General features: G+C 41.4%; 1 protein-coding gene across 1 annotated transcript; it reads right to left on the bottom strand.

Annotated features, from left to right (window-relative positions):
- Window positions 1–80,296: 80,296 nt before the first annotated feature.
- On the bottom strand, window positions 80,297–116,831 carry CDH20 (cadherin 20; the record flags this gene model as incomplete). Its single annotated transcript, XM_080340152.1, has 11 exons — window positions 80,297–80,796; window positions 82,214–82,465; window positions 88,834–88,951; window positions 90,869–90,990; window positions 93,556–93,692; window positions 97,004–97,257; window positions 101,744–101,931; window positions 103,978–104,145; window positions 107,234–107,353; window positions 108,973–109,267; window positions 116,589–116,831. The coding sequence occupies 11 exons, from the start codon at window positions 116,829–116,831 to the stop codon at window positions 80,297–80,299; spliced, it is 2,397 nt and encodes a 798-aa protein (XP_080196278.1).
- Between the last annotated feature and the right edge of the window lie 27,348 nt (window positions 116,832–144,179).

Raw genomic sequence — 144,179 nt, 5'->3', positions numbered from 1 at the left:
GGGTTGCTGCAGGCAGACACTCAGTCCCAAGGCTGCATTGCAGGGTGGCGGCAGCCCAGCAGGAATGAGACCTCTCCTGTCCCAGGGCTGCTGTCATGGCTCCTTTTGCTGGAGCAGCAGCTGCTGGCACAGCTGCTTCAGCTTTACCCCTCTCTGTAGGTGAAACCACACCTGCCCCTTGGTCAGTCCCCATCAGCCTTGTCCTGTCTCACAGCTCCCCTACCAGCCCAGGCTGCTCTCACTGATGTGCTCTTCCCCAGAGGCTGTCTCAGCATTGGGTTCAAGGATAACCTCTCTTCCTTCTGCATTAACCTCCTGCCACACCACACAAGGGAGGCCCTTGTTTATCTTTTCTCCCAGAACTGGGAAGTCCTATGACACATTTGGAGGTCAGGAGGTGACTACATTAGTGTATGAGGCACCTGGACACAGCAGAGAAACTAATAGCAGCACTGCTTTTTGACCTCAGCAATAAACACGTGGCCTTTTTCAGTGCCTGTAGGCAGAATATTGAACATAGCAGGTTGCTGCTGGCACCGAGCATCCTCTGAGATACCTGATGACCATGCCCTGCTCACATGCTTTGGGCCATGGTAATCAACAAAGCTGAGGGCAGCAAGAAAATTTTCCTCCTGGGCCAGGTGGGTGTTTCATCTTTCTGTGGGCAGAGAAGTTCAGCTGCTGGGATCACCGGCACACATTGTCTGAACAGGTTAAGACACTGGAGAGCCATCAGGCAGAGATGATACCTTTTTTCTGCTTTCTACAGGTGCCCCATAATTTGGCTTATGGAGGAGTGATGCATACCTGTAGCAGCAGGATGAAACTGGGAGATGAGATGGAATTAGGCTAGATACCCTAAAAATCTCTGCTAATTTATGTTCTGTAATGCTGTATTGTTTGAGATGTATCACAGGGTTATGCTGCAAGAAAAAACAAAACAAAAACACTCCCCACCAAAAAAACCCAATAAAACAAACCCCAAACAAAAAAACCAAACAACAAACTACCAATCCTCCAGATTATTCATCCTGTAGACCTTGTGCAGCAACTATCTTAAAATACCTTCTTAAATATAAGTTGAAGTCTTGTTTTTAAATGAAGGCTCTGACCTTGATCATCTGAGAATACATGGCTGAATTCAAAATAAACTACTTAAAACTTGTTTAAAATATGGCCATGCATTATTTAATGCAGACAGACACTTCAGAATGTGATTTATATGAGAACCATGACAAAACTGAATTGCATATTAATGTATCAAATCAAAACTGTATATTAATGTAATTAAAACAACTCTTTTGTTGCTTTGAAAATTATTTAATGGTTGATAAGTTCAAAGGCAAACTAAAATAAAAGTTTCAGATGAACATGGTTTTGTCCTTTGCTTTGGTAACATAGTTTTCAGTGTTAGTGAACTGTTCCTCTTGTATGCCTGTATGGCTTTAGTCAGACACCAAGTATGATGTTGGTATTATGTCAGAATTGGATAAGGTTGATAACAACAATTGTTCCTTGAAAATATTCGTATGAAATAATAAAAAAAGCAGTCAGGTGTTCTTTCACGCTTATCTAAAATCTATGTGTAAATTCAGAAACAGCACAAGCTGAACTATTTTATAAATGTACATGTGTATAGATACATGGGTATGCATGTGTATGTGCATGTACATATATGTGTTTAATGATATACATGCTGGAAAATTTCACATGGCATTCCCTCAGAAGCCTCGGGAACACAGAATATGTTTTTGTAATGTTATAAAAAAACTCATAGGGAAAAGCTTGCAAAATCCTTTCATATAAAATAAGGTGCAAGATTTGACTCTTCAATGCACCTCACCTCAACATGGAGCTTTCCAGTTTTGCAAGGAGTGTTCTCTCTGCTCTTTCACTCTTTTATGTATGTGCAGATATGGTTAAATCTTATGTGACTCCAAATTACTTAATACCAGTGCTCTAACACTAAAAGAACATGTCCTTATCTTTCAGCTTGTGAATAATTTAATGCAAACATCCTATGCAAATCGATATTTATTATACACTGATGTAATATGTGCATTTGAAAAGTTGAAGGAATGCTTTATAATAAAGCTGGATGGACATCATTGCATACCACGTATTATCTGTGAGCTCCTCGGTTTATTCTCAATTGTACTTTTTCGCTCAGCAGTCCTCAGGGAAATTACTTAGAGGCACATGAAAGAAGTATGGTGAACTGTGGCTCAGCATGGCTCAATGGAGATCACATAGACCTGATTTCTTTTTGCTAATTTTTTTTTTTTAAACTCAAAATAAAAAATACATTTGTTGCCCCTGCACTATTGAGATAGTTGCTTTTGCTGCTATTCTTTTAACTAAGTATTGGAGAGGAACGAACACAAGTGAACATTCCTGAACTCATTACCCAGTTAACAGAGCAAATGAGGAAGTTTCTAGCATGTTTTCACTGCCAGCTGGATGCAAATGAGGCTCTTTCCCATTTCTTGTTGTTCTCTTGATTAATGTGACCTTCCTTTTTTGCTGCAACACTTCATGGACTTCTTTTCTCTCCAGCTTCTCCAAAGTACAGCTGCTGCTAGAGCACGTTTTCACACTTACAGTCTGTACTCTCTCAAGAGCACAAGAGACACTGCAGAAGAAAAATTTGTACACTTAGGTAAGTTGTGTAACTTGGAGCTGGATCCTGAAAATGTGCAAAACATCCAGTGGGAGGCCATATGCTGGGGTCTTATGGGGTAAAAGAAATTGGGTTTGTGGCGGTTGGAGGCAGGGAGATTGCTGGGAAAATGGCAGTGGAATAAATGCCCCTTTCATTAAGCACAGGTACCTGTAACCTAAGCTGAATAGCTGAGATTTCTTATAGTACAGCAAGTTACATATCATACCTTTCATTATCCTCTCTGCAGGTCTTTCATATTTTTCCCCTCACTTGCTGTGCGATGATTCATTTTTCTGTGCTTATGGTTGCCACCTCATGCAGGAGAAGAAAATATCATCATTTCCAGGGTAATCTTGCCCATGGAGTTTTGGCCACCATGCAAAATGGTCCAGCTTCAGACTGAAAAGCACCTGTAAGCTATATGATGGACTTCCTTCCACTGACATTTCCCAGAACAGAGGCTGTCAACTGGAAAAGTGCTGTGCAGCTGTGTTTGTTCCTTGGAAGTTTTTGGGCAGAGTCCTGAAAGTGTTTGCAGCTGTGGAGTGGGAGTGAATGAACATGGGGGCTTCCCCAAAGCTCTGCTGTACCACGGGGCTTGTCTGGGCTGTGCTGGCAGCTGATCTGGTTTTGCCCCTGCCAGAGCTGCATGGCTTGTTTTCAGCCACAGGCACCTGCTCCATTTGTAGTTTGCACAGAGGACCTGTGCTCACAGTCCATCCAGAAAGCTCGAGGATCAGATGGCACCTCTCTCATTCCTTACTTGTAAAAAGAGAGTGTTTACTTCCAGATTTAAGAACTGTTCTTATTGTGGTGTCTGCAGATAGCACTGATTGCAAAAATAAGCTGGATGTAGAAAAACAAAGGCACCCCTCTGGCCTTTCAAAGCAGCAGAGAAGCTGCCACCCAGAAACCATCAGGGATGTGTACCTTTATATCCTGTTTGGAGCCAAAGGGTAGTTACTCTCCTATTAGCTTTTCCGTGAGCTGACTTTCTGTGTATCGATTTTTGTGACCTTCCAACCAGTGTCTGTCAGTCTTCTGCACTGACAGCTTTACAAGGATCAGCTGCACAGTCAGAGCTCAGAAAATGTTTTTATCTTTGATTCTTTCAGAGTCGAATGGGTTCACAGAGTCCTCCGGGCCGGATGATGATATCATTTCTCACCTCCAGCAGCATCATACTTCACAGGTCAAATCAATGCAGCTGCTCAGAGAATCTGAACAATTCAGGCCACAGAATTAGCCTTTAGGGTTCATTTCTGCTTTTGGGGAAGTTCAGGGGAAATTCCTCCAGGATCAGAGTGGCTACTTTTGTGTACACATTTGTTCATGCACTCATCTAAGGAAATCTGGCTGTACGCCACTTACGTTGAATTCCACATTTAAAAATAGCTTTCTTTGCGGAAATAAGATATTTGCTTTGTTCATGTTTGTTCCTTTATCTCTGACTGATTGTTTCTGTTTGTCAGCAGCAAGAAAGCCTCATTGTTTTGGTGCTCTGACTGGGAAGTGTTAAATGGATTCTATTTTCAGAAACCGCAAAGCCTCCAAGCCCTTAAGATACCTGCCTACCAGGCTGCTTCACCTTGGCTTAGCCCAAGATGGTGGCAGTGGCACTCTCTTCCCATAGTAATATTGGCCTTGGATGCAGGTTTCTACAGCTTAATAATTCAAGGCCATGTAGTTTGTAATTGCTGAGGAGAAGAGATAGTAGATTGCTCTTCAGCTATTCATTTTGGCATTTTGTAGAAAATGATACCACTTCTTTGCCAAGTGATCTCTCACTTTTGTTCCTTCTTATGCTGCTGACCATCCATCCTCCATTCACTGGGCTCACAAACAACCTCATTTTTCATACCTATTTTTCCATTTGTTGACACTTCAGGCTCCTACCCGTTGCTCTCCCTCAGCAACAAGCTCATTCGCATTCCGTATTCAAAACCCACAACGTGATTCATTGAACAGAAAAGTGCTTTTGCTGTGCACTGTTCGTCTCAGCCTGACCTGGAAGATGACATTATAAATGAGCTCTTGTATCTCAATTGCTTTGTCCTCATTAGCAAAGTCAGTAGAAAATGGCAAGGAACTTTTGGCCTTGAGGGAGGTCAGCTGCTTCTCCAAAGTGTCTCTTCTCAGTGATCTTATGTCTTTGCTTCCTTCTGTTGCATGGGGTGTACCAGTTTCAGTTCCTAGGCTTATGAGGGAGATTTTGGAAAGGACAGTTTTCACGCTCCCTCCCACCCCTAAACTGCAGAACAGAGGTGGTTTTCTGGTATGAAAAGAGGAGGATGGGCTGGATACTGGAGGTGTTGTAAACCATGAGAATTGTGCTGATACAAGAGGTTCTGGACTGGGAGTTATACAGATAATTAAAAGTAAAGGGAAAATGCAGTCTTCAGTGGTAGAATTCAACTTATCAACTTCACATGATCATCTGATTTTTTTGCTGCTAATTCAGACCAGTATTCCAAATCCAGACATGCAAGTGCTTTTGATGCATGTCACCAAAAGGGAATAACCAAAGATCAGTATGACTTTTGTCTTCCAAATATCAGTGTGAAGGTATCATCCCAGTGTGCTGTTTTGTTGGTTTTGGTTTTCATTGTGTGTTGGTTTTTTTGTTTTGTTTTGTTTTGTTTTTGTTTATTCAGCTTTCTTTTAATTTTGGTCATATTGTGGATCCATGCAATCAAGGTCTCAGTCAAGCACGTTGACTACTGCTTTTGTTAACGTCAAGATTTATAGAGCTGTAAAATACTATGATGAGGGCTAAGGCTTTATTTTGAGACGTAATGAGTCTCGATAGATGCTATAATCAAGATTATTGAGTGCTTTATTACATCCAGTAGTTATTGTTGTAATTCAGAACATCCTAGCTAATGAAATAAAAATGGCTTTCTTTTTTCAATATAATATTCAGGAAAAGAAGTTTAAATTTGAAATCTAGAATAAAACTGTCCTCAGGAGTGCAATCATGAAAGCTTAGGAGATTTCTCAGCACCCAATACAGTTCATTGATATGAATATAAGTCCAGAGTAATACCATTAGCTGATAAAGTGCAAAATTTCTTCTGTTATAGAGAAATTGAAAGATGGGAGTGGAAGAGGTTAAGAAACACAGACATGAAACAGGTGTCAAACTTGTGTGTCTTAACGCTTTTGAAAATTAGGACTTTTTGGGGTTTATTAAGGTATAATTAGAGGTATAAACAGGCTTTGGTGGAATGAAGTACTAGCCTCAATAAAACACCAGAGTTCAGAAATTAGAACCTCTTTGAAAGCAGGTAAGGAAGGAGAGAGAAAGAGTATATCAAGGAAGCAGGAGTTGTTTTCACTTTAGGAATGGTGAAATATAAACAGTACTTGTGACTAATTTACTAATTAGGTAATCGTTTGTAACATATGCCATGTCTGGCCACAGTGAGAGTGTTATAGAATCTTCTGGAGTTTGCCTTTTTCAAAAGGTTTTTGGAAAGCTAAAAAGGAAACATAAAAGGCAGCAAGAATGAATGTTTTTGGAGGGCTTGGGAATCTGGTGTTGAAATAATACTCAAGTATCTCGGTTTATTTTGTCAGCAATGAGAATCAAGAGGTGACAGGTTTACAGTGCAGAAGTTCCTTCAAGGAGAGAGAGTAATGAGGTCTAGACAAGCGTGTGACATGATCTTGTAGCTGGAAGCTAAAATTACACTGGTGGAGACAGCAAATAAAGCACAGATTTTGAACTAGGAGCTCTGTGTAACAACATAACAAAACCCCCACAGCTTTTCCCCCGTCCTGATGTTCATGTTGCTTCTTTGGAAAGTGTACTTTAGCAAGTGCAAGATACTGTTTCTAGTACAAGACTAGATAGGTGAGCATTAATCACTTTTAAAATGGGTTAATTATTGCTCTCTGTGGCTTTCAGCTCTGTGAATGTATTATGCTCGATCCTTTCAATCACAAAGTATTCGGAGATCAGGATCATTCTGTAATATTTGTTCAGATGTAGTATCTTCCCTCTATGTCACGAATGCAGGATATAAAAGTGATAGATACTGTCTTCGTTCCTTTAGCATTCAGGTCCCTCTCCCATCAGCTCAGAGTTTAAGACTGAGATTGTGGGTGCCACTTTGTTATTCAGTCTATAACTTTCATCACTGCCTTATCATTTAAATGGGGGATTTCAGTTTCAGATGTGGATGTTATCAGAGGATTTGGATATAATGCCATCATTCCTGCCCTGCAGACACAGGCAGCATGTTAAACGCGTCTTAACTGAGTGTGGTCTTTTCTGCGGCTCATGCATTTGCTGTCACCTAAGTTTTAAGCTCCTAGACCTTGGATACTAACCTTGAGGCGTCATTGTCCTGTAGTTAATGAATATGAAGTGGTCATTTCCAGCACGAAATGACCAGTCACATTCTATACAATAAAACCTCATTTCTATATCACAGTTTTTCTTGGGGGGGGGGGGGGTGGAGGGTGGGAAAACTCAGAACTGTATAGCTCTTTTGCTGTTATTTGTTTATGAGGATTGATACAGTAAGGACTGGGAAAAACCATTTGGAATTCTAGATATATGGTAAGAAGATGCAAAGAGTGTCTAAAAGTATAAGAGAGGGGTGTCAAACTCATATTCACCTGGGGCCACATCAGCCTCATGGTTGCTTTCAAAGGGCTGAATGTAATTTTAGGACTGTATGAATGTAACTACTCCTACATTCGCCTTTTTAAAGGCAACTGTGAGGCTGATGTGACCCCCAGAGAATACAGGTTTGACACCCCTGGTATAAAGGGAACACAAAATAGGTATTACACTTACTTAGCTGTTTTTGGATTTTCAAATTTAGAGTGAAGTCTGGGAAGCTTTCCTCCTAGATGGGTGTGGGTGGAGCTGCTCTTTCACTGGTACACAGGAAGTTAATCCTGGGGACTAAGGTGTCCTGGTATCATACTTGGCTATTTATTGTGTGAAATACCCAATAATGAAATCCAGTAATTTTCTCCTCTCAGAGGAAGACATGGAATTAGTGTATCAGGACTTTTGTGATCATGATGCTATAGTGGATGTCTTGGCCAGAGAGAGGTAGAGCAAACTAAGGCATTTTGGCTGTAGGACATAAGTGGAAAGACAATAAAAACATGAAGAGACAGATATGAAGAAGGAAATCAGAACAGTGGACAGCTAATTTGGGGTGTCAGGACATTTCATATAACTGCTTTTTTCTTGCCTGCTGGGCTGGTGAAAGAGCTGCCAAGTCAGTTCAAGCGGTGCCTATATAAAGAAGGAGCCTTGTGAAGGTAGCCCGACTGTGCAGCCTTTGCTCTTGCAGTAGTTGTGTGCACCAGGAGGTCCAAGCCTTGAGCTGGAAGAGCAGGGAGGAGTGGGCAGAGACCTTTGAGCTGATGGAGCCAGCCCTGCTCAGGGTACAGATCAGCCGTGGGACCATCGTGGCACTGAGCCGGTGAAGCCCACTGTGAGGATGCACAAGCATTCCCAGTTCTGCCATGGGTTGTTTTGAGTGCCTGGTTTTGCAGCCTGATAGCAGCTCTTTTAAACCAGTTTATCTGTAAAGGATATGCACATTTTCTCCAGTTCTGTGTGCGCTTTTCCCAGAGAGACTTTACAGTGCTGTACTGCTTGAGTCATACCATTTCCATCTCCTATCTTTAAACCAGGAAGCTACAGCAACTGATGTAACAGGGTTCACATTTTTTAACCTGAGCAATTTCTGATGTACTGGGGAGGAGGAGAGAATCTGTGTGTGTGTCTTGATATGGAGCCAATTTAAGCCCAAAGGAAAGATTTCCATTGATTATAACACAGTTTAAATCTGTTTTGTAATACCTACTAAACAACAAATCATGTAGTAATCCTTTTAAGTCATCGCTGTTATATAAAATCAGGGAAATTATTCTTATTTATTATCCCTTATGATTAAACCTTTTGGAGATAGCCGTGCGTTCGGTTTTAATGATAAAGAAAATACTGTAATCAATGGCTTTGGAAAACCACTAGAAAAAAGACTTTGTGTACAGGATTAACTCATTTTATATCCTGCTAAACAGCTGTTGTGAAACAGGAGTAATTTACTGAAAAGTTGTGGAGAAAAAGTTTTAAAAAGAGTACAACCATGTCAGAGGCTTTTTCACAGCTTGTAGGGTTTTCCCAACTAGAACTCAGTTTCAATGTGAATGCAATTACCTGGAGTAGGCCACTTGGAGAAGCCAAGGGGGGAATCCTTTAGTGCTTTCAAAATTGGTGATGGAAAGAAAGTAGCTGCACTTTAGCTAAGACTGAAGCTTGTTCGCCTTTCAAGACCAGATTTTACCTTCTCCAGTAAGACTATGACATACTTGAGGCTGGTACTCTTAAGTCTCATTCCTCATTGTCATCTTTACTGCCTAAAACTGCTTGTAACATTTGAATGAAGAAATGCAGGAATCAACCACATAGCAGAGTTCCTCCTGTCTTTCTCAATGTGTTCTAATTTTAAGATATGATATTATCTGAAATACTATTAATCATAGAAGCATTTTTTTGTGTTACAGTTAGTGCTCAGTACAGTTACAGAAATAAACCTGTGTATTTTGGAACAATAAAGTCATTCTACAATATGAAGGCCTTGGCCATGCGTCCTCAGCCTTGCAGGACAGCTTGGGAGTACGTGACTGTTTGCTGAGTTTCTTTTTCAAACAGAATTGTTTAAAACACATAGGCATCAGAAATAATGAGATTTCTGCCACTGACCTCCCTGTATGGGCCTCATGACACAGTAACTGAGCACCTCGTATTTTTTTTTTGCCTGAAGAGGCCTTTTTTCTCTTCACCGCAGACTTGGAAGTTGCCTGCTCACAGAGGTTGGCATATGGTGTGGAAGTCAGCCCAGAAAGTCCTGGGTAAGTTGACTGCCCTTTATCTCCTTGTTGGCTAAATGTGGATTTGTATCTTGATTTTCTGCTCAGTCTCCTTCAATATAGAGTTTAAAGCATGCTGTGGGTAGGTGTCTGTCTTTTGGGGGCAGCAGTAATATATTTTTCTGCGGAACGGTCCTTCTCACAGAACTGTTTTCCAAATTGAGTGTGTAGAATACGCCTCCTGGTTCAGTAGCAGTCTGCATCAGCTCTGTTCCAGCTCTATCAGTCCCTGCAAGCTGATGCAGGCAGTGGAGCAAGAAATGCCTTCCATGATGTAAAACCTCTCTCTGAGGTCAGAAAGACAGGGATTTTTCTAGGAAGCTAGCACTCATAGCTAGTTTTTGGTAGGTTCGTTAAAGACAGTTTTCACTCTTATACACATCCAGACATAGTCTGTAAATTGTAAGTCTTCTTTTTGCACAGGCTTATATGATTAGGAAGGGATCAGTTGAAACAGCACCTTTGCTTTTCTTTGAGTGTCTGCTTCCTAAGCTCTCTGCAGATAAATGCAGAAGCATTTGTGCTCACAGATTTGGTAGATACCTCTTTTGCCCACTCAATGGATTGCCAACAGGGGACATCACAGCTACTTTTGGAGGGTTTAGGCCCATGCTGCCTTGGGGTGTTGATAGTTCACCCTGGTGTGCAAATCATCTCCCCTCAGGCAAGTCCATTCTCCTCAGTAGAAACTATTTTATGGTTTTGAGTGATGACATTTCAAGGGTCCATGAAGGCAGCTCATTATTAGTCCACGCTATAATTCAGGTGTGAACACTCCTTATGAATTACCTTCCAAAACAAAGTTTGAAAAGGGTACTTAGGCAAAGCGGAGTCTTAAACTGACTGAGGAGCGTGCCCTTCTCAGACTCCAGTTACTGTGCAGATGCATCTCTGAAATGGCTTTGCTTGTTCCTTGATCAGGAACCTTATGATACTCATACTTCAGAAGCGTACTGGTGCACTGAATGCCAGGCTCTTACTGACTGAGGAGTAGGGCAATATTTCTCCCCTTACAATCCAGTCTTGAAAGCTTCAAGGCAAAGCTTTTCCTTGACAAAGGCAATTTTTTTTTTTTTTTGCCTGACTAAGGGACCAGGGCCTTAAAATATGCAATTTTTTATGCTGGCTCAGGTTTTAATGCTCACAGGACTGAAATGCCTTATGAATTACAGACTGACATCTCTTTTATCAAATGAAATGATTATGTTAGCCTCATTCATGGAATGTTTCTCAGCACGAAACTCATTCTGCTTTATATTTCCACCAAGAGCTGATCCATGGTATTCTGGTTTATACTCACTGGTAGCCATTGAATTATTTTTATTATAAAAACTTTGAGTGATGCCATGTGTGGTTCAGTAGAAACTTTCTGTCCTGTGCTACAGTGATAGTTTTAAGGTAAATAATGGCATTTTCAAAATTGTTTGCATTTTTTTTGTAGCTTCATCTACCACTTTAATACTAAGGCACATTGCTTTGAGATACATGAAATCATCTGCAGGTTCTTGAAGGGATGCATTTGGGGGTTTCCAGTTAATCTAGGGTCACTGAACTCTGAGTTCTTTCTAGTCACAAAATAAATATGAGCTTGCAACATTGCTGAGATGATTCTTTCTTAGATGCACACAGATCAAACCTAGATAATCTCCGCACTCATTTGAAGAAGTAATTTCCTTTCATATTGCATTTTGACAGTGACTAGAAATGCAACAATCTTGGCAGAGATGGTGAAAATTTGTCATTGTGATTTTTCTTTAAGGTCAAATTCTGTAACTCCTGTGGCTTGCCAGGAAAGTCTCCCAAGGTTTCTGAAACAGTCAAGAGCATAAGGGATTTACTGCACAGGTACTGGTGAGGAGTAGCCCTGCTCATTCTAAGCTGTCCTCCAGTCTCCCCTCAGCAGCTCATGTATTTTTTTCCAGAACAATTACTTCAGGTCTACAATTTTCCACATTTTGGCTCAGACGATTTACTATTTTGAGAAAGGTTAGCTTCAGTGTTGTTTGAATTCCAGGAACTCATACCCAAACCACAGAACTGCTTTCAGTACCTTTCCATAACTACACCTCAGATGTTGTTGTTGTTGTTGTTGCAGACAAAGATATAATACAAGATTGTAGGAGCATTTTTTTTTTTTTTTCACGGTTGGTGTGTTTTGTGATAATAAGAGCCAGAAACAGAAGGAGCTCATGGACTGAGTGTGGTCTCCTGCTATTCCAGCACCTGCAGCCAATAGTTGCAATCAGAAAATTTTCCATTTCCATAGTATTCCATTAGGAGATAAGTCCTGAAGTAAATTGGTTCAGCAGGTAGGCATTGAAAATGGAAAATAGTCTTAATCTAGCAGTTCCAGTTCAATTACAGTGTGAATTGCTGAGATACTTTCATATGGTTATGAAAAGTCTCTCAAACAACAAAACAAAGCACAGGATTATTCATAAATGCCACATGGCTGTATTTTGCCTTATGAATGCTGGACTACAACATTGTAATCAGAAGTATTTTTAAAGCAATTAAAAATGTTGCTTCTGCAAACACACGTGCTTAAATATTAATCAAAGCTGTACCGCAATCCTGCTGAAATACTAAATGACTTTCTGGCTGTCACTCACTATAATTCTGATGGCAGTAATGAAAAGCTGGTGTCAGCCCTGCTCGTCAGTGCCTTGGAAAACTGCAGCAGGTGTTGTTCCTTTTTTAAAGACAATGATGTACCAGCAACCAATTTTATTTCCATCTGGAAGTGTGGCAAGTCCCTTGTAAATGGAAAGAGCAAGGTACAAAGACCTGCCGTGACCCATCCTTTGGAGGCACACTGTGTAGGCCCCTCTGTTCGAGGCAGCTGCTAGAAATACCGGTGTGTGGTCTGAAGCCTCTTTCCAAGCCCACTGCCACAGGAAGGGTCTGGTCTGAGAATATCTAATGTCTGAACTCTGGGGTTTCCCTTTTAAGGCAAAGTGGGGGGTCACAGGTTATCGGTTAAGTATGGGGTCTGGATAGGAAGTGTGTAGTTTCTGTAATAAAATGACATTTGAATGCTACTTTTGCAGCTCATCTACACTTACTGGAAAGGGAATGAAATGTATTTCAGCCCTGAAACTTGATCTAGAGACCATTTTATGTACTTTTCAGACATGAGAAACAAGCATAAAATGATATTTACCTCTGATTTTATTTGTATTATTAGGTCTTGAACACAGAGAGAGGAAGAGAGAATGCCATTTAGATGTACCACCCTAGCCAAAGGAATATGTGCGTGTGTAAACAATAAAAGCCTTGAACTTTTCACTGGGTGGGTACCAACTTCCTGATGTGTGGTGTGGTGGGTTTTTTTGTGTGTATTTGTGGTGGTGGTTTTTTTTCTTTTTAAATGAAAAAATATCTTTTTACAATGCTGTACTCCCTTTAATATTTTTAGCACATTTTAGACTGTGTTAATGTAAAAAAAAAAAAAGTGTGTATAATTCAATTTTTTATGGATTAAAAACTAAATTAAAACCCACCTATTAAAGGATAGGTGGCTCCTTCTTTATTCAAGTCTTACTGATAAATCTTCCGGAAAAAGCACTGCACTTTTTGGACCAAGAAATCCAGTATACTAAGATATAAAAAGAGACAACATCTGTCTTAGAGGGTCCTAAATACTCGTATGCATTTAATTTATAAGCATTTCTTTACCTCCATTTGAAATCCCATTCCATTTACTATTGTGAACTGGAAGGTATATTCTAAAAGTAATGTTGAAAAATATTGGCTGGAAGATCGGATGTGCCAGCTGTGGGGGCTTGTTCTCCCAGCAGAAGGAGCTTATTTATTAGGTGGCTTAAGTATGGCTGACATGAAGCACTCATGTTTGTCAGTTGTTTCAAGGCCAACACAGCATTCAGAAACCATCAGTGAAATGGAACCACTGGCTACAATGACACTAATCAGTGAATTTTACTTTCTGTCCCACTGACCCTGACTGCTGGCTGGCCAGGCATGTTGCAAATCCTCTGGGGCTTTCTTCCAGGAGAAATGCAGACATGAGGAAGCTCCTTTGTGCCCAGCTCTTGCTTGGATGTGAAAGCAAGATGCCTCTGGAACAAGGTCCCATGTGCCCCAGCTGTGTAATGTGCAAGGCAGATGCAGCCCATTATCTCTGAATTACAGACAAGGGCAGTATCACAGAATCGCAGCATTGCAGAGGTGACAAAGGACCTCTGGAGGTCACCTTGGCCAATATCCCCTGGTCAAGCAGGGCCGCCTACAGCCACTTGCCCAGGGTGGTGTCCAGATGGCTTTTGAATATCTCAAAGGATAGAGGCTCCAAAATCTCTCTGGGGAACCCATGCCAGTACTTGGTCACCCTCTGTTGTGGTTTAACCTGGCAAGCAGCTAAACACGATACACACCTGTTCACTTACTTCCTGCCCCCAGTGGGATGGGGGAGACAATTTGGATAAAAAGGTAAAACTCATAGATTGAGATGAAGATAGTTTAATAAAACAGAAAAGGAAGGGAAAATAAGAATAATGGTAAAATAATATACAAACCAGGTGACGCACAATTCAATTGCTTGCCAACCACTGACCGATACCCAGCCTGTCCCTGAGCAGCAGCCACCTGTCCAGCGTTCCCCTTAGTTTATATACTGAGCATGGCATTGTATGGTCTGGAATATTTCTTTGGTCAGTTGGGGTCAGCTGTCCCAGCTGTGTCCTCTCCTAACTTCTTGTGCACCCCCAGCCTACTCACTGGTGGGGTGGTGTGAGAAGCAGAAAAAGACTTGACTGTGTAACCACTGCTCAGCAGTAACTAAAACATCTCTGTATTATCAACATTTTTCTTATTCGAAATCCGAAACACAGCATTATACCATCTACTAGGAAGAAAATTAACTCTATCCCAGCTGACACTAGGCCACCCTCACAGTGAAAAAGTGTTTCCTGATGTTCAGAGGGAATCTCTTGTGTTTCAGTTTGTACCCATTGCCCCTGGGCCTGTCACTGGGCACCACTGAGAACAGCCTGGCTCCATCCTCTTTGCACCCCTCCTTTAGGTATTTATAAACACTGATAAGATTGCCCCTAAGTCTGCTCTTCTCCAGGCTGAACAGATACAGATCTCTGATTTTCTTTGCAGGAAAGGTGCTCCAGTCCCTTCGCTAAGGTTACCTTGGTGTCCCTTCACTGGACTCTCCCTGGTATGTCCATATTTTTCTCAGACTAGGGAGCCCAGAAAGTGGTCCCTTAGTGCTATCCCTATTACAGCATTTTAGGCCAAAGCTGCTAGCAGTGACTCAGATGACCAGCCCTTTGGAGCTTCTCAACCTCAGTGCTGTTGAGTCACCAGGGAGGAGCCCTAGGGTAGATTCTCTCCCATGGCGATGGGGAGATGGGGTTGAAGAGCAGTTTGTGGCACAGCTGACTGCTGTGTGGGGCACTGCTCATGTCCTGCCCTGGAGGAGATGACAGCTGGCTCTCTGAGCAGTGCGTGTTTGGGCAATCCATGACTCCTTACCATCAGGTGACCTAGTGGGGTGCTGGGCTTGCTGCTGCCATTCTTTCGTGGCATCACAGGGAAGCAGCTGTGTTTACTCTTTCCCTTTTCCATCCCTTCTTCCAACCTCTGAAAGTATTAACAGCAGTTTGACCCTCCATGCACACTAATTTTTCCATTCTTCCTCCCCTTGTCCAACCTCCTGAGATGTCTTTGCTCCTCCATTTTCCCAGAAAAGCAATTGCTACTCTCCCTTACCCCAGTCTTCTCCTTCCCTCTCTCCCTGGGACCCTAGGTGTGTTTTTGTTTGTTTGGTTGGTTTTTGTTTTTTTTTTTCAGTATGAGACAGATATTATCTATAATTAAAATAGGACATGGATTGTACGTTTGTATATATTCATGAAATAAGAAAAAATATTTGAATCAACAAATAAAGTTAATGTGTATGAAGTTTTTACTTTGGGTTGCAGATGAAGCTGATCTGCATACTAAGGTAAGTTTGTGCATTTTTTCTCTCTCTTAATATAGCTCTAAAGTAGGCAGGAAAACAAAATGATGAAATGAGAATGAATATTATATTGTTATTCTGTAAACAAGAGTCTACATAATCTTAAGGATCAGAAATGGTATATAGCCATACGGGAAGGATAAAAGAAATACACATTTCTAGGGAAAAATACTTTCAAAAAGAAATAAACTAGAATATTTTATCTTAATGCACTATCACAGTATTATGTTGAGGAACAGGAACAACATTGGATATATGCTTAAGTTTAACAATTAACAGCTGCCTTTGAAAATATAATTTGCTGATATTAAAAAGTCTTTAATACAATAAGTTTATTTGAAAAACGTATCTACTTCTTTTAAAGTGTACATAAAGTATATAGACCTTACTAGTTGTGGAAAATATTCTTTCCTCAGTCGGAGAGAAAAATGTTTCAAATAAAAAAATTTTTGTTTTCAGTTGAAATTCAATTATGATATTTTTTTTCCATGCTAGATTTCAGAAAACAAAGGAAAGATATTTTCCTGAGTAACCTGATTCCCCTTGCCCCACCCCACTCGTCAGATCTCCTTCAGGTGAGAGCTTCTGCTGATGAGACTTCCTCCATGGGTTGCACTAAGAAGATGATGCTTAAGGGGAGTGAACAAGGGGCAAAAGTAGATGAAGAGGTGGAGAGCCTTAGAAGATGGGGAGCAGAGCACATCTTGGCTTTCTGAAGTTGACTGGTAGGGATCATTACTCTGTTCCTTGAGAGATGTGGTGAATATGGATTTCCATGAGGAAAAAATGGGGGCAACTGTGGTGTGTTTGCCAAGTCTGGGAACAGGAGACTCAGAGTCAGTGCTCAGCAGTTCCTGATCAAAACACAGCTTTGTCTCTGGGCCTCCTGGTTTCTTATGAATTCTGTCAACTGTTTTTTCAGAACTGTGGGGGTGTTAAAACTTTCAGCTTTGTTCACCCTCTGCAGGTATCCACTGTTCACCATCCGCAAACATGGTCAGGGGTTCCTCTGAGCTTGATGAAAAGTACAGCCATGGCTCCTCAGCCTTGAGATCTCAGAAACGGAAGAAACGCTCAGGGCTTTCTGACTGAGTGTGAAGTGGAGGTATGAAAATTCAGGCCTTGAAACAGCATGTACATGCTGTTTCAATGAGGAGGGAGTCTCAGAATCCAGATTTTCATTCTTGGAATTGGAGGCATCCTGGCCTTGCAGCATAGCTCGCAGGAAGAGGTAGTAAGGCCTAGCATGGCTTCATGCTCACATGTCCTTCTCCAAGCAGGGAGGAGTGATGTGGAAAGTCTTGGGACATTTCTTAGCAGTATTATAAACCCCTGAGAGCCTGGTGCTGAGGTGGAGCCTGGGCAGAAACCTCCTGTGCTGCGGAGCGGGTTGTGTCACACAAGGCAAAACCAGGAGTCATGGATGACCAATGGGAAGAGATGTAAAGAGGCAAGAAAAAAAGACAAGGGTAGATCTTAAGGTAGCTGGCTGCCTGGGATGGGGCAATTTCTACTCTGACCCACTTGCTGGGTTGTTTCTTCTGCAGAGGCTTCCCACTTCACCTGGGGCATGAGCAGCAGGGCAGCAGCAGGGAGGGGAAGGGACGAGATGGGACAACTTGCTGTTGTATGTGAGATCATGTAAAGCAAACAACTACAAAACCAACTTAAAATTATCACTCATGAGGAGATGCTTTGTGTCCCACTGCATGCTCTGTTCTTCCAAGAACTGCTCTGCTGCCTTTCAGAAGAGAGGCAGAGTTCATGCTTGTAAAGAGGAGGAACACGAGACTGAGGCTGATAGATTCATTTCTCAGACAGTATCGTATTTCTGGATGATGACAGGTTCTAACGTGAATTATTGTCATCCAAGTTCACTGCTTGGTTGAATTGTTTTGCCTGCCCCAAATGTCCCTCAAATGTACTTGTTCCACAAGGCTTGTCACCTAAGCACCACTGCAATAACAGAAATCTCTTGTCATATCCACTTCGTTTGTAGTCAAGACTTGGCACTGCTGTTACTCATCAATTTGGTGGCTTCAGAACACCTTCTAAGTACACTTGGGAAGGACTTTTCTCAAGGTGCACCTGAGCCAAGAAAAATAACAATGAGAAAAGTTGTTACATCTATTTCAGTCACTCACCTTTAGTGGGGATGCAGTTGCAACGCTCTTGGGTTGTATTAGTCAATATTTATCTACAGAAAGAATCAAAATGAAACAGAAAAGACTCACTTTTTGCCCAATCATGTTATTACATCAGTTGTTCTGCCTTTGGCCGTTTCTATTTAGGTGTGGATTGACTGTGCGTTATCGTAGATCTATTTAGAATTCTGCTAAGACATCTGTCTTATATTTTAAAAATAGTATTTCCTTTTAGTGAGAGCTACATCCTGTAGTGCCGACAGGCCTGCCATCTTAAGTCTAAAGTGTTCTTCTTTATGACAGTATGAGTCAAATAAGACCAGATCTTCCTGACTTGCCGTTTTTCCCAGATGAGTTTTGGTTTTTTTTTTCCTGTGTTTGTTTAGTATGTAATATTAAAGTGGTCTTTAGCTTGTAATCTCACATTAAATCAAATGAGATGGGAGTACTGATTTTGTTTAAGTCTGTGGTTGTGAGAGCTGCTTGCAGGAAGATATTTCTTTGCAAAAAGGACATGACTAAATAATTAATTAAACAGTGATTAATTATTTTTTTCAGACAGCAGGAGAAGGAGCTCAATAGGATAAACACTCAGGGTATATCTCATTAATTTAGCAGTCACTTTTATAAGAACAATAAAGAAATCACTTGTCAGAAGATAATCCAAAGTTAGCTAAGCCTTGATTCTGTAGTGACAGATTTGCTGTCTCCGATCGTTTATATTATGGCTTTAGATTAGCAGCATTGTTCTTTGAAGTTTGGTCTTGGAGTTTGATGGCAAAAGAATTAAACTTTCATTTAAAAACAAAACAGAGCTTTCTGGAGTCTAGAGGAGGACTTGAAAATCCCACCTGAGCCAACTGTGATTAGGATTAAGTTACTTTGCTTATAGGTGGGTGATGGGGCCTAAGGTGTATTTACGATGTGTATAACCCATTTGGCACTGCTGTTGGTGATCCATGTATGCACACAGATGTGCAGCAGAACCAGCAGCTGAACACGTGCCATCTGTGTCCAAGTCCTGGCCTTTGCTGTCTGACACTTCCACTGTCCCCGTGTCCCAGCTGTGGCTTCTCTTGGTGCTGTTGGATGGTGCAAAACCACACACTCATAAATCATGAGTGGGCTCATGTTTGAGCATGGGTCATAGCATATTAAATCAGACATTTATTTAGCCTAGTGGGAAGACATTGCAACCTTTTTCAGTATGAATGAGCAGAAATTATAGCATCCCCTCTGTCTGTTACTGTGGTTTTTTTTGATGTTGCAATGCAAGAAGACTGTGGATACTATGAGTACAAACTTTGATACTAGTTTTGTTGTCCAAAAGGTGGATTTTTCCCAATGGATAGCTAGCATAGGATACTTATAGGGCTCTAAAGCCCTAGGTGAAAGAAAACATCTGTATTTCTCACCATGTGGTAGCAAGATGAACTCAGCATTTTAGCCCACACCTGTGGGTAAACTTCTAACTTGCCTAGAAGTGAAAGCTATAGGAGCTTTATCTTCATCAAAATGTTATTCCAGATAGCAAATGCCAGCTTTATAAGTGTATCTTCTTTAGCAGTGCAGAGAATATTGATCTCTAAGTACTGCCTGAATACTCTGAATATCTTTTTTCACTGTGGTGACCATATCCTTCCCTGAGCAGTTCTGTGGCAAGTCATCACTCCTATGCCAATACCACCAATGCTTATCCTAAGATTATACTACAGTGTAGGAGAGTGAGGAACTCATACCTCTAAGGAAACCAGGAGAGTTAATGTCTGTATAGGAAATCTTTTAAGACATTGCATCATGGCTAATGTGCAAAAGTAAGGAAGAGAAATAAGCAATGTGAAGGAATTCACAGCAGAAGAGGTGAATTGCAATATTTGCTTAATGAGTTTAAAAAAATTATTATGAGAAAGCATTGCCTGACAGGGAATATCTTCCCTTCTCTGTGAAGAAGTTTTAAAAATAAACAAAGCCAAGGTGTGTCCATGAACTGTTACGTTATCATTACTTCAGTGGAGATGCAGCAGCTTTTGGGAGAAGGGATGGAAAGTGGGGATTTGCAAGCATCTGGGGACCCCTTCACACTAGGAGGTGTCTACCCTAATGTCTTGTTGCTCCCTGCTAATTATATATGCTTGAATTTACACCTCAAAAGTACCTTGACTTTGATATGAAAAGAAGTTTCAGTCACTCTCTGTCTTTCCAAGCAGAGATTTTATTCAACACACAAATAAAACCTCACATTCTCTCCCACAAAGAGGTAGAGTTGTGCTCATCTGCTTCTCAAGATTTTCATTACAAGTCTGTAAACAAAACAATGAACAATTAAAAATATTTAGGCAGAGATAAAACAGGCTAAAAAGACAAACCAACAGATATTTTCAAAATTTATATTTATGGTTATATTAAACTCTGGTCTAAGCAGATTGCACACCATAGTATTCAGTGCAATTATACTATCTCGTACCAGCAGTGAATATGACCCAAGAGCAAAAAGAAAAGAAACAAAAACACTTCTGGAGTGTTTGATTCAGGTTTATTTCAGTGATGACTTCTTACTCAGCTGTGCACATCAAAACAAAGTGATTGTTATGCTCTCAGTGAGAATTATATTTACATGCCATGACACTACCAGTACTGAATCACGGTGTTCTTCCAACTCTCCTCAGAACAATGGTGTGCCTAAAAGTATTTAAGAAAATACAGCTATTACTGTTTTCTCACATGTTTTCATGTGCTGAATATGGGAAGTCCAAAAACACAGCCAGAGTCTTGCTGAAACTTTTGTTTTCATACAAGTGTAATTTACTGTAATCTGTTTGGAAAGGAGGGTTGCTCTCCTGTCAGGGAAAATCAAAAGCATCTCAGGAATATCAGTAAAAAAAAAAAAAAAGATTTCCATTCTTTGGTCAGTTGGTGGGTTGAGGGCACTTTGGGCTTGCTTAGAAAGATATTCAAGGCCATGATCTACTATCTGCTTCTCACAGTGAAACAGTTAGCAGCATGCTGTGTTCCCTGCAGGGCTTTTGCTGAGTACTGCCTCTACTACAGGCGTCTCTGGATGCTTTCACCACTGCTTTCGTGTGACCTTGTAGCTTTCCTGACTCATCAGAACTTGTTTTATGTCAAGAGACCACTTTCTTTGGCATCTTGCCTGCATCCAAGTAACTCCTCTCAAGGCCTTGTCAGAGTACTTTAGGGATATGACATTTTTGTTTGTGACCTTTCTTTGGATATGTATGTATCTCTGTGTTTAACCAACTAGAGGCTGTTCATACTCTTTAAATCTAGACAAGTGCCTATTTCTTACAATGTATACCTTCAAAGACTTCTCTTTCTGCTGAGCAGCTATTTCTGCCTAACATTTCCAGGCCCAGGGAACTAATCTCCCATTGCAGTGACTTCCACTGCAGTGGGATATATAATTTTGCAATGAAAGAGAGGAAAGCCTGTTTCTTCCCTTCTCATTGTAACTATGTACTAGGAAGCTACCCAGCAGACTCTCAAGGGTGATATTTGATGAGCAGATGCTTGCTTCTGTTTACAACACTCTGCAAATGGTCATAATGCCAATGTAGGAGTGGCTTGACTGAACTTCTTATGCTGACGTGAAACCAAGAAGGGGCAGAGGGAAGTCTGCCCCAATCCCCATACTTTCTGGGACATACTGTCCTGGTTTTTGCTGGGATAGAGTTAATTTTCTTTCTAGTAGTTGGTGTAGTGCTGTGTTTTGGATTTACTCTGAGAATAATGTTGATAACACACTGACATTTTGGTCATTACCAGGTAGTCAAGGACTTTTCAACTTCCTATCCTTTGCCGGGTGCACAAGAAGCTAGGAGGGAGCAAAGCCAGGGCAGCTGACTCAGGCTGGCCAGAGGCACTCATCTCAACTTCTCCAGTGAGTTACATTCCAGCCTCCTTCACAGGCCAGAGCAGTGCTGTCAGAGGAGTTAGCCTAAAGACATGGAGAGTGTCTGCCTTGCTTCTCTCCCAGTTCAGATGTTGTGAATCCATACAACTACAGACCTGCTAAGCATCATAGCCCCAGTGGAGGGTGCAGTTATCTATTATTGCCCTTTAATCTTCAGGCAAGGCCCAGGTGCAGTGCCCATCATCATTGCTGCATTCATTCATTTAGGGAGTAAGTATAAGCAGGCCTTCATTATAACCAGTTTTGTTGTTCCAACAAATACTGATTCTTGGATCTTCTTCACAATCCAGTCCAGGACCTCACCCTGACTGTGATATGACCCCATCTTCTTGAAGAATCTCTGGATCTGACATCTATCATGATGGTGCAACTACTACACAGAAGAGCTTGATTTTTTTCACTGTAAAATTTTCTCATTTTCTCCTGTTTCCTGTGAGTTTTAATGGCTGATAGTACAATTTGGAGCACTGATGTTTGCTGTGCTGACTGGCAGCCTGCACTGATGTTCACCCATTCTCAGGAGAGCAGAGTTGTAATAGGTAGCTGCCCACTAACATCTTGGATAAAATTCCTGTGCATCTCTGCCACTGATCATGGCCATATGCAGACAGAGCTTTGTAACTGGTTAATGGGCCAGAGCACATTGTTTTGGAGGAAACCAGAGCAGATGTGCAGGGGTGAGTGAGGATGAAATAACACTGTGAATTATGATCCAGTGGCTTAGTGTATAAATTGCTGGTCAAGGACTGTGAGGCAGGTCTGCTTTGTGGGAAGTTGCTCCTGACACCCCAGGTACTCTGGTTGCTCATACCAAGACAAGGGTGCCATGGCAACCTCTGAGTGGAATACCTGTAGGGACAATATCGGCTCCAGCTAATGAGACACTAATCCTTGTTAATGTATGATCTATATCCTAAAGAGCCAGAGAAAGTGGCAACAACTTCGGCGGCTAATTTTGTGAAGCCAGATAACATAGACAGCTGTTTTTCTGGGTTTGAGATGCAGTATAGAACAGATAAGGGTCACAAATGTATAACCCACAGGTTTCACCTTTAAACAGTAATAGTGACTGGGGAAGTGTGACAGATCACCCTCTAAGTGTGAAATCCAGAAGTCATCTTTCCCATTTGTTTGGCCTCCATTGGTGGAAAGAGATTGACTTTGCCCCAGCTAACTCAGCAGTTTAATCTTGCTTTGCTCTTCGTAAAACTACGTTGTTTCGTTGAATGTTACAAATAGACACACGCTTTTCCATCTCTTGTGGAATCTCTCTGGCCCTCACTTGTACACAGTGGCAAGAAACTTATTTTGGGGGCATTTAAAAAGCAACAGCACAGATCTAGGCTTTTGTATTACTATGTGAAGAGGAGAGCAACTTTTTCTAAGCTTGCTGTTCCCAGCCCTGCTGAGTTGCAGAGAATGAGACCATGTTGTTGTACATCTTTCCTGTAGATGTTGATGTATTGTTGACATTTATCTGTACATCCCACTGCTTTCTCTGATAAGTTTTAATTGAAAAGAGAAACTGCTGAGGTGTATATCTGAGTTCCTGCATCCATTCACAATGGCATGAGAAGGAATGATTTAGCAGGAAAACATAGAACCTGTCAGCAAGGTGTTTTGCTCAACTGTTTCTGTCAAGAAATAGAAATTACAATAAAAAGTCCTCTGGCATAAGGATCAGCCCAGTCCCATGAGCCCATCTCTAGAGCCTGACCTTCCCAGCAACATTTTCCCACCTCCTGGATACTCCATTAGTTCTTCTGAACAGGGTACAAATGGAAGGGAGAGCTGGATTTAAGCCCTTGTTCATGGCCAAGCACATGCTGGATCACAAGCCATCATTGCTGTGTCAGACAGAGTTTTTGTTTTACAGCTCTGTGCCACAACACAGCACTCAAATTCCATACCAGTCCCTGTGGTTTAAACTGCACAGGGTCATAGGAGACTCCCTCCTGTCTCAGACCATCAAGTCCAACTTTTGGAGTGCAAACACATCACTCAGTCTCTTCTACCAACTAATCAACCTCCATTTAAAAATAGTTAGATCTTCCTGCTTGCTTTTCTCTGTCTCCCATTAGAAGGCTGGTCATGAATCAAATTGCATTACTTGACCTAATTTACAGGCTAAGTTTATTCATTACTTGTCTTTATCCTCTGACTCTTTGGCCTGAATAGTCCTTTTCCCCATCTCATGCTCACAGTGTTTCATGTGTTCATAAAAGCAGCTCTGACACCTGCTAACTTTTTTTTCCCTTTCTTCTTTTTTTAGGTTAAACAAGGCAATCTTCTTGTCCTCTTGTGATGTAGGGCTTTCACTTTATCTGATAATTTTTGGTAGCTGATATGTGCCTTTCTCGTACATCACTGATGTTTGGCTTCTTAACATGTGCCATACTTCCCTCAGAATTCCCTGGCCTCAGATCCTGTTACTGATCACATTAATCCAGTGGCATTCAGAAACTGCTTAAGAACACTGTAAGGCTACAGAGAAAGCTGTTTGTGCATTGAATACCACAGGTTAATTCTTGTGAACTCAAAAAGTCATTTTGTCTTTTCATGGTAAGGTCAATGAATGTCATTTAGAAATCATAACCCCTGAAGAATAGCATCACTATTGGTACTGATGGCTAACCATGAAAAGAGGTAATACAACAGACCAACACAAATAGCTTAATTTCTTTCAACCAAAAAGCTATTAAAAAGCTGTTAAAGAATTTTAAAATGGGTCAAGCACAAAGACACTGTTCATAAAGAACTTCTACTATTTGTATGGGTTATCAGGGGCAGTTTGTAGGCAGATATCTGAAAATGTGTATGTGGAAATGCTAATTTGAAAACATTAGGCCTTGTACGATAGTAAAATAATCTCTGGGCTCTCCACGTATGTATAACAACAGTCTGTACACATAGTGATGCTGCCCATGTGAAACTGAGACCACTGGCAGTGTCTCTTCAAGATTAGATTAAAATCTCGAGGGCAGGGACTTTTCTTTTTATTTGTATGTAAAGCTTTGTGTGCCTTTTTGACACCTTGTAAGTCATATAACAGGGCTCTGCTCATTTTCTTCCTCATACATGAGAAGTTTCTGTCACACCAATAGACGAGGATAAGTAATAATATATGAAGATTAAGACTGGATGCTGGGGTTGATTGATGCAGACCTTTTGTTCTGCTTAAGTTCTAGCTGAGAGTTTCAGGTATGGCAGCTATTTAGACTTTGAAAATGCTTACTTGTTTGTATCTGCTCTTCCCACCCACTAGAAATCATTTAAAATGAACTGGGAGATGGAATTCACAAGAAAAAATACGACTATAACCATAGAATGAACACAGCTACTTGAGAAAATACAGATGACTCTCATTTGAGATGAAGAAAAACATACTGAATGATAATTGAGTTGTTGCCTTTTAAGATCACTTGTTTTCTCATTGCTGGTCCAGCTGTCCAAGTGGTTTTCCTATAGTGCTTCTTGGCTGGGGACATAAATCTATCTGTGTAGCTCATGCTGGTTTTAATTTTTTCCTCATTGATAAGAAAGGAGCAGCCTACCAAACTTTATTGTTCTTGTCAGTCCAGGAATACCGACTGTGGCATTACAGATATCCTCAAGAAACAGAATTTCAGGCCCCCCGTGACACGTATTCTGCTCTAGTGGTTTTAACCCTTAGGGCAGTTATGATGCATGATGCTGATGGATTGGGCATTCTGTTACCTCAGCAAGCTATTAGCTACACCCTGTGTGGAATTTAAGACCATCTTTCATCTGTCAGATCAAGTATTCTAACACTTTGGCATTTAGTTTTGTTTTTTGGTTTTTTTTTTTTTGGTTTTTTTTTTTTTAATCAACCTTGAGCCAAAGGTGGAAGAAACTGATTGCAGAGGTACAAGGGTGCTTCTCTGCCTCTTTGTACTGGTGTTCCTCAACCAGTGCTGTCAGGTATGTTGCTGTATTCAAACATGCTATAGAGCATCTAACTATGGGGGAAGACTTGACATGTGACTGGTTTTCTTTTGTGTCATTTACATTGGCTTTTCACCTGTTTTACTCTTCCTGGTGTAATGTAGCAGCAGCAAAGCCAGGATGAAAAATAAATACTAAAAATATCCAGTCTGTTAGGCAGGGTATAGTGTTGTCACAGTAGCTGCCCCTGTTTCATGGAATCATAGAATCATTTCAGTTGGAAGAGACCCTGAGGATCATCAAGTCCAACTGTAGCCTAACTCTAGCACTAAACCGTGTCCCTAAGAACATTGTCTAAACGCCTTTTAAACCCCTCCAGTGATGATGACTCCACCACTTCCCTGGGCAGCGTGTTTCAATGCCTGACAACTCTTTCTGCGAATAATTTTTTTCCTAATATCCAATCTAAACCTCCCCTGGCACAACTTGAGGCCATTTCCTCTTGTCTTATGAAACTTTTTGCCACCTAGGTGAAATGCAAAACTTCTCTCCCTGGAAGGACCATAACTCCTCAGTGCTGTGGGGAGGGCAGGGAGGACAGCCACTGTTTTGTTAGAATGTCAGGAGTGGCTGTGCTGGATCAGAAGAAAAGTCCATGTGGGTCGCTGTCCCCATCTCTGGCAGTGGCCAAGTGTCAGAGTCTCAAGAAAACATGTTAAAGAGCAGGACAAGCCGAGAGGGATACCTTCTTGGGAAATCTTTCCTGCTGCCAGCTGTAGGAACTTCTCATATCAGAGATTATGTTGTCCTCTTTTATGTCTCATAAGCGATTGAGATAGCCCAATTTTTAACATAGCAAGAGCTGTCATGGATTCCTTTACCACTCATACAGAAGATTTAAACTGGAGCCTCCTGCTTTTCCTGTGTCCTGTCTCTTACTTCTGCTCTGCAGCAGTTACATGCAAGTTACATACAAGCCTGAAGGGCTTCCCCAAGTCTCAAGATATGACTTCTCCTGTCTAGCAGGCAAAAGTACTGAGTTTGCCTGACATGCAAGCTATGCTGGCACGTTTACAACACTAGCCACGTGTCAGAAGCTTTTCTTAAGAGGCTGTGGAAAGTGGAATTCACTGGGCATAATGAAAGCCCACAGCAAAGATTATTGAAAACCTTTTTCTCCATCTTCGAAGTTCCCTTAGGTGTCCCTGTTCTTTATGGCTTATGTTGCTATGGCCCTTGTAGCACTGGGTGCTGATGGTACTGGTGCAAGGGATATGAAAGACGGACAAAGCAACCAGAGATTGCTTGGCCATATGTCAGCCATTTACCTCCACTGGTGTGAGGATTTCTCCCTTCAGTAAAAGGAGATGCTTCAAAAGGGTCATCTGGTCTGGGTGTATCCTCTGTGACTAAAGCAGCCCAGCTATTGACTACTGAGGTCCTGCTGCTGTTCCATAAGCCCCAGCTGCCAATTTGTAAATAGTGTCAGCATTAAGCTGCACTCTTCACATGATGGATGTAAATCAGAATAGCACCTGCACTGTGGCATTCAATCAGCAGCAGCCATTTCGCACAGCAACTAAATTGTCATTACATGAGTGAGTCAGGTCATCATAGACTAGCACCTAATAGCTGATGGGTTGCTAGACAGCTATATGCTCTGGCTGGGATTTTTATGTCCAGCTGTTGCTAAAATGAAATAAAAGAGAGTGATGCTGGCTAATGCTGTGCTGCATTTCTTTTTCTTTGCTGTATTCAATATACCCCTTCCCACCCACTGCCTTTTCCCATCAGGGTCTGTCACATGATAAATCTGCCGTACATCTTGCATTAATCATGCCCTTGTGAATTATCCAGCAACATATTCCCACTCTCACTCAGCCTCCAATTTGAAATGATAAAGCCTCCTTGGTTGTGACTACTGCATTACCACTGGTTGCCTTCTTCCTGGATTCAGTTGCAGAATAGACTGATTTAGACTCATTCATTTGTAAATCCACAGCACATATATCCACCTCTCTCCAACTTCTGAAAGTCTGAAGTCCAGATGAAGCATAAGCAATGTTTTTCAAGAGCTAATTTAGAAAAGCCTGCTTTTGGCTGTAGCTTTGTAGCAGTTTCCTGCCCTCAGAATCACTTAGGATCCAAATGAAGTTCACCCTTACAGTGACATGAGAATACTGTAATATTTTCATTAAAGGATCGCAGATATTTTTTTTTAAGAAACTGCCATGAATTAACTGAATTTAATCGAGAAATAATATACCAACTGTGTTGCATGTCCAGAGATTTCAGTTGTTAGATCAATTAGTCTGTCTCCATAAAGAACAAGTGGAACGAGTAGCCTTTACATAGAGAAATAATATCCTAAGGTAAAGAAAAAAGAGTTAATTAATATATAATTTTCATGAAAACAGTCTTTTGTATGTGGATTAAGGAGATAATTTAGGCTCTCGGATACCCTGATGCATGGTGCCAGATCAAAAAATACACTTCTGTCTGCATGACTGTGCCTATTAATGTTACAGATTATCCAAGAGATTGCAATTCTTTTATTACATTTCTTTTTTGTATTTCAAAGCACTTTTGCATAGAATAATTTCACTTGTTCCCTGATGTACTATCAAATGATTCCCTTGTTGCTTATGTGGATATTTCCCACAACAATAAAGGAGGAAAAATAATTTTAAAGGCAAGTGTAATTACAAAAAAAAATAAGTGTTGCCAGGGGAATCTGGGATGGGAGCAGTGCTACTGTTGTCTCTTTGACAGACTGAAGACAGCAACTCTCTTTGTTGTGCCTTTATAAATCACTCTTCTTTCCTCTCCCACTCTTTTACGTATATTTTCCTGTATATGAGACCGATCTGTGGAAGTGAAAGTTCCCCTGTTTCCCTCAAAGGAAAATGCACTGCAGGTGCTAGTCACAAGCCTGCTTCTGAGCACTGTTAGCTTGAGGGAGTGGAGGAACACCTAGATCCTCATTGGGGCATTATACTGAAATACTGGCTATTTAAAATCTTTTCAAAAGCAATGTCCTTGGACACAGAAAAGCCTTTTAGATGCCTAGTGGTTTATATTTAGAAGGGGCAAAACTCAAAACCTCCTAAGAGCCAGCCAGCAATGCAGCTGGAAGAAAAAAAATAATCAGTTTTGTTTGTCTGCATAGGACTCAATCAGTTAGTGGTAGATTACAAATTTCTAATAGCTTTCGCTTCTGTTGAGACCATCTGGAGAGGAGTACCGTGCGGATGTACACAGTGCCTGGTGGCACTGACCTCCACTATGAAAACACAGATGTAAGAAAAGAGCAGTGATGCTGGATGAAGTCTTGCTTTCTGCTAGTCCTGCCTATTTCTCACAGCTGGAAATGGAAAGTGTAGTAATACTAACACAGGACTGTTCTTGTTTTCCTGTTGGTGATAGAGCTAGAAGAGAACATTTATTCCTTCACTACCACCATCTTAATGGCAGGCTAGTTTTCTCTTAACTAGTTTGTTCCCTACAAAGTTCCAACACAGCAGATCAGGCTGTTTTTCTGACATTCTATTTCCTTGTGTGCATGCCAAAGTTTGAAACTAGTAAATATGCCTTTTCTTTCTAAATGGTCAGCTTCTGGTACTACTGTTAGTCTTCTGTTGCTCTGCAATTGCTTTGTGGAGAGCATTTCACTGGATAGCAGTAGACCTCTTGTCCATGCTGGACATGCATCACTACCTCTTCCAATATGTTTATGACCTGTTGGAGTTCACATTGTTTTCCCAAGTTCTGATCCTTTTCTTAGGTTGTGTTTTTTGTTAACTCTGAGAGCAGTAGCTTCATGTGTTGCAGGGCTTCTCATTTTCTTCAGCTTTGCATGTTTTCCCTGGTGCCAGTGCCCTGAGGCAGGGCACTATTAGACTTTGCTGAGTCTGACCCTGGTTCCCATCATGAGGCCTGACCCCCCACCCTCAGGCCCACAGCTTGTCCCAATCTTTACCCATCCCCATCCTCATGGAGGTGCCCAGTGCCCAGAGCTGGGCCTGTCCTTGTGCCCCCAGCTCCTGTGTGGTGTGGTGTGGTGTGATGTGGTATGGTATGGTGTGATGGGCTCTGGCTGCCAGGACTTGCTGCCACTGACCCAGGGGACCCCCGACACTCCCAGTGCTCAGCCCCAGGGACTCACCAGCCCCCTCAGTGCCCTGACATTAAGCTCTGCGTGGCCTTTGTTTTCCAGTTTTATTTTGAGTAGTATCTTGTTATTTCTATCATACTCACAGTGTGAAGCCATTTTTTGTGTTTCCTAAACTCAACTTTGCTCCGAGTTGAGTTCCTGTATTTTCACAACTTCTCCAGAAGTTTGTTTGCTTGTGCTTGGTCCCAAGGCACAAGCATGACCTGAAAAGTGCTCCTGTTCTTTGCACTAAAATGTGTGCAAAGCTTTCCGTTTCCCTGCTTCTTGTTTGAAAGCACCTCTGCTGGCTTTTTATCTGGTATACAGGCCTTTTCCAGCTTCTATAATTGCATTTCATAACCTCTTGCACCTGAAATAACTAAAAGCTCTTTAAAATGTCAAATGATCAGAGTCAAAGCCTGTCAGGAATGGAGCTTGTCAGAGACAAAGCTATCTTCTGATTGCCCTCCGCTTTGCTGGCACCCATTTCTTGCTGATACATAACGAAGCTCTGTTTAAATCCTTGGCAGTAGCCTCCTATCTTTCTTTTCATTTCCCGTGAGTTTCGGCTCTGGCCGGGGTTTGAAGTGCTCCATTCTCTTAAGGTGTTTTTTGAGTTTGCTTTACCCACAGGACCATGTGTTACTCAGGAATTGCTCATAGCCAAGGAGACCAACAAGAGTCTGTCCTATCCAGGGTGTGAACCCATCACCCCAGCCTCTCACGTGGCCCAACACCTCCTTCCTCTGGCTGCCTCTTCCCAGAGCACATACAGTTCCTCACAATTGTGTTGCTTCTGCTTAATGAGGACCAGTGATTGTCAGGAAAGCCAGAGGATCTGCGAAGAACAGGCTGACCTTTAAGTCTGTCTTATTTACCCTTGTATGGAGATTACTGCTGTACCGTTCCTGCAGCTCATTTCTCTTTCTGTTGCTTGAAAGCAAACAGTCTTTTCACAGTTCTTAGTCCCTCAGTTCTCTAAGCAACATCAGTTTTATGTTTGGGCAGTTTCTTCGTCAGTTTTACATATGAGTTAGGCAGATAAGAGCAGGATCTGAACCAAGAGCTCCTTCCAAGGAGTTTCTCTGTGCCTTCTGGGGGAGTAATAGCTGAGTCACTCCAAGCACAAAGCCCTTTCCTTGTGCCTCTGATACAAGGAACAGGCAGACTGAGCTCTGCAATATCAAATGACTGATAACAACTACTATCAATCACTTTCTTTTTCCTAGAAATAGCAATTCATCTAACCTGTCTAGGGCTTTCTAAAGGCAGAAAGGTTGTGAGAAACAGACTCGGCTTCTGCCCAAATCTCAAGAGAAAATATGAACATTGATAAATGTTTAAAAACTTGGTGTCTCCCTCAGAACTGCTCTACTAGTTGTTCCTGTGTAGTATGGTACTTTTTATACATCTTCGCAATATTCTGACTGGGAGTTTTCACTTTAAGAAATTTACTGCCCTTTGCAAGACGAGACTTTCAGAAGGCCCACGTCCCGCTAGTTTAAGCCAGCACTGCCCTCTTCTGGACATGACAGCAGGCCTTTCCAGTAGGAATGATACCCTTTCTCAAGCATCAACTTCATCCAGGACCTGGCAGTGAGTCAGCAAAACATTTACTCAACTTATATCTGTGATGTAAAGCATGTGAGTAGTCCTGCTTAGCTGCTGAGGGACACATCAAACTGAAATGGTTAATACTCTGATGTAATAGCTTTAGTGGAAACACTTGTGTGTAAAATCACGTGTATTTATACCACTCTGAACTGTGTCTCTGAATCTTAAATTTTGGGGGCAGCTCCTTATTTGACCCAGAGGGTCAAACATTTCATGAGACTATGATAATCTGCCCACGCTGAGCATCTGCTCTTCAGCTGCCTGGCAACCACACTGCCTCTAATCTAACGTCTGTAAATGTTTCGTTAGCATTCTTTTTCTTTCTGACGAGGTCCCTTTGCTGGAGAAGGCAGCTATAAATCTCAGTGGCCTTGTCAGGAGGAAGCCCAAGTGGCCACAGCACCTCCGCCTGTTTCGGGTGGGCTGTGTGCACGCTGCAAGGTGTTGCCGTGTCCTGGTCCCTCGGCTGTGCCCGTGCAGGGCTGGGTGTGCCTGGGCTGTGCACATGGACCTGGCAGCTGGCAGAAAGAGCCGCGGGATGCACAGCTGAAGTCACAGCCAAATACTTGGTGCAGGTGGTGCTTGTGGAGGACTTGAGTTTTAAGTTATCTATCAAATTGCACAGCCTTTTTGAGAGTGGTTTATCTTGTGGATTGTGGCGTGCTCAAGTGGTTGTGAAGGCTGAGAAGCAGAGCTAGATTAACTTTATGGCTGTCACCAAGTCTGGATTTCACTTCAAATGTTTTGTGTGGTACATTTACAGCCCAGATGAATTTGTGGCTTCCTGACAGTATTCAGTTTCCTGAAAAGTATGGTGTGGGGGATGAAAAACACCAAACCAAAACTCATTCATATACCATGAAAAATGCAGTTCTGTATCGCTCACTAGTGATTTCAGCCAAGTATTAGTGCTTTTCAAGAGTCAGTGCCAAACAATTTACAATTTCTTTGCAACATCTAATGTGTGTTATAATGACAGAGCCATGCTAAGTGTCTTACACCAAGTCATTCAATACCTCATCTATAATTGAGGATACCTGATGTCTAATTACTTCAAACAATGTGGTTGTTTTGATACGGTTGTCCACCAGGATTGCTAAGCAAGGAAGAACTAAACTTTGTTGATGTTCAATAGAGTTTAAAATAGACGTTTGGCATCCTTTCTTTCTGAGAACTTCCTAAACTTAGACACTCCAAGAAAAAAAAAAAAAAGAAAAAATTAGGCTAATTCATCTTTTAAACATTATTATGTCACTGGCATAGGAAAAGATTGCATGTAAAACTCAGTAAGTTTTAGTTCCTGATTGGTAACTGATTCCTGATTCCTGAGGAATTATGCAAAAGGTTGAAAGTGGATGTTTACCCAAAGCAGGGCTCCAAGTCCTGACTATTTCAGTCACTTTAGCTAATTATCACTAACTCTTTGTCCAGCAAGACCTTGATATTGATGTACTCTGATCTTTTCCTTTCAAGTTGGCCACATTTTTAAGAGAGTCTTTCACAATATGCTTTGGAAATGTTCAACACATGGCAATTGCCTTTCTGATTTTCCCACAGGCAACAAATGTTTATTTGTCTTTTCATTGCCTGTTGTGTGAAAAGACACGTACAAGGCTTCTCACATTCACCAACAGGATTCTCTACTGCCAGTATAAATTAGGAGTAACTCAGTCATAAGCTATGAGGCTCAACCGGTGTGAAACTGCTCTGAAGAACTGATTCAAGGGCAATTGGAGTTAATGAGTATGTTCCCATTGACTTCCATGTTCTTTGAAGTATGTCATGTGTAATGCAAAATAAGTAATGGACTTGTGGGCTGACAGTGCAGGTGAGGAGAAATGTTCAGGGATTAATTTTAGCATAGGGAGAGCAGTTCTCCTTAGTCTTCCTGTAAAGTCAAAAGGGAAAAGGTGGTTTCTCTTCTGGGCTGTTCTTCTTCATCACAGCTCTTTGAGTCAGTAATTTGCACTCACTTCTGCTCCAGTCCTGCCTGTCTGATGTCTTCAAAACTCCACTGAATCAGTAATTCCCCACCCTTTCAGTAGAGTCGATTAGTTTGAGCTGGCAGGATTAGTTATTCTGGATATAATCAGCTACCTTTTTCTTATAGTAGGGTCAACAATATTTTCAGTAGAATTTTTGGTATATTTAGGGATCTGAAAAAGCTATGAACATGCACAACGAGTCAAGGGCAATCCTCCTGAGCATGTAGAGTCTTGTTGCTGAGGTACCTGCAAAGAGCAATAGATTTTGAAAGTAAATAATGTATTTCAGGATCGGAGGTCTCTTTTCTAAGCTTTCCTTAAAAAAAAGGGTGGTCTGGAAAAAGTCTACAAGCTTCAGTAACAAAATGGCTGCTCAACTCTGAGCTAACAGAGATTTCTTGAAAGGTGATTCTTCATGGAGCTTGTGCTCTACCCTCTGCTGCTCTGCTCTGCCTTGGCAGCTTTTTTGCGTGGTGGTTTGTCGTGATGTAACTGCATTTTTCTTTTCATCTGACAGAATGGCATTAATTTATCCTGCAGTACCATGCTGGAGGATGAAAAGTTTTTTGGCTCCTGTTTGGTAAATTACGAACAAAAAACTGTACAGGTTTTAAAAATTATGTTTGACCTTCATTATGTCAAGATTTCGTAGTGTTTCATAGAGATTTTATAATATTTCTGTGGTTATAACAAGCAGGTAATTACTATGGAAATTATAGACTGTGCTTGAATGTTTGGAATGAGAAATTATCTATAATTTCTGGTATGTTGGTCCAGTTTCTATGGTAATTTGAATAAGTGTGAATTAATTGCCTGTTGTTGCCATGGTTTTTTATGGTAATTCCAGACACTTAATGTTTGAAATATACAAGGTTACATTTTATGCATGTCTTTAGTACTTGTTAACATACCTCTTAGGACATTCCAAAGATTATTGTCATCTCATTTCCCCTGGTTTTGACTATTTGAGGATGTTAACACGAAGCATTGGAAGATAATCTTCTTTAAGAAAATCCTTCTAGCCACATTGGCTTCTACTTTGCACTCCAAGAAGGAGTCTATTAAAGCAAATTTCCCATTACTACTTCAGGCTCTGGTTGGGGCCCATAATCTTTCTTGTGCGGCAGTGATTGGCAGGCCATTATTTTTGACTTGCTTTTCTCTCTTGCCATTGTTAACAGATGGAACTGCTGCCAGCTTCAGAAATATCTTGGGCAAAGTAATGCCCAAGTTAGCACAACAACAACATTCAGATCCTTCTAAACAGAGATTTGAATTAAAAAAAGAGAAAAAAAAAATGAAAGAAAAGAAAACACTGAAAAATAAAAGTGTTCATACCAAAAGAAAATTATTCTCTTGCTAGTGTTAACCTCACGTCTGGTGGATACACACGGTAGATGATGACAGAGAATTTCTGGGCCCTGAATGAAGTGGTAAAGCAGTGAAAAATTACAATGGTCTTTTTCTTAGGAGGCAATCACTGTGTTCAAGACATGAATTAATGAGTAGTGTAAGCTGTCATCAAGGGGTGAAATCTATACTCCATTTTGTGTTTGGCAGTGTGGTGGTTAAGTATGTGCTGGTGTGTAAATTACAAGAACATGCAGACTGTTATTGAACGTTTTATTAGCTCCAAGCCCTGTGAGCTTCAAAACAGGCTCTGCTTTATTTGTTATTCAGTTGAAATTGTGTTAAAAACTTGGCTATCTAAGCATCTGTCTGTCGCACCATTATAGGTAGATGATTATGGGTCTGTCATATTAGTCATCATTAGTTACATACAACCCCTAAATTAATTAATGCTATTCAGATTGTAAAGTCAAGTGTTCAGGAAATGCCAGTTGAGTTTATAAATGATAGAATTAAGGTATTTGCCTGTGCAGGCTTAACTCAATCCCCTTATGCATGGGCTTTGTGATCCAGCCTTTGATTACTGGATCACATACTGTTTTTCCCACATTCAGTGCCAGGATGACCAGTGCTGTCTTTACAAGACAGCTAATTGATATTTTGCACTCATACTTTCTTAGTGCGTCGTGCCAGGATTATTTATGATATTCCAGTCAGACACTGTGGATGTGTTGAATTCCTTCTTATCCACAAAGAGAGTAAGATAATTTTCAGAAAAATGACATCTAAGGGAGAAAGAGGAAATTTGGAAAAGTTGTCAAATTCACAATAGTATCCTTCCACATCCCCATCTTTTGAAAAATGCAGAGCAAGGGGAAATTTAAAAATGTTAAAAAAGCCCCACAAAAATAATTTCAGTGTTCTGGAATTGCTGAAAGTGATTGGTTTAATATCGCAACACAAGCCTGTGAATATTTTTTTTTTGTTCGAGAGCAGTGTATCTTAATACACTGTATTAAAAACAAGCAAGAAACCCTAGGAAAACACTGAAATTGTTAAATAACACAAAAAACTGCATCAGGCAGTTGTCTTAAATTGAACAAAATAGTTTAGGTTTACTTTAAGTAAAATGTGTTGATGGTTGTGATTGTCTGGAAAATGTCTGTTTTGACTGGATCTGTACCAGTTTTTTGTTCAGTTCTGTGTTTTAGTTGATGTGTTAAAAAAAATCAATTATTTTTTTGCAGTAAAGTGTGAGAGTGACTGATAGCAGTAGTAGCTCCTCCATTAATCAGAATGAAGTTTCAAAGTGATCTAATCGCTAGACGTAGGTACTTATTGATGGGAAATAGCTCATCTCAGGGTAGCAGAGCATTACAACTTTGCTAACAAAGGCGTAAAAAGATCTAAAGATGAAATTAGACAAGTTTTGTCTTGAAGTAAAAGGCAATTACTTAGCAGCGAGACTTAGGAACTATAAAAGCTGCCATGGGAAGTGGTGGATTCACTAAAAACATGAATTAAGGTAACTTCTGAGGAAAAAAAAATGCAATTATCAAGCTGGTTCACTTACTTGGTAAGAGTGCTGGACAGGCTGGATGCAGGGGTCCCGGCTGGTTTAACAGTTTGCAGATCTCCCATACCTATCCTTTTCTTCTTGGGTCTTGAGAACAACATCTTGCCTATATCGTCCTAAACATAATCCTAATATTTGCATCTCTCCCACAGCTGTCTCTCTTTGAGACTAATTCAAGTGATAGTTTATGTTTCAGGATAGGAGTTGTGCTTGCATTGGTCAAGAAAAACTTCTGTTTCCTCAGTTTACAGACAGACACCTCTATCCCACTTTTTTCCTTTCCTCCTGAAACAGTTAGAAGATTGGATGGGTTAACACAGAATGTGCTTTCCCTAAGCTGGCTGGCTGGTGTGTCTTGCTTACCGACTTGGGGTCATATTGATCACTGTGTTTTGGGCAAGACATAAATTCTCTATGATGTCAGATGGACTGAGAACTTGAGAGTTTTAATTTTTCCCCCACTTGCTTAGTCTGACAGAGTCATCTTGTAGAAATCTCAAACACACATTGCACTTTGACTTCACCTGTACTTTCACAGTAACACTGTGGACTGAAAAACATACTTCTAGCTGAAATATTTATCTTTGGTACAGGTACTACTTTAGTACAGGAGAGAACATAGTGTTCCTCTCTTGCCTTGAGCTCTGTGAAACCCTGCTTTGAATAGCAGTAGGGGAAGATGGGGAAAATAGCCTTTGCTGGAGTGTTTCAGAGAGGTTTGTGAATAATAGGGCTCAATGAACTTACTCTCTGATGGATGCATGAATGCTTCAATGATCACAAACTCTTTCAGAGAATCAGAGAATGGCTGGGGTTGGAAGGGACCTCTGGAGAACATCTAGTCCAACCCAGTTGCTAAGGCAGGTTCACTCAGAGCAGATCACACAGGAATGTGTCCAGGCGGGTCTGAATGTCTCCAGAGAAGGAGACTCCACAACCACTCTGAGCAGCCTGTTCCAGTGCTCTGGCACCCTCAGAGTAAAGATGTTTTTCTCCTCATATTCAGATGGAACCTCCTGTGCTTCAGTCTGTGTCCATTGCCCCTCATCCTACCATTGGGCACCACTGAAAGGAGTCTGGTCTCATCCTCTTGACACCCACCCCTGAGATATTTATGAGCATAAGTGTTCTTTCATCCATTCTCTTTCTGTCTTTTTGCTCCTTCTTCTCAAATCTGCCTCAAAGAGGGGCCGATGAATGTTTGATACAATATGGTGAATCAAGCAACTGAGCCCAGGGAGTGATCTGTGAATTGAAGTTGAGAGACAGTGTCCAGGCTTCCTGTGAGAAAGCTTTTGGGTCTGGATCCTCAGATCATAAAGATATGGAGGCCACTGCATCCTGGTTTGTTTCCTTGTGTGATCAGTTTTACAAGATCTCTCTTTTGTTACTGTACTTCCTTGTCTCTTTCTGATGCTTTGTTCAAAAAGATAACAAGAATTTTAAATTATTGTCATTTGAGGAATTTTCCCAAACAGTAAAGAGGTGTGGTTGCAGCCACTTCAACTTCTGTTGTGTTTCTACATACTTTCTTAGCTTTGGGTGCTTTTATATAGAGAGATGCATTAAACATTCCATGCTAAAATAATGTTCTCATTTCTTTTTTGTTTCTTGACTCCTAGATGGCTGCTCTAAACTTTCTTCTGTTGATCATCTTGAAAGTTTACACAAATGAATAGATACTTTGAGATTATGATGTCCTATCACATGACACATCAATTTGTTAGGACAGCTTGCAACATGTCATGTCATTACGTATCATTTCTACCAATGTAATAGAATAAAGTGTAATGAAGACAAACAAACAGGAATTTGTGTATCTGTATAGACAAGTAACACAGTATTTTGGAGTTCTTTAAGAGAAGAAAGAAAAGGAGGGCTACAAAAGGTACTGGTGTGGCTGAGAGGAAAACGCAGAAGTAGATGGCTCACCCAGTTTCACCTGGTGCTTTTGTGCCCAAAGACCAGCTGGTGGAAGATGAATGCAATCAACAGTTTCTAAACCATCACTGAAGCTCTTCTATGTGGTGGAAGTTTGATTGCTACCCTGTAGATACACAGATGCTTGCGAGGCTTCTTCTCTGCTGGGTGAATTCAGAAGGGCTGTAGAACTGTTAAAGAAAGATCATAAAGGGAGATGTGTAAAAGGCCACAGCCACCTCTGGGATTTCTTCCTACTGTGTGCTCCTAACCTCCATGTGTCAACTGAGAGTGTCTATGAGGCCATCAAGTACCAACCACCTCTGCCAGATGGGGTGAGACTCTGCAGAAAGTCATTAACTCCTCCTCTCCTCTGCAAAAGAATTGTCCTGGCCCTGGCTGCTCCTTTTGATGATCTCTGAAGACAACTAATACGCATATTCCTAACAGCCATCCAGTCCTCCTAACCTTGTGAGAAAAATAAAATGGTTATTTACCATCACAATTAAAAGAAAACCAACAACAAATCTTTTCCATAATTTCTTGTTCAATTTTGTCTTCAGCTACTGCTCAGTACCTTTCTCTTCCCTTTTGAGGGTTTGCCAATATTTTCTGTTTAGGGTGCCTGTGCCTCACCACAATTACTTCTTGATTTGTTGTTAAAGGCATTGTACTCTTTGCCTTTGTCCCTATAGACCTCTCAGATTTTTTTTAATAGATTTTATTTCTCACGCCTGTTTTTCAACATCCTTCAGGAAAACTGGTGAAAAGAACCACATACGTTTGTCTGGGATGAGTATAAAGTGCATGAAATGGACAGGCAATGTCACCTCCTTTTCCTCTTAATGACTCTGTTCTTTATGGATCAAGGCATCTCATCAACTGCTTTTATTACAGCACAGAAGTCTGTATGAATTGTTTGTTTGCTGTGGCCATGATTTTTTTTCCCCTCCGTCTTTCAGTTGTATAAGGCATAGGTTGTTTTGACAGGAGGGCACAACACTGTGCTTTATTTTATTGTGCCACTTACCAATTTTTATATGCAGTGACTATTTTATATTTATTTTTGAATTAACTGATAAAAGTATTTGTAAGTGGAGATTGTTGCTAAGAGGACACTCAGATCACAAATGCTGTTAAAGTGATCTTCTCTGCAGGGTGCAAAAGGCCTGCTCTCCCTTCAGTCTGCAACTCCAAAGGTGTGCATGCTTGGGAGTCCTTTAGTCTGGTGGTGATGTAAAGTACCCATAAAACATTGGGGTTTTGCCGTGGGTTGTTTTTCTTTTCTTTTCTTTTTTTTTTTTTTTTTTTTAAATTTGCACTGTAAACAATGACCATGTCACGATATACCATTGCTCTGTTCTTTAAAAAAGAGAAAATACACCTAGGTTTGGTTTATATTTTATATTGCATATGTAATATTTACAGGAAACCAAGTAGAAAGAATATAGATTGACTTGAAAATGTTCTTAAGGTCAAAGCCATGAGACCCGCAAGCTGTTTGATACCTACTCTCCAGGTCCATTGCTTTGTCTTCCTTGTCTCTATTTTCTACTTCGGGCACGACTCAGCCAGGAATTTCTGCACATCCTTTCATCATCTGTCATCAAAGAGAGGATTTTCTGTGATCTGCTGCCTGTGAATTTTGTCATGGTCCGGCTGAGCCTCCCTAGTCAAAGGTGACCAGCTTGCATTAGTTGGACCTAGTGTTTAAATTCTGTACTAGAGCTGCCTCTTTCAAGCTGAGTTCACTCCTCTTTTCGTGATATGGAGCTCCTTAAATGCTCTTTCAGGGGCACACGTTTTTTCCCTGTGTCTCTGTCGAGGGTTTAGATTGCAGGGTGACAATAAAACCCTGGCAGGAGGTTAACAATACCTCCTCCCCCCGCTTTTCCCTTTTACCCCTCCCTCTCCCCACTTCCCACTCAGGACAGGCGATCGGGAGGAAAAGAAGGACAGAGAGAAGAGAGTTGGAAAATTAAAAAATGTTTTACTAATGCTACTAATAAGAACAGAGAAAATAATACAAAATATACAAAACCAATCTTGAAAGTCTCAGCAACTGCAGAGCCGGCACCCGAAGTCCTGGACTGGACTCTGCAGCCGACTGGAGCTGGATTCAGTCTCTCTCTAGGCCTCAGTTCGCAGGGATGACTAGCAAGGTCCTCTCCTAATGTCGGCCATAAGCAAAAGGAAAGGAAGAAGAGCAAAGAGGGCCGAGATCCTCGTGGTCTCCCACTTTTATATGAAGTATTCATGTGAATGGGATGTTATACACCGTTGGTCAGTTTCTTAGTCACCAGCTTCTCGTCGCCCCTCTCGTGAGATGTGAATCTGTCCTTATCAATAAGTTTGCATTCCATTGCTATGTTTACCAAAACATGTATCTGGTTCTCCAGGAAAATGCAGCTAATAAGAAGGCTTTACTTGACAGGCAAATTCACCAAAAGAGAAACTTGTTTTTTAACAAAACCAGGACAGTCTCAAAGACAGTGTTGAAATATCCTGCTGTAAAATTTAACCCCATTGGGATCTTCACTGCGGTTGAAATAAGAAACACGAGATTTGCAAAGGAACTTCAAAAGCACAAATACGTGACTTTCAACAGTGCAGGAGAACTGCAGGTCCATGTAAATAAATACCTGTCTGGATGCAGCACTCTCTTCATCCTCCTGAAACAATTTCTTCTGACATCCAGTGGATTAAGTCAGCATCCTTCAGTTCTTTATCTCGAGAATTCACTTTCTTTAATGTTTTCCTAACATTAGTGCAACCTTTCCTCTTACTTAGAATTTTCTGGTTATTTTTTATGGCTTAAATGACCGTGGGATTACTATGGCAAAAAGTCATTAAAAGTCAGTGATTTTTGTTATAACTGCTGGCTGTCTGCGAGGATAATACTGTTCCAGTTAGATGACACCAAGAGGACCCCATTCAGCTTTCTGGACAGTGTTTATTCTTGTTTTTAAGCTGAAGGTCTAAGTGACACTGAAGGTTGAAATGAGAAAATTACTGTATTTACTTGAATAAGAACTATATTCCAAGAATGTACATACTTATGGACTATTAGGAAGTGTTATACTTATCACAGTTATAAACAGCTAATACTAAGGAAAATCCTGAAAGAAAACATACTGGCTATTATTTATGTACTTTATTCAGTACATTAAAGTAATAACCATCCTCTGATGTATATTCTGTAATCTGTCACAGATCTTTTTCCTAGATAAACGCTATAGCTCAATCAGATGTTATGTACTCATCTGAGAAATTAAATCTGCCTTCTTTTCCATAGTCTGGCAGTCGCAATGGCTCAGTGGAGTCTTCTGACTCTTGTCATAGAATCACAGGATGGTTTGGGTTGGAAAGGACCTTCAAAGCTCATCTAGACCAACCCCCTGCAATGGGCAGGGACATCTTCAATTAGATTGGGTTGCTCAGAGCCTCATTCCACCTCACCTTTTTGTGGTCTACAGTTTGGTTATGTGTGTCTGATGTATCTTGGCTCAGACTTATGAGAGAGTTATATTTTTTTACTATCAAGCAACAGTAAAAAATATCAGAAAAGCAGTCAATTCTTATTAAAAGATAAAGGAGTTAAATAAACCTGCACTCCTAGCAAAATAAACAAAATTGCAGTGTAAAACCACCAGAACCTCCCCAGGCTGGTAGAGAGCTTGTGAGCCATGGACTGCAGTCACTTTGCAGCAGAACTTGCACTGATGCTAATGGGAACCAGATGTCTGTCAGGAGGGCAGACATGGTCCTGAAAAACAGCTTATGATAGAGACACCATTCTGGCAGAATCTTTGTGTTGCTGTGCACTGTTGTGTCATGGTTTGGGGGGATGCAAAAGGGCATCAAAGAGGCTGTATAGAGGTGGAAGATGAGAAACAAGGAAAAAGGTCATGATGAAGGTAAAAATGAGAGAATGTTTTAATAACTTTTGTCAGGAGAAATAAGAAATGCTCTGTAGTATTTGACTCAACACCTATGTAGCTCTGAAAAATATTGATGGTGTTTTGGAGTCAGAAATGTGGGTGCCTGCAGGCAAAAACTCCACACCTCTCTTCTGAGGGTGAGCAAAACCTGATAAATGTTTTGGATTAAGTGAATAGACTCTTAAAGTGCATGAAGGCAGGACCTGGTTGAAGACCTGAATGACCTTCTGCAGTACCAGCCCTGATGGGTACTATCACTGCACCTGGGTGTAGCCCTGCATTGTCCATTCTCAGGATTCCCTCTCTAACTTTGGATATTCATGGTTTATGGCTTGAAAGTGAGAGGGGCTGGGACCATAAGGATGCATAAGAGAGATCATTAGTGTCCACCATCCTCTGAAGGGGTCTGCTCAGAAGCTAACCCAGCTAATTCAGGGGTTTATAGAAAAGTAAATGTTCTCAACAAGGGGCTGGTGTACTGAGTCCTGGTGACAAGAGAGATGCAGGGGTCATGTTGCAGGTGGTAGTGTGGAAATATGAGTGTAGCAGATCACTGAGGGAGAGGGTAGGGTAAGCAGAAAATTATATATATATATATTTTTTTTTTCCTTCTGGAAAATGTGAAGGAAATAATGACCAGCTTCACTTTCACGGTGGCCTCCTTCCACGTGCTTTACGTGGGAGGTGTTACAGAACATAAAGGCTAAACAATTCAGCATTGTTTTATCCTGTCTTCCAATATTTTATGTGGTGATGTATACACTATGTAAAGCTCTGTATGCAATAAATAATGTATTGAATGTGATTGTAGGTATTGTGGCATGGCAGATACATGAGGAATGTCATGTCTAGTAAACACTGATAGAGTGAGACGTAAAATGGGAGAATTCATTATAGCAAGGTTAGGTATTGGTCCCCAGGAAGGCATGAAAGCACAATCACTAACTGCTGTTCCTCCCATAAAAATTGATTTTCTTGTCTTTCTGTTTTGGATGTTCTTATGTGGTATTATAGATCTTAAAATACCGTCCAAGGAGTAAAAGAAGAAATGGGGTGTGAGCACTTCACATTTAATCCAGAATTCTTGATATAGAGGCAGTGGATCACCTTTGATTTTCTGAGGTTTGTGCTTTCTTTGGACTGCCATATTTTTTCTTCAGTGACATTGTCTCAAAAACATATATTAGAAGTATCTGATGTTGAGGTAAGGATGGTGGGTGGTTACAGTGGCAGTAGCATGAAGACTAAAGACAAACTGGGAACCCTGCTGATGCTGAAAAATGCTATATGAAAGACAGGATGGGAAACAATAAAGGGACCATAATTTTATTTGAGTAAGTTATTTTTCCTAAAATCATTTTTTGCATGATCCTGTGGATCAGATCTGTTGCTGGTTTTCTGTTGGTGTGAGAAGATGAGTAACAGGTCACTAGCATTCCTGCTGCTCTGTGTGGAAGCTGGCTGAGCTCTAGAGATCTCAGGCCAGTGGAGAGTCACTGGCCCCAGTCAGCTGGCTGAAGGAAGCAGTACAAGGTGGACCACTCTGAAAAGAAGCTGGGTCTGTGGGGACTGTGTGTGCTCCCAGTGCCTGTGCTGTTACTAGTAATTTCATTTCAGGCTTTTTAACATTCTGTGATTGCCATGTCATTAGGGCTTTTCCCCTTCTCAATGCTCTTTCAAGCTGATCAATGAAATAAAAATGTTTCTTTTAGGGTACTAAGGTCCAGCAAACACACGCCTGAGAGACCAGCAATAATTTCTTCCATCCTCTTTTACCTCCTAGGCTGCTGGGAAGAGGCAGCTACATATATTTATCTGCCTGTTCCCAGGCTCTCAGAGGTGATTTGCCACTTTCCATCAAGAAAGGGAGTGAGTTCGTCCAGACATCTTTATTTCTCTATAAGAACAAGGCAACTGAATTGAAGAGAAAACTCTCTTGTAACACAGTACTATTGCAGAACTAATGAGCACAGCCATTCCAGGAATATAAAGCGGCTTTGAAGCAAATAATAACTTTTTTTTTTTTTTTTTTTTTTTTTAATAACTTTATTGTCCTCCAACAGAATTTTAAACCCTGTTAAACTTCTTCAGTGTTTTGGCTGTTTGCTCCAGCCACTCTTTAATCTCAAAGAACCCTGCCTGAGGATTCCTTGAAGAAGGAAAAAAAAAAAAAAAGAATTGTTTCATTGTTACATATTTTTATTTTGCCAGTGTCCTATATTCTGCATTGAAGTTATGGGAGACTTATTTTCTGTGAGCACAAGGACATCTCCATGAAAAAAGCATCTGTAATTTCTGATAGATGAGAGGATAGCTAAATGTCATGCAAGTATTTTAAAAAGATAGTATTAAAGATCATAGAATCGTAGTATCATAGAATAGTTTGGGTTGGAATGGACCTTCAAAGCTCATCTAGTCCAACCCCCCTGATATCAGGAGGGACATCTTCAACCAGATCAGGTTGCTCAGAGCCCTGTCCAGCCTGGCCTGGAATGTCTCCAGGGATGGGACATCTACTGCTTCTCTGGGAAACCTGTGCCAGTGTCTCACCACCCTCATTGCAAAAATTTTCTTCCTTGTGTCTAGCCTGAATCTCCCCTCTTCTAGTTTAAAACAAATACCCCTTGTGCTGTCACAACACACCCTTCTAAGAAGTCTGTTCCCATCCTTCTTGAAGTTTTGAAAGGCTGAAATCAGGTCTTCTTGGAACCTTTTCTTCTCTGACTGAACAATGCCAACTCTCTCAGCCTGTCCTCACAGCAGAGCTGTTCCAGCCCTCTGATCATCTTTGTGGCCTCCTCTGTCCGCTCTCCAACAGGTCCATGTCTTTCCTGTACTGAGGGATCCAGAGATGGACACAGGACTCCAGGTGGGGTCTCACCAGAGAAGTGCAGAGGAGCAGAATCACCTCAGCCTGTTGGCCACATTCCTTTTGATGCAGCCCAGGATACGACTGGTGCACATTGCTAGCTCATGTCCAGTTTTTCATCCACCAGTACCCACAAGGCCTTCTCCACTGGGCTGCTCTCAATCTCTTCATCCCACAGACTGTACTGATACAGGGGGTTGCTCTGGCCCAGGTGCAGGACCTTGCACTTCGACTTATTGAACCTCACGAGGCTGGCATGGACCCATTTCTTGAGCATGTCCAGGTCTCACTGGATGCCAACCCATTCCTCAGGCATGTCAGCTGCACTACTCAGCTTGATGTCACCCACAAACTTGCTGAGGGTGCATTCAATCCTGATCTGTGTGTCATCGATGAAGATGTTAAACAGTATTGGTCCCAGTACAGACTGCTGAGAGATACCACTTGTCATTGGTGTCCATCCAGACATTGTGCTGTTGACCACTACTCTCTGAGTGTGACCATCCAGCCAGTTGCTCATCTACCGAACAGTGCACCCATCAAATCCATATCTCTCCAATTTAGAGAGAAGGATGTTGTGAGAGACTGTGTCAAAGGCCTTACAGAAGTCCAGACTGATGATATCCATAGCCCTTCCTTCAATGCAAAGATGCCTGAAAAAGAAAAAAAAAAAAAGATGCAAAGCCAAGTACCCAGAAGCAAAAAAATGCTGGAATTCATGCTCAGCTGAAGTCTTAATTTGGTTCCTTTCCATGCAGTATGCATTTTGTTTGCTATTTGGTCATGGTTTCTCCAAAGGCCTACTGTCTCACCCAGCACAAGGGACACTTGGTTCTCATTCACTGAGTATCTTTCAAAAACTTTTCTTCCACTCTTCCTTGATATGGGCTTGTATACTTTCCCATAAATATGGAGTACTTCATTTTGTCTCAGGCTTTTCTAAGATGCTTGTGCTGGAATAACCTTCTAGCTTTCAAACATTAAAGAGTTCACAGCATCTTTCAAGTGGAAGGGATGGTATCATCCACTTTTTACTGACCGCAGACTGAGACCAGAAGGTTAAAGCCAATAACATCAAAGGGAAATCCAGCAGCAGAGATAAAGATGGGATACTGTTCTTCAGGTTAAACTTTCAGCTTCTTTGGCTGTGAAATCTTTCTATGCCTCCTCCAGTTTCCTGCCTCCTTACTGTTAAGTCTTCCCATGTCAGTAAGAGATGACCTTGGGTCTTACAGACAAATGTTCTTTCCACCGTAAAAACCCAGTTCTTCCCTGGAGCAGGTTTATTCTGTAAAATTAACAGAAAAAAAGTGAACTGAGAAGGTTACATCCAAGGAAGATTCCAAATAGTGATTACTGCATGTGGAAACCTTGTAGGAGGTAGGAGACTGCAGACATTTCAGGAAACAGCAGTTAGCACGTTTGAGAGGAGTGTTATGTGCTGCCCTCACATGAGCTGGTGGCTGTAGAATGAAGAAAGTCAATGAAGACAAGATACAATCTGCAGAAATTAGATGATTAATGGTAAGAGCTTTGAAACTGCAGAAAATACAGGAGAAAGAACTGAAAACTAAATGGCTAGTACAGGACTGTGGTGAGACATTCAAGGACTGCTAAGAGGCCTTAGCTGTGCATCAGGAACAGATCCAGAAAAGACACCTACAATAAATACAAATAAATAAATACAAATAAATAAATACAAATACAAATAAATAAAAGCAATGAAAAGGAAAGGAAATCTGAATGATGTATCACTGAAAACTGATGTGGAACAGAGAAGCTGTGAAATGAGTACAGACAGAAAGCAGATGCTCTGCTTCCTTCTGAAGCTGAAAACAGAATTAGGCAGTTGCACAGGAAGATAAGGAATGCCTCTGCAAGACTTCTGTAGCCCCTATGTGTAGGCCTGCTTTATTCAAGACCTTTCTGATGTGCTGGCCCACCTGTAGGAGACTGGGGGTAGCATAGCGTGCAGAAGCACACTGTGAGTTCCCAAAACATTGAAATCTGCCTATAACAGGACAATCAAGATAGAGTCTGCAAGTCTCTGTAGTCATTTTAGGGATGCAGACTTATCCATAAAAATGGTAGGACTACAGATACTGAAGGTGGAAAAAGTTTTCCTTATTAAGGGATGGAGAATGGCAGTGCACTTTCATAACGAGGCCCCAACTCCTTGTTACAATGATGCTGATGTAGAATAAAAAGTTACAGCTGCCTGATTCTCAGGTGATTTGCACAAGTGAAATAAATTGCAGCATTTTCATAGAAATTTTCATGATTTTTTCTCCTTGTGTTTGGTTACCATGCAACAGGGTGAGCTCTTACAGCCTTTCTGATGTGAAATTTAGCTCATCAGAGCTCCTTTCCTAGGCCTTGTTGAAGAAAACTTTTTAAAAATACAGTTTTAAATCTGAAATCCATTCTTTACTGTCACATACACACATCTATCCTACAAGCATATATATAACTTTGGATGTGGCTTTGGCTTGCAAATCTTGAAGAATATTCAGAACACATTAGTAGCTTTTGTGGTTGGTTGCTATATTTTTGTGGGTCACCTTGTAAGAAAATGACGTAGAACCATTTTATTTATTTCCCTGACAATGGATTGCAGGATCACAATTCAGCTGATTCTTTACCATTCATTTTGAGGACAACATGTAAGACTAGCCAAAACCGTACATAGATATATGTAATGCTCTGAAACACTGCCATCTTTTGGTCACTGGAAAATGTACTGTATGATTTGTTTCAGATTCCTCACAGGTGTCTGGAAGGAGAGACAGGTATTTATACGCCCCAATGGTTTTGTCCTAGGCAGCAATGCATTACATTGAGGTCCCTGGAGAATCACATATCCATATTTTTGTGGGAACTCCACTGCTGGGGAAGAGCTGCATTTTTTTCCTTCTTGCCCCTGCCCAGGAAATGCACACACAGCTCTCTTCTTAGGCAAAAGGAAGAATGAACTACACATAGCAGAGTTGTTTGATACCCTGCTGAAAAATGCTTACATAGTCCATTAATAGTGGCTTTATGAGACCCTGTATTGAGATCCTTTAGGGTAAGAAGGATATGAGGTTAATAAGTGTGATCTGAACATCATACTTGACATTGTACATTTTTGGGAAATATGCATCTAATTCTCTCTTTCAGGTTACCCATATTCTCCCGTTCAGCAGATTTCCATCCAATTTCTACTTATTGTGCAATTACAAAGAGTTTTGATGCGTGCCTAGTTTTCTGCCCAAAATGTCAGTAGTGCTAGGGACCTTTGGCTTTAGACTGGGCAATTTAGGAATGAAGCCTGGAAAAAAGAGACTGGAGGAAAAACCTGCAAATGTTGCTGTGCTGAGACCAAACACAGCATTCACAGTGCTGAAGGTGGATGCGATCAAAGAAACTGTGACAGTGACCGGAATCCTTCACAAGGGCTCTCTTGTGACTTTACCCAACTGCCTTACCTGATGACTGTAGTGTTTTGGGAGATGATTATCCAGTAGAACTGTAATCAAGAAAAAAAGGAGAAGGTATTGAGGTTATATTGACTAGGCTTGACTTTCTTTTCCCCTATCTGTTGGTTTTGTTTTTTTTTTTTTATGTGGAGTTAACTTTATTACTGAAGATTTACATCAGTGCAAGGAAAAGCAGAATTAGGCTCTCTGATGCAGATGCCACATGTTTTGATAACACCTTTCTAGCAGCAGACTGAAATATGTCAAAGAAGAATTATATGCCCAAACTTACTAAGAGATGCTTACTCGATACACAATTGTACAAGAATACAAGTTGGTACAATTTTTCTTGGCAGAGAGCTAGAAGAAATTGTCACATTAAATTAGGAGGATCTATTTTAATTTTCTCCTTCTTACATCCTCCTATTGATTTGGTCCAAGTGCCTTTATTCAATAATTCTACTAAATGAATACCAAGCATTCTAGTTGCTTAAATAGCATTTATTTATCAATACAATTTTTAATACACATAATTTTAGTCTGTCAGGATCTAGATTATTTATGAAAGTGTGTAATTAAAAAACAACAACAACACCACCAAAAGCAAAATGCGAAACCAGCCAACCAAAGAAGAAAAAACAAACCAAAAAAGCCCCCAAACACAGAAGTGTATTTTAGCACATAACCTGTCTGGGATTAAGCTGTAGCGTGGAAATACTCTGTTCTCAGGAGCAGCCAGATTGCAGCTTTTCAATGGCAGTACTGTCAGATACAAATTGTCTTTCAGACAGGACCTAGCTCCTTGATTATTTGATATAGTAAAGTAAATAAGTGTTATATGGGAGGAGGGGACTATTACCCTATGACTTCATTGTAGTCTGATGAGATTATCACTTAACCACAGAAATAACTGGAAATGAAGAGGTAATTTGTGGAGTGGTTTGGAGGCACCGTGTCAAAAAACGGAGTGATGTGAATATTTTCTGTGTGGGGTGACATCACATCTAAATCTCTTGCGTTGAAGAAAAGGTTTACATGCTATATCCTCATGATGGTTGATTACAGTACCAGCAAAACATTAGTACGTCTGTTTTATTGCACTATATGCATTTGGAAAATGTAGGTTATGACTGTAGTATCTGCTTTGGAGGAGGAGAAAAACTGAAGTCTTGGTAATTTGTGCTGCTGAATTTGTGGGTAAAGTAACAATGGGAAGTTTGTTCTCCTCCCAGGCCGGTCAGTTCTGTTCTGTGAAATAACGCTGAGTCTGCTTCAAAACCTCCAGCAGCACCTATTGGCAATGCCTATTTTGTTGACTTCCTTGTCTTAACAGCTACACTTTGTTACTTCTCTCTGCTCCTACAGTTTCTAAAAAGAGTGACAGCATTTCAGGGGTTGTTACATTTGTGTTTGCATGTGTATATGAACATAACTGTTAATAATGTTATAGGCTTTTGCAGAATTAGTAAGAAATGCATTCAGGTGCTCACTGTGTATCATTTTTGTTGGCTGAGATTCTTTGCTGCCATAGAGAAGAACTGGTGTGAAGATGCACGGCTCACGTGTGAATGTGTAATAATTACTGTCAGGCCCCAAATGTGTGGAACCTTGTCTAGTCAATGAACAACTACAGTGGTTCAGTATTGATAATATTCAGAAAGCTGGTCATTAAAGATTCATTGGTAGGCTGCCTAGTATATAGCTGTGAGGAAGGGAATATTTCAATGAAAACATGGAACAATAAAGACAAACTTTACCAGAGTTCAAAGAAATATGGTCTCTTGTGTGTAATGCACACACTTTCTCACATATGCGTTGTTGTGCCAACAAACTTCAGAAGGAAACCTCTAGCTCAGCCTGCTAGACATCAGAAGACACTATATGAAGAACTTCACTACAAAGTTTAAGACTAATTAGCTTTTCTGTTACCTTAGTAGTGCTAATTCATTTAAATGGATTTGATGGAGTGCAGTTTGATCCAACAAGGATCAGAGAGAGGCAGTCATTGACGGCAGCCGATGGGAGGAACAGACGTCAGGAGACTTGTTCCCTTCTTTCTCCATCCCGTTGGCTCTCTGAGAATTACTGTTTGTAATGATAGCAGGCTTCCGAAGAGTCTTGCTGCAGTAGCTAACTTATGATCCTGATTAATTTTCTATAACTCAGTAAACTGTAAATAAATGGATTAAAGAGCCATTTGATCTTCAAGAAGAGGCTTAAAGGGGCTTTGATGGCTAAGTACCTGGGGAAATACAATGGATTATCATGGATAATTGATTAAAGAAGAGGGGACATTAAACTGATGTACATGTGAATGCATATAATCTACAGTCTGTCCATGTGAGTTCTGTGTGTCTGCGTGTGTGTGTCAATGCAAACACATATATGAGAGAGCAGAGTGAGTGTGTAGAAGTATACATGTTACTATTTATTTACTTCATCTTCTTTCTAGTTAGGAAACAAGAGAAGAGACATTACTTGGTTAAACTATAATTGCATTTGGAGATAGAGCAGTGCACTACTGAACTCCAGGTGAAGTTCAGGCACCAGGTGAATTTCTGTCAGACATGTCTGCACGTAAAGGTCAGCACCATAACTATAAGATTGTGTGAGCTGAAGCATTCAATGATGATTGCGAAGGTAGACAGGTGGTGTAAACTCTCAAATACATTAGAAATCATCTCCCCATAAATAAGAGCACAAGAAAGCATGGTTGCTCTTGCTGTCTTCTCAAGTGTGTCTTAGCTCAGATACCAACACCTCTTTCTACTATAGGTATGTGCTTAAAAAGAGGAAAGCTTAAAAACATATAGGACAAGTAGCAAGGAGATGAAAAGATCAAGAGCCTTCCCCCTCCAGCTTTCTTAATGGAAGAATGTAAAGACTTGTCTCAGCTTTTAAAAGACTGAAGTTTGAAGTCCCATGTGGCCAGAAATGAAAATAATATAAGATAACCGTGAGACTGGTATTGTGATCTCTTCAGATTAAACAATTGGCTGTCCTGCTCTGTAAGCTGGATTTCAGTTTACCGTATATGAAGTCAGCAAAGCTGAACAAACCTGCTAAAAATGAGAAGTGAAATGGAAACAAATCAGTCTTGACCTTAGTCCTGTGAAGGCTAGCTTACAGGAACTGAAGCAAATCTGTATATTATTTGCTTTCCATTTTTTTTCTTTCTCTTAGATGAAATATGTTTAATTTTACAGATTCATTTTTCTTTCTCTTTATTTTAGTTAAGACTTTGTGGAACAGGGAAGGGTGATTATAACTTGAAGAGTGGAAGAGGGAGATGATGTTTGTACCTGTGGCAGTTACTCTCTTGCACCCGTGATGGTACTTTTAGTTTTGTCAGTTTTGTAATTTAAATGATAACTTTACAGATAATACAAAAGCAAAATGACACAGAACAATTCATTTCTTGCTTTTGCTCCTCTCCCACATATATTCCCTGCACAGCCATCGCTGCTCTTTAAAATTAAGTGGAGAGAGAAGGATTTACTTTGCACCAGGGCTTTGGGAAATCTAGAAAGCAGCTGTTCACTTCCACTAGAGCAACAGAGAGAGCACAGACTGTCCTCTGGGAACTGACATCGAGTATAGTACTGCATTATAAATACCATTTCCTAAATACAGACTGGGCTCCCTGCTGCTGATGAATAGACCCATGCTGTCTTAGTACAGGCAGTTAAAGAACAACATTTTCCTCACTTTCAGAGCAGGGGGAGGCATCTCACAGCATTTATTTTACTCCACCAATTGTGTGTGTGGTTGGATAGACCTTTAACAATCATTTACTGGCCGACCTTCACACTGGCTGTGGCATCATCATCTGCCACTGAGGTGAGATGCGATTAGGGGTGCAGACCCTTTCCATCAGAGTGAGAAGAAGGTTGTAAGGTGGGACCCTTCTAGGCTCTGGCACTACTTTGACACGTAGCCCTGGACAAATTTATTTACGGCATCTTTGCATCACATTGCTGGTTTGCAAACTGGAGCCCAAACTTCCTCATAGTTCTGTGGGGATATAATAAGCCACACTAAACAACTGTCACCCTTACTGAGTGCCTCTGTTTTCTTACTCATGTGAAATAAATTCCAGTCTCATTTGGAGAATGAAACTCCTCTTGCATGGTAAGAAGGGATTAACTTTGTACAACCAATGCAAACTAAAAGATCCCATTGAATAACTGCTGGAAATGCTTCTCATTAGTGAATGCTCATCTCCTTGGGTGCATTCTTCCCCTTTCGTCTTCCCTTTTCTGCAGGAAGATATGACCCTTCCTATATTTCATATTCTCATGCACCTGTTTGGCACAAGGTATTGTTTGAGGAGGTAAGAAAGTGAAGCAGAAGGCACTTTACAGCTCCTTGTATCAGTTGTGAAAAGCCTCCTGTGAATTACAGTTGAACAGACATACCCTCTCTTCCTTAAAAAATGCAGCTTCAGACAAGACTGTGCTGTTAGGAAACAAACAATCTGTAGGGAGGTGGATTTTTTTTTTTTTAATAATAACTCTTAAGTGAGTTCTCTACTACTCTGAGGGCTTCTTAATTAATTGCCAGAACATGTCAGCATTCAACATCCTCAGCTGCATGCTCATTTTGTTTCTGAAGATATGAAATTGCAGTAGGTGGTACTGCCTTTGCCCTTGTTAAAGCTGAATTGAAATTGAAACTTGGGAACCTCCTGTCAAGGTCACTTCTATGCTGTGATGCCAGCCCAAGAGCCAGAGTTTGCCACACGCAGCAGCGGTAGGAGCAGTAAGGCAGGAAACGAGAGAATCCTGATTTTGCCCTCTGTGCCAGACAAAAATGAGGCTGGAATAGGTTTTTCACAGTTTTTCAGGGGATGGAGTGGAGTTGATTTAGAGTTTCAAAGAACACATTGCTTTGGTAATGGAACAAGACTTTTATGTTTTTTTGTGATACTCCCCTCAGTTAAAGCTTAATAAGTAATTACCCCCAAATTCATTCTTTTCATCTTATTTTTCAGTGATTTTCCTGGTTATTAGAGAGACAGCACCTACCAGCTGCTGTTGAAGTCAGTAAAAGCAACAATAATGTTTGCCTTTTATTAACTGCTTCTGTGCAGGGGATTCTCCAGTATGAATCTGTTCTATTAGAAAAATGGATATTTAGAGTAGTGCTCTTTGCGCTTACTGTAAGAACCAATCAACCAAATTAAACTTATGTTTAAAACCTGATTTCCAACACTGATGAAACTATAGTGTAGAAAAAACATCAGGAGAAACCAGCTGGAAACTTAGGGTTTTCTCATGAATTTAAATAATTTTTAATAATTTGTCAAATCATTCAGCAGAAGGTCTCAGGTTTTCATTGAAAATGAGAATAGTTATTTTTTTTCCATCAAGGCAGAGTAGTGTTCAAGGAAAGAATACACTTTCTTTAATGATAACATTTTAACAATGACAACGAGAACAATAATAATAACAATGCGATGGATTTGAGTTGATGGAAAAGATGCTGGAACAGGATGAGTGGAATAGAAAGGAGACTGGAACAGGATTCAAAGCAAAACTGATGGACAACTCTGTGTGTTGAGTTTTCCAGGACTGGTGCCACCAAATATAAAAGCAAAGCCACACCAATTAAAAATAAAAAATAAAATAAAAAATAAAATAAAAGAATCACAGAACTCTTCTCACTATTTTTCATTTGCACATTTGCAGATATTGCCCTTCTTACTGTCTTATAGGCGTCTTATGCTTTCTGATTAGTAAAGAAAATACTTTAGAGCAGAGATATCAAACTAATTTTCACTGGAGGCTGCATCAGCCTCGCAGTTGCCTCCAAAGGGCCGAATGTAATTTTAGGACTGTATAAATGTAACTGATGTGGCCCTCGGTGAAAATGAGTTTGACACCCCTGCTTTAGAGAGTTGATACCCTCTTTTCCTTTTGACTGCAGTCAGCTGAGCTGGTGGGACACAAACTGAGAGCATCAGTACATCCAGTAAGGTCACTTTAACTGATACTGAACATGAATTTTTCAGGTTACTGTACTATCCGTGTTCCCTGCTGTTTAATATATTGTAGCCATTTCCATTGGAAATAAAACCAGAAATGATCATTCAAGTTTTGTTTAAAAAATGCTGATCTTGTGTTTGCCGCTTTGCTACTTCCCTTGAGTGCAGGCAGACCAGAGCTCTTAACCAGTGCGTGGTGGTACAGCCCGTAATGTGCAGCAGGACCTGTGCCTTGCCCCATGGTAAAATCAGGACAATGGAACCTGAGCACTGCGTTTTCTTTTTCTAGATTTTTTTTTTTACCTCCCCCACTTTGTCCCCCTTTTTCCTTTTTATTTTTTTTCCCTTTTTCTTTTTTCCTTTTTTTCCTTTCTTTTTTACTTCCTCCCCCCTTTTTTCTTTCATTTTTCCCCCTCCTCTTTTTCTTCTTTTCCTTTTCCTTCTTTTCCTTCATTTTCCTTTCCCTTTCCCTTTCCCTTTCCATTTCCATGCCCTGTCTCTTTGGAACAAAACTATTTCTGGCATAATGATAACACTAAATGAAAGTAAACAGGGCTGATGGGCAACTTGAAAGAGTTTAGCTCAGCTAAGCATTCCAGTGTTATTTCTTATTAATTATTGAGAACAGCACTGTGCTGGAAATGGTGGAATACATGGCGGATACTGTCAACTAGAGAACACACAGTGTGAGTGAGTCACTATATTGCTCTTCCATCAGTTGCAGTTTACTGGGGAAGGGTGAAAAGGGGATTTAGTTTTAGAGTTGTCATACCCATGGGTCAGGCACATGTAGACATGGTGACTTTCCAGAGTGTCCAGAGCACATGCATAGGATGAATTCTTTCATCAGAAAGTCTGTTCTTTCTTGCCCTTGCTAATACCTGGCTGTCAAGTGGCATGGAGAAACACAGGCTCACTCTGGCCCCTTCTATGCTTGGTCCTGCTGGTGTTGGTAGTGATAGTAACAACTTGCTTAGGGAAAAACTTGTTCTGGATTATATTTTATCTCGTCTATTCCAGCACATATCCCTGATTGCGAGAAATTCATTCTGGACTGAACTAGGCAATCTGCTCAAGCTGAATAGGTTTCAAGCTGGTGACTTAAAAGGGAAAAAACATAGAGGTTATTGGCAGTGTCATGTGGCCTCAAGCTCTCTATGCACCTGTGAGAATGATTCTTCTAAATTTTCTTCCTTGGAAAAGCAGTGGATGATGTTGTTAATTCTTTCATAATACAGTCAAAAGATCTTTTCACAGGACTATTTCATCTGGACTAGAAGATCTGGTAAGGATAAAATCAGGGCAGGTGGAACAGTTATAATTAAAGTGATGCAGTCAGGAAGTGCATGATGTGAATCCCACATACAAGCAGCAGGTGAATGTGCTCTGAATAAATTGCATTTGAAATGGGGTTTAAAAGATGGGGAATGGGACCCAGCTTTCAAAACAGAGGTGTCATAGTGCCCTTTCAGATGCTCTGCATCTCCTACACTCCAGCTGGTTCTCCAGAAGGTTGTGCATTTGCAGTCTCATGTCACGTGTGTCATCCCCATGTGGATGTCTCACATGCTTGAGAGCATCTAAAATGGCACTTCATGTCTATATTTGGGCAGCTGAAACTCCTCTGAATGACTATTCCAGAAAGTGTTTGGGTGGAGCTGTGGGCCCTGATCCTGCTTTTGGCTGGTTTTTGTAATAAAAATTCTTGTTAATGTTTCATTGTTCTGCATTGCTGTTGTGGCTGAAAATGAACTAAGAGCCGTTTTTATCACAGGGTATTGTGCATTTATTTCTGCCCCATGGTGAGGCACAGGTAGAAGCGGTAACTTCTACCTGAGGTTTGAAAAGTGAATTGCTTACTGCCACATTAAGAGTGTGTGTTTTTAATCTCTGCTTGAACTATGCATTACGACTTTTGACAGAGTCGAAGGATAACGTAATTTATTTTGCTAAATTAGGTTTTAAAAAGATCCTAAAAGTGAATGTTCCAGACAATCTGAAACCGAATGTAATATTTTCAGTCATTAAATTTTTTTCTAGACAGTTAAAAGAAGACCTGAATTAACCAGCTGTGTGCTAATCATGGCTACTTAAGACAGTGTTAACATGGCCATAAACGCTTGACAGTTCTTGGACTTGAGTTTGAATAGTGAAATGTACATGTAGTCATATCTATATGGTCTTATTATCTCTTTTTCCTTTTCTCTCTTTTTCATTTCCTAACAAGATTATAAATTCAGTTCTTCAACAATTGTTTTGATTATTTTTTTCCCAAACTGTTTGGATTCCTGTCTGTGAATAATAATTGCTTTTTAAAGCAGTCTTGTGTGCAGTGGAGGGCAATGTATTTGTGTTTGGAGGATCCAAAGTTTTCAAATAATTAGATGGAGAGAGGGAACTTGTCTTACTTACATGTCCATGAAGTGCTGTTATTCTATTCTGTACAGGGCCATATGTCATTCTAGCATCTGAGTTCCTTCTGGCACTGCAGTAAGTAGTGTGATTAGTGTTTTGCAGTCCCTGAATTCCTCTAGACCAAAAGCAGAGCCAGAGATAGCATTTCCTTTGTTTTTCAAGCTATGCTATGGAGCAGTGAGCACACTTTATGTTTGATGCTTCCACCTGACCTGAGAAACATCAGAGTTATAAAACCTTTTTTACATTGGCTCTACAGTACTTTGCGTTTCCTTGGAGCTCAGACAATCCCAGTTTTGCGAATGATTTGGACATCCTCTGAGATTTTAATGTAATTTAGCTTTCCCTGGAACAAAATAATGATATCTTTAGTGACTGCTAGTTCCAGCTAGATGAGTTATTCTGATAATAATGATGTGCCTAGAGTTTGCTAGTGACCCAAAATTTGCAGATTTTTGTACAGAACTATTTTTTGCTGAGGAAGCAATGTGTAATAAGCTCTGAGAGTTGCCAGCTAGTGTCTGCAGCTTTCACTTGTGCAGCTAAAACATGAATTCCTCCATGTAAATTGCAAGCAGTTCCCTGGGAATCTTTTTAATATGTGTAAAGTAGGGTGTGCACATGTATGGGAATATACCGGAAGATTGGCGAGGAGGTTGGTTAAATGTAAATATGCTCACGTGACTTGCAGCTGTCTGTAGAAAAAGCACATACATCACATTAATTGTTTTACTGACCTTATGTGCTTGATGAGTAGAACCTCTGTGTTAGATAACATAGGCACGTGAGAAACTCTAGGCACCGTATCACTATATCTGAGATTCCTGCTTTGTTGTGAGAAAGACCAGGAGGCTGTGCCTGCCTGAAGCCTTGAAATACAGGTGAGCTCAGCAAGCCCAGTGATCTTCCAGTAGGGCTGAACTTAGCAGTGCCTGTGTGTCCCCGCTGGTGTCACTTCTGCCTGGAAGCTCAGGTGTGGCTTTGGAGATCCCCCAGTAGAGAGGTAACTAAAATAAAACCTGCTCTTTGCAATGCATTTGTGGCCTCTGGCTCTTCTTGCAATGTGCCTGTGTATGCATTCATAACACAGCAATGCCAAATGCACTGATACCATAGTGCAAACACTTTGAAGCAGGAAAACGATATTTTTCACACTGTTTTATTTGTTTCAACTAACTCATGTGCAGCATCAAAAATTACGTCCAAGTCTAACTTTGAATTCTGGAAAAGTCCCTGTACTGTGTTAAACTACAGCAATGGGATGATGAATTAGAGTGAGAGTGAAGGAAATATGGCCTTGTGCATTATGCTTTGCTGTGCTATGTGTAAGGTTGGCCTCTGAGATTTGTCATGGGCTGGTGACTATTTGGGGAGAACAAGGAGGTTCTGCAATGATTGCTTGTAAGAGTAAGGTGTCATACTGATGTTCTTATCAGGATACACTGCCAGGGTGGGAAGGCACTTCGGAGATTGCTACCTAACAAGTTATCATGCTTGGGTAGTTAATTACCCAGCTTTACTGGGCCTCCTTGTGAAAAAGCTTCAATGGAGCTCTTGCATTTTGGCTGCAGTTCCTCAGCCAGGCAGCTGCAGCAGGACATACCTGCCGTGGGGACACCAGCTGCCCCTCCTGTGGCAGTGCTGGCAGGACACTGCACGTCCTGCTGATGGCTGAGGAGACCAGAAAACGACGCTTCCCAAAAATACTTCACTGCAAATGCATCTTTGATATCAAACACTGAGACACGTTTGCAATCTTTGTTTTCAAGATAAGCTTTGGGCAATGATGACTCTTTGAAGCTTTTAGCTGCTGAAGTTGTACAAAAGCCCAGCCTTTCAATGACTGCCATATATTACCTCTTGGTGCTTGTGGAGTGTGTGCCTTCTTCACTTTGTTTACTTTATTGCTTCTGCTGTTTTCTCATAGAATTTGGTAGGAATGCACTGTACTGGCTGAACAATTTTTATGTATGTGGTGTATCTTCTTTGATATCTTAGTTCTTCAAAACCATCCTGGTAAACTTTCAGCAGTTTCACTTCAAGTACTCTTGCACTGTGAGCATCCTTAGACAGATGCTTTTCAATATTCTTAGTTTCTTATTCCAGTTACCTGCAGGACATAATTGCCTTCTTGCACGCTAATCAGGCTTCGAGCAGAAAAAGAAGAGAAGACAGTGTAACATCCAGGCTTTTTACTCTTTCTGCCCATATATTATTCTCTGTTACTAAGCGAAGCAGAACTATCTCCGTTAGTAGGCATGGCATTCACTCTCTAGAAGAGCTCTTTTTGTCATCTTAATTTTTCACCATTCTCTGAACATAAACTGTGAAAATTGTCCCTTTTCTTCCTCCCTAACTTGTGAATCCCAGTTATAAATTGTGGGAGGGTCATGATCAAGATGTGCAGAATATAAGATGTTGCATTGTAAAGGTTTTACTGACACTCATTGGGGATGACCTACATAAGTCACTGGCCATGTTAATGCTTTAGAAAATTAGAAGGAATTAATTTATAAATGAAATTAATGGGAAAAATGACCATGAATTTTAATAGAAATGTAATATTAACAGGAATGGAACTCATTAAACTTTGAAATATGAGGCAGCCTCTTCATCCACTAGACTCCACAGCTGTGATTATAACTGATGAGGATTCAGAGGTATTAAATTGGCTGCGTGGAGGCTTTCTAACTGGGCCATGAATAGCGTAATAGTAAGGGAAAAGGAGGGAGATAGTTGCAGTGGAACAGTGAAGAAAATCAAGAATGAGGGCAAAAGATATTGAGCTTATACCACACCTGTACTCTACTCCATGGTGAGTTACAGTGTCCATCATCTGCACTACCCAGGGGGCTTTGGTTTCCCTGGTGAGAATAGTGGAAGAGTTTTCCCTCATGTCTTGTATCCTAGCTTGTTTATGCAGTATTTTTCCGCTCTGAGCGCACACGATTTTTCTCTCTCCTGCCCCATAAGGAGCAACCTCTGGCTACAGAGGCTTCACAACACTTAGAGCTGGATACAAAAGCAGCACCTCCTTCAGTTTGGCTTGCTTCAGGCTGAACTGCAGCTCTATACCTTGTATCTCTTAATTTCTCTTGCTTTATTCCCTGCCATGCAGTGGTAAGGTGTCCTATGAATAGATGATTATAAGTATTAAAAAAAGTTCTTCTAGGTAAAAAGCATTCCTCTGCAGGCTGATGCTACCTGACACCTACAACTGAAATGTGCATGTGTTGTCTGCTTGTCCATCTAGCTATTAATAATTATATATATTTAAAAAAAAAAAAAAGCAAAGCTCATCTAAGTTTCGCCAATTTCTTCAACTTGATATCTGAAGTTAATTTCTTTTCTGCTCATGCTTTTCTTGTGTGTCTGATTGGTGCTTAGTTCTGGTTCACTTATCATGCATTTATACACCTTACTTTTCAATTGAACTTCTACCCGTCACGGGCTGAGAGGCAAGTTATATTGCCAGGCCTCAGTTAATTACCAGTGCCATTATTTTTTTATTTGCAGTGCCTGAGCAAGCAGGAGAACAGCAGGTTAATTCATATATGCAAGAGATCATGACTCAATTAGTGCTTATGAGTGAAAAAGGAAAAAAGGAATGATTAAGGGTATGGCAGTAGCAGCATTATATGCCTACCTAAGTGCTAAGGAACCTCAAAATAGAAGCCAAATAAAAGAATGAAGGATTAAAAAGGATGTACATAAAGCCTGAATGCAACAGGTGAGAAACATTTCACACAGAGGAATTAGAGGAGCTTGTTAGAGAAGGGCACAAAATGTTTGCTCTGGTTTTGCAAAAATCAATGAACCCAAATACCTTGCTTTTGGAGGGTTTGCTGTGTGGCTAGTTTAATTTTGGTTGTGAAAACAAAAATAAGAAGCACTAGACATTCAAGATCATCCCTATCCACTACAATCAGAAAGACCCAAAAGAGTTTAAGTTTTGCTCACAAGATCTGCTGTCTCTCACTAGGAAAACTGATTTTCCCTTTAGTTTCAGCTCTGCTTCTGCAGCCTCCAGCAATTTATAGTTATACTAGTTCATGTTACTGTTTACTACTTGCCTCAAAAAGTGCTGAACTGCAAGCTCAAGAACTGAATGGATCACTACACGGGATTGGAATAATCGGTAATTTTTTTCTTCACTGGGTGTTCTTATAACCTTGTGGTGCTGACAGCCTGGACTCTGATGTAAAACTGGCTGCAGACGGGGAAGTGCAGCTTCCCTCAAAGTGGGAGAGCTACAGCAGTTGAAGCCAGGTGAAAATCTAGCTTTTTGGGTTACACATCCTTTCCTGAAAACTAACTTGAGGAACATCACATACGTGCTATTTGTTGGCTTGTGAAGTCTTTCTGAACGAAGTGGCAGTTAAAGGATTTTTAAAGGAATTCTAGGGAAGAAATCGTTGTACACAAGCAGGGATGTGCCATGAAATTTTCTCTGGCTTTCAAAATTTAAGGTCCAAGTGTGTGCCCTTGGTAGCAGGGTGCTGATTTAATTGAGAGCGGGAGTTCTCACCACCACTGGGTCACCAGGTCCAGCCAGTGCCTGGAGCTGCAGAGATGGAGCCACAGGCTCCATGCACTGAAAAATTCTCAAAGGATCACCCCAAACCACAAAACATGTAAAACCACAGTGTACAAAAAAAAAGAAATAACCCCCAAAACCCTGTAGACTTCCTTTTCCACCAAAGAGGCTGCTCTGGCTTGTCCTCTGCTTCCAGGCTGGAAGAAAACATCCTCTTGTTTGTGGTCTACTCCTCCTTACACTGCATATTTGTCTTCCAAGTTTGTCAGCTTGCTCACTCATTGGGGTAACCTGTTTCCTTGTGCAATGCACAGCTGTTCGCCTTTCCTACAGGCTCCTGGCCTGGAAGATAAGACATCCTGCATGAAGAGGGTGGAATCCAGACCCTCTTAAACCTGGGTGCTTTCGGTTCACTTCTTTGTGGCATGGTTTTACCCTTCCTTCTTAGTTCTTTAAAAACTTCTGTACAGCCCCTGTGATGGCAGGCTGAGTAATCAGACTGGCAGCAATACACAGTTGGATAGGGAAGCTGAGTTGCACATCTAGTGCAGGAAAACATAATACTGACACCACTCCAGTCTGTGGCAGTGCCTAGATGGTGATTTCTTTTAAGCATGGACACATTACAGTGACAGAGGTTTGTGGAGTTTTTTTGGTGTTTGTTATTTTTTTTTTCTCCTACTCTGTTTGTGTGTACAGGTCATCTCAAAATGCAGATGATGGTGAATGTGATCCATCCCATGATAGGACCCTAAAGGAGGATGATTCTGCAGTGGAAAATGGCCACTCTGCTGTTGCCATTTGAATGTACAACTGCCAAGTTGTTTATACCCCACAATGCTATGTAGCATATATAGGTAGTATGCTTCTCCTCCTGGGAGAAGTACAGTTTGGTTTTGTGGTGTTCTGCCCTAGCACTGAGAAAAATCATTTTTTGTGCTGCCAGGTTGCAGCTAATTAGCCTGTGAATTTTTTCTATGGGACGGGAGTATCCAGTAACCCATGGAGACTCTGAAAGCTCATGCAACAGAAGGGTTGTCAATGTATTATTATTATTATTATTATTATTATTATTATTATTATTATTATTATTATTATTATTTAGGAGGTGTGTGTGTGTGTGTTTAAAATTGCATGTGTGTCTTTGCAAATGTTTGCAAACATTTTCTGAATCTATAAAAGTGATTAGGAAGCATGTTGCTCCATGGAACCTGCAACCCTTTGGCAGGTGAGCTCAGTGCAGCCTTAACCAGGCAAGGGCTGCAGTGGCCATACTTAGTGCAGGCATTTCATGTGTATCTAAACAGGCCTGAGGGTTTGATTACATTTGCTTTTCTTATAGAAACATTGGCACCAGTCTCTTCCCTTGATGGGTAAAACAAAAGTGGACTAAGCATACACAGAATTAGCCACTGCTCAGTGTAGGACTTGGAGCAGAGGGGATATTATTTTCTAAAAAGACATGGTCCCAAGTCAGTGGGTGCTGAGTGTGATCTTTCCTCTGACACATATTTTAGTGGATGAGGATAAAAAGTTTTGCTTGTTTTGTGTGGTAAATTGAGAGTGGTCTAGCAAGGGTGCTTCATTGCTTTTCCCCGTTGTTTCTTTAAAAGAGCAGCAGGGCGCTCTAATGCCTCCTAGCTGGCCTTTGGTAGAGGCAAAGCATTAATACTGAAGAGCAAAGGAGGAATATCAGCGTCCCAGAGCCACAGTAGGCATGATAGAGAGCCCTCTCAGAACCATTTGCTGGTGGAAATCCAGGTAACGGTATGGGAGATGCTGTGTTTCCCTCTGCTCCAGCTTGCTGACCTCCAGGGACAGGCTGCCAGGTTCCTTGTGCTCCTTGACCCTGGAGCTGCGGAGTCAGAGCTGGAGATTAACAGCTTTGAGGGACTGCGTAGGTCAGCTGGCTTTTGTTACTTGTACGAGGAGTTTTGCTAAGGGTATGTTCACTACCAGAGAATTAAGGGTTAATAGGGCACTCAGAGATGTTTTAATGTATGGTTAATTAGTTATCATGCAGGCTGACTGATTGCCTATCTATTAAATCTTCTGTTGATGGGCTTATAAAATGTATCACTCATCTGTAAAATGGTTATAAGAGCTATAAATCATTTGAGAAACCTTATAATTCATTTATGAACCTATTCTTTAGAGTAAAGTGGGAATGATCTCCATCTTCATGCCCTGTATTTTTAAATTACGCATATGATGACAGAACCTCATGAGAACATGTCTGTCATACGGGGCAATTGAATAGAAATGATCCCATGTGTTTCACAGCAACTGCTTATTTTCCTCTCCAAGTTTTGGTCCTCGTCTTTGTGAGAGTTATCGCACTGCCTTTAAAGATGTGCTGCAGTGTCTCTTGCAAAACCCTGTACAGCTATGAGAGCTGACTGGGACACTGTCATTTGCTCAGCCTGTGGGATGTAATGTGTTTTGGGCCATTCCACCACCATGAGAGCCAAAGTCTGTCTGTCAAATGCCAGGTGTACTTTTCCGGTGCAAGCTGGTGGGGTCCTCAGTGGCTTATAAGGAATAATGTAAGCTCTTGACCAACATTATTTTAGGTTTGGTCAAGTCATGGGTGGAATTTGAGGGCATTTCTGGGGTTGTGCTCTGTTACGCCTGTTTGTGGCGCTGAGGAATGCCTCCGGGGACTGTGGAAATGTAGGAATGATACTTGGTCCCAACCCCTCTTTTTTCACAGTAAAACCCTCTCTGAAAGACTGAGGGCTATGCCAGCTTTGGGCTATCCCTGTGTTTCCATGCTTTTGGAGAGACCCTGCAGAGGACTTGCAGACCCTTTTGCCTGATTTGGAAAGTGTGTGGCTAGGTTGACAGTATAACTCTGGCTATTTTTATGGCCACGGCTTTTAGCACAATTTAGTTCTTTGTTCATGCACTAGGACTTGTAATCTCTAACAGAGATGTCACCTGCTGAACGCTGAGGTGTGGCTGCTTGGTCTTGACAGGACGTGCTGTGAAACAGGAGCACCAGCAGGGGATGCAGAGGGTTCTGCAGTGGGAGCAATGGGGAAAATCACCAAGGACTTACTTTTTTTTTCTTTCTTATTATACCCTCTTGCTCCTTTCCAATTTACTTACCAAGTGTCATCCAGCCCCACTGCTGCTGCTGCTGGGAAGAGACTGCCGGGGCATTTTTTTGAACTAAATTTTCAAACACTTCCCTCCTACCCCTTTACTTTTTATATTAGCTTATTGGAAATCGGAAATTTAAATCTGTTTTCCCCCTTGGGTTTTCTTTTTGTTTTGTTTTGTTTTGTGGGTTTGTTTTGTTTCGTTTTTTTACATTTTCTTCCTTATATTGCTTGAGCATTTGATGCCTGTTTTTTAAAGGCAGCCTATAAGTCCATGGAAACAAACAAGCCAAGAAACAAACCATACTATATTGGAGATAGGGAGGATATTAATACATTTTACAGACTTCAGACACAGGCAGAAAAGAAAGGGCACTATAAGTAATACTAGCATGAACTGCATCCCATAAATAACTCTGTGCCGCTCTAACACAGATATGGGTTGCCAATAAGCAGCTGATGCCAGACAACGAAGTCTGTAGGCCCTGTGTAATTCCATACAAATCCCTATGCTGTGTGACAAAGGTGTTTAGAGCTGCTGGAGTGCCTCATGTCTGATACATATTTCAGAAGGTTATTCACACAGGTCTGTCCTACGTCCAGGAGATCGCACTCACTTGTGGAACAATTAGGAGTCCCGAAAGAAATGTCTTTCAATATGGCATATACTACATTACGCCTTGGGACAGGTTGTCATGAAGGCTGGACGCTAGAATGCTGGTCCGACAAATGGTGCCAATTTCTCTCTGTGTCCCACTAGTGCAGAGGGGTGTGGTGTCACGCAGTCTGGAGGTGACACTGACTCAGCCTGGGCTTCCTGGCACTGTGCTCCTGAAACCCATCAGCTCTCAGGAGGCATCAGCAACACAAACTGAGTGATGAACCTGTGCCTGTCTAATTTCTCTTTCTATGTGCCCTTCCCTCCTGTAAAGATATTCACTTAAGGTATGAAATACTAAGAAAATCAGTCCCTTCTTTTATAATAAAAGCCTGACTCCAGGAGTTCCGGTCAGTGTTGCCAGCTTTGGGAATTTTGTCACAAAATTCAAGCAATTTTTGTGTTTTCATTAAAAAGTAGCCTCCTAAAAAAGCATCTCAGCTTTTCAATTATTTAGAGAGGCAAGGTTTTCATGACTGAGAGCTTTGGGACATGAGCTCCAAAGTGGCCAGTGTTAGTGGCAAATCATTAAAAACAAAACACTTTTTTTTCTGAAAAAAAAAATGTATTTCAGTGAAGCAAAGGAAGTTTAATGATTTGAGGACAGCTGACTTGTGTTTTTTTCAGTGTTTGTAACTGCTAGAGCTGTTCCTTCCTACAGGAGCAACCACAGGGGTACAGCAGCATTAACTGTCCTCCATGTCTCCTAATTCCAGCACAATTTACCTTTCATCTGGACACTTGGTATTAATGACACTAAAAATATAAATCAATGACTTGTTGTTGTTGTTGTGCAACTTTCAGCTTAATTATTGAACACTTACAAGAGAAGGGGTTCTGGAAATGTTCAAATTAGCAAGCACAGTTATAAGGATAGGGGGCCCTTTTTATCTCAGCCCATGTCTTTGCATGGCTGTGTAACCTCCTTGCCAGCATCGGAAATTCCAGCATGAAGTAACTGCTGTAGCCATTGCTTTCTCTTCATCCTTGGATCTTTGTTTAGGCATGTCTAACATGGTCCTTGCTTCACTGTCTGCCCCTTTTCCTCCTCAGCTAAAAGGATGTGAAGTGGGATCAATGCTTCTGTATAGCTGTTGTCCTCTCCTCATGTTCTGAATGTGCTTTTTTCAACGATAAACTGAACATCCTCACAGCCAAATACCTCCGAAGCTTTTCTCTTGTGCCTGATTCCCAGCCCTTTTAAATAGTGCTTTCTGTCCCGTGTGCCCCAGATCTTGTGACTGCAGAGCAGCTCTCCTGATATTTCCTGCTGCTCTTGGATGTGCACACTCCCCAGCCCTGAAACACTATGTTCTCCATTCTCATGTGAGCTGGGCTGCCCTTGAATACAGGTCCGCCTGCACATCTCAGTTGTGAGCTCTTGTGCTTGGCCTGGCCCATTGCCTTGATCCCAGGGGTCTGCATGAAGCAACAGGGAGAGACCAGCTGCACCTGACGGCAGTTTGAGATTCGTGCAGTCTCCATGGGGTCTCAGCTCGTGATGAGATGGAATTTGACCCTCTCTAATATGGGTGTTTCTAGAACAGGGGTGTCAAACTCATTTTCACCTGGGGCCATATCAGCCTCATGGTTGACTTCAAAGGGCTGAATGCAATTCTAGGACTGTATAAATGTAACTACTCCTACATTTGTACTGTCCTAAAATTACATTCGGCCCTTTGAAGGCAACCACGAGGCTGATGTGGCCCCCAGTGAAAATGAGTTTGACACCCCTGTTCTAGATGGAGCCCACCTACTGCAGTGCAAGCCTCAGGAATTAATTACCCTTTGCCAGGGCTATCATGAATGCAAACTATTTATTATTCACCATGAACTCTGTCTTGCCTGTGCCCTGCACGATATGACCCCCTTATCAGTCGTGCTCCAAGCAGCTCGGCACTGAGGGGAATCCTGAGCACAGTTAAAACAAACAAACAAAAATGAGCCCTGGAGGCAGGAGCTTCCGTCCACTAAAGACTTCAGTTAAAAACTTAGCTTGCCCAAACCCCTTAAAAATGTCACCAGGCTCCACAAACACTGCTGCAGTATGTCAACCCCAATTGCTTGTTGCAGAGAAAGCAAAGCTTTTCCCGTTTTCTGAGTGATGCTGTTGGAGCCACTGTAGGGTTGGAGTGGGTGTCATTAGCCACGTGGAGTATCAGGGAAGTCAAAAGGGATGAGTGAAGGCAGGAGCCCAGCATGTGCAATGGTGCAGTTGGCTTGAAAGAAGTTGCATTTGAGCCCGACCATACTGCAGCTCCTGATTCCTTGCCTCCTTTTCAGCAAAAGGAGACGCTCCAGCTTTTGGAATGTATTGATTAGCAGAGAAAATAATATGTGCAGTGATGCTGTCTGTAGGCTCTCTCTGTGAAACTTTCCAGCCAAAACTAGGTCAGGTCTAAAAGCCTAATGTGTGCATTGAAGCAGAAAGGCAGTGAGAGAGATGGCTTGTTCCCAGTAATGATATTTTAAACAAAAGGAAAGAGCCAGCATTCTGTTTGTTTAATGGCTGTGAGCTGATCAGATATTTTGCTACAGCTGTGTTTTGCTTTTATATGTGATCACAGTATTTACTTGCAGAGGCAGGACAATGAGTTGCAGGCAGAGGCTGGCAGGGAGGATGCTACAGCAGAAGTAGCAAAATAGCTTAAATTTTCTTGTAATTCTGATACATTGCAGTAGCCATTATCCACACACAAAATGAGAGATTCTCCCCTGGCCTAAGGTGGAGGAGCCCATTATCTCTGTTTTGTGGTCAGGGATCTGTTACTAACAGAATAAATGACTTGCTACAGGTCTAAAGAAAGACTGTACCACAACTATGTACAAAACCAATGCCATATTCTAGGCTCTTGTCTTCAGTACAAACGTCTTTTATTTAAAAGAGGGGTTGGGCAGCCTGTTTTTGCCACGCGTCAGTTTGAGCAGCAGAGGTGGTGGTAATTGCTGCTGACAGCAGGTATGTCCAGCAGCCGTGGCAGCTCTCACTCACCTCCTTTCTGGGGTGTACACCCCTGTGAAGCAGCGTGTGCAGCACTACAGGTACTCAACCTGGCAATCTGGGTCCTCTGAGATTTTACTTTTCAGTAGCGTCTTTTACACTGGTGTCTCAGTGAAAGCCCTTTTCAGCCCTGCTGGAGATGTGCAGTCAGAAGTCAAGATGCCCTCAGCAATCTCCTGGGCACCTCTGGTCCATGCAGACACCTCCTGTGTGGCCAGCAGCCGATGGCCTGGGGAGAGAAAAACACTCCTCCAGGGGCCAACTCCTCCTCTCCTGAGAAGGGTGTCTGAGGTTATATGATTTTGTTGCTGGGGAATCCTTCTGTCTCTCTGTTGTCTACAGCAAGAGCTTAGACTTTGAATTTTAGATCCATTCTACATTTTTCTGGAAAAATGGTGTCGACTGTGTTATTGGTCTCAAATTCTACTGGGCTGCACCAAGGCACTCAGATGTTTTTCTTTAGCCATAGTATTAACATGTAATACTCTCCAAGGGCTACTGATAACAGAGTCACCATACACATCAAGGATGCTATGCTACTTCTGTAATTCGTATTTACTGTGTGCTTTGATGTTTTTCAAGAGAAGGTCTGACAAAGAAGCAAAATATTAGGACTACAGCTGATAAAGGGAGACAAAGGGAATGGATTAGGATCCAGTTTGCTACAGCGTTTTGCTCAAGCTTATTTCAGGTAGGCTTTACAGGAGCCTATATTTCTATAATCTCTGAGTGCCTTCCAGTACTGCATTAAGAGATGCTACCAACATCTGCCACTTGTGAGTCATCCTTCTTTTCCCATTTTCCCAGAGCCAGAAGAGTATGTGTTTTTTGAAAATAAATATGCAGTTTCGTATCCTATCTAGCATGTGCCGGAGGCCCCAAAATGCTCAGCAGTCTGCTTAAATAAATACTAAAACTGTTCACACTGTTATGCTACTTTACACTCAGTAGCAAAGATGGTTATCCATTTGGTATGCCAGGTGGAAAGCCACAGCACAAAAAGACCATGAAGATTCATCATAATCATATGTAGCATCAACATCAGAGTCAAAAACAGACCCCAGGTCTCATAGTGCCTTGGCGTTGCTTGTTAGCGCTGAGCCAGGAAAACACCTTGGCAATATGTGGCTTATGCAGTGTTATGGCTGTTCACCTAAGTTTTGGTGAGAGAAGCCTCGCTTTCTGTGAGCCCAGATGAAAAAATGCGATACTGGGATCAGAGGGTGAAGGTTTCCAGCCTTCCCTTCTCGATCATCAGACATTTTTTTAGGGTGACTGCTGCACTGGTTTATACAATCTAACTCAATCTGTTGTATGGAGTCGTTTTCCTTACTGACATCAGTTTCTCTTGTGCCAACCTGCAAACGAAGTCAAGGCTGGCAAGGCACTGAGCCTAGCCCCCATCAGAAAGTGCAGATTTTATTTGTTCCTGTTCTAAGCAAAAACAACAGTTTACCACGTCTTTGAATGTGCCTGTCATTTATCAAGCAGAACCATGAGATGGCTGAAGTTTCCAGGGAAGATGAAGAAGGCTCGGTATCTTGTAAATGGGTTAGTTTGAAGCTCTCACTGTGAGCAATGTTTCTAAAATGCTAACATCATGTCTATTTTCCCCAAATTACATGTAATTTATGTTGTGATTCTTCAGTACTCTAACAGTTTAGGAAAACACTTTACAGTTAACTCTGAATGATAAGATTTAATAAAGAGATTTCACATATTTTTATCCTGCTCATCTGTTTTGAGTTATAAATGCAACATTGACTTCTGATTCCTTTAGTGGTTGGACAGCTGGCTGAATAGTAGTTGAGATTTTCACATACACAGGAATCATGAAATGAAGTTTCCTTGGATTAGTAGCAGAGGTAATTTTCTGTTATGGGACTATATTTTTCATTTAACCCACAGACATGTTTATATTATCAATAAAAAGTAGTTATAGCTATTCCATTGCCCACCTGACGCCTATGCCATAGGCATAATTTATGAAGTCATAAGAGGAGGTCTGCTTAGATCAGCAAACTGTTGGGACAAGTTGTCATTTCTAAAATGATTTCCTATGAGATCTTTGTAATTTTTGAATTTCTCCATGCTCCCATTTATTTGTCTGTAAAAAAAACTCAACCGTGACTACTCAGATATGAGGGCCCTACTTACCTGAGATTTGCAGAACACTTTGCAATCTCAGGACAAAAGCATACAGTCTAAAAGCAGAATAAGCTCATTTTTCCTCACTTCTAGTGGACATCTTAAATGTAAGACCGTGGCCACTAGTCACAAGATTGAGGCTATTGAATGTATGTACCTCAACTACTTAGTTTTCTTTTCAAGAACCTGGCTCCAAGCTGAAGGTAAACAAGTTTTCTAAACCAAAAGTATGTCCCAAGGTTGGAAGAGTGGAAGAGGTATATGCAGCTGGGGCTCTTTTTCTCTTGCCATTAAAACACCACTTGATTGCTTTGTACCTCTTTCTGTCTTTCCCACCCATGATACTTATAACCTTACAGAATATTTGGTTGAGGTTCTTCAAAAAGAAGTGGTCATATTGGGTGGGTTGTCTCCCTTTGACTGCTCCAAAAAGAATTCACTCAAAAAGAAAAACAAGCCCAAACAACTCATTCTGTGTCAGCACCACTGTATGGGAGAAGAGCTACTTTTCTCCTTGTAGCTCGGAAACGTTTTTCCTGTAAGTTCATGGTAAAATGTGTTATATCACAGGTAGGAAACATGAAGTTTATGAGGCTGTAAAAATTCTTCTGTTCTGAACTACATCCTGGCCTACACAGGGGAAAATAAGTCCATACCTGGAAGAAAAAGGGGATTCTTTTGTTTCTCCATCATAAGTGACTTGAATGGGGTCCAAGTTAAGACAATTTGGGACACTTGGAGACCCATCGGGGTCTGACTTATCCATGTTTGTTTGTCAGGATGAATGCCTGGAAATAATGAGCCTTTAACAATGAGTTCAGCTTCCTGAGTTGCATGATGAGACTGGGAACTTTCAGACCTCCCACAACAGAGGACTCCCCCTTTGTGATAGATGTTTTCATTATTATTATTTTTTTGTTATATGGCATGGAAAGCACTTCTGTCTCTAGTATTAAATGTAGCTCATGCACCTTTCAGAAAAATTATAGGATCACTCATTATGGGACTGGCCTTATAGATATTAAGATGCTAGCTTGAAAATTCATATTACCCATTCCTTAATAGTGGGCTTAATAACAAATGAGGTCTGACAATGGTATTCAGACAGTGTACTATCTTCTACATCAGCTCTTAAAAAGAAATCACATGATTTTTAAAGTAGTTGTAAAGTGGCTCTCTTCAACATCCTTCACCATATTACTCTAATATCTCTAGGGAAATGCAGTATCAGCATGGCATTGCTGCTTCTCCTCAGACCCAGTGATGCAGACGGCCTGGTTTGCCACCTCTGAGGCCAACAGTAAAATATCTTGCGCGTCTATGGGAGCAGGATCTCGAGAAGGCTGATGTAGGTAAACAAAAATTTTTCCCTGAAGCTTTGGTTTTTCAGTGATACTCCTGAGCCCTTATTGTTTTCTGTGGGGTCATAGCTATGACTCCACCCCAGGTTCACTGCTGTCCCTGCTCATTTTCCTCTGTCTGTTTAAAGAGGATGCACTGACACAGATTATTACTGCATCACAGTCCAAATGAGAGGCAAATCACTGACCTCTGTGCATGAGGATGAATCCCTTAGGTGATACAGCTGTTTTGTAGCAGTGGCTCTCTTGGAGCACTCCGGTGGCACATGCACTGCTTTGAGAGAGACAGGACACTGCTGAGTGACAGGCATATATTCTGAGTGCTGGAACAAATTAGGATGTCTTGGACATCCTCACTCCCCGTTTCCACCAGCTGCATGTGAAGAGCGTACACTAAGGGCTGTTTCTACAGCAGGATGCAATGGGCTGCCTCACACCCTGATAGGCAGGAGGAGGGAGAGCAGCGACATATATAGTTTAAAACTATGGATTTCCTCACATGCCATCTTTATTTGTTATTGAACCCACCTTCTCTCCTGGGGAGCAGCAGTCTCTCCTGGGTTTGGTCTGACTGATAGCTAAGCTAGCACAAACCAAAGTGATCACATCTGACAGCAACTTAGTGATAAGAACCTGGCAGTAGAAAGTCAATCCCCTCTCTCCCACCCTGAATCTTCTGAACTTTGAACTTGTTCAGGTCAGAACTTATTTTGGAGTCTGTCAGGCACCATTTGAGCCTCTTTTATCACAGTATCACAGTATCACAGTATGTTTGGGATTGGAAGGGACCTCAAAAGATCATCTAATCCAATCCCCCTGCTGGAGCAGGAACGCCTAGGTGAGGTCGCACAGGAACATGTCCAGGTGGGTCTTGAATGTCTCCAGAGAAGGAGACTCCACAACCCCCCTGGGCAGCCTGTTCCAGTGCTCTGTCACCCTTACTGAGAAGAAGTTTTTTCTCAAATTTAAGTGGAACCTCTTGTGTTCCAGCTTGATCCCATTACCCCTTGTCCTATCATTGTTTGCCACCCAGAAGAGCCTGGCTCCATCCTCATGGCACTCACCCTTTATGTATTTATAAACATTAATAAGGTCACCCCTCAGTCTCCTCTTCTCCAAACTAAAGAGCCCCAGCTCCCTCAGCCTTTCCTCATAAGGGAGGTGCTCCACTCCCTTAATCATCTTTGTTGCCCTACGCTGGACCCTCTCCAGCAGTTCCCTGTCCTTCTTGAACTGAGGGGCCCAGAACTGGACACAATAATCCAGATGTGGTCTCACCAGGGCAGAGTAGAGGGGAAGGAGAACCTCTCTCGATCTACTAACCACCCCGCTTCTAATACACCCCAGGATGCCATTGGCCTTCCTGGCCACAAGGGCACAGTGCTGGCTCATGGTCATCCTGTTGTCCACCAGGACCCCCAGGTCCCTTTCCCCTACACTGCTCTCTAATATGTAATTTCCCAACCTATACTGGAACCTGGGGTTGTTCCTGCCCACATGCAGGACTCTACACTTTTTCTTGTTAAATTTCATTGGGTTATTCCCCGCCCAACTCTCCAGCCTGTCCAGGTCTCTCTGGATGGCAGCACAGCCTTCTGGCGTGTCAGCCACTCCTCCTAGCTTAGTGTCATCGGCAAACTTGCTGATAGTGCACTCTATTCCCTCGTCTAAATCGTTAATGAATATATTGAATAATACTGGCCCCAGTACTGACCCCTGAGGCACTCCACTAGATACTGGCCTCCAACTAGACTGCGCACCATTGACTACCACTCTCTGGCTTCTCTCCTTAAGCCAGTTTGTAACCCACCTCACTACTCTATTGTCTAGACCACACCTCCTCAACTTAGCTGTGAGGATGCTGTGGGAGACTGTGTCAAAGGCTTTACTGAAGTCAAGGTAGACCACATCCACAGCTCTGCCATCATCCATCCACCTTGTTACATTCTCATAAAAGGCTATGAGGTTGGTCAAGCATGACTTACCCTTGGTAAAGCCATGCTGTCTGCCCCTAATAACCCTCTTATCCTTCGTATGCCTTGAGATGGCACCAAGGATAAGCTGTTCCATTACTTTCCCAGGGACAGAGGTGAGGCTGACCAGTCTATAATTACCCAGGTCCTCCTTCTTGCCCTTTTTGAAGACTAGAGTGACATTTGCTTTCCTCCAATCCTTGGGCACCTCTCCCGTTTCCCAAGACTTGGCAAAGATGATGGAGAGTGGTCCAGCAATGACGTCAGCCAGCTCCCTCAGCACCCGCGGATGCATCCCATCTGGACCCATGGATTTATGGATGTCCAGACTATTTAGTTGCTCCCTAACCCAGTCCTTATTGATTAAAGCAAACTCCTCCATTGACCTGGCTTCATCCAGGGTCTCAGGGGTACAGGGCTCCCCAGGACAGCCTCCGGCAGAGTAGACAGAGACAAAGAAAGCATTCAGTAATTCTGCCTTCTCTGTATCTTCTGCCACCAGGGCACCCACCCAGAGGCCTACATTGCCTCTGGTATTAGTTTTATCCGCTATGTATTTGAACAAGTTCTTTTTGCTGTCCTTGACCCCTCTCGCCAGCTGTAATTCTAAGGAGGCCTTGGCTATCCTAGCTGCCTTCCTACATCCTCTAACAGCAGCCTTATATTCCTCCCAAGTGGCCAGCCCCTGCTTCCATGACCGGTAAACTCTCCTCTTCTGCTTGAGCATACCCAACAGATCCCTATTCAACCACACAGGCCTCCTGGCTCCCTTCCTTGACTTCCTACGTGTGGGGATGCTCTGATCCTGAGCGTGGAAGAAGCAATCTCTGAATGCAATCCAGCTATCTTGGGCCCCTTTTCCTTCAAGCAGTCTTGCCCATGGGATTTCCCCCAGCAATTGCTTGGAAAGGCCAAAGTTAGCCCTGCTAAAATCCAGGGTTGCAATTCTACTCGCTGTTCTGTTCCTGCCACACAAGATGCTGAACTCCACCATCTCGTGGTCACTGCAACCCAGGCAGCCCTCAACCTTTACTGCTTCGACCAGACCCTCCTTGTTAGTGAGGATGAGATCCAGCAGTGCACCTCTCCTAGTCGGCTCCTCCACCATCTGCATGAGTTATCATCAATGCACTGGAGGAACCTCCTGGGCTGTGGCTGGCCAATGCATCCCTATGAGCAAGAAATCAAGTAAAGGGAGTAAGAGGTCAGCATGGATGGGTAAGGAGGTCCAGTCAAAACTCAGGTGGAAGAAGGATGTTTATGTAATGTGGAAAAAGGGACAAATCGCCTGGGAGGCGATAAGGTGGCTGTTAGACTATGCAGGGATGGGGTGAGGAAGGCCAAGCTCCACTTGGAGTTAAATCTGGCCAGAGATGCCAAGAACAACAAAAAGAGCTTCTTCAAGTACATCAGCAGCAAAAGGAAGGTCAGGGAAAATGTAGGCCCACTGCTGAATGAGGAGGGTGCCCTGATGACGGATGATACAGAGAAGGCAGAGTTACCGAATGCCTTCTTTGCTTACATCTTTACTTCTAAGACCAGCCCTCAGGAATCCCAGAACCCTGAGGCAGGAAAGTCTGGCAACAGGAAGACTTTCCCTTGGTTGAGGAGGATCAGGATAAAGATCATTTAGACAAACTGGACATCCACAAATCCTTGGGCTTCAATGGCATGCACCCACGAGTGCTCAGGAAGTTGGCAGAGGTAGTAAGCCACTTTCCATCATTTTTGAAAAGTCATGGAGAACAGGAGAGGTGCCTGAGGACTGGAGGAAAGCCAGCGTCACTCCAGTCTTCAAAAAGGGCAAGAAAGATGGCTAAGAAAACTACAGGCCAGTCAGCCTCACCTCCATCCCTGGAAAGGTTATAGAACAGCTCGTTCTGGATGTCATCTACAAGCATGTAGAGGTAAAGAAGGTTATCAGGAGTAGTCAGCATGTGTTCACCAATGGGAAATCATGTTTGACCAACCTGACAGCATTCTATGATGGTATGACTGGCTGAGTAGACAAGGGGAGAGCAGTGGATGTTGTCTACCTTGACTTCAGCAAGGCTTTTAGCACTGTCCCTCACAACCTTCTCATAGGAAAGCTTGGGAAGTGTGGCCTAGATGAATGCATGGTAAGATGGATTGAAAACTGGCTGCATGGTAGAGCTCAGAGGGTTGTGATCCATGTTGCAGAGTCTGGTTGGAGGCCTGTAGTTAGTGGGGTTCCCCAGGGGTCAGTATTAGGTCCAGTCCTGTTCAACCTGTTCATCCATGACCTGGAGGAAGAGACTGAGTGCACCCTCAGCAAGTATGCAGATGATACCAAACTGGGAGGAAGAGCTGACACACCAGAAGGCTGTGCTGCCATTCAGTGAGACCTGGACAAGCTGGAGACTTGAGCAGAGAAGAACCAGATTAAATTCAAAAAAAGTGGAGGGTCTTGCACCTGGGGAAAAATAACCCCAGGCATCAGTACAGATTAGGGGCGGACCTGCTAGAAAGCAGCACTGCAGAGAAGGACTTGGGAGTTCTGGTCGACAACAGATTGATCATGAGTCAACAATGTGCCCTTGTGGCCAAGAAGGCCAATGGTATCCTGGGTGCATTTAGAAAAGTGTGACCAGCAGGTCGAGGGAGGTTGTCCTGCTCCTCTGCTCTGCCACATCTGAAGAACTGCATGCAGTTCTGGGCTCCCCAGTTTAAGAAGGACAATGAATTACTGGAAGGAGTCCAGCAGAGGGCACAAAGATGATTAGGGGCCTAGAGCACCTTTCTTATGAGGAGAGACTGAGAGAGCTGGGTCTGTTCAGCCTGGCTGAGAGGGGATCTCATCAATATTTATAAATATCTCAAGGGTGGGTGTTAAGAGGATGGGACCAGACTCTTTTCAGTGGTGCCCAACAATAGGATGAGGGGTAATGGGCACAGCCTGAAACATAGGGGGTTCCATCTGAATATGAGGGAAAAATTTCTTTACTTTGAGGGTGCCAGAGCACTGGAACAGGCTGCCCACAGAGGTTGTGGAGTCTTCTTGTTTTCTTCTCTGGAGACATTCAAAACCCAGCTGGACACATTTCTGCGTGATCTGCTCTGTGTGAACCTGCTTAAGCAGGTGGGTTGGACTAGAAGATCTCCAGAGGTCACTTCCAACCCCAACCATCCTGTAATTCTGTGATTCTGTGATGAGGGCATATGGGATCTTATCCTTACCTTCTGACAATACTGCCCTTACCTCAGGGCAGTGGGTAGAATGTGAGTCCCATGTAGGACTGGGGCTGTCACTCTGAGTTGTTTGCTTGTGTGACAAAGCCCAGTCCCTCCACCATGGCAGGCTGAGCTCTCTGGCTGTAAGCCACTGGCAGGTTTTATGTAGTGCTGCCATTGTCCATGCACACTGCCAGGCCTGACCTTGAGGAGCCCTGGGGCAGAAGGCTGAGGACCTGCATGTTTGTTTCACTGCCAGCCTGTGACACCATACATTTCCTTTATGCTTAGGGGTCTTCACCGCTCTTCTACTTCAGGCCAGGCCTTCTGGGTCCTGATGTATCCATAAATGGATCCCTTTTATTTCTCATCAGTAAAAAGAGAGCATTCTTCAGTTTTACTTGTGGGAAGGTGATAGATGCAAGTGTTGCTTGTTTGCATAGAGATTTCACAGATTGCAAAAACACTGTCACCTGTTCTATAAAATGTAAAAAAAAGAAGTGCCAGGCTGCCAAGTGCCTACTAAACACCAGCTGTGTAAGTGTCACAGCATCAAGCTGTCCAACTATTGCTTGTGCTCGTAAGCTGGGGCAAACCCAAGGCAAACCAGACAGCCTAACAGTGACATGCAGCTTAGGAAGGCGGGTTCAGAGCCCCATTCACTGCAGGGGAGTGAGTGCAAGCACCTAACAAAAGTGCCTTGGTCCTTCCCCACTGTGTGGTTACACAACACAGTATGCTGGTCTCAGCTGCTTCACAGGCTGTCTTGCAGATGCCACTGCTGGGGGCTTCTGTGAAGTAAAAGCAGGTCTTGGAGCAGGTTGTCCTGATAAAACCCTCAGTAAATACAGTTGGTATCTTCAAGCTGAAGGCACTATGGTGCTGGACTGCATTTCTACCCCCCCTTCCTCCCTCTCTGCCTACAATGGGAGAAGTAAACCTTTGCCTTATGAGGCCACAAAGAACTATCCAGAGTTACTGTAGACTGTGGCTTAAGGGAGAGACAGTAACAGTCTGAAAATAACAAGCCATAGCTCTACAGAGGGATAAAGTCATCTACATGCGTTGCAGGGTTGTATGGCAGCAAGGGATAGTTGCCTTATATTTGCCGGGGAAGACTTTCAGCACTGCATATATTGACGCAGTGGAAGATTGCCTAGAAAGGTTACAGAGCCTTAACAGTTGGGGGTTTTAAGAATAAACAGACATCTGCTCAAAATATATAAAACTGATGGCTAATTTAGACAGGGAAGTGGTGGAATAGCTGTCTTCTCTGTCTTCCTTCCTGCCCTACGTTCTGCGATTCCTGCTGTGCCAGGAGGTGAGGAAGCTCTCATGAGTCTCTCAACAGCAGTTTTGTGTCTTGTACAACACTTCCTGGTGGTTGCAGTTGTCTAATGTTATAAAATGTCTAATGTTATAAAATCAATGTGATATGTGAGGGTAAGTCTACAGAATGAGTAAAAGAATCACTATCACGTAATTTTCAGTGCCCTGTCCGCAATGGTGTAAGGCAGGTTCAGGTGGTAAGAACAACCTATGGCATATTATGTTTGTGAAGGCACAGCTTTTCGTCATGTCAGATGGGCAAATATTTGAGAAGTCACTAAAACATGTTTTTTCCTTGCTAGCTGCCTGGCTTCTCCAGGGGTGCAGGACTTCATATGAGTCTGTGGAAATGAGGCTCCTGTCTAAAACCGGTACAGCCTAAGATTAGGCAAAGCAGAGATAGCAGTGTTTTGTGCACATTTGCAAAAGAAACTGATCACAATATGCACATGGTAAAAGTGTGGTAACTGGGTGGTTATGTCTGTGCATCCGCCTTCCGAGCAACTTGAGATGGAGTGAGTCTTCAGCTAGAAAGAAACCTACAAATGCCATTTCAGACTGCTCCAGTTTCAGAACCTTTTTGCCACCTTCCATGAAACTTGTGTTAGTGTAATTTCACTTACACGCAATAACAAGATAATATCTAGGCTCAAAACTTGGATTGCAGAGTAAGAATGACCATAAATGGATATTGTGTTTTACCATCTGTCACGTCTCTGAAGGCATGAGATTCTGTCAGGGCTGTGTAACTCATTTCCATCCTTCTCAATGCCCCAGCTGTAACGTTTCAAAAAAATCAACCAGTACTTTCTTTTGACCTTAGCATGGTTGGAAGAGAAAAGTAGCTAGTCTGGTGGACTGCACTTGGTCTGATTCACTGCTAAAGACAATGTCCAAGTGAAAAAAATATAAAAGAAATGGACAGTCTCCTTGAAACTGCAAACTGAAGGCTCATCTCCTTGACACAATGCTGATGAAACACTTTTTCTTGTGCTCAAGGCATGTAAAGCCACAGATAAGCACTAACTGCTGTGTGCAAAGTAGTCAATAAATTGTCATCAGTCTTTTCCTTCTGTTTGACTTTTATTAAAAGAGGTGCTAAGGTACTGTACTGTATGCAGTACATCATATTTATTACCAAAATTAACAAATATACAAAACTTATACATGTAATTTTCTTACATCCATTTATTGGTCTATAATACTGCATTTATTCAAGTAGGTTATCTACAGTATGTAAACATCCCTTGGATTGACCTCACACAGATTAGGAAAGCCCATCTAACCCATGTAGTTACCAAATATAGCTTTTTCATTTTTTAAAATTTATTTGGCTTTCATTGGTAGAATCTAATCTTCACATTTGGCACATGGAAGAGACATCTACAGTGCAAAAGAGGCAGATTTTCTGGTTTTGTTCTGAGCAATTTAGTGGAGTCAAGGTTTTAAAGAGCCCAGAATAAATTTACACAAACTTGATAGGAGATGGATTAGTGTTAATGCCAATGACTCAAAGATCAGCCATTAAACTAGAGCAGAAATTCAAAGCCTCTTCCTCTGCCCTCTCAGCCAGGTGGAAAAAAACCCTTGACCTTGTTTCTAAAGGATTAAAAAAGGACTCTGTTAGCAACAGAGAGAGGAGGTTTAGTTTACAAAGAGCCCTCTGAGATTCTGGTTTCAATTTTCTGCTTTGCAGGATTTTTTTTTTTTTTCTCTTGTTAGCAAGCAATGTATTTTCCTTTTTAATGGAGGAAAAATAACTGGTGGGGAAGAACTTTTCTGTGCTGGCAATTTCTCAGTGAGTCAGAGATTACAGTTGGAGTTTACAGGCCTTTGAAACCAGGTGTATAGAGCTCAGTAAGCTGCCATGTAAAAGGAAGAGAGACATGGAGAGAGAGGAAGAGAGTAATGTCTTTATATTCCAGGTGTGTAACTTTCCAATTTTGCTGTAAAAAACAGGGAAAAAAACTTTCTTCCTTCTACTTCTCAGTGTTTCAAAAACGTGACTTAATTTAACCAAGTAAAGCTGATCCAGAGAGACCTTCATTCGCACTCTTCTTCCCATCCTCATCCAAGCACCGTATTGCTATTTTTTTTAGGAGGTCTCACCCATGTCCATGGAAGCATCTGATGAGAATGGACCTAACCGGACATCATTTCATGTGGAAACCCCTCTGCCATTCCTCCTCCGTTACCACAGAGCCCCACTGCTGTCCGTGGCACCGTACATCTCCGCCAGCTTTTTGAAGCGCGGCCCCCAGTCCGTCAGGTAGTCGTAGCTCTGGTCTGAGTCTGTTGTCACCGACTGTAGGGAGCTGAGTGACTCTGCCACCGAGCCATTCCCTTCAAACATATACGTCTGGAGGGAGTCGAAGGGAGGTGCCCACAGGTCCATGTCAGCTTCGTACAGCTTGGCGAGCACGTAGCTGTGGACGTTGTTGTCCATGACGCATGCCTGAGGCACGTATCGGGAGAGGCTCTCTATTTCAGGCAACATGTCCTGCCGGTTTTTCACCACCAGCTGGGCCTCCCGTGGGTTCCACATGGCGGCGATATCGAAGGCCTCCGTGTCCTCCTCCCCGCCACCCTCGTCGTCATACCGGACGATGTTCTCGTGGATGTTCTCCTCCTCGTCAATGATGTACGGCTGCTTCCGTTGGCGCCGCATGGAGAGGATGAGAAGCACCAGCACTGCAGAAGACAACCAAGATATGGGGCCATCAGTGAGGAGACAGATCTTGCAAGGACTTCAGATTCTCTGCTGCCCTATTTTCCCCTCAGTGAGCCCACCTAGCACCTCGGATTTAAAGAGCTGTGGTGTTTAGAGGTGGAGGGGTGTAGAAATCCCTCGCCTCCCCAGTCAAAATTAGTAGCTTGAGGTCCTGTTAATCTGTCCCTTTTCTTGCCTTAATTCTTAGCTCTTGGTGGCACTTTGAATAAGTATATCCAGCAGTGCTTGCAATGCACTGTAGCTACACTTGAGCAACTTCTAAGCTAGCCAGATCTAGTACCAGTAAAAGTGGCACACAGCTCCATAGAGACATTTTTTTTTCCCTGCTGTGTAGCTGCATTTTGCAGCCTCCTTTGGGGATGCCGCTTGGGTTGGGCATTGCATGTGACATAGATGGATAGTGCCAAGGCACCATGGTGACGTGTGTGCCTACACAGCAAAATGCAGAGCTGACCCTTTAGTCTGCTCCAAAGCATTTTTCTGTTTGTCTGCAGGGCACTGCCACGGTCTGGATAGACCTATCACCAGTTGCTCTGCGCTAACAGGATGCAGATGCAGGGTGAGAAGTGGTCACACAGGCACCAGAGCCCTTTTCTATCAAAAATCTGCTATCACCTAGTGACTGTATTTCCAGGGCTAGAACCCAGCAGAGGTTTTGAATGCTGAAATTCTTAACTGATGTATCTAGGCTCCTTTGAAGAGCCAGAATGGAAGCTCTTTAAAAAAATTTTTCCTGTTTCTTACTCCATGGCTCCTCAAACTGGGTCCTCTGAAATTTCAGGGAATGTGTGTTTTGAAATATCTCGTGAGTTGAGATAATGAATGAAGTAACTGAAGTTCTTTTGATACCAACAGCTAACAGAGGATATAGAAGGTTTGGGCAAAGAAAAGATGAAATTTGTTTGTAGAGACAGAACAAATGAAAGGTGCTCAGCCCCTTTATAGCAGCACAGGTACCATTGAAATGTAGTTCCTCAAGGAAAAAAATGGCGGTAGGGCTATGCCCTGGCAAAAGACAAAAGGTGGAATTGGGCTTACCACTCCTGTTTCCTGTGGGGGCATATGATCAGAAACTGCTCAGGATGAGAAAGGAAAGTGTTCCCAGCCACAGCTCTCAATACTTCCACCTGGCATACCCCTTCCAGGAAAGCAGAGCCATAGCAGACACCCTGGCACATTGGGCATCTGGCAGAAATATGTGCAGGCTGTAGGTTTCCCCCATTCCTACACCCCAGAGTCTGAAGCCATACGCAGTTGACTACACCACCTGCTCCCCAATTTGGCTGTTTAAGTACATGTGTATCTACATAGAAATATATACATATACATAGATGTGTGTGTGTGTAGTTGTGTCCCAAGAAGAAGGCGAGGGTGTACCTAGCAGGACGAAGATGCAGGCGAGGATGGCGATGAGCGCCCCCCTGCTCAGGCTGACAGGGAGGACGTAGGCCTCCGCGTTGCAGGACATCACCAAGCCGTCGTCGTCGCAGCTGCACACGTGCACTGTCAGCGTGCCTGTGCTGCTCAGCACGGGGCGGCCATTGTCGCTGATCAGGATGGGGAGGTAAAAGGTGTTCTGCTCATGCTGTCTGAAGCCAGAGCGCCTGGTCAAAATCCATGCTGTATTGTCTAAGGGTAGAAAATAAATAGAGAGAAGAGCTTATGTGTAGAGCAAAAATGTTCAGCAGAGAAAGAAGGTTAAAAAAATCAGCCCTAGACCCACATCCATTTGTCTTCTGTCTTTTTTTCTTTCATTTTTTTTTCTTTTTAAGTCAGTTTGTCACTAATCAGTGTTTTGCCTCTGCCTCTGCCCTTCCAGAATCTTCTCAGGCCATAGCTCCAAGCCTGCAAGGCAGACACACCTTAGGAGTTGCCTTTACCCCTTCTGACATAAACTGCCCGAAACAAACTCACAGCCTTCAGATGGAGCTAAAACAGCTTTCAGAAGGCAAGACAGAAACAAACAGTTGAAGGCAATCTGTTGTCCCTATTAGCTCATGCTCAGCAGCTTTTCTAGACCTCACTCTTAAACACTGCCACCATTTTGGAAATGAGGGAGTATAACTTCTGTGGACATGTTAAAGTACCCTTTCTGTTTTTTGATACATGCCACAGTCATCTGCTTGAGGCAACAAGAAGACTAAGGAAAAAAATCAACTTTATATCCTAAAGCAGCAGCGAGTTGAAAATTTACAACTGAACATTCTTCAGTAAAATACATGCAATTTCATTGGCACTTCTGCCATTGAAAAAATCACAAAGCTTCGTGTCATCACTGTCAGAATTATTATGCTTTGATTTGACCATTCTGCTTCATTTAGTATGACTGGCTGTTTTTTATAAGAACTTAAATCAAAATGAATCAAAATGATGCCACTGAAAAAAATAGTGAGAGTGCTGTTGGTCATTTCAAGGGAAATTCCTACCTTTGGGGATTTTTCCTTCATATGCAGCATTTTTTTTTTAAATGTCAGAATTTCCCAGTGTCATTTGAATTCCTCTCTACCCCGTCCCTCAATTTCTTCAAACTGCGCACCAAGTTTACTAATCATAAAGAAATTCAATTCAGGAATTTGTTATTCTCAATTCTCATCTCAAGAATTCCAAGGCAAAATCTTTGGACATCAGTGATGATTTTGTCAATGCTGAGTTTCGAGCTTTTTGACTTCACAGGCTTTTTGAAAGTGTAAGACTGAATGACTCCAATGTGATCTGGGCCAGCAGGGAGTCTAAAGGAACCTGCAGGAAAATTAGTCCTTCTTACAAACATTTCTGCCAATCTTGGGCCAGCAATGATAAATGGGGAGGAACACAGATACTTTTTCTCTTTGGCAGACATACAAGCCCTGACCCTGTGTAGTGATGCTGTGGGATTTTTGGGAGATGAGCTTCATGTAGTTTCTTTTACTACTTAGTTTTGTTTCCTGTTCCCTTGGCTCAAAAGAGGCCGCAGCCTTGTCATCTTCATCCCTAGGTTGTTACTAATGTACAATTGCTATGCTTGGAAACGCAAGATGCAAATCGACTGTTCCCAGGTGGATTGGCACAGTGGAGCTGCTGCCTGGAAATGGCAAGAAACCTTCTGATCGCAAGCAGACTGTGAAAAAACCCAAATTACCAACAAGGGATTGTTCCATTTCTTTATTATTTCCCTGTCAATTCACTGCTAAAATTTAAATCTTGGGTGATTTTCTTCAGTGCAGAGACTCAGGCTGCATGCGGGTAAATCAGCTGTATTATCTGCTGTAGTCTGAACATCAGAAATGATATGATGGCTTTTAGGAGTGAAATCCGGACTATTATATACAGCCAGATATGGAATATATCCAAACTCAAGCTAGACTTGCTTGCTACCTGCTAGACTTAAATTATGCTCCAAGTTCCATATTTTGTGCTGCAAATCTTATGGCATCAGACAGTACTGGCACACTTAAGTATTGAGATGTTGGGCTCCACTGTTCATGAGATTAGTTTGAATTCAAGACATGCTTTTAAAAGGTACCTCAGGGTCTTTTATTTCTTGCATGCCAATGACATTGCAAGCTTATATTCTGAAAGTGTAAAATTCTGAAGTGTGTGTGCATGCCTGTATGTGAATATAAGGTGACATTGTAGTGATTTAAAACATGTGAGCCCAAGAACTAGAGCTTTGAGGCTAAAACACCCGGTACAAGATGAGATCCCTGAAGTTGCTTAAAACTGAGTACATGTCAGTGTTCACTGATGTCACCGCCCTCTGTTATGCCATGGAGCTCTGAGTATGTGCAGCAGGTGTGGACAGATTGTTAATTTTCCAGGGTGTGTCTCAAAACCCAGCAGAGAGCAGCACCCTGCGTCTCCCGTGGCTCCTGGGTGAGGGGTGCACTGTGGACAGGAGCCCTTGCCTCCTGCAAACCTCCTCTCCTGGGGCACCCCAAGTGCTTTCTCTCCCTCAGGCTGTTTACGTGCCCTCAAATATGTGCTCTCCAGCTATTAATACCACATCTTTTCATCACTGGGCCTGAGAAAAAGAGTGCACTCTAAAGAGCAGAAAATGGCAAAGTGTCTATATTTATGCTGTATCAATGGAAATATCCGAGTCATCTTAACAGTGTAGCAATTTGGTTGTGTTTCTCTTTTATGGATGAAACACCCAGTCTCTTTAAACTGACTTACAATAGAAGTCACAAATGTTATCCAGGTGACAGCAAACCTTCATTTCATGTAAAATTGCTCTTTGTGGGGGAGAAAGGCTTCATTATTCTGAGCTGGTCATACTTTGTCTGTAAAAGAAGTCACAGGCAGTGAACCTGACTGAAGCTGTGCAAAATGAGTTTGTGACAGATCTCAAGTGTATTTAAACATAATTATTTTTTTCAAACCAAACCCAAGTTTCTATAAGCAAATACTGAAAGATATGTTTGTACATATACATATTTTTGCTGTGATGTGCTGACCATATCACCCAAGTCTGAAATGGTTTTTGTGATAAAAGTCTCTTGGTGACTATTGGCATTGCATTTTATCCATTTTAATTTGTTTTGGTTTGTATTAGGCAGACATCCAAATCATCCCTAAAGAATCACTCTACCTGTTACTCTGCAACTGCAAAACGTTGGTGCCAAAGCTTGTTGTGTGACTCATCAAAAGCCAATGTGATTTGATGTGCTACTGCAGTGCAAAGGACATGCTGGAATGTGATGCAGCATAGCAAAGTGGAATACAAAATTATTTTCCAAATATGATATCTGCTAAACCACAGCCATCAAGTGAAGAGGGCTTGTGAGGACATGAAAGCCCCATTATGTTGAAAAAAAAAAAACAAGCATGACAAGAATGCACAATATTTTTGCATCGCAGATTCCAATGCAGCATCTTTGGCTCACAGAGGGCTGGATGGTAGCACTCAGCTGCAGTGCTGAGCAGAGATACTGAAAACTGCAGCGTGGCAGGGCCCCTGCCTGTGTGATCAGCAGCAGGAGGTTCCAGCTGTACTCCCCATGGGATGCAGGCTGGTGTATTCATGTGGTTGTGAGAGCAAACCATGGAGCATTTCCTTCCTGCAGTTTTCTGCCCCAGTGACAAAGGTGTATCTCATCTCTCTGGAGAGTGCAGGGGAATTAACCGCTGTGTAGGGCCAAACTCTGATATCTGATCTAATCACCGCCTTTCTCACAGGAACGGCTTGGTTTCTTTCTGCATGCATCTGTACAAGAATGGGGGATGATTAGCCCAGAACCTCTCTTAGTTTTAAAAAACTGATTGTAATAATTATGAATAGTTAGAAATAACATAAAGAAATATTTCACCAGGAGTGAGAGAAAGAGCGCAAGGAAGCAGGAATTACAGACACCACTGGCTTGAGGAAGGGGTCACATTTTTTTCCTGGGTATATTCAGCTCACTGCTTTTGCACTCTGACAAAACAAGGTAGACCAGAGTTTTAGGGAAGGAAGAAATAGCCACAAATTTTCCTAGGACAAATTAAAACGCAATGTGGAGGATTGCCAGAGGCTTCCAATGACAGGCCTGGTGGTGGTGTGATGCTGATGCCTGCACCCATTAAAATGGACACTCTCCTCGTGAGTCCCCACTACCCACAGAGGGAGGGCAGCAGTTTAGGGTCAACAGAACATCAGCTCAGAGTTTTATTTGGAAATGCCTTAAGGTTATTCTGTTGTTCATTCTATTCTTACAGCAAGCCTCTTTTGCCAAATTTTTCCCAGCATAATTTCACCCGGATTTAGAAGCGGAGGACGACAGCTGCCAATACCCTACATTAGTAACTGAAGAGATAGGAGATCACAGCTCAATTCCCTGCTTAATCACATATATCTGTGCGGCCTTGGGAAGTCCTTTATGCCCAGATCTTTGCAGATACTTACACGCCTATCTCCCATGGATTTTACTGAACTCGAAGGGAACCAGGTGTGTAAGTAGCTTAATTTCTCCTTGCTCCGGATCCCCGTCTATAAAGTGGAGAACAATAGGATTTCTCTGTCTGCCAGAGATATGTGGAGAATGAATAGACTGAAGACATTCTCAGAGACTAAAGTTACAAAGGCCAAAGAAATATGTAAAACAGCTCATCAGAATGCAAACTGTGATCTATCTGTTGCTCACTACAAATCAAGGTTTTATTTGTTGCCGTGAAGGCTGCATGCCTTGCAGTTTCTTTCACTATGATACTGGATGACCAAGGAACCAGCACCATTGCTAATCTTAATAGTGCCTTCCCGCAGCCTGGGAAGTGTTGCTGTCTCCTTGCAAGGTGGGTTCTGTTTCTTGTCTTGCTACCCTTGGACATACAGGATAGTTAGCCTCTCTGTGACTGAGTCATATAATTTATATAGTCCTTAGTGGTCCCTAGGTGAAAATATAAATTATTATTACTGAAATGATTACTGCACTCCAGATTGCTGAGGCAGTAAGTTAATCCTTAATGTGTATATTTCAAATAGTCAGTGATTTGATACTTAACATTTTTATTTCAAATTTGTAACCAATAGTACCCTAAGCTTCTTCTGATATATATATCTCTGGAAAAACTGGTGTTTTACAGAGAGCGGGAGGCACAGCCATTCAGTCACTGCTGTCAGTACAAATTATTGCAAGTATGGCCTTAGACAGAAAAAGTGCATCTCATGCCGGGAATTTTGTGAGTTTCTTTTTTTGGAACAATGCCTTGAGGATAAAGTGAGCCTAGTTTGTCAAATGTTTTAACAATAGTTGTATTTAATTTGTTCACTTATTTTTGCAATACATATTAAAAAATAAAAAATAGGGAGGCAATGAGAGAGAGGGGGATAAAAATGCAAGAAATTATGTGTGGCAGCTTCAGGGACACCATAGAAAAAAATGCTTTTGGGATGAAAAAGCAATAGCATGCTGTGGAGGAGGGCTTCAGGCTCTGCAAGTAGCATCTTTTTAGACATGTTTGGTTAGTGAAGGCTTTATTAGCCTCTATGTTGCTTTTTAATATGCCTTCAGAGGCAGAGATGGGGACTTACGGAAATAAGTGTGACAAGTAGGCATGTGTGGGAGCGCGGGTGGGCACTCTGCTTGGAGACTGGCTGCAGGCGCTGCAGGTCCCTTTCTCCCCATTTATTCTGGATTGCTTGTGATTGGTGGCACTTTACCCACTAAACTACTGAAATCCAGCCCCTTTGTATTGATTTTCAAAGGCTTGCAGCAGGTCACTCAAGGTCATCCATATTTCCTGATGAAGGCTGGTGTGGACCTGACCTTGGCACCATTGTCTGCCCAAAGAGATCCTCCATCAGTGGTAGACATGCAAAGCCTGTCACAGTGGGGCTTTTCTACAGGCTCCAAAACTACCAAAGCTTCCCCCAAAGAAGCAAATTTCACTGGTTAGGACACTCAAATGCCAGTGTTTTGCCATGAGTCTTCTCACTATATTTCAGTTTCTACTTAGTGCATCTTACACAGACTTGTAGTTGTACGCCAAGTTGCCCCCTGAAGGCTTTGCATCTCCTCCCCGCCTCCCTCCCTTTTTGAGGGAAATCAGGATGTGCAAAGAGGAAGAAAAAAAAGTGCTTGGGGGAGAAGACTGAACAGTACAAGAACCTTCCCTTTCTGTGCCTGGGAGAAAACATGAGTTCAAAAAAAGAGCAAAGTAATTCCCTTCAGATTTGTCTCCTAGTTCCAGTTGCTATCCTACCTTTGAGCATCTCCTTTTGAATGAATGCAATTTCCACTCTGGTAATCCGAGATGCCTGCAGCCTGACCACAAAACCTGAATTTGCACAAAACACTGGCACATTTCCTCGAAGAAGAAAAAATGGCCTCTTGCTAGAGAATATTTATAGAGAATAAAATACCATATAACCTTCAAATGTATTAAGAAATATGTCATTTTATCACTGCCTTTAAGGAGCAGGTGTCACTTGGTATTATTTGAAATGGCAGTCTTATCACACACTATAAGCCACAGCCTCTCAAGTCCAACTCCGGCATTAGAAATTAGAGTAGCTAACTGTCTGTGTCCACTCTGATTACCTTGATTGTCCCTTAGAGTAAAGTTGGGGTTGTTGGCTGCCTCTGGAGCCAGGCTGTAGTAGAAGTGCTGACCCTCCTGCGGGTCATCCCTGTCAATCGCGCTCACTGTCTGGATCAGCTACAGAATACAAGAACAAAGCAGAAACAGGTAAGAAGCAAAAGTATATACAATATAAATAAATAAGCAAACAGATAATGTATATATATGTATATAAACACAAGCAGCTGGAGCACTGGAGTAAAACTGTCTTCCTGAGGTACAACAGATGAATAAACAAGAGACTCAAAACCTTGCAGGCTCAATTTATTTTGCTATCACTTTTACACAAAAGAGGTGATAGTCAGTTTGGTTGAAATAACAGGCACTTCCCCCCTGCTGAATCCCTATCTTCTATTGCATGTTGCTTTTTTTCTTTTGAGGGCCCAGGGTGTCCAGATGGCATTGTGCATTAGAAAGCTTGTAAGAAAGCCCATACTTATTTTCAGCTTAGCTTTGCAGGTAGAAAAGGTTTTCAGGTTGATTATTTTATCACTCTTTTAATTTTAAATCAGTTAAACTCTTCCCAAGATGTCAGTGGAAAAGAAAGAAAATGCAACCATGCAGACACTCTGCATATGCGATAAATAACACCATGGAAAGCAACTAAGACAATGTTAAATCCAGGAGATTTGTCACCTCACCTGTAGAGGCTTAGTAAAGTAGGTCTAACAGCTGGAAGCACAGTGAGCGATAGCTCTATCTGAGCAAACATTCTGACATCTTTTTAGACAAGGAATAAATCTTCACCTGGGTTTTTGCATTCAAAAGTTGTTTTTGAATTCAAAGGAAAATGACAGACCAATAAAGTCTTATTCAACACATTAAAAGGGATTTCAGAACTTTTCAAAATGTAGCAACAAAATTTGGCTTTCTTTCCTGAAAGAAGCAGACCAAATTAGTGTGCATTTCTTGGAAAGCTTATTATTTAGGCCACTCACCCTTCAAAACCAGGAAACAGACTAGGCAATGATTTATATTCCCTGTATTATTAAGGACCTCCATAAGTTAGTGGGATGAAATTAACGTGTATGTAATAGTTGTGAGGACAGTTGCAATAGCAACTTCAATAGCAGTGCAATAGCAACTTCAATAGCAGTGAATAGCTATTTCATTCTGCTTTACAGCAAGATGGGAGAAGGTTCAGTAAACACGCAGGGATATTGTTAGCATAATATTTCCTTCACAGACCATGAGGCATGTGTCTGTGTGTTCGCACTGTGCTGTGTCAGCTGTGCACTAGGAGACACAAGTCCCCACTGTGGACCCTGGGTGGTGAAGCATGAGGTTGCCTCCCAATAAGTGGTCAGCAGTGGAGTTTGCATTGGCTCCAGGAAGGGAGAGCTCATATCTGTCTGTGGCACAGGCAGACCTCATTCAAGGACTTTGATGTGTTTTGGAGTAGACAGGTGCAAAAAGCAAGCACTGCTTGCTTGGATGTGCTGGTCTACAGTGTTTGGAGCTGGAAGTCGTGTGTTTTCTACAACTCTCTGCCATCTCCAGTTCACAGCAGAACAGATCCAGTTTGTCACCCCTTTGAAGCTGATATAGTATGTTATGTCCAGCTCATGTAAGTCCAGATGTGCTTAAGGCTCTTATAAACGGGTCTTTTAAAAGTAAACCATGTCTGTCACGCATAGGCCTGACCGACTCCATGGCCCTTCTCACGACACTTCTGCTTTCTTTCTTGCTGCTACAGGACACATGGAGGTAATCGCCTGCTGGCACCTGCCCAAGGGAAAGCTTTGCTTCAGCTGTGCTGTATATTGCACAGTGAGTCTGGACACTACTGCATGAGAAAAAAAACGGTGCTATGTACGGTGTCAATCCTGGTGTGATGTGCTTGCCTTTGGAAAGCAGCACTGACAGCTGCCGACAGAGTTTAGATAAAACGTGGTTAGCTGAGCCCTCTTTTCAGCGCTCATCCTTTCCAGCATGATTCTTCCACATAGGACAGCATTCCCTCCAACAACGCCCGGTGTTACCAGCATTTCTCACCTGCCCTGCTTTGGCGTTTTCACAAACAAAAGCTTCATAAAACCTCGCAAACTCTGGTGCATTGTCGTTCACATCCAGGACTTTCACTGTCACGGAGACGCTGCCCACTTGCAAGGGGTTGTCTGGAAGGAGAGGCACAATGTAAAGAAGGGCAGTGTACAAGAAGGGGAAAGGGGCTGCTCCTCCCTCAGCTCAACAGGTAAAGCAGCCCTTTTGCTACTGACCTGTGTTAAATGACATTTTTGCATTGGGAAATGCAGTAACTTGGACGTTGTGTGACTTGGAATGAAGCTGCAAATGCTGCTCTCTGTCTATCCTGGCTTCCCATCTAAACACATCTTTTTCAAGCGAATTCTGTGAAAAACTTTAACCTGGTTCAGCTCAATGAGACTATTTCAGTAAGAAAAGTTTTAGACAATGCTTTCTATTTTTTTCTATTGCCCTTTGACTGGGCGATACTGTTTGTTGAGCCTCAGTACTGGTGGCATGAATTAGGAAGGGACTCTTTTAAGGATAGGCTTGTTATTTAGAGCTTGTTGAAAGTGGCAATTCTGCAGTTCAGATACCTTTTTGCTCAGAATTTATGTTCCTTGAACTCAAAAATAGTGTCAAGTCTTTGGTACTTTGTACACAGGGGGTTTAAAATGTAATAACACATGAAATCATAGAGAAAAGCTTTCACTGATGCTTAAAATTGCAATGAAAATTTTACATTCTGCATGACATCATTTGTGAAATTTCTGTCCCACTGGTTCATTAGCTTGCTTTGCCAGTAAATCCAGACATCATTTCACATATCTTCACAATTTCCAGACTAAGCAGCCACAGAAGAATTTTTTTTTCTTACTGTGTTTTTCTGCCATAAAACGTCTTTTTTTTTCCCCCTTATTGAATGATAAAATGAAATTTTAGACAGAAAGAAAAAAAAAGAAATTCATTATTAAGAGGTCAGAAAAAGTACAAAAATCAAGAAAATTCTTTAAAATTTGTATTCTCACCTTTTTAGCCATATCACTTCATGCATTTATCTCCAAATGTACCTCCCTTTATAGCAAGAAATTATATGTTCATATAAAAACCAGAGAATTTTGGAATTTTCTTAAATGATGTACTGTATCCATAACAAGTGTCACATTGTATCACTAAGATAATACTCTTAAACTATATTGTTTCTCCCTAATTTATAATTTAATCCTTCAGCTTTCCACATCCCCATGAATATCTTGCTAACACACCTGTCACTATGGCAGATGAATGTCTGCATTTACACTCTAAGTAATATTGATCTAACTTTTAGAACTAGGAGCTTTATTCAGGAGTGCTCAACTATGACAGTTTTGAAACTTCACTAAATTAAAATATTGTGCTGCACGTGTACAGAGCAAAACTGACAGGATTGACGGAGCCTGAGTCAAACCAAGACCTTCATATTGCTCTCACCCTCAAGTGCTGCTGCAGGGGCAGCTCTTACAGACTTTTGTGTGTGTGTCTGTGTGTGTGTGTGTCTGTGTGTGTGTGTGTATGTGGATCTACACGGAATTTTAATGTCCATTGGTGGCTCAAAATAAAACTGCCATCAAAATAGATGGAGTGAGATCCTATTATGTCACCAACCCCTCTCGCTAGGTAAAAAGGGGACAGAAAGGCACCATGTGCTGGAACAACCTAGAGATCTGTGGCAGAGTCACACCCCGAATCTTGTGAAATATTCCTTCTGCTAACTCCAAGTTGGCTGATTTGGTTTTGGACAAGCTTCTCAAAACTTCTTTTTCTTCTCAAACTGCCCCACGTCTCTGGTACAGCTGGGATGTGCAGGAAGCTCTCAGACATGTGGAATGGTTCAGCTATTGGCAGGAAGCTTCAGAAAAGCTGCTGCCCCCAGGCAAACGAACTGAAATCCTGAGCAAAAACTATGTGGACCAAAGAGCTTTCGGGTGAAGATTGGGTGAACCTTTTCTTTTATTTGCTTATATATCCCAGGCTTCTTTATGAAGTTCACATCTGTTAGTGTTTCAAATCCAGCTAAATTTTTCATACTGACACTATGTAATGATCAGCATCTCCTTGTTCTCATAGCTTTGATAAAGATCTGGCATGGATGAATCCTGAGCTGAGTTTTAGCTCATTATAAAACTCAAAAGTATAACAAGTTCAGCATACTAGAAGATCCCAAAGCACTCTGGTCCAAGTTATTTATGCAACAAGCAGATGGTGATGACATTTACTTGCTGTTGAACCAGACTAGATTTCAACCAGTGACCCGGCAGTGTAAGATCATTGCTGCCTACCAGTCCCAGCACCAGGCAATCTTTCCATGTAGGACAGGCAGCTCTGGTAGCTTTGCAGCCTTTGCAGTGCCTGCTTTAGCTGCCTTGCCCTTCTGGAGAGAAACAGCTCTTACAGAAACACATCAGGAAGAATTTTAAATAAATCCGTGGAATACTAATGAATTGAAAAAGTAGCACTCTATATTTAATTGCCAGCCTCTACTCCTCCCACTACCTTGTGAAAAGGAGCATAAAAAATAAATAAAATGCAGCGTTTGCTTGTTGATGTCAGAAGAGTAATTCATTTAATATGGCTTTCCACTCAATGCATAAGAACATGTGAATTGCTGAATTCATGTCTCTCAGTCTGCTTTGTCTATTGTATCTTTTTAATCTATGTACAGTCTGCATTTTCCTTACTCAGCTCCATGGCCAGTACAGTGATGTTGTGCCAAGAAACGTCCTCCCGGTCAAGAGGTCTTGCAGTCATCAGCGCTCCTGATGTAATGTCGACATAAAAGAACCGCCCTGGATCACTGCTCCTGTCAATTGAGTATCTGCAAGAGCACATGTTAAAAATATTATGCAACCCTTGTGAAAACTGTGTGCTATAGCCAATGAAGTATCGCAGCAATGGGAATACTGTTATATACGGCAGATCTACATTCTTCCACAACCTAGTTATGTGCTGCATTGACTTGTATAGGTACAGAGTGAGATGCTCAAAAAACTAGGAGCTCATGTGGCTAATGGTGTTTAACGGTGAGTAGTACTTGGATGGAGCTGGAAGACAGGAAGATTTAGAGGAAGAAGCCTCAAAGCAAGGCACAGCTCAGCACAGGAACATCTGCTTTACAGATAAAATCTGTCAGTGTGATTTCTTTTTCTAAGCAAAATAATTATGCCATTTCCTTGGGCACAATTCAGACAGGATGAAAATGACTTTACATTGGCTTGTTCTTTGAGCACTTAGGATGATGAGGCAGAACTGTTCCCTTCCTTGTGCTTTTGTACACTCTCCTCCTTCAGGTGACTAAACTCCACCTGCATCCTAGACCGTTCTACTGATTGAGCCATGTCAGTGCAAAGGGGGATGATGATTGGCTTTCTCATATCAGCCAGCCAGAAAAACAGCTCCCTCTGTGAGGCTGATTCATCATCATTACTGAACCTGCCTGGTAATTATGTCAGTTTAATGCTGGGAACAAGCTTCTCACACTCGTGAGCAGGGGAGCGTGGTGGTACCTGCAAACCAGAAAACTCAGGCAGGGCGGAAGCTGATTGACACCTGTCACTGCTGTACTTGGTCAGAGGAACTGTTTCACGGAGTGTGTAAAATACTCAGTACCCTTTTATGTATTACCTTTCTCTTAACAGCAATTTGTATGAATTGGGTTCCTAGCCAGCTGTGTTAGTGTGGTAAGAGATCCTTGGCAAAAGCCACGCTTGTGCCTATGGAAATGCCACAGCCTAGAAGAGAGTCTAGGTTTGTTCTCATTTTTGTTGATTCTTTCTTCAAAGTTGATGGGAATTGAAAGCATTACTTATAATGGATGCTGAATGGGACTCCTTCTGAATTTTCTCATTTCAGTACAAATACATTCACTGGAACAAGCATGCCAACCTGATCTTTATATAGACACTTACTAAATAACGAGGATATAAAATACTATTGAGCTGTGTTGTTAGGAAATTATTTTACTTGTTTTTATAGAAAAATCAAAGAGGGTGGGATGGCAGTTTTGCTTCCCTTCCCACCTCTCCTTAAACAAAGATATTTCTCAGGCACTGGATTTATTTAGGATATAAGTAGGAGTGTTGCTATATTTTGCTATAATAATTATTCTTGTATGAAGGCTATAAAAAGAATTTGTGACAGTTTAAGGCCAACAAGTATGTGAAATTGAATATGGCCCTGTGATTAGTGGTGCAGTATTAATCACTGGTGTCAAGAGGCACAGGTGGAGTCTTCGTCTGGATTCTCCACATAAGTTCTCCTGTTAATAAGACCTGCTCCTTCACACTCATTTCCACTGCATTCTCCAGCTAATTTTCCTGAATTGCTTAACAACAATCACGGCATATTTCCAGCAATCAGAATTTCACAGTGTGGAAGTCCAGATTCTGGATGCTGGGAAAATGAGGATTTAAGAGTTCCTCTGTGTTTACTGAGCCATTTTGAAATGAGTCCTGCCTTTTCCATTATTGAAAAAAGTGTCAAAAGGTGAGGTCAGATCACAGTTTTAATATCATTTGCATTTCAACTTGTGTAACAAAATATGTACCTGGGATTTTGTTTTTCTTATCTTGCCCTATGCAAAGCGAATGCAGAGAAAGCCTAAAGCATTGCCTGGCTGATACTGCACAGAGCTGGCATGGACGGAAGACACCATGTAAGAGGAAAGGAGAACCAAATCTTAACATTTCTGTCTTAGATAGCCTTACAAATGGTATTTTTTTCCCTATTTCTTCCATCCCAATAATTTATGATTGTACGTACAAGGTGTTGAGGGAGGATAGAGAGGAAAATGGGAAGGAAGAAGGATAGGAAGAAAAAGATGAAGAAAGTTGGGAAGGAATGGAGTTACAAAGGAGTCTGTGCATAACCGAAACATTTTTTAAATATATCTTTTGTGATGCATTCTGTACTTTATAGAGTGCTATTTCATCAAGGGTAGTCACTGGAAAGCTCTGAAGAAAAGTAAGAAAAACCTCATTAAAAATAACAATGAACACTTCTGCCTTCTGATAGTCCACAGAATTATTCTTGTACTATTTGAAGCAGATTACCACAAAGCTGTTTGCACTACAGTGTTTGGATAATGCTAGACAGTAATCATCAAAATAGGATACGAGTGGAAAAATGTTTAAGGTAATGAAATTGTGATGCAGACAGTATAAGACTTAGTTCTACTGAAGAATTTGCAACAATGTCATGAGAAGTATGATAACCTTACAATGCAGGTAGATAAGACAGGTACATTAAGGTAGCAGAGGTGAAAAAAATAATTACAGCAATGACATAGAAAGCAATATCATCGAGAAGAACAGGCTTTGTGTCTGCTCAGATCTCCTGGCTGAAGCCCACAGAATTGGTCATACAGATTTTGGTTTCTTCAAAAGCTCCAAATATTTGGTTTTGACTCCCTCCTGTATTTCCCAGGACTGTTGCTGAACAGAGACAATTTAGAAGCTGGACTGATACAAGGTTTGGCAAAGATCAGCTCAACAGCCGAAGCATTTTTCAGATGAGAGAAGGAGCTGACCTGCAGGGATTGTTAACTTGCAGTAACCTGGAGCTTCTGCAGGTTGTAAAAATTAGCATGTGGGCTGGCCTTAGAAAAAAAACAGTCTTCTCTGATAAACTGGGCTGACTTGGCAGCCACTATAGAAAATAGCGCTCGTGATCACACAAATCTGCTCCTTTGGCTCCTTGCTGAGTTGCCGCTATGAAGCTCCCATGGCTGTAAATACAGCTTTACCTTTCTTAACTCCTCTGGGAATGCCTAGCTTTGCAGCTTTGACCAGACACTATATAACTTAGTGGTTCATGAATATTTATTAGCTACTCCAAAAGTAGCTGTGTATTTGAGCTGTTGACAAAGGTGGGCTTTGAAACAGAAGGGAGAGAGGGAGGAGAAGATGCGAACATTCTCCATACCACAGAAAAGGCAAGGGTGAGCTCCTGCATTGCTTTGGCAGTCATAGCAAAGCCGCTCAGTGTGTGCAATCTGTTTTGACTAAACCCACTGGTGACTACTACGGGCTAAAAAGAAAGGGAGTTTCTCTTGTTTCAGCCCCATCACTGCCCCACCAACCAAAAGTACCAGGGAGCGCTCCTGGGGGAGCACACAAGGAGAGGACAGACCTGATGGAGTTGTTGGTCACATCCGGGTCCTTGGCAGAAATCATCTGTATGGTGGTTCCAATCTCCACGTCCTCGGGCACTTCCACAAAGTAGAAGCTGGGCTCAAACACTGGAGGTTCATCCACATCCTCCACGCTGATGTGGACAGTGGTGGTGTCACGGAAGGGACCCAGGTTCAGGAACCGCATTTCCAGGTGGGGGTTGGCACCCTCTACTTTCAAGGTGTAGCTTTTCTTGCTCTCAAAACTTAAAGGCTGAGGAGAAAAAATATATCTAGCATTAGGCACACTGAGCTGTATGATTTAGGCCATATAAGTCTAATTTTCAGAAGTAAAAGTTGACCTCTAATACAAACCGATGCTTTTTTTTTTTTTAATAAATCTTTTCAATGATTTTTAATTATAAGAGTAACAAAGATAAATATTTGCAGATGGAGAGAAAGCATCAAGTGACAGTAGTATTACAAATGACACTGCCTATTTTTTTTTTTTTTAATTTGATAGTTGAACTGAAAAAGCCAGGACAGATATTTGCAGATCACTTCAGAACACATATCCTTTCATTCTTCTTGCTGAAACAAAAATAAAAATGGATGCACCACCATTGCATTGTGATTCACACAGTGTGTTTCATTCCACTCTGTGAAAATAACGTAAAGATATGAAGAGTCAGTGCTCAAAAAGGGGTCCTGGTGGCAGGGACACAGGTGCTCACCCCTGAGGCAGGGGTCCCAGCCAGGATCCTCTTTTCTCCCTGGTGAGATCAGACTGTCGTCTCCAGAGCACCCACCTGTCAAGCGGCTAACAGGCTCCAGAGGGAGCAGGGGACACGACAGCCTCTCAGCCTCTCCAGTCTGTATCAGTAATCCATCCTGTCTACAAGTGGGGTTTTTAACTTCCTCGATGAGTGTCCTAAACACATGTTCACAATTCAGGTGTGCTGGGTGCTAAGATTTGAATCTCCTCCCTGCCTAGAGAATAGTTTAATTTCAAAGCATTATGAGATAGCCCTGACGTCTTCCTGCGGCAGCTCTTCCATTTTGTATGAAATACTCAAGTATTATTTGAAACAAGGAGTAGGAATGGCAATTTTTTTTTTCTCTTTCCTGGGGTAATGGATAAAGGGAAGGGGGCAGCTTCCTCTGTTAGTAGTTTTATGAATTTGATTTCCTTTCTAGATAAAACTACTTATTTGATGAATACAGATATAGAAATAATGTTGCTGGCACTGAACTTTTCAATAAATAAATATTTCATCTACTTTTCCTCTTCTATTCACAGATCCCTAAAGAAAATAAGGCCTCTCCAAAACCTTCTTAGACCTCAATAGAGAATTCTATATTTAATGTGCCATTTACTAGTTTTGATATGAGATGACTAAAAGTGTCTGACAATGACATAATGAAAGGATCATTCCAAAATATACAAAAAATTTTCATCAGATGAAATACACCTTATAGAGGACACAGTCATACTTCCTTGGTTGCAGACAAACCAGGAAAGAAATGTTCCTCAATTCTTAGGGTTGCCCAGTAGAGCAGACTCCTTTTAGTTATATGAATGGCTTTCAAAACACGCAGTTTTATTTGTACGTAGGGATTTGAGCGTTGTGTGTGGAACTGCCACGCAGAGCCTCGGTTCATTCAGACTCCAGAAAGATCACTGCTGTTCCCATCCAACATCTTTGTTTTTCCTAGTTAGCTCTTTCTTTTTGAAGACCTACCACCAGCCTGGGGCAGGAACACAGGAGGAAGAGAACAAAGCAAACAGAAGACAAAGGTAGGAAAATCATTACTATAGCAATGAAGTCCTCCTTGGTGAGTCATAACTCATCTCTTTTCTGCCCGGCTTGATAGTGCAACAGGGAAATTCTGCAGTCATGAGATGTGTATTAATTTAAGCAATATCAGCAGAATTTCACATGGTCAGGCATGGCAGGAGTGTATGCTATCAGCCTCAAAACATGCACTGAATTCAGAGGAGGCTTCAGTACTTGTCTACTGCCACAACAGCTCCTTTCTGAAGAAGTGGAAACATTGCAGTGACATATAAAAGCTCATGCTTTCACAATAAAATTACCAATACAGAGGTCCTGCACAGGAATGCCTAATGAAAGTCTGGAGTTCTTGAAATTATAAAAACTAGAACTCAGCATTTGGTACATGGGGTTAAGGAATGAAGACTGGAATGGGAACTATTTTTTTTGCACTGAGGAAGATGATGGTCCAGTATTACTGGAGATGTTGTCCAGCGATACAGTAAGAACTGTGCAACCTGTAGCAGCAGGTACAGATGATCTGAAACTTTTTCCTGCTGCCCTTAGCTCCACATGCTAAATCAGTGACTGCTGCAGGCATGACACTTGTCAGTGTGGATTTAGCTAGGTCTGCAAACATATTACTCATTACTGCAGAGTCATTATGGTCTACTAGCTGCATATTTATGCATAGTAAAAATAGCAGTAAAATATATTCACATGACCAAGCAACACTTATTGTCCATCTGGCAAGGAAAACGTGCAATGCAAAGCTGCCTAAACATATACTAAAAAAAGAGGCCATTATATTTCATGGTTTCTCGTGCGGAGAAAACTGCATGAGAAACATTGCATGTACACTAAAAATCTAAGTTATAAAATGAGTAGTTAAATCACAGAAACACTTAATAGTTATAAAACCCAACTACATTAGACAGAGACATGATTACCTAGAATGATCAAGCTAGAAAGATGAGAAAAATCAAACAAGCGTGACAGGCCACCATATTTTTAATGCTCCTGTGTTCACACTCCCTTAGTTTGCCTTGGAGTCCTTCATCGTCAACCGTGCCTTTCCCTTCAGATCACCTCACATGCCAATGCCTCAAAACCACTGGTCCCCTCATCAGATTTGTCTTCACAGGTGCATTCAAAACTCTTTCCAACACTGGTGCTACAAGCACCATCCCGCAAGCAGGTTGCCTTCTCCTGTGAACCAAGCATGCTGCAAAACACAGCCGAGAAGAGACGTACCCCATGGAACCTCTCCTTGTCCTTGTCCTCCTTCCTCTGAGGCTGAGATGGGCACCAAGAGGTGCATTGTGGGGGTGATATTTAGCAGAGGTGGTTGTGAGAAAGTGTTTGACCAGGCAGTGGATGGGCAGGATGGGGGGCAACGTGGGGCTCCCCGGGTGCTGGGATCCATCCTGTCTGGGTAACCTCCCACTGCCTCCTATGGGAAATGCAAAAGTGAAGGCAGGGAGGAGAGAGAGGCTGTCACTGCGGAGAGTGTCAGCCCCACAGTCAGGGAGTTTGAAAAAGCTGTAACTCTTCAGGAGGCGCTCAACAGTTTGTGGGATTAGTTGCCCGAGATCAGTGGCCGCAAGACTGAAAGCAGTGGTCTTATCTGTAAGTTCTAACTTTTTAATGTCCGTGATAGAAGCAGGATTAGTGCTAACTATTTTGTTTGGGGAATCAGTCTGCAAAAATTAAAAGGCCATTTTTTCTTTCTTTCAAAGAAGATTTCATTAGGGGTTTAAAAATTCTTTTCTATCAACACCAATTGATTTTCTTTTTAATTGAGTGGATCCAAAGGACCACTTTCCTAATGTTTGACTACTGCTAATCAAAACATTACAAAAAGCTACAGGCCTATATAGAATTTTGCAAACATTTATGTACACTGGATGGATTGAGCAGTATGTACCTGATGCCAGTACATATCTGGTATGATTGTTACTATCAATTTTTGTAACTCCTCCTCCTGACATACATGAACATCTAGTAAAACTATAATCATAACAAGTGTCAAGCTTATAGACACATTTACTCCAAAGAAACTGTTTTCTTTCATCAATAAATCAGTGAAAAATTACATTAGAGTTTGCATTCCACCTCGACTTCATTCCAGCAAACTGGCAGGGACTTACGTGCATTAACAAGAGCTGGAGAAAGGTGGCCATAAATACATGCTTAATGTTTTGCTGGAGGGCATAGAGGCTTGCAGGGTCAAATTTCTCCCTTGTGTTGTTCCATTTTAGTGCACAATTTAGTCCGAGGCTATTTAAATGGAGACTATACTTCCTTATTAGTACACTAGATATGCTTAGGCAGAAATATGGTTACAATTTCATAACCTAGAAACAGAGTTGAACTTCTCGCATTTATGTAAGATTGTAGAACAAATATCCTATAGCAGGAAGTCTAAGAAAAATACTCTATGTCTTTCTGCATAGCCTGTGGTACAGAGTACTAGCAGTTTCACAGCTGCCATTTTAGAGACAGCTTCTTCTAGCTTAATTAGCATTTATGGATCTTCAAGCAGCAATTAAAAAAAAAAAAAACCTGCCTGGGTTTTATTGGTTTATAAATAATTCTGAGGCATGCTTTATTATTGTTTGTGGGACACCAGAGTGAAAAATGTGTACAGTTCAAATGCAAATATTGATCTAATTTCTTGCATTGTAGGATAATTAAGCTACAGAGAATATTTAAATAGATAAATAGTGAGTCAGAACATTCTTTTGGTGGGAAAAGACATGTTTATGCTATTGCTGTCCTTACTTTTTAAAGGTTGCTCCTAGGAACGCAGTCTGTTTTCATATTTTAGCAATGAATGTTAAAGAAACTGTGTTTTATAGCAGGAAAGGGGCTACTGTCATGTAATGGGAACTAAGTTACTACAAACATAAGGAATACTGCACACATAAAAAGTGACCAGGACTGTTAGCCATATAAATTACTATAAAAAGGAAACTTTACTACCTTTCTCACTGTAATGATGCCAACTTGGTAATTAGGATCAGTGTTAATGTCAAAGACATCCAGTCCATCTCCGTCCACGAGGCTGTATTTCATCTCCGCATTGATGCCTTCATCCAGGTCTTTAGCAACCACGCGGCCCACTGTGGAGCTGACGGGAGCGGACTCCAGCACGCTCATCTGATAATGCTCTGGCACAGGCAGCACAGAGGAAGAGGGGGCAAAAAAGCGGCTGTGAAAAAAGGAACTGAAAACTGCACAGCGATGCAAAGAGTAGGTCAAGGCAGGCCACAATAATCTGTAGCCTGCAGGGACCCCCTAGAACCTTTCCCAAAGCTGTGACAGCGCTGTGATTTTCTTTAAAAAGCCACAGCTAGATGGAATTGCCTGGGAAAGTTTTATTTAGGTGTTTGTCATATCAACAGGTTTGTTCAAAGGGTTCTTTTCAAAACAGCAATATACCTGAAAATGGGAACTTCAACTAGAAAAATAGGGCAACTAACACCAGTGCTGTTGCAGCCACGATATAAAGCAGGATATGAAACAGATTTAATAGGACAGGCATTTTTTGTTAGATCAGCTTGTATAGTGGGAATGAACACACGTGTTTTGAGCTCTGCAAATCCTTTCTCAAGGCCATATAAACTTCTTTTCCACCCTGAACAAGGCTTTGAGAGCTTGGAAGCTTGCTTGTGTCTTCCAAATTTACCAGTTACTCTATTAAAATATACTACCTCTCCCTACAAACCCCATCTTGAGCACATTTGGTGCATCACTAATTTGCTTAGCAGCAAGCCTGGGGAAAGAGAAAGCTGCTATTTTAAAAATGTGTTTTAAAAATACAGATTTTATATCTAAAATACAGAATGTTTCAAAAAGGAACAAATTTGAAATCACCATATACAAATTAAACTATCATGTCGATGTAGTCTGTACAGCAGGTGGAGGGAACACAGAGCATTTTAAAAAGGTTACTAAGACTTGATAACTCATTAAAGCATTTGTAAATTTTTGTGTAATTGTAACATGTTGCCATCATGAAATTTGGTCCATCTTTTTGAAACACCCTGTACTTCTCTGCCATCATACTTCATGTTCAAACCTTCCTTGCTGCACTCTCTATTAATGCCACCAGTTATTGAGCTTTACAAGGCAGAATTACACCAAAGGTGGATTTGATCTATTCTCATTTTTCTTAATGAAGACTTTGATATCAAACAGTTACAATTCACATCACTTTCAAAACAGGATTGGCAATGATGCATTCAACAAGTTGCTCTGCCAGAAAAAGGAAAGTGGAAGTTGATGCTTCTTGCTGATCTTAAGTGGAGTGCTTTGATTTAGCAGTGCAACATGCAGAAGCAGATGGAGAAGAATAGCAACAAAAGGAACTGCAGGAGTTTTCTTTTCTCAGCTAGATGGGAAAAAGGGCAAAACTAAAATGGCTTGAGACTGATTTACACCACCAAAAAATAGATACCTCTAAAGATTTAGTTCAATCAAACTTGAAAAGTTTCTTTCAAAGTTTTAACAGTAATACAGAATTAGGTAAGTAAATTTACTCCGAAAGAATTTTTAAAAGAGCAAAATATTGCAAATCTTGCTTTGAGATTCACTTCTGTAAATACAATATTGTTTCTGATAAGAGTGGAGTTGTCTATTTTTACATTCCATTAACTGTAACTGTTACATATCTTAGGGTTTAACCATATATTGCCAAGATTTAGACAAACCATTACTGGAGAGCAGCCCGTATGACAAGGCACTCTACAGCTACCAGACACCCCCTGCAGTGGCCTAGGTGGAGCGCTGAATGAATTCTCTTTCAACTTTCAGCAGTGCCACATGCCCCTGATTTGACAGACAGCCTTTTGGAGATATTACAGGATGAAGAGAGAATCAGAGAAGCAATTAGCAGCCAAAGGAAATGGCTATGAGCAGTCTAGGAACACAAAAGATCTCTTTCTTTCCTTTTTTTCTGTGAATTAATTTCCCACCCTTTAAAAAAAAAGAGTGTTGGTTTTGATGATTTTGGAGGTCAGAAACCTCTTCTGAAAGACAAGCTGGTGAATGCTCCATTTTGACATTTTCTGAAGGCAAGTTCCTTCTGCAATCTGAAATTCCACCCACCTCCAGTTGTCACTGTCCTGAGTTTGAAAATGGCTGTAAGGAGAGCAAACAGCAGCGATACAACTCAGTCACCCCTTTTTGCCCATCCTGACACAGCAGGTACTCACTCTGTGGAAATCTGGGTGGATTGTCATTGACATCAGAGAGGGTGATGTTGACTGTAGTTGTTCCAGCTAATCCTCCCAGCTGTCCACCCATATCCTTGGCCTGGATAATCACTTCATAATATTCTTTCGCTTCTCTGTCCATGTTCATTAGAGCTGTCCTGATTAAGCCTGTGAGATTGAGGGAGGAAAGGGGTTTCAGGAACAAAAACAATGGCAGTTAAAAAGCACACAAACAAGGTGGAGTGGTCTTGCTCCTGCATCATATACCCTGCGTCATGAATGAGAACAGACTCTGCATTCAGTCTCACCTCTCCTGGCAGAGTAAAACTCACTGAGATTAAATCTAGGTTAACAGAAGGTGTGAATTTTAAAGAAGACCAGTTAAAATGCATCAGCTTTGGGGCAAGCTGTCTGTTCAAGATTAAAATGTTGTCTTCCAAGGGAGCTGGAAGAGTATTTCGGGAACAGAGCACACTATACTGAATTAAGGCCCTGCTCAGGCTAAATATGTCCGCAGAAAAGGTGGAAGTGATGAGATTAGTGGAAAGATAGGTCAAGATGAGATTTCTAGAGTGTCTCTACACACATAGTCCTGAAGGCAACCCGAAACAAGCCCACCAGCTTTCCTTGGCTCCTTTGGGACTGGGAGCTACGAGAGCAGAATTCGGGGAGAATACCCCTGGTTCGGGCAGGCTGCTCCCGCCCTGGTCAACCTGCTCCCCAGACCCTGCAGATCGACCATATCCCGCGGGGTGACACTACTGCGAGAGGACGTGAGGTGGCAGCAACACTTCTCTGATGGAGCCTGCGAGCAGCCGGCCCGGGCAGCGCTGCGGACGCCGCCGGGCACTCCGGCCGGCTCACCCGCCCGCATCCACAGCCCCGGCCCTGCCTGCGGCACCAGCCTCGCCTCACGCCAGTCTGTCCCGTGTCTGCCTCAGGGTTTGGTTGCTCCCCTTTCTTTTCTATTCCTTGGGCATCAGGTCTGCTGGTGCACGCACTCCTTGCCTTGTCACCCCACTGCATCCTGCCCTTCCACATGCCTGTCTGTGAGGACGGAGGTGAACAGCCCTGTGTTTAGGAGCCATCAGCCCTCCAGTCATCCCAGTGCGACCCATTCCTCATGCCTTCAGCAGCCCCTTGCCCACAGCGTGTGAGCAGCTTGCTCTTTTGCTACCTGTCTGCCTGGCATGATGCTCCACAGGCTGCCTGGCGGCAGGAGGGTCCCTGAGCAGGAGAGAAGCAGTGGCTGTTGGTGCAGCCCAGGGGATGCGCTGCCAGGGGACACATTCCAGGGCGCTGATGGCCCTCACTAGACAAGAACTGTGACAAATTCGAGGTGCCCTCCTGTGTGGGGGTGGATACGTGTCAGCCCCAGGCACTGTCCCAGCAGTACTTGCACATCAGGACACTATTAACTTGAGTGATCTGCATTTGGGCTTTATTTTTAGCAGAAAAACAATATATGGATTTAATAAAAAAGCAGTAAGAAGATATTGCATTGGCAATTATCACTGTATGTACAAGGGAAGAAATAGTGACCAGTACTGAACAACTCACAGTGAGCTATTTTAATCTTGCTACATGGAGCCCTTAAGAGCCTCATCCTGCCAAGCTGAGTAACTCCCATGAAGTGCTGTAGCTCCTCAACTCCCATGGATATAAATAAGATATGAAAACCCTTAGCATTTTGGGAAATATTTTCTCCTTACACAAATACTTTTTTAGGGAATTTTCACTCTTGGCTTGTCCTTCGTACAGAACAGGTTGGATCTGAAAAAAGACACCAATGCCTAAAAGCCAGGCTCTGCCATACGCTTGTTTGGGGCCTCTGCTCCCTCGAGGAGGGCCAGTCCAGGACACCAGGACTCAGAACCACATTGGAGTTCATGCTGCTCCAAATGGGACCCGGAGGAGCAGCCATGCTGAGCAGGGAGCCTCTGATGCTGCTGCACACAGCTGGTCAGCAAGGAAATGATGAGGACGGTGATGAACCTTAAAACTTTCCTTAGTGCTATGGGAAAGGCTCAGATCCTCCAAAATAAATGTGCTGGTACCATTTCTTTCACCAAACTGAGTGAGATTCACTCTTAAAAATATAGTAGTGAAGAAGAGAGGTGATGTCCATCCTTTTCGGTAACAGCCCTGATGGTTTCTTGAGAAATGGGAGACTCAGGGGGCCTCTGCCTACTCCATCTGAGGGGATTTAAATCCACCTTTTTTACCTTGTAGGGGAATATGGTCATCAACACCTTTTATTTTTATTTTTATTTTATTTTGGTTAAATACAAAAAACAAATACATGATTTGGGACTTAAGGGCCTATCTTCTGTCGAAGTTGCACTCTAATGGTTAAATCTGTACTGGATCTGACCCTGACTATTGCTGCTTTGCTTTCTTAGAAATCATTCAGTACTTAACAAATCTAAGATTATGGTCTTATTTGTCTGATTATCCCCTTATTTTTCTGTGGCTGATAACCTGGTTACAAAATGAGGATTACTGTTTTATTTACATTGTGAAGAGCTGAGGAAATCACATACCATATACAAATTTCTCTTTGGCTAGAGCACCTACTACATAAACTGCTAACTTTCAGAAGTAGATTATGCAGTGCTTTTTATACTTTGTCCCCTAGGGCTCAGCAGTGACTATCGTCTCATGAGTTTCTGACCTTAGCGCTACAGATGCCCTTTAGAAACTGTCAAAACCTGTCAGATTCCTCTTTTGGATATAAACCTTGGATATACACAGAAAAAGAGAGAGAGAAAGCAAGCAAAACAGAGAGGATGTCCTATAGATAAATCTAAGGTTATTAACAAGAACACCCTTAGGTAAAATTACTCCAGATAATTGCATCATTTAGCTTTCACTTTGCAGGCCTGGCTGGATCATAGATTGCCTTTATTATTTTATTTATTTATTTATTTATTTATTTATTTCTGCTAAGCCTTGTTCCTAGCTAGATGTGCTGAAGACATTTTTTGCAATGATAGAAGCCAACAAGAATATTTACAGCACCAAACCCACCTAGCTCCTGCGGTGCAGAATGTGGTCATTCAGATGAACATATTACTGCAGAAAGCACATTCTTCTCTGGAGCTCATTACTACAGCCTTGCTTTAACCCTTGGATCTCTTGGCTCCAAGCCATAGAAATATCTTTCTCTGACCAGAGTCATGATGCACACTACATTTCCTTTCTGCTTGGAACTTTCAGTTTTCACACTGCATCATCCCCTGATGAAATAACTTACCTGTCCGAGAGTCCACAGAGAAATACGGTTGTCCTTGCAGAATACTGTACACTACTCTTGCGCTGTTCCCATAGGTTGGGTCGTCAGCATCTGTCGCTGTCACCTGGATAACAGAGGTGCCTGACAAAAAATACCCATCAGGTAAGACCTTGTGGGATAAAGAGCTGTCATGAAAAGTACACAGTTCTAAATAAATTGAAATGCCTAACAAGAGCTTTCCTCCACCAGAATTCTTCATTTGAGGCTCATAGTGCTTGTGTTTATTGCTCACACTTGCATCTCATTAGCACTAAAGGAATTAATAGGCATAAATTTATCATGCATCTACAAGAAGATATAAAAAGGTAAGTACTCTATGGGCCACAGTTACAGAATCGCTGATTTAACAGTACTTTGTTATGGTTTGCAGAGAGCTGGTAGTTACATACTGTTTGCTTCTTTTCCCTTTTTCTTGATTTTAAATGTTATTTAAAGGCAGCTCAAATAAAATCTATAGCTACGCAGACATATATCACATGCCGCTGTAGAGAGTCCAGGGGTGCCATATGTTGAGTAAGGGATGGAAATAGTACACAAATAGTGAGCGTGAAGGGTTGTATCTGAGACAATCTCCCTGTGGGATTAGAGTTTACATTGCATGGCCTAGAGATCAGCCCGTGCTGAAGCGCCTTTTGGAATCCACACAGACGCATATATATTTCTTTTCTTCAGTTGGTTTTCAAGGTCTGCTTCCTCTGAAGCTAATAATGGTTGCAGGTGATGTCATTTATCAAGAACAAGGAGAAGGTAAGGCATAACTGCTTGAAATCTATGTGAGTTTTGACTCCTTAAAATGTCAGACAATGCCTTTATTAATGCATCTAGCCTTCCACATAATGTTTTGTGTTAGAAACAAATCCAGTGTTACTAGATACCTACTGGAAAATAAATCTGAATTAATGCTAGCCATTACCATTAAAACCCATTATTTCTGAATGGAACTTCTGTATTTGATGCTCGTCTCTAGCTTAATGTCAGCAAAATATTGAAGAATGAGAAGCTGAAGTATATCTCTAACTTCAAGATGTGAGATTTATATGGTATTATTATCTCTGTAATGACGTCACAGAGACAAAAAGCAATAAACATCTCCAAAAGAAAGAAAAGAATAGACAAAACTAGTATTTTACATGACTATAGGATTTTTTATATGGAAATGGTTTCTCCTGACTTGTGTAGGTAGGAAGGTTGCTGTTTGTCTTCTGCATTGCAATAACAGAACTGTCTTTGACATGATCCCATTCTCTAAAAGTGGAGAGCAAACGGTACCAGAATCTCGGGCCCCACTGAACTGTGTTTAGCGCAGCATTACATGGATTAGAAGAAGCAAAGCTGCTAATAGTTGTTGTCATGTGCCCATGATTTCAAGGGCTCCTGGGCAGTATTTCAGCTCCCGGTGTGAACTACAATAGGTTCCTAAAATTGTGTTATTTTCTGGATGGTAATGGTTATCTAATGGTCATTACTATTGCCATCATCTGATGGCAGGGGAGAAGGGCCACTACATTCCTGCAAGTTGTCTGAGGGTAAAACCTTCTATCACTACTCTGTGGCACTCAGGCACCCCATGGAAAGATGTCTTGTCCCGCTGCTCCTGCGAAAGAGGCAAAAGCTGAGCCCAAGGAATCAGTGAATTTATGTTTTGGTGACCATCTCCAGTTTGCTTATAAGGGAAAGAGACTTCACAAAATCTGCCTTACCCACAGGTGACATTTCTGGAACAGAGGCTACATAAGGGCCATCAAGAAACTTGGGTTCATTGTCATTGATGTCTTGGATTTTGATGATGAACTCGGACTCTGGTTCCATGGGCCGACCTGTTCGCCTGTCCAGAGCCTGGGCTCTGAGGGTGTACTGCGACCTTTCTTCCCGGTCCAGTCGCTGGATGGCGTGAATGTCCCCTGTCGTGTCATCAATTGTAAACACGATGCCAGCTCCCTCTCCTGAGAGGATGTACTTGATCGAACCATCTCCCCTGTCCATGTCAGAGTGGAGCTGTGAAAAGGAACAGGATTCAATTAGACCGTGAGCTGGGCAAGCAGCTGCTAAGAAACACTAAGCACATAAGCATCCTGACCATTTTCGTGTCACTGTTGGGACTCACAAGCTGGTTTTAATGAACTTGCTTTGCCGAAAGAGGCAAATACTCTGTAAAAACTGTATCACAGAGTTGCAATTAAAAACCTTCTCCTGTCTTCTCACTTCTACATCCACAGCTGTGCCAGAAGAAAAGGCAGAGACACCCAAACAGGAACAGGCTCTGTGCCTTTTTGAAATCTCACACAACACAATAATTATCTTTTGCCTGGCTGCAATGGCCGTTGAGAAGGACTCACTGCCAGGCTTGGGATAAGGTGAGGTCAGCAAAGCTGCAGACTGTATTTGCTCACATGGCTTAAGAGGAGACAGATGTTCCAGGGCCAGCATAATATTGCGGTGGATAAGGCCAATCTGTTTGGGATCCAGGGGAAAGCAGGATGGGAGAGTTCAGTAACTGTCATGATTCACAAGTCTTCTAATTTTTTTTTCCATGAAAATTTTAGCAATAAAAACTAGGATGGATCCTCATATCTTCAGGAGAGAATTATTGTTGAACAGTATGTAAGGTATGAAATGACAAACATTTGACTGTGTCCATGGTGCGCTATAGAGATGAGAGGCATCTCTGTTTTCCTAGGGAATTAGCAAACAGATTTATTGCATGACTGCTAATTAGTTCTGAGCAGCCACAGATAACTGTGAATGCAACAGAACAGAAGAAAAGTAAATGCTGTGCTAATTATCATCTAAAACAGAGAAACAAATCATCCTGGGGACTACCATTCTGTTAAACACCTGGTTCCCATGAAATACTGGAATGACTATCAAAAGACAAACAAATCATTTAATTTCACTCACACTATGAAGATGCTTAACAGTATGCTCATACTCCATGCTTTTGAGGAACAGAGCATAAAGACCAATGCCCAGAGATAGTATTGGTTCAGTCCCAAAAGACAAGAAGGCAATAAACCTGAGCTGCAATAAACAAAATGGGATTTTCAAGAATGTTTCAGGTGCGAATACTGTTTTCCAGTGTGATTATTGTTTTGAGAGGTGAATAAAGAATAGATAAATAATAATAAAAAAGTGGTCAAATTGGGCTAGATTCACTCAAGCACATATTTAAATGCATATATGATCCAATTATCTCAAGAAATATGGTCAGAATCAAGTGCATGTTTAGTGCTTTGGTGAGCTCAAAGGTCATATGAGAATAATTGTGAAGGATGGGGCCAAACATAAATAAATATTTGTACTGGAGAGAAAAACCTTGGAATAATGAACTGAATATATGAACAAAGGATTGTTAGGATTTGAAGAAAGAATCTGAATAGAAATGGCAAATTCGTGTGGAAAAGCAGAAGTGAAACTCAAGGCATTTGATTACAGGCTATTGTCTCAAGAAAAAAGAAATACCATCTCTGAGCTGTTTAAAAACACGCTGAAAACTACACAATAACTTTTCACATACGAAAAAGATTTAAAGAGACATGGACAAATTTGCTTATATGACCTAAGCATTTCTAATGCCAGTGGACCACCTCTTCAGCTGTTTTAGGGCACATGAACCCAATAGACTTGGGAGCTGAAAGCCCATTTACCACAGTGAAAGATCTGGTTGGAAGACACTCATTCTCTGGAGCCTGTTTTCCTTCCCAGCATCTCAGGGTGCAGCATATGACCTACACAAAGCTTGGGGCTACTCTTAATTTTAGGGTAGGATCAGCTTGATTTCAGCTGAGGTGGGATCTATATGGTTTTCTATGGCATGTCTCACCCTGCAGACAGGTCTGTATGTGGGCGACCCATCGACTCTTAATGACTGCTGGGACACCAAGTGTTAAGGGCAGCAGCACTGCAAACTGGCTGCAAGAACTGAAGGTGCAGGTTGTGACAACTGCCATGTCAGGTCATTGATACTTCATTTCACCCCTTTCCTGGTATATGCAGTGACTGCTGCATCTGAGAGACATCAGTCCTTTGGAGGAATGCTGGCAGCTCCAGGTGATGTATCAGCTAAATGGAGGGAGAATAAGCCCATAAAAATTTGGCAGTGGCAAACAGTTAAATTTAGATGACTGCCATGTGTATTAATTCACACCCAGGTGCCATGACTGCAAACTGGCATATCTTCAACAAACACCATCTTGTGATTAATTTAAAAACGACAGTAGTTGCCATTATTTACCCTAAACACCCATAACTCAGAGATTATCACTGTAGGAGCTAGTGAACAGGATGCTTCCAGAAGGAGGACACTATTATAGCTGTTCTAATTGATTCAGAACCACTAAGCTGTATCTTGGGCATTTGTTTTACTTCATCAGTGTGTCAGTGAGACAATGCAGCTGCTGAGACAGATACAGATGTTAGACCTGATTGGAGAATTAGACCTGTGCCTGATGGAAGAAAATGTGTTTTGGAACATCAACAACTCCTCATTAAATAAGAATAAAGAAAAAAAAAAGAGAGAAGTCAAAGTCAAAGAAAAGGCAAAGGCAAGGAAAAAGGAAAAACAAAGGAAGGAAGGGAAAGGAAAAGAAAGGAAAGAAAAGGAATGGTAAGAAAAGAAAAAAAGGAAGGAAAGGGAAGGAGAGGAGAAAGGAAAGGAAAGAAAGGAAAGGGAAGGAAAGGAAAGAAAGGAAAGAAAGGAAAGGAAAGGAAAGGAAAGGGACGAGAAGAGGAGAAAAAAGAAAAGAAAAAAAGAAAAGGAAAGGAAAGGAAAGGAAAGGAAAGGAAAGGAAAGAAAAAAAGAAAAGAAAAGAAAAGAAAAGAGAAAAGAAAAGAGAAGAAAAGAAAAGAAAAGAAAAGAAAAGAAAAGAAAAGAAAAGAAAAGAAGAAGGAAAAGAAAAAAGAAAAGAAAGGAAATAAAAGAGAAAATAAAAAAAATAAAAAAAGAAATAGTAAAAAGGGAAAGGGAAAAGGAAAGAAAAAGGAAAATGAAAAGTAAAAATAGCAGAAGGTGTTTGAGAAAGTTCAAAAGACTTAGAAGAAGACAATGTATTGAACTCATGAGTTAAATTACACCTTCTGTCAAAAGCCCTGTTTGGACTGAATGCAGTTGTGTAGGATGCAAACAAGGAATGGACATGGCACGCTAAAAGGAATTTGAGAGTACAACAGAATCTCTGTCTAGCTGTGATTTGTTAAAAACATTGAGTCGCAACCAAAGCTAGGCAGTAAGAACGGCTAGCAGCACTTTTGCAGCTTCTCATATAATCTGCTCTTTCTAGACAAAGCAAAAAAACAGCATAAAAGACATAATACTGCCAGACTACAATAAATCTGAAAGAATTTGTTGTCTGAAAGGACTGAAGCTCACACTGTTGCTCACATCAAACCAAATATCAGGATGGTGCAGTTTGGGGTGTACGCAGAAGACATTGTGCTGGAAAGGTGATCCAGTTTTAAGTTGGCTCTGGTTTATGGGTGGTGCAATAAATTGTTCTGCAATGTAGCTATCACAGAAGTAGAGGGAATACATTTGTACTTTCTCTTCCACATTAAGGAATGGACTATGGGAGGAAAAGAGCTGGTAATTCCTGAGAGATTTTTAACTGTGTCAACCTGGGTTGCTTCTTTTCATGAGGATAGTACAAAAGATTAAGGAGGCTACACCTGCATCTGAGCGACACATTTCCCAGCAAAGGGCAGATGGAAGAGAGCGGTGCTGCTGAGGGCAGCTCAGGGGAGGACTCACACAGCTCTGCTAACCAGGCTGTGACTCCATCCTTGATGTGTTCCCCCTTCTCTGCCTCCAGGGAGTTAACACCTGCAGGGGATTTTCATGAGGATGCATGAGTGAGTTTGGCTGATCTGCAGTGATAGTCTGTAGAAAGGATGCATTTTATTCACTCATTCAGCTGCTGTGGTTCAATCACCTCTTTCCTTTGAAACAGGGTTAGGGAGTCTTCAATACGGCAAACTGGTGAAGACTGTACCCAGTTCAATTACTGATGCAGTTTAGGTTGCTGGATGAATGTGGAAAATACCTGCTGTAGCAAATATGGGGGCTTTAGTTTGCCTAGTTCAACCTATTAGTCAATAATGGCTACCTCTAGGAAAGTTGAAGCCTCATATTTATCTCTGACAGGACCAGGCACCCTCTGAAGCTAAAATCCTTTAAATTACGATAATGAGCATTGGAGAAAAGGAAAAAATTGTACTGATTTCACCTCAGGAAGCTTCTTTTCATTTTCCTGTCCAGAAGATATTTTACAACTTGGCTTACAATTACACAGGAAAGTACATTTTTCATAGCAACCTTGACAATCTTATTAGGCAAGCCTGGACCTATGGTTCAAGTCAACGTGCTTTTTGGGTTGCTCCAGTCAGAAACAACTGTACAAGAGCATCAGAAGGCCCCCTTTCATATGGGAAGCCTTTAGAGTGTTTAAATAAATACAACTGGATCTACGCTGTGCATGCTTTCTCCTTCTGTCTTGGGCTTGGAGAGAGCAGATGGATAAAAGCACAACCCGTCTAGCAGGATGTTTCAGGGTGCTGTGGGTGATATCAGTTAGAAGAAGCTCTGCCTGGCCAGGCGTGGGAGCCAGGGCTGTTTGGAGGGCTGGTGCTTGCAGCAAGCAGTAGGCTGTGAGTCCTTCTGCACCTCCTCCCCGCACTGCACCAGCCATTACAGAGCTATTTCTGAGCCAGCCTGGGGTGACTCGGGCTGAAAAATTTCTGGTCTGCCAGAACAATTAGTTCAGCCCACAGACTATTCCCTGGTGACCCCTTTCCTAAGGATTCCTGAGACACAGGCAGCACGAACGCAGGCAGGACGAGGAATTGTGGTGGGCTGCAGCTTCTTCTGATAGCCCGTGCCTTTGGTGGTACGAGAGGAGAGGAAGCTTTTCCCTCACAGCAGCCCCCATGGAATTCATCCAGCTGCTTGGCTGGCTGCTCTGCACCCAGTTCAGGGAAGGGGGAAGATGAAATGTGCGATCCCCAGAGGCCTATTTTGGCAGCAGGTTTCCCTAGTGCCTGGTGTACACAGAGCAGTGTGGAGTTATGAGGCCTCTAGAGAGACCCAGCCATGTCAGATCATCAGTGCGTGGGGCTAATTGGCCCTGTTAACTGTGGAAGCTAATTAGCACTTGCGCATCCCTATGCCAACACAGCCATGGTGTAGGTGGTCCTGGACAGAGCTCATTTATGGCAGCTTGGGCCTTTGTGTGGTGGACACAGACCATGAAGAATCATCTCTACTTCCCCCAGCACTGCTGGCCCTGCCAAGTTTTTGTGCTCCTAATGACACAATCAAGTCTAAAATGAGTTGATTTCTTCCAGTACTTGTTTTAGGTAAAATTCAGCGCACAGTGCAAGCCTGAAGTCATTTCAGATGAAACGGAGTATGTGAAATAATATGTCTGGCCCTTGTTCCAAAGCTGGGAATTGCATGAAAGCAAATATTAATTTCTTTAATCAATAGAGATATCAAGAGCTGAAAAGCTAGGTGCAGAGATGAATGAAGACTAATGAGGTCTCATTTGGTGGCAATCACTAGTAATACCATTGCTGTGGGAGAAAGGAGAACACATCTTGCTGTCGGTCACATAGGGATAAATCAGGAGGAGGTCTTTTGAAGCCTGTGAATTCATTTTGATTTATCCTGGTGTGACTGAGGGCACAGTTTAGCTCTATGGGGTTGCAGAATGATAAATACAAGTCCAAATGGGCCTCTGGATATGTGATTCTGGTGTATTTTCTTTTCTTTTCTTTTCTTTTCTCTTTTCTTTTTCTTTTTCTTTTTCTTTTCTTTTCTTTTCTTTTCTTTTCTTTTCTTTTCTTTTCTTTTCTTTTCTTTTCTTTTCTTTTCTTTTCTCTTTTCTATTCTTTTCTTTCTTTTCTCTTTCCTTTCCCTTTCCTTTCCTTTCCTTTCCTTTCCTTTCCTTTCCTTTCCTTTCCTTTCCTTTCCTTTCCTTTCCTTTCCTTTCCTTTCCTTTCCTTTCCTTTCCTTTCCTTTCCTTCTTTTCTTTCTTTTCTTTTTGTTCCTCCTCTCCTCTCCTCTCCTCTCCTCTCCTCTCCTCTCCTCTCCTCTCCTCTCCTCCTCTCCTCTCCTCTCCTCTCCTCTCCTCTCCTCTCCTCTCCTCTCCTCCTCTCCTCTCCTCTCCTCTCCTCTCCTTTCCTCCCCGCCCCTCTCCTCCCCTCTTATTTCTCCCTTCTTTTTTTTCTTTTTTTTCTTTATTTTCTTTTCTTCTTTTCTTTTTTCTTTTTCTGACATCCTTTCTTAGTTCTTAATTTTTAATATCTACCTATATGTAGTGTGCACTCATCACAGCGGTATCTGGTATTCTAGGCGTGGAAAATCTTAATTGTATTATTTGAACACGTAAGCACACTAACTGTCCCCTCCCCACTTTTTCCAGATTTGTCACCTTGGTGTACACTAGAAACAAACTTGGCGCTGACCTTAACCCTTTGAATAACAGGGTCAATACTTTAAACAATTCAGAGTCATTAAAAGCAGTTTGAAAACAAAAGGACGATGGTTATAGTGAGGCAGATTGTTATGGCAGACATCACTGGTCTGATTTCCAGCAGCTGATCTTGAAAGAGATGCAGAAAAGTCAATGCAAAATACCAAGTAGATGGGGTGAGCTTAGGGATTCATTTTACACATATCTCTGCTGATGTGTAGGTTTCTTGGGGTATAAGGGATCCAAAAATAGGACCCTTCATGGTTTGATTTAATGAGTTGTCCCTCTGCCTTTCTGGATTTGGAGCAATTTCTCTATAGTTCACAGAATTAACCTGTGGTCAAGCTGTGGTAATCAAGAAGATACTCTGACTCCAAAGATTTGCAGAAAACAAAAATTGAAATGTCACTTTTCAAGGGAAACTGGCTATTTAATTTGATTGTGAATTTCAGCTTCCAGCTGACTTGATCACAGACAGAAACATGATCACAAACTCTTCCTTTCTTTCCTAATCCTTGTATGTCAATATAACCTTGCTTTGCCTTGACATTGTAGGAGTCCCTGGAAAGTTCACTAGAGATTGTATAACACTGCCTCAATTACAAATGAAGATTGATGCAGCAGATCTCTTTGAAATAGGCAAATATATGGACAGCTCCTTGGAAGGGAAATTCTTCCCAAACGAAGGTGACACTGGTCAAAAGCTCTTTGGAGCAAAGTGAAATTAATGTGGATAAATTCACTGTCAGAAAGAAGGTAAAGGTGCTTAGGGAACTGCCCGTGTTTCACCATGGTCTGCAGATACACAGATGTGTATACTCTGCCAGGTATCCTCCTGGTGCGGGTCTTACCTTCCCAACGTAGAGAGGGTCAGTTCCCGTGTACTCCTCCAGAACGAAGAACTGGTTCCACACCCAGCTGCGCTTCATACGTTGATGCAGTTTGTCTGACAGGTTGTCCTCTTGCCCTTCAGTGAGGGGCCTGGCACTTCCTGACAGCACAGTTGTAGTAAGGTCCATCAGTCCCCAAAAATACAAGGAGATGCCAAGTCCAAGCAAGTTCTTTGCATTGCTCATTCTACCTGAAGTCCACATCCGTTTACTAGGGCTGACTTTAAAGTCAAAACACAGTATCTTAGGTCCCTTGAGAAGAAAGTAGGTCCTGTGTGTAGTTCTTTGAAATGTCCAAGAGAGATCCAAATTCTGAGAATGTCAGTCTCCTGTAAAATTAAAGGAAATACATAGGAGAATGTTTTTTTCCCCAAAGTAAGAAAGTTTCCTCAACAGGTAAATATGCTGTAAAATATTTAGTCTTCTATATAAAAAATATAATATCAGGTTGCACACCTTCTGAAACTAGGAATGCTATTACCATATCAGCTGCAGAACTGGAGCCTTAGATACAAGAATCATCAGGGTTTAGTCAATAAGGAAGAGTTCTCTACTTTGCTAACTTAGCTGTTGTGTTGCTTTATGGTATTGATTGGCATGAGTTAAGCGCGTACTCTTTAGAAATATTTATGACTAGAAGTCCTTAGAGAATATTTAAAATCAGTTCACTCTGGAAAATTATAATAGCTGGCGAACATTCTTTGGCAACTGTTTTTTTCTTTCTGTTAAGAAACTATGTCATTGTCATTACACACATGTACACATACATACATTTACATAAATACAGATATTATTAGTATATTGCAAACCTGGAACAAAATTTCTAGCACTTCCAAGTTATTTTTAATTTCAGTTATTCTCTCAGCCTCCTTATTGCTTGAATTCAGGTTTCACACTCTGCTGCCTTCTCTCTGAGGAGCTGATTGCTGCTACAAATGCAACATTTCTAGAATTTGAATGGTCAGTTAATCATTTTATGACCCACAAAAGGTTTCACAGTGCTGATGGTCACATGCTATTGTGTGATACGTCCAAGCAAGTCAAACTAACAAATTTTTCTGCTGCAAGCCTGAAAGACATGTTTAGGCAAAGGAATGCTGACCTCTATCAGAGGACACTTTCTCATCAGTCTAGGATCTTTTGTTGTCATGAGCTCAGTTTAGTCGGTGATGTCGCTCCAGGCTATGGATTGTAGCAAACTTCTTCTTCACCATTTTGCTGAGTTTAATGATGTGGGGCTGCACTCAAGTTACTCTGTCAAAACATTCCATACCTCCTCTGTGGGTCTAGTATTTTTGCTGTTCTTTCTCTTTTCAGGACAAACGAACACGTTAGGAAAGGAATATGGGGCTCTGAGGCTTAAGCAAGTAGTTTACATTTAATTTTACTGCTGTTCTATACATAAGTTTTTAGGTTTAATTAATTGTTTTATCCTGTGGAAATAAAATGTAGCAGAAGATGTCTGCCAAATATTTCTAATTGAAATCCTTGAAATATTTCAAAATCTTAAAAAAGATCTTAAAGATTTGCATGATAATAGTGTGAAATTAAGAATGTTTTCAACAGAGAAGAAGAGAGTGTTTCAAAACTCCCCGGCATCCAAGCTGGAGGACTGGGTATACTTACAAATCTACTGAAACAGAAATTCAGAATTTAATCCAAAAGTTGTCTGGAATCTGAAAAAGGCAGCTTAAATCTGTAAAATATGTGTACAGGGGAAGTATTGACAAAATAAAACTATCTATATTAGACTAATTTCCGCACAAAATAATGTTTTCAAGTATAAAGCCCGGAGGGACCATGACTACACAGTGCTGCTAGTCTATACAGTTGTGAAGTGCAGCAAACAACTCATAGGTCCTTTACGTTGAAAAGTTTACAACCTAAGGCTTAACGGATACGAAAAAGAAAGAACAAACTGTAAGTATGGAACATGGTAAATCTCTTCTAAGCAGAGCAATGCAAAGAACTGCTCTTGTTTAGACATTGGTGATGTAATGTTCTAGGGCTTATGGTCTGCCAAGCCAAACAATGAGTATTTATCTAAACACCATAAGTCCAGAAGGACCACAGTAATCTCTGTGTGTCTGTCACTTTATGAAGAAGATGGCAGCTGTTTGCGAGAGGCAGGGACGAAGCTCAGCTTGCTGGATACCCACAGTCAGAGGAGTCCAAGAGCTGTGTGTGCAGTGTTTGCATCTCTCTGTCCCATGAGTCCTTAGCTCACACTAGCCAATGTACATTTACCCTGGGGAAAGGAGACTGAAGTCCTCTTCACACAAGGTACATCCTTGTTGCTCTGGACATGAGCCAGCAATGTGCATTTGCAGCCAACCATATCCTGGGCTGCACCAAAAGGAGTGTGGCCAGCAGGTTGAGGCAGGTGATTCTGCCCCTCTGATCTGCTGAGACCCCACCTAAAATATTGTGTCCAGCTCTGGATACCTCAGTGCAGGAAAGACATGGACCTGTTAGAAATGGGCCAGAGGAGGCCACAAAAATGATCACAGGGCTGGAACATCTCTCCTATGAGGAAAGGGTGAGAGAGTTGGGGCTGTTCAGGCGGGAGAAGAGAAAGCGCTGGGGAGACCTTATTGCAGCCTTTCGGTACTTAAAGAAGGCTTTCAAGAAAGATGGGGACCAACTTTTTAGCAGGACCTGTTGCAATAGGACAAGGGTTTTAAACTAAAAGAGGGGAGATTTAGACTAGATACAAAGCAGACAGGGCTCTGAGCATCCTGATCTAGTTGAAAATGTCCTTGCTCATGGCACAGGGGTTGGACTAGATGACCTTTAAAGGTTCCTTCCAATGCAAACTATTCTGTGATTCTATAATTCTATGATTCTTTGTTGTCAACAGCAAGTTTTTTCTCAGCAAAGTCAGAGGGACATTATTGACAACTTGTGTGGCCAGTAAATGTGGGGAAGGGCATCCCACCACCCCTCAACGTGACTTGAGGGAATCCAGCACTGTCTCTGCCATGCAACAGGTCCCACCTGGAGTTTTTACTTTAAGAAATTTCTTCTACTCTACAAGTTAGTTACATTTTTGTGCACCTCACAAAAGAGGTGATATAACATGATGGACCAATTCCTGTGGCAACAAAAATTGTGTTTGTAGATGAACTCCCAAACAACAAATTCAAAACTAGTGGTGCTAGATGTCTCCTGCAATTAAGTTCAGACAGCAAGGATTAACAACAATAAGGCAAGGCAGTATCAAGACATGGTTAAATAAACTTGTAGAGATACCAGTATATCTGTAACGAGGCAATAGCAAAAGAAATCTGATCATCAGGATGCTTTTTCTTCACATGTGCATTATAACAACAGAGAGTAAAATAGAAGCAGTGAAATTAAGGTCAAGAGTAGGGATATACATGCTTCAGGCTCTCTGTGATAGCAGCTTTTATCATTTGAATGTCACTTGGCATCGTAGTGCAGTTCAATGAGGAACTTTTTTTGAAAATAGTGTGCAACTCAGTGGCCCCCAGAAGCAACACCTCTAAGAGCATTTCCTATTCACAATGTAAGCTCATTTTGGGGAATAGTAAATATCAGGAAACTTGCCATTATTTAGTGTAAAGTCTTGTAAAGGGATATTCCCTCCCTGAATACCAGTAATTTCTCCATTCAATGCCAGCCCATGGTGGCATGGTCATGTAGGAATGCAAGAAAACACTAGTGGTGAGGTGGCACACAACTATTTAGTGCTAGTAGCAGGGTTTCTAGTGTCTTGTGCCTTTCAAAAACTGTGAGCAAGCAGGCTCAAACTTTTCACATTTTGTTTCTTGCCTACAGACAGATCGCTACTATTGATAACAGTGTTTAATCAAGAATGGTTCCTCTGTCTCTGAGGCTGAAGGAGAAAGATATTTGTGGTTTTTTTTCCATCTCAGGTCCTCAGCTGGTATTAAAGAATGAAAACTATCTTTGTTAACTTCTGGCCTGCGATTAACTTCACCAACCCCAGGTGTTTACTTTTGGCCTCTGGATTTGCAAGGCCTACTGGTCAAGCAAGGTATTTCTCAGTACACAGAAGGCACTCATACATTTAGGGTTTGAATTGCATGGTAGCACAAGTGGTAGCTGAACTACAGCTAAGGTCATGGATGGCTGAGTCTTTCAGAGGATTCATGCAGATGGCTTCTTCACCAGCTGAGTGTGATGGATGAGTATGGGGTCACTTAGACTGTAGACACGACAGTTGGTTACGATGATAGCCATATGCTTTGACTGTGTTAGCTTGGTGGGATCTTTAGCCTCAAGTGGACCTTAGTAGTTTTTGATGCAGATGGATGACACAGGCTTTGAGGCAGAGTCTGTTCTTCTGCCCCAGGCAGGGAGATCAGGAGTACCAGTCATACAGGATGGCACTTGTTGGCATGACAGAGGCAGAACTGAACCTTTAAAGTTCTCTTAATGCAAGTTGTTTCTTGGAGCCCTCCATAATGGTTCCTTAAGGACATCTGAAAAGATGGAATTGATGAGCCTCTGCTGTCGTATGAAATACGTTACAGAAATACATTTCATGGCTCAGCATGGGGATGTGCAAAGGACTAGAAGGCAGTAAACAGAGGGAAATATTTTCCTTGCTCACACACACAAAATATTGAGCCCAGGAAGACTGCCTGACCAAAACCTGTGGGATTTTCAAGAAAATTTAAATGTTTCGGAACCCAGTTTGTTACTCGCAGGTGAGTACCCCATTGCAATAGGCTTAGTTAGTTGCATCTGTGCAGTTTAGATCCCTGACCCAAACTGAATGTCTTTCTTGCCATTGCTTTTGTGATGAATATTTGATTACCAGCTCAATTGCTTAGGTTAGTTTTTCTGCTCTTGCCTTGCAGATATTGCTGAAAATCCTCTTTCTTGCCACTCAGCAGTTACAAATATGACTTTTGGCTGCATGAAGACCCCTGAAGATCTGATTGAACTCAGTGCAACTGGTTTTCTTTGTGTAGTACAAAGGAAGGACCTAATGGTTCTACATGAAAGAGTCACAACTATGCACTTCCACCATTGCAAAAACAAATTTCTCTTTTAGCTCATACGATGGAGGAGTAGGAGTATTCCAAGTGTGAGCTACTCTTTTTGTTCCAATTTTAAAGATCCCTCCCAACACTGTAATTAAACTATTCTTAATTGAATATCTAATTCTGGACAAAGATGAAAAGGAAAAAGAAATATCTTCCAGAACCAACTTCTACAATTTCTTGCAATTGACCCATTTATCTTATTAATTCTGAAGAGAACAGCACTTCTAAAGAAAGGATAAAAATATTAATAGTTTGGATGACCATGTGGGCATCCAGAGAGTTCCACTGGGATTGAAATGTATCATGCTCAATACATATTTACATAAACGCCAAGGATTTTATAGTCAAAAAGCACAGACTTGAAAAGGTTTGTATACACGCTTAGTGTATTTATCATGTTGAGCAAGTGGTCTCACAGAAAGTCAGTGGACTATTTACATTCATAAAATTAATTGCATGCTCACATCTTTTATGCGTGTTCCTTCCAATGGATTTTTGCTGTGTGGACCCAACACTCGTGTAGAATCCTACAGACCTTAGTGGATCCTATGCAAGCACATCACCTAAGCAGAGGGAATTCATTTGCAGAAGACATATTACACCAAGAAAACAAGGAAGAAAGAGGCAATCATTTTTAAACTCTCTCCTTCACTTTCTCTGTACATAAAGAGACAAATACACGTGATATTTCTAATACATATATATGGAAATGTTTCTTAGCAGCACAAACACCGCACTAGGAATATACTAATGGAAAATTATTTCTATGCTTAATGACACACTTAAAGAATTTTCCTCCACTATTTTGCTAAAAGAAATCAAACAACACAGTAATGAACATAGTAGGAAGAAATTAAACTTGAGTGAAAAGAATTCTACAAGTGAGCTATTTGTTCTTTGACTTTCTTGTGATATTTTAAACCCAAGGTGGCGGTGTGAGTATTGCACAGTTCTTTCCTTTAAACAGATTATTCTTTTATGTTTTCACAGATTACTTCTTAGGTTTTCTGTACCCTTAGTTGCTTACAGCTTTGTCATAAAATGCCTTTGCAAAAGCCCCATGGGAGCACCAGTCCTGTAAGAAAGTGTAGGCTGTATGCTGCACGAGGCACACCACCCGCAATAGGTGCCCAACACCATCTTCCAGGGATGAAGGCTCCACTGAGCCAGGATCTAAAACCTCTTAAGCAATTCATGCAATCCTTGTCTCCTTTTAGACACCCTAATGCTTGCACTACCTAAGTTATGTACCTCTAAACAGGCTGTCTGATTACAATCCTAAATGCTTTTATACCACTTCCAGAACTTCATATGTTTTATCTCTGGCCCAGGCCAACCCTACTGCTAATATTACCTATTGTTATACTTACTGGGCAAGTTTAAATTAAAAGGAAAAATCTAGGGGCATTTGTTACTATTCTTGAAAACAGACTGGGCCTGAACATGTATTTTTATTTTTACTACATTTTATTGAGATCTTCATAAATACAATGAAACTCGACAACATAGCATATGGTGCATAAACATTAACTCAAAATACAATCCATTGTCATAAAATTACACACACAGACCAGTCAACAATCTCTCCTGGGACACATCAGTGAACTCATTTTTCTCAAGAACTGAAGTTCTTCAAAGCCACAGAGTGCCTGCAGAGTGAAAAATCCCACAGAACGACAGAGGGAGTCCCATCGTATAAATCCCAGCCCTGTGGTTATACATGCATAAAAAGATCAAATGAAAGAAACACACACACATAATCACAAAGTAAACATTTCCAAATGAAATTATGCTGATAACTTACATCAGGGAAGGATCTGATCCTCAGCTTTTACTCAGTGTGAGGTACTGCAAACACTACTGTAAAAGAGCAGGACAGAAGTGCAGGAGGGTTTCAAAAGCTCCACGGTGATTTAACTGTGCTGAAGTCACCCTCTATAGGAATTGACACACTTCAAATACATTGGAAAATCCAAATAATGCCAGATAAAATGACCCCTCTTCAACCAAGGATGTGCAAAAATATATAATACATATAAAAATGATATTAATAGAGCTTTCATTATTAAAGAAAAAACTATTTTAGTTCTCACAGTCTTCTGACTACTTTTGCTGCGCTGCCAAGAATAACCCCTTACAAGTGACTCTAAATTGTGACCTGATATTTGTGTAAACTGTGATAACCTTCTCAAGCACACATCTTTTTTAAAAACATGAAGTCCCTCCTTTCTGCCACAGTGTGACCTTTCTTGCTTGTTTTTCAGCTATACCAGGAGCCTTTGCTCAGATCTGTCTAAAGGCTTCTAAGCAGTATAGGCAAAATCTGTGGTTTCCTGACAGGAATCAGGGGGCCAGCTGGGAAGGGTGAAATTTCCTATGCTATAAAAAAAGAAGAAGGGGAGGGATGAGTCAGGTGTGGGGTGAAGTGCTGGTGCCTGTCAGAGCCATGGTTTCTGCGAAGGCAATGAGCAGATGAGATGGTGAACACTTCTGTGACCACCTAAGCTCTGCAAGCTGAGAGGCCAGTGGAGTTCAAGCTCAGGACCTACTCACAACTGTTACAATCCTCTTTGAGAAAAATTTGTTAAGGCCTTCAGCCTATTTTTCTTTTGCTTCCTTCTGCCCATGTCCCTCACCTCTTTCAGGTCCTGAGCAGATGCTTTGCCTGACCTGCTACTCCCCTGCAATGGGATAAAACCCGTTCCTGTTGCACCCTTGCAATGTGTTTCGAACCAAGCTGCCCTCTCTGTTCTGCACAGTGGCTATGGTACCAAATAATGTTCTTCAGCTACTAAGCATTGCATTTTGGGTATGCTAGTCCCCAGAATATGATATATTTCCAGGTAGCGGTGAAAATTTGACTTCTTATCCCACAACTGCTGGATAGACGACAAGGCTCTCTGATACCCCTTAATGCCAAAGGGGTAATTTTTTTTCCAACTAGGAAGCAATATTTGGCCATCTCTCATAGTAATTGTATGTACCCACTGGCATGTAGTGGGTTTTTTTGGTTTGTTTTGTTCTTGCCTTTTTTTTTTTTGGTTAAAATTTTGTCTGTGTTCATAGAGAAAGGATTGTTGTTAACCTACAAAATAGCTGATGGTGCTCTAAGAGGTAAAAATCTTTCCACTAATTCATATTTATTGAGTCTGACATTGATTCAGCTGTACAACACTGGCATCTATACCTTGTTTGGACCTCAATGATTGCCTTGTTTGAGCATGAAGACATGATACTAATCAACAGTATGAACATTTACAAGATATAACTTCAAGCTGCTATCTATGAAATCAAACTAGCAAAAGAAACAGAAATCTTACAGACTCTTTCTCTATCTGAACTGTTAGAGTCTTGTTCTTATCACTCAGCTTCAAAATGTTTCTAGAAATACAGAATATGAATGACTGGTCTTCACTTTCAAGCTGAAAGAATAAAGTAAGAAAGAGTAAAGATGTGCTGGCCTCATTTGTCTCAGAACTATTCTAACACAGCATGAGTAAGGTTTGTAAAGCCCAAAAAACAACTTCAGATGCTTTGCATGCCAGCCTCTAGATTTTGGTCTTCAAATTCAATTGTTGCAGTCTCTACAGGGAGTGTATGTGAGGTATTATCTAATTGTTCTCTATAAACGTGACATGCACTAACAATACTCCTCATGAAGAGGCTTACATTACCTATTTTCTATCTTTTTCATAACCTACTGCTGGGACATGTTCCCAGCTTTCCCAGCCCTCTTCCATTTCAGAAGGTGAGTACTCTAGACGAAACAGTTCCTCTGCCTGGATTAGTTAATGCCTAAGAAGAACTAACATTTACTACAATATAAAAGACTTCTTAGCCTTCATTTTGTTGGCAAACTCCTGACTTGGCAATTTGCTACAGGTAACTTTCAGAGGAGACTGAAAAGCCCAGTGCTCCATCTGTCTTAGTATTCAGTATGTAAAGGTGATGTAATAGCAGTTTTTCTAAGAGCTGAGGTATTCTTGGCCAAAATCACCAACCTTCCACTATCTGCTGTGAGCCATCTGGTTGCTGTCCTTCTTCACAGGGAAGGATCTTTTGCAGCTGTTTTGAGTCTGATTTTCCAAGTAAATGGTTTATCCAGTGATATAATTGCACCGATATTCCATTAATATAGTGAAAGACACAGATCCTAAGTATTACTGTACTTCTATCTGCTCCCTGGGAATTAGCAGGTACAGAGAGAGACCCAGATTAATGTCCCCACTGAGGAAAGGATGGGCAGTTATACAATTTCTTTGGCCAATTGATCACCTTGCATCTGGTTCCAGGGTAGTAACTGAGGTGTTTTAGCTGGTATGCTAAGGGAGCTGGAAGGAGCTGGAACTATTGTGTACATGAAAGAAGAGTTACGGGGAAAAGACATAACCATAATAAACCAGGCGCTGTGATTCTGCTCATCTTCACTTGTTTGTTAGTAGTCTTATAGGAAAATTTTTTCACTATATAAATCCCCCCACTGCTGAAAGTCTTCTTAGTGATGCAGTGATGTATACCAGTGCAAACTGTGGAACAGACCCTAGAGTAAGGTATGGCTTCCATTCACCGTTTTTCACTGGTGGTCACCAGCAGGTCCTTTGGAGCCTCTTTAATATCTAAGCATACCTTCTCTTCAGGCAGGGCAACCTCAGCCACTGTACAAAGAATTAATGACCCTGACCATAGCACATAAACACAGGAAGACTCTACTGACAGCAACTGCATAGAAGATCAAGGCCAATTTCTCCCATGGTGAGCAGTCACTTCATGTAATCCCACAAACAGTTTGAATATCCTTTCTTAATTCCAAAGAATTCAGACACAGAATTGCAAATATGCAATCAAAAGACAGCATGGAAATGCAGAAAATGCAGAAGGATTTAAAGGAATGCACATTAAAAAACATTGCAGACCTTCTCAAATGAGACTGCAGCTTTGCTGTTAGCCCCTCTGTGTGTGCATTGCAGCAAAAAGATTTTTCTTACATACCTGCTAAATCTATTCTTTCTTATTTGTGGATCTGCATTTTTATTAACAAATTCTAAACAGTATCTTTTTGAGATATCAGGATTGCCCTGCCAAACTAGATCTCTGCTCTAATGTTGAGATTTTTGCCTTTGGAAATTGTCCATAACTGGTGCTTGGAAGTAGTTAAATTCCCTCCCAGTATGCTTTGGAGGTGATAGTTCACAAATGAAGGAAATTCTGACAAAAGGAACTTGACACCAGAATAGCTGTGATTAATAGCAACAAAGAGGATTATACCAAGAGTCTGGAAAGATAGTACTTCCCAAGTGGAAATGGAGTCGCCTTCTAGTCTGACACAAGTGAAATACTAACCAGAGAAGGTGTAAGAAAAGGAGAAAAAGTGGTAATTTCTTGAGATATTGAGCTATAGGTTGCTGGAAAAATGTATGAGACTTGAAAGACCTGTGCATGGAAACTTAAATAATTTGCCTTGCAAGACCGTTGCTCAAGGAAACTTTGCTTCCAGGCAAAGCTGAAAAATCCAGCCTTGATGTAATTTTGTTTCTTTCTCTTTCTGAGAGAAATTTGATTAGTTAAATATTTTATATTTGAAGTTTCAGAGAGGGGAAGGAGAAGTGGAAAATAAACAACAATCAGAATAAACACCAGTGCTCAATGTTGAGGTCAATAATGTGATACGTCTTGATACATAATCTTTAGTTAATCATGAAAAATAAGACTGTACTCTTGTGAGATGCTGGAAATGGTGAGAAGAACTCCTTGCTGACCCTTGTGATCAGTTTATGCACTGAAGCATGAGTTCTGATTTCTTCCTTTTGACCGAAGAATCATTTTGTCTCCTTAAAAAAACTAGCAGTGTAAGTATCACCTTCAACTTCTCCCAGATTCTCAGTGTTTTACTACATCTTCTCTTTTTTTTTTTTTTTTTACATTTGGGGAAAGCATAAAGAAATAGGATGGATTCACTTTTACTTCAACAACTTAGCTTGATCTCAGCCAAAACACCCACTGAATATTGATGGGATATTTAGATATTAAGCTCTAACTTCTCTCAATCCATTTAACATAAATTTTTGAAATGTCTTGCCAAATTAATTCAGTCCATACAGAATTTACCATCAGGTTCTTCAGAAACCAGCTGAAGCAATAGTCAAAATGTTAGTGATTATTTTAATGAGCTTATAGAAAGTGAGCTCCTAGAGGACTGACAGAGGAAAACCAGTATATCTGTAAGGAAAAGGGCAGTGGGGAAGAGGAGCTAGGGAATTATAGAGCCTTCATTCCAACTTCAATATGTGCGATGTTACTGGAACAACCAACCGATTTTTCAGCACCTAGGGGACAATGAGCTGCTAAGGAATAGCCAACATGGAGTTGAGAAGAACAAGCTGACAACAGAACAGCCTGATTTTCCTCTCTTTGGTGAGATAACTGGCCTCGCAGATGCAAGATGAGAAAAATGCAATACATGTTGACCTTTGTAAAATGTTTCACACAACTCTAGAATCCATTGTTGAAGGCAATATAAGGCAGTATCACCCAGGCGAAATGAGAGTAAGACAGACTGGTTGACTGATGTCAACATTGAGTGGTTGTGCAGGATTTTGCTTCATAACCAGTACTATTCAATGTTTAGGCTAACAGTTTGGATGACACAGTACAGTTACAAAATGTGAGGATGACATCAGGCTGGGACATGTTGTAAGCACTTGGGAAGATGGGATTAGAATTCAAAACAATTTTGCTACATTGGAGAAATGGTAGGAAATCAATACCAGAAAATTCAATAAGGACAAGTGGGAAGCACAAGCCTTGGAACGGCAAAATGAAATGCCCAGACAGAGAGAGGTGAATAATGGCATAGGAGTCAGCGTTGCAGGAAAGGAGCTGACCACAGACTGGACAGGAGCCAACACTTCGGTGCGTGGGTTGTTGCAAAGGAGGAAAATGCCACTCTGTGCTGTGTCAACAGGATGCTGGGCAAGCTGCTCATGTCGTGTATGTGAAGCACTTTTGCTGGCACCCTCAGTGCAGAAACTCAGAGCATCACATCTCAAAGGACATCCAGACAGACTCCCAAATCACTGCCAGGAAGACAGCAAGAAATTTGAGCATAGGTCTGGAAAAACAGGACTTGTAAAAAGGTTAAAAAGATTGTATTTGTTGAGTCTGGAAAAAAAAGATTTGGGGGAGGGCATAAAAGCAGAGTTTAAAAAAGTGTAATACATACTAACAGGTAAAATAGGAAGAATGGTGACCTACTTTTCCTAGTTTACAAGGACAGAGGAAGGTGTAATAAACCTCATTTGAAGCAAGACAAATTTAGGCTACAGGCAAATCAAAGCTTTAAGGATAAAGTGGGTGAAATATTGGAACAGATGACTGATAGAAACCATGAAATCTCATTTTTTTTGGCTGTTAAGCAGAGGTTTGAGTGTAGTCTACTGGAAGTTGTTTAGGTGACCTCTGATTTTATATCAGAAGCAAATGACAGAACGAATATAGAAAAAGTCCTACATTTCTATAACCCTGAAATGCATATAAAATCACATCTTCTAATGTAAAACTAAAGATCTGAGTGCTCGTTATATTTAGTCCTCTTCTGTCACTTCTTTGTGTCTTTTCACTTCTTCCCCTCCTTCTCTGTTACCCGTGCTGTGACTTGCCTCTACTGTGCAAGTAGTCAAATAAACCAGCCAGTTTTACTAGGTCATAGAGAGAAACCTTATCAGGTATGGATAATATTTTTAAGCTTATGTGAACATACCAAATGATCTATAGAATGATAAGTGATTCTCATGATAATTAGCAAAAAACGTGAAGAAAAAGACGTGCTTTTCTTAGTCATCGTAAGAAATTGTTCTTTCCAGGCAAGAGATGATCAGAAGGTGCTTGGCAGTGATTTTTGGGGCCAACTGGGAATAAAGCACTCCCTCCACCTGCACTTTGATTGCTCTCATTGGTCCCCACTTCTATAGCAGCAATAATGTCATGAAAAGGTAAATCAAATCCGGAGCCTTGTATGCTTAAATGGTGTTCTTTTAGATAATCCTCCAAGCAAGAGGTTGTAGCCTCGATCCCAGCGTAAGGACTTTTGTGGTGCAAACTACTCGTAATGTCCCTAAGCACATTGAACTGCCACCTTCACAAAATTACCATCAAATGATGTTGTATTGATTCAGAAGGGGCTTCTGTTTTTGCACGTGCTAACTGGTACTTTATTAAGGTCTAAGTTAGCATACGAAAGTGCTAACTAGGCGAAACTTGCTGCAGCTTTGTAAAAGACCATTATTTCCCATTACCTTTCAAATCCCTATATGAGAAAATATGGACTACCTACCCACTTTTCTCATTGATTCCTGCCTCAGAGTCTATATATCCAAGTAAAAAAAAAATAACTGACCCCTTCTACTAAGTATAATACATCTTCAATAAAATAAAGTTTGAAGCCTGATGACTCCATCACAACTTGCTGTAAAACATCATGGGACACAGTAAGACACTTCTCTTCGCATTAGTCAGTTAAGATATAAAAGAGATCCTAGCTATTTCTGCCTTTCAAAAATTGATTGACACTTACTGTAAGAGTAGAAGTGTTCTTTTTCATGTCCTATAGACTCAATTTCCTGTTTATATAAATCCACTTAAAACTGCCATTGATTCTCTCACTTCTAGACTTTGTAGTATTACAGCAGTGCTCTACATTATGGATTTCATCTTGGATTTGGCACATTTCAATACAAAGTGAAGTGTTTTGATATGCAAAAAACCAAACTGTCCCAAAAAAGCTTCTGGCCTAGTGTTGAGATTTGTATGTATTTTGCACAGGGTAAATCTTACTTGCTTTGCTCATTTGCACCTTCCAGTTGACTTCTGTAAGAATATTCAGGTGAACAGAGCCATGAAAATATGACCTGCAGTTCTTCAGAGGCACATAAAAGACGCATAAAATAATTACAACACCCAACTATACACTTGGTAGGTACAAATGTAGCTTTGGCATTCAGATGACAGAGTTAAATGCCTATATTATATCTTTTGTGCCCACTAGCCTATTAATTGTCTCATTAGCAACAATGAATAACTGCAGGCACAAAATATGTCTGAAGAAACTAAAATTTTATTCAGATACTATTTATATTACTGCGACATTCCTTGAAATGGAAGTGCAAAATAAATTCATAGTATTACCAGTCAAAAATCTATCACCTCTTCTCCAGCCACTAGAATATCTTTCCTTCAAGAAATATTTTTCCTGCCAATCACATGATAATACACAAAATACAGCTTAAATGAATTTTTCCGCTTTTTAATATCAGAATGATGTCCACTAGCATAATATGAGGAGACAGGATTTCTTAATCAATATTTCAGTCATCTAAAATAAAATAGTATAATATAATGGAATACAATATACTATAAAGTGATATAATATAATGCAATATAATGTGACACATATGGAAAGCATGATGTCCATTTTCCCTTGAAGATATGACATGCTCATGAATGTACATCATTTAATAATACCAGGAAGGGCAAACTCAGCACACATGCAGCTTGCATCCATAAGTCCTTGGGCAGCTCTAAGGTAGAGGGGATATGAGCCACCTTTAAGTCCACAGTTTGAGATACACTGAAGAAATGATCAGATTTAATTAAAGCAAGTTGCTGATAATTTCTAGTTAAATATTGAAGAGTAATGTACCAGTAATAAACTCAACAAACAGTTGCATATTCAGGAGGATTTAAATAGGGAAGCAGTATCTTGCAGAACTCATATAGGGAGAGTACTGCAGGCTGCTGAAGTGACATGGAGACGTGGAGGGCTGGGCTGTCCCAGTTCTGCACAGAGGCAGTCTCAAGCACTGATGGCCAAGGATGGACCAAGGTCTTCCTCTTGTCCTGCCAGTTGTCCACTACACCTGCTCTGCCCACCCGTATCTCCCACCTGCCCCAGCTGGCAGAGACAGTACCCAGGACCCCAGCTTTGAGAAGTGCCTACAAATGGCTATGGGCAATCTGTGGGTTCTGGGCTTACACCCTTCTTCGTCCATCCTGAAATGGAGATGAAAGACCCTCTTGTGGCTGCCCTGGGTGGAAGTTTGGCACCCTGATGAGTTTGTACGCTTAAAATTTGGGCAAAGGAGGGCATTCTTTTCCCAGACCTGCTGCAAGGGCTGTGGGTCCCTACCTGCTTTGGCCCAAGTAGGTCTCACAGACCCCTTGTGACAGTGCCACCCCACCATGTGGGGACTGTAGCTGGTTGCGAAGCTGGAGGGATGGCCCTGATAGAGAGCAGAATAACCACTGCTCCTCATGCTGTGTCAGAGGCAGGAGGAGGAAAGCGAGTATCTCCCCGTGTGCAGGAGCCGGACTGCTTCACTTGCACAGCATTTTAACAGGTATTCACCTGTCTCTGCAGCTTTCTTTAAAAAATGTGGCAGTTTTTTCTTTGATTATAATCCCCACACACCATGAATTTCAGAGGGTGGACTCTGGACCAGCAGTTCCTAGTCATTTTGCTATGAAGAAAAACTGAATAAACTGGAAAAATGTGAACAGTGGATTGAAAAGTCTTATGTCAAGGACAATAGAACTTTTGATTTCTGGTTTAACGTTCATTCAATATTTCAAAAAAAGCCATAGTGTCTGTCTAATGTTATTAATTAGCATGAACTTCATTCATTGTAACTCTTCTTCCTCTTCAAAGAAATACATATATTGTTATATATCCCCCATTTTGTTTTCCCACAAGGCACATTTCAAAAAAAAACATGTGCTGTTTCTGATGCAATACCATATCAATCTGATTATATTGTACATAATAAGATATGCCTTAAGATACAGCATTGCGCAGATATTTATTTAGAAGGACACCTTTGATGCTGTGAGAACTAAAGAAATCTTCAAATTCTACTAAAATAAAAGTGAAAATCTGTGTCACTGTAATCAGTCTTGATCCACTGTAGTAGTCTGGGCTCTGTACAAGTGCCATTCTAATCTGCCTCCAAATGTAAGCTTCCAACTAGACAGTTGAGATGTGCAGATTAGCTCTTTCAACAGGAATTTTCTGAAAGCACAAATAGAAATGTATGTGCCTAATGTCTATTTTACAAATCAGCTTTTCAATTAGAAGACTTTTCCAACTTGTTTAAGAATAACAAGTCCATGTCTCTGTCACTCTTGAGTAATGCATGGGTTTAAACTCACAGCTTCCTTGAACAGACTTTGAGAAACAAATAAGGGAATTATTCCTGAGCTTTTCATATGGATACAAATGACTGCAACTGACAGCTACCTAATATTTCTGAAGAACTGTTTCAGACAGCTTCTCCACATCTTAGAGAACACAGCATATTCAGCTGTTTCTTACTAACACAAAAATACAATGCTTTGTAAATCTTTCCTGTTTTTGAGCAATCCACTGTATTCAGTAAGAAGCAATACAGAAAACAGACTGTATGTCACTGAGAAATAGTAGCATTATGACATACCTTTCACTATGTTTGCACTTCTCTGGTCTCCTGTCATTTGCTACAGCAGCTGAGTTCACGTACCGCCTTTCTCCTGTGCCCTCCTGGGCACTGTGTGCAACAGGCGCTTCAACAGCTCTGTCCCCTTTTTAACACAACCTGCTCTAAAGAAGAAGTTTATGGCAACTTTCAGGAAGGAAAAAAAATAAAAGACACAATCCCAAACTGATCATAACACTCTTAGGTCTGATGATCAAGCTTCTTTCTCACTGATGCACCAGTATGTGAATGAGTCCGGTAATCCATGAATTGTGGTATACACTAGGAAGATGCTGGGAGAACATAAGTTACATGGGTGGACAGTGGGAACAATAGCAAACATTTCATGTTGAGGTGGCTGGGAAGGAATAATGCATGTGCTGGGGAAACAGTTGCCCCATTCTGGTGTGGAGGGGGTGGAAAGGGTGGGTGTGGGAGGTACTGTCCTGATTAAGTCATCATTTCTAATTAATATCATTGTTTGCATAGACTCAGAAGACACCGTATGATGAGAAAACAATGTGCAAATACCCAAAGGGGAACTGTTATATGGACCCACAAAAAAAACCAGCTTGGATGCAAAAATAATATTTAATGTAGGCAGGCAGACATACACAAAAGAAACTGAAGGACCAAGAAAATGTTAGCTGGCTACATGTTCTTTTGATCTGGTATTGTTTAGACATACCATATAAATGAATGCTTTATCTCAACTGAATCACCCTTTCAAATTATTGTTAATTAAGTAATAATCCCTGAGAAATCTGTCATTACCAACAGTTAGGAACCAGTTTATTATGTTTGCCCCCGGCTATTACTGCTCAAACACAATGGCCACTAATTGCAATAAGAACTAATTTCACTGAAATTACACTTGCATTTTCTAACTATCTGTCAGTTTATTTTTTTGCTTTTAAACTTTAGTTTTTAACTTGCCTAACTAGAGCATTGGTCAGTCAGAAAAACTATTCTCTAATCATCCTGCACAGAAATCAACATTAACAAAAAGAAAGCTGATTTTTGTTAGCTTTGTAAATTATTAACTTTTTGTTGCAGACAACAACAACAGCAGAGGTTATAATCCCTATAAACAATGCATCAGCTCCAAATCCAGCAAAGCTAGCAAAAGCATTTTCAATCAATGCAATGAGCTTTGGATCAGTCCCGACAGTTTCTTTAAAAACAAGGTGGGGGCAGGGGAGGAAGTCTGTTTTTTTCCTAAGTTTACATTATGACTCTTCTTCTGTAACATGCTGTTAACATAATGAGAAATCATTTCTGGGATGTCAATGACCAAACTTGGACCTTTATTCCTGTCAGCTGTTCTCAGTGTAGACAAGTTAGGTGGCCATTAGGATGATTATTAAGTACTGTTGAAGGGATAAATTGAGAAAATTCACCTAGAGGCAGGGAAAAAATATACTTAGAATTTAAAGTGATTTGCTCCACAAACACTTTTTTGCTCAGCTCAGGAGCAGAGTAGAAGGAAAAAGCCTTAAAGAATAGCTGTCATTGTCATTGCATTTTAAAAGCATCCACATGACAATTTAAAAAGAACTGCCATTTCAGCTATTTCTTAAATAACCTCTTTCTTCCTCCATAATCATGTAATATATTTCTTTCACCTTTTGACTAGCACTTTGGTTTTTTTAATAAACTTACACAGCCATTTTGCAGGAATTATATTTTAAAGTGCTTCTCAGAGGTGTTTCATCCTAACAGTTTCTTTTGGATCGAACTAACGTTGAATCTTGATTTGCAGAAATACAGGAAGAGGAAGAGAGGGACAGAAAGAGGAAAAAAACCCCAAAACAAAGAGCTTAGCTTGTACCCCAGCTCCAAAACACATTTATCTTCAATTTGCATTTCCAAATCAATTTTATAGAAACCTTTATCTGTAATAACAGAATTATTCTGATACTTCTAAAACACATACAGCACCAATGTAGTTAGTTACTGGACTAGATAGTCAAAAGATTTCCCCCCCAAAACCTCTTCACCAGCACAGTTTGTTTTCAAGCCTTCGATGCCTGTTTTCACTTGACAGGTTTTTTTATCTTTTTTTTTTTCTTTTTTCTTTTTTCTTTTCTTTTTCTTTTTGGGTCCTTGTCTCTCTTTTTTTCTCCATTAAGATGTGAATGGGCTGGTACCTCATCCAACATGTCTACCCATGCTTGAATAGACTTGCAGAAAAGCGTGGTCTCCTTTTGTCTGGGCCCATATGGCTGTATGTCATTCCGCACTGATAGGCAAGGGCTCCTCTCTCTGTGGGAGATTTCCAATAATTGCCAGAACAAATTAAACTGGGGCTTATCTGTTCCTCTTTCTTTTCAGCTTGAAAATGGAGGAACAAGACCAATCTTAACCAGTGACAATGCAGCGTAGAAATAGATTGGATACAGCTTCTGTGAAGTCATGTTGTAGGCAACAGTGGCAGGACACCACTTTGAGGAGCGAGATGGTGTTGTGCTACATGGACTTGGCTGATCCTTCTGATCTGACAAAGAAGAAAAAAATGACTTGGGAGGTTAAGAGCAGTCCATCTAGTGACTATTGAGACAGGTGGAGATGAATAAAGGAGTATTTATGATCATACTGGAGTGGACTGGGCAGCTCAAAAAAGTGGAGTGGACTGCAGTGTGTAAAAAGGACAGACGTGGTATATTTGGAGAAATAGAAATGGAGTGTACAATGAATTTTGAATATTCCCTCCTTGTCCCCCGACCCAGTACACCTTGTGCCTTAGTCTATGGGCAAGCATCATGAAGTGCATTCTTCAGCCTTGACAGAGCAATGGGGAGACTTCTGCTCTGTCTCTGCAGTGAGTATTTGGGAGTATGGAGCTGAAAAGAGTGTTTTAAGAGATAATATAGTTATCACACACATATTTTCTATAGCAAAGAGCTGTCATCTTCCTTTGCAGATGAGATAAAGTGAGTTCAAAGTGCTTTCTCCAGGCAAAGACAGACTTGAAACCACGCAAAGGAAATTAATTCTTTGACAGTGTCTGACAGACAGAAATGCGAACCATGAGATTTGAAAGGGTCCCTTAATTCTTGGGGCTGCTGAATGTGAATGAGAAATATTAGGATCTTCTATTGACCAACATGATTACTACTATCAAATGAGAATATGTCAAAAGTCTTTCAACATGCTGTTGTCAATCAAGCTCTAAAAAGCCATCATTCACTGTAAACTATCTTCTCAACTACGACTCTGCGTCAGCCGGGCTCTTCCAGCCCCACAGTCAGTGAGAAACTAACAGTGAAGAAAATCCAACAGTACTTTGTTCTGTTAGCTTTGCTTATCTTTTTCTCTCAAGCTCTCATGCTCCTGCTCCACATCAGAAAATGAAGAAGGAAGTTGTGATATAGTCATTAATGAAGACCAGAGGATGTAACTTCATGTTACTGGCACTGGATGCAAATTCTATTGGTAAGGTCACCCTCGCGTCCTGTCACGGGAGACCAGAGAGAAGAGATCACCACCTGCCTCTGCGCTCCCCTTCATGCAGTTGTAGACAGCAATGAGGTCACCCTCCAGTCTCCTCTAAGCTGAACAAACCTATTCTTTTCGGCTGCTCCTCAAAGTCACATCCTCTCATCCTTTCACCATCTTTGTTGCCCTCCTTTGGACAGATTATAATATTTTTATATCCTTGTATGTGGAGCCCAAAACTGCGCACTGAACTTGACGCGAGGCCACACCAATGTCGAAGTGTAGAATATATGGTGAAGAACTTGGGACAAGTGTTACCTCCCACAAAAAAGCAGTAGGATCTTGCTTTTGTCTTTTATACAGATGAGTTCATTTCAACATCACACACAAAAAGCAAAAAGATAGGAAAGGAAGTGAAAACACTAGGCAAAACCCAGATGGATTGGGAAAAAAGTAACATGCAAAGTCACATTTTCAATTTATAATGTCAATCCTGAGAGCAGCCCATTTGACCTTAATAACTTCTGTAACTTGTGAATCTTAAATAAGCAATTGTGTTTCTTAAACAGCCCGTAACTAAACTAATTACCAAAAAGACACTATAATTTTAGATAATTTTTAAATGTCTCTGGAGGAAGCTATGGAAAATTCATAATAGGTTCATTTTCCATTAGGTACTCAAGAAAAAAATTAGCGAAGTGCAAGTTTTACAGCGTGATCTTCAGTTCTAAAAATTGTGAATAGTCAGCAAAACTGGAATGGCAAATCCATTCTGAATTGACTTTTTAATAGTCCTAAGTCTGTAAATTCAACTTTTTCAAAAAGCATGTACTTTGGAGGCTCTGCAGTATTTTAGTCCCATACATTCTCATTTTTAGCTATTCTGTTTGATTGGGGCAGATATAGACTAGTCACCGTCCAATGGACAAATGCTCATATCCCAAAAGGGTATCCCAGACAGAACTCAGGTTCTCCATTTCTGACTTGAAAACAGCAAAGTCAATAAAACCTACTTTCCTGCAAAGAAAATATGATCAATTTCAGTCATTATTTATAGTCTGGAAACCTTCCTTACTTAGAAGGAGTCAGTAAAGGGGATCCCATGTCTATAAAATGGGTTAGATTGTCATTGGCCTTAATTAGTGCCATGCCAGAGAAATCTGAAAATGGAATAAAGTTGTCCTTTCTTTTTATAAATAGAAAAATGCAAAAAGAGAGAAAATAAAAAACTTTTGTAGACAGATAAAGATAGAAGAGTAATTGCACGCCAGGATGAAGTAATGGATGACCTCCGAAGTGATTGCAAACATGAAGAAGAGGCACCCATCTGCCTGCCCACTGGTGACCTCTCTTTAGAGCCTCAGGAAGAAAGGTCTGAATTTGCTCATTGTGGCACTGAATCTCCCTGGCTTGCTACTTCAAACAAGGACAAAAACGACTGCTTCAGAAGGTATGGGGTGCTTTGCCAACTGGCCACGTGACTGGGCAGAGAACAAAACTTTTCTAAACCAGACATGGCAGAATCGATGTTTCTTGGTCCTTTATTGTCTCACTGTGGCTGCTGTTTAAGGTTTAAAAAGCCCCACTGTGTTAACAGTGAGTGTAGCAGTAGCCAAAAGGGCATTGGTGATGGTGGGAAGGTGGCTGCCCTACTGCTCCCCATCCTTGGAGGTGGATGGTCCTACCAGAGACCTCTCTGGCCAGGGGCTTTGCTCCATCCTGGCAGTCCTGCAATGAGGTGTGAGGTGTCCCTGCAATGAAGCAGCATCACCAGCCATGTCAGAGGAGAAGAGAGGGAGAGAAGCCAGGGTCTGGCTCACCCCTTTCCCCATTCCCCTCATTACTGATGCCCCAAATCATTTCTTGCATGGTCTCTCTATTCAAAAACTGGAGGCAATGGTGAACCCACAAGTAAAGGGGCCTCCATTTGCATTGGAGCAGGGGATCCTGACTGGATGGAGACCTCCAGCTTTCAATGCAAGAGCAGGTGGTGCCTAAGGGTGGGAGCTCTCCTGTTCCCATGACCATGCTGTTTGTCTCAGTCAGCTGCTCCATGCAACTACTTAATTTATCGGCACTTCAGGCTGGCCTCGGTTGCAAATGAATCCAAAATCTCCTTCCTCTCTGCAGCTCTAAATTAATTATTTTTCAACGCTAGGTCAAAGAGGCTTGGTTTTCCCTTGATAAGACAACCTAATTCCCTTTTCTGTCTGTCGAGGACGGCCTGTTTTACTGTTTGATGTACTGAGGCATAAATGACAACCAGTTGACCTTGACAGCCTTTGTGGTTGCCCAGCCTCATATGTGCCCTGCTCTCCAAAGCACCACTACTCAAGTTCTCTCTTCATACACTCATACATTTTTTTTTCCTGATTTGGCAAACCTACAGTGCGCAAATAGAAATAGATCACTTCATAGATGCATCCTGCTGTAGCTTTTAAGCACTCATGTCACTCTGCATTATGATTCCTGGGCCTTTTAAAAGCTAAGGAATGGCTGGAAAATGTCATGAGTGGGAAATCCCTGAGGAACACCCACTTGACAAAAATACTTTTTGCTAATTCTGTAGATGGCATGTTCTTTCTTCTGAACAGGACACTAAAATAAACTCTTGCTTACATGAGGCTATTAAAAGATGCGGTAGTCCTTTCAGCAAGAGCAGTGGTGAAGCCTTCTGTGTCCTTTCCAAATTCCAATTCAGTTAATTATGTGTGTAAGGCACTGTGCAAAGCTCCTTCGCTAGGTGCCTGATTCCTGCCAATACTTTCTGCCCGGCAAAATTCCCTCTGTTGTTTCATCTCTGTGTTGCCTTCAGTTTCTACCCTGGACTACTTGAGAGTGTACATCCTCTTTCACTGCTGCTTTGTTTTATTCCAGATGTGATCTGGGGAAAAATGAAATGATTCCTGCTCATATAAAATCCATAAAGATGAGAGATGTTATAACTGTATGTTAATTATTCATCACTAGTAGTATTACACATACTAATGTTTTCCTCAAATTATAATGTACCCCACTGAGCCATAAACATGTTAAAGAGCTGTAGTTTTTAATACAAGTTTGGCACAGAACTCAAAGGAATTTCACCGAAGAAGTAGGATCAAGACTGTATTTTGTGAATATAAAATCCCTTCCTCACGTAGAGATGAGTTTAGAGAAGGACACAACAAAAGAGTTCAAAAATATGCATTGTTGATAGCTTATAGTGCACCATGAAGTGTGCATTGGATAGAGCACAATTCAAAGCCAGCCACTAAAGCACATCACCACATGCACAGCCAGGATACTGAGATCTCTACTGAGCACAGAACTGCTTAACATCAGCTTCACAATTACCCTGTAGGCTGTCCAGTCTGATTAACTACTGACATCAACAAAAATAGTGACTGGAAATTCCTGCAGCTAAATATATTTCTGCCCTATAAAGCTGCTTTGGGTCTAAATACAAAGATCTCTGCACAACTGTGTGAAACAATCAAATACCAGCAGTAATACTTAATGGTGCTGTTCAATATAAACTGTGCACTTAGGAGTGATCATGCTATAATTATAGAAAAATGCATTAACAAATGCAGCTTTAAAGAAGAAAGTACTCAAAATCAGACAGTAAGTCGGAAATGATATTGTGAATCTCAGGTAAACTCAATACAAACTGCAATCATTTTAAATAGGAATAGCAATAAAAACAGCATTGGTGTTAGGTTGATATGTGTTGGTGAGTGTTCTGCTGTTGTTTCACTTTTTCTAAATTCTACCAATAGATGCTAATACAAGCAAATAAGATTAAGTTGTAAAATGGCATCTTCTGCAGTGGTAATCACAACCGACTAAACGACTGCCTGTTCCCAGTTTCAAACGGGAGGCAGCTAGGAGCTTTCCAACCAACAAAGGGATATTAGAGCTGGAATTTTCTTTCCTTGCAAGCCTGACAAAGCCCAAGGTTGAAGTGAAGCCATGGACTACACGCTGTGAGCAGTGAGGTGAGAAAGGGTGTTGGATGCGACCCTATTGCTAGATGGAAATGTATGTGATCTATGCACCGGTATGCTTGTGTACACAGAGGTACACGGGTATATATTTTCAGCTGCCCTAACATCTCTGTATCAAAGAGGAAACATCAGTTTCCCAAACATGTGTGGCAGAAAAAGCTGAGCAGGAAGCTGTTGCTGGCCAGTGGGGAAGCCTTACCTATAGTGCCCTGTATAAATCCAACGTATACATTGCTGGCCTTTTTCATTAATGATGACTGAAAAACACAATGATCACTGCAAGTGGGAGATGAATGTGGTAAATTCAAAACCATTTTATGTTTTGGATGTGGCACTGCATTAACATGAAAATTCCAAGGAGCTCATGCTCAATTATTTAGATTGTCTCAGCTGTCCAGATTGAAGCACTATGCAAGGCCACAGAGCTGTTATCTCATGTCTTTTAGGTCAACAGATGATAGGATTTTTGTTACACAGGGAAACTGTAGATATGTACATCTTCTGGGGTTTGATCACTACACAGCCTGCCTGCACTCTCCAGTAGTACATGAAATATGCAGCCCATGTCAGCTTCTCAAAAGGCAGTCCCTGGCAGTTCTCATGAACTCCAGGCTCATCAGGAGATAAGATGCTATACATCATAAAATCAGCATCAATCAGCTATCTATTACTGAAGGAGGAGAAAGTCCCATTCAACAGACGTTCCCAGTAAGGCATGATCACTAATAATGAACACTGCACTAATTTCTACATTATCTATTGGAACATGGGCTGCAGTACCAAAAAAACCCATCTCCAATGCTACCAAAACCTGAGCACAAGCACTAGAATAACATACCAAAAGCTGTTCGCAATTAGATATTTGGATTATATAATTGTGCACTTATTTAAGGGCCCTCAGCACCGGCAGCTCCCAAATGAAGCATCCAGAGACACATTCACTGACCACATTTCAGGCTGTGACATGCTTAGGACAGTACAGTAGCAGACAACCTGGTTTTGAAAAAGTTAGCATGCAACTTAGGGCACTTTGCTCTCTAGTTAATGTAACTGCAAAACATAATTTTCGCATAGTATAACATATATTTGCAGGAGTAATTTTAAGCTCCAGGCTTCCCATTATAAATGAAATCATCAAGTATATATATATATATTTTTTTTTTTTTCCTTTACTGTTGATTAGTGGGGAGGTGGGCAGGATAAAGTGAGAGCAAGAATAAGGAAAGGTTAAAGAAGAGCAGGTTTCTCAGGCTGTCTTACAAACACTAGACACAGCCTACTCTGGTCTGTGCAAGCACAAAGTCGCTGTTCTGAAGATCTAGCCGTACACAAAATTTCTCTCTTTAACTAAGTAAAGAAGAAGCTCTATGCTAACCTTCCACCTCCTGGGTCCACAAAGGCCCTGCCTGCCATCTCACCATGGTGAATTCTTGCATCTCCCTCTAATTGTCACTCCAAGCAAGATCGGGCTTTTATGAAGGTTTTCTTGCACCTTCTTCTGGACTCCCAGACCTTCAGCACATCTTCAGTGCAGACATAAAAGGTTCTTTCATTTGTGAGTTTCAGAGTTCACTTGACTTATGGTGCAATGGGGGGAACTGATGTCTGACTATAAGGATGGCATGCAATGTTTGCTGGCACCCACTGTGCCCATATACAACCTCCCCATGCTCTGTAGGTGTTCAAAGGGCTCAGAAATGCCCAGGGCTTACTCAGTAAGCAGAACAGCCTCTGATAGACAGCATTGGTGTAGCCTGCCATTTTTTGCAGTCTCAAAATACAACTGCATATCACGTTGCTGGGAGTAATACCACATATCATCAAACCCAAGAATAAAGGATTTCTAGCTGAATTTCCCAAAGAAATTGGTGTACAGTAGTTTCTTTCTGCCTGTCAGTCCTCATCTAATAGAATTGAAATCCATTTAGCCGATTTCAAGCCTTTTTGACAGAGAAGATGTTATAGTATATAAGGAAGAGGATTATGTGCGACATACCCAAAGGACAATTTTTTCACAGAAACTGTATATACGCATGCATTTGGGTTGAGAACCAGCTCTTCAAGTCTATCTCTTTCTTTAATGTGCCACATATATGCTGCTTGCATGGTTGTGTAATGGATGTCATCTTTTTAATGCGTATTTACAGACTGTTTAAAATATGCACTGGGATCTTAATTTGGAATGAGAATGATAGTATGCAATTAAAATCTGAAATGAAATATAGCAAGAACATTGTAGCTTGTAATTGTAATTATTACCAGTAAAAAGATGACATGCCTAAGATGGTCTGTCTACCATTTTGTGCGTGAAAATTCTTTGGGGAAAGAACTTCTATTTGTTATGAGGTTGTACACTGAGAGTGGTCATCTTGATCCTCTCTACTAATAGAATACAGATGAGTTGAGTCAGGATAAAACCAGGCAGTATCACAGATGACCGTGAGTGACACTAGAGTACTTCCTCTGGTTTTAGAAGATGGCTCCAACACTGCATCTTCAGCAAACCCTGTGTGGTAAAAGTTAGTGACCTTTTAATGGTGACAGTTATATGAAGTGGTTTGAATAATTATCCATGAAAAGATCCTTTTATATATCTTTACAGACATCCTGCAACGAGATGCTCTTTTGTGGCATTTTCATTTCCATTCTAAACCATATTAATGATTCACCAAGCTGGAGAATCATATAGGGGGGAAAAAAAAAACAAACCCAGACCAATTTGCTGCTTCCAGTGCTATTGCCTGGAGGCTCTTCCTCAGAATCAGCCAAACACCCTCTGTAGCCATGGCTGGTGAGGGCTCCTGTGGTAGAGCAGGGAATTCAGGGTGCTCCACCTCTCACTCCACTGCAACTGTTCCCAGGCAGATGATAGGGAAAGATCATCCGAAACAGCTGCAAAGAGCAGTAAACAAGCTGCAAAGAAACCTAGGTAGGGAAATCTCCATTTGGCGTTGCTGCCTTTATCACCTACATCTCTAAATTTGCAAATAATTGCTTTTATTTAATTCAGCATATAGCATACTGCAACAGAAAAACAAAATGGAGTTGGATGGAATAGATGAAAATGGGAGAAAAGGAGACCGTATAACAAGAAAAAGGAGAGACTTTAAAGCTATAAAGCAGTTTGAAACGTTAGGCTTTTTTTTGTTACAGCTATTTTCTTTTTTCTCACAGATGTTCAAGGAAATATCTATCTACAGAATAAGAAATATCCTGTCCATATAGGAGAGGAATATGAGCTTAATTATATCTGTGTGCTTTTGCAGGAAATCACTGAGGTGATGGACCCACTTGTATTAATTTAATCAAACTCTTCTGCATTATCATCATCCTGCAGGAAAGTTAAGCCTACATAGATCTAAACCTCCTGCATGCAAAAGACAGATTCCTTCTTTTCTGTTTTGCATTTTCAGCATGATAGACAGAATAAAAAATATGTTTAGAGAGTGAAAGCAGGTTCCACAATGCCCACACAGACATGTACAGGATATGAAATAAAATTTGGAAGCATTTTATACCAGCTTCCTTTAGTCTGTTGGTGAAGCTTAAAAGAGCGGTGATGACAACTGATAACAAGTATCAATA

The sequence above is a fragment of the Nesoenas mayeri genome, assembly GCF_963082525.1.
Source record: "Nesoenas mayeri genome assembly, chromosome: 2".
In the NCBI taxonomy this organism is placed as follows: Eukaryota; Metazoa; Chordata; class Aves; order Columbiformes; family Columbidae; genus Nesoenas; species Nesoenas mayeri.
This window is presented reverse-complemented; position numbering and strand designations above follow the sequence as displayed.